The sequence below is a fragment of the Pungitius pungitius genome, chromosome 12 (genome assembly GCF_949316345.1).
Source record: "Pungitius pungitius chromosome 12, fPunPun2.1, whole genome shotgun sequence".
Taxonomy (NCBI): Eukaryota; Metazoa; Chordata; class Actinopteri; order Perciformes; family Gasterosteidae; genus Pungitius; species Pungitius pungitius.
In genome coordinates, this window is record NC_084911.1 from 11,225,860 (window position 1) to 11,370,038 (window position 144,179).

The window sequence follows — 144,179 nt, forward strand, 5'->3', positions numbered from 1 at the left end:
TTGTCTGTTCAACTGATTGACATGCAGAGAACACTCAGCGTTAATGTGCTTTTATATCCGCTTCAGGGGTGCGATGCAGAGAAACAAAACCAAAACCTGTGCAATGTTCCTGGTCCTAGTGAGGGAGGCTATGGAGCAACAACAGCTAGACTTCAACTTCCACTGACAAATATATATATACACACACACACAAAGGAATGGGTCCTACTTTTTGATGCATCAGGAAAATAAAGTGCTAGACAGACAGAACTGAAATTTTTAACAAAAATAGACGTCTCTTTGGCCAAGAATGCGCTTTCTTATCCACTAACATACTGATGGCTAATTTAAGAGACATATGTAGACTTAAGGATAAAGATCGATGATCAGCTTTGTTGGCCGAGTTTGCTGATGTAGAAAAAAAGATCCCCAGAGCAAAAGGGATTGGCCTGTGAAGTGGTTTACGCTGGCAGCCCACTGCTCGGCTTCCCACTAGAGGTTCTCACCAGGGTGCGGCTCTGCTTTTGCCCAAACTACATTTCCTGCACTCGGGTATCAGATATAAATCATGTCTGCAGATTTCCTGCAGTCCAGCACATCTCATTACGCTCACGTTGTTTCTGTGAGTTCATGAAACCTTCGGTGACGCACAGCAGAATGACTGTCTCATGGTGGAATACCTGAGCCAACCAATCAAGGGGCGGTTCTGCATCAATGGTCGTCCTTTCATCCTGTTGTACAATTGGGTGAAATTTACAAGAAAATAAACTAGACAGAAAAACGTTTTGTAAGTCAGTGAACTTTGACAACCACATTCTGATCAGTTCTTTATTTTTCAGATTTACTTTTGTCTAATCTAATACGTCCATTGTGGTTGATATTGTGGTAGTATCACGTGGGGTCGCAAGTGAAAGGATTTTCTTGCAGGGTCCTACACTCAAAATGTTGATTCAGTTAAGTCAAGTGAGAGATATATATTAATATGAAATAACAATATTGTCATTTACACTTACAGTGAACGGCAACTAGAGACAGCAGCCGGTGGAACTGACCTTTTTAAGAAAATCTGAAATGCAGCATAGATTATGGGGGGGAGGGGGAGGGGGAGGGGGGTACAGAAAAGACAACCCTGAATAATGCAATGCTGACATCACTTTAGTAACTCCAAGCTAGTCATGATTCAAGTACAAAATAAACACACACACACGTCCACAAGTGAATGAAACATTCAACAAGCAGACTCAATGAGCATTGGACAGCGACGCAGGAAGCACTGACCAAATTGGATTACCTTTGTCATTGTAAAAACAAATTTAACAACCTGCAACATCAAAGGCTAAACTTTTTTTTTCTTCAAAAATAATTCAAACAGTTAACTGTTCTCAAGTAAAACTGCGACCACCACAAACCATGTGGCGTTACACTAAATAGGCTACCGAGCGCCACGACTGTACTACTATGGAGTCTAGTAAGAACAAAACCATCTACACCTGTGTGACCTAAAAGGTTGGGAATGAAGATGTGTAAACAGCGAGAATCGTATGAACTGTGTAAATTACACATCCACTAGGATGTCTTAACATGAAAAGAGGGTTTTCTTAGAGGCAACGATTGGGGAATTAATTTTGTTTAGCAATATTTGATGCCGTCAATCATTAGCAGTTTCTCAACCTCCTCAAGAACAAGGAGGCAACAAATGCGTTTTGTCATCGGTTAGCAATCCTTTAGAATGTTTAAAATAATGAGGCTTAATGATAAATAATTTGCTCTCTTTAGGTCAACAGTCCAAATAAAATTCAACATAAACTAAAGCTCTAACCGTCATATGTTCAGTGTTTGCAATTTATTTACAACCGCATTATAATTATCCACAGACCAACTGATTGAATTGTTGACTACAACAGACTACTTAGTGGTGTTTAAGTGTTTTAAGGACTTCACACCAGAAGCAACATTTGTCTTTTTACACATGAAAGAGGGCTCGGATGTTCAAGTGTCTGTCAGTAACGAAAGGCAACGTGGCTTTAGGTCCCGAGGTCCAGTTTTCTAAGAAAGAACTCTACGTACATCTCTGCTACAGGGACAAGTTTTAAGCAACTTGGTACAAACAAATGTCATTACATGCAACAAAAACCAAATCAATCATACTATAAATAATGGTGGAAAGTGTGGCATGGTTATAACTTGGACCTATAACTTTGGTACACTTAATGAAACACGTAGCGTCTCGACCCACTGAGAGTACTTGAAAGGAGCAACGTAAAGATAATGTCCTTTTGACACTTTGCATTGCTCAACTTGATCGGATGACTGTGCGTCTGTTCCCGTCATGTACATACCCTTTTATTAACTCAGATATGACAACAGCTTGCGATGTGTTCTCTTTTGTCCGGGTGACTGAACGTCTGTTTAGAAATCTGAATAATTCTGCGGATCTCATTTCTCAATAAGTCCTCCGTCCTTTAATTTGAAGTAGAAGAACTTCTCCAGGGTGTTGGCACTCTTGCAGTACTCGCTGTCTGGAGGGTTGTACTCGCGACAGTTGGTGATGATTCGCTGAAGGTCGGCAATGAAAAGCTTCTTGGTCACGTAGTATCTGTTCTTAAGTCTCTCCGTCATGGTCTTCAGGTCTGTGGGAGGGAAGAAATTGAAAGAGGAGAAACAAAGATGCCTGTTATGATGTGATCAAGAGAAAGTGTGTGTCGTTAAAGATTGTTTTGTATCCGCAGAATGAAGAGCATCGATACAGCAGAGAATAAAAGCCGTCTGATCGCTCACCGATGGGAAAGCGGATGATCTCGTAGTAATCCGGAGCCTCGGATTTCTTCACGGGCTCCATGAAGGGCCAGGCATCGGGGTGAGTCTGAAGGGAGAAAGCCCCGGTTAGTGGCGGCTCCTGTTGCTCCCGCCTGGTGTGAGCGGTGGAGCCTTACCTTTATCTGGGCCAGGAGGTTCTTTAACATGTTGTATAACATGTCAGGGTCCTTTACCTCTTTCCTGCAAAATATATGGGGAGGAACGTGTGTCAAATATTGGATATAGGTCTAGTCATTGGTAAAAAAAAAAAAAAAAGTCAGCCTGAGGGATACAACCAAGACTTTCTGGATTCATAGTCTAAGAATCCAATTGACTAAGTGAAATCAATCACAATCTCTCACACCCACACCTTACCCTTTATCCTTGTTATTGGGCTTCCATCCAGTCTCTCCTGAAAAGATAAAAATGAATGTAATAAAACAGATCATTTTTTGGTTTAATTTTAACGAAATACTCACTAATCCCTGGAATGCTCTCCACCGGGATCTGCCGAACGCCCTCTTTGAAGCAGGTCAGACCGGGGTAAACCTTCCTGATCTGGCTCTGTTTTCGCTCTATCAGCTTCTTAATAATCTGTTAGAACAATTAAGAATGATGTGATAATAAAGATCCAAAGACACACAGCGGGAAAACACATGCATGTTGACTTTGATGAGAAGATGCCGCAGCCTCACGTACCTCCTTCTGTCTTTTAATGATGTGAGAGAGCTCCGTGTACGGGATCCTCGGGTTCAGCTCACATTCCATGAGGGTGGCTCCCTCGTAGTCTTTGATGTATCCCAGGTACCGTCCTTTCGGCACTTTGATGTCTTTGGAGAAGCCCTGCGAGGAAAAAACGAATTACTGAAAAGGACGGCGTTTGGGGAGAGGAGCCAATGCTGATGTTATGCCCGCAGTACCTGCTTCTTGAAGTAGCCAATGGCGTACTCGTCGGCATAAGTGAGGAAATAGAGGATGTTGTGTTTGATGTGGTACTCCTTTAGGTGATTCATCAGGTGTGTACCGTAGCCCTACATTTAAAAAAGTCACAAGAAAACCCACCATCAAAAGGATCTTTCAATAATTAAAAAAAGGCAGAATAAAAAACATTGAGTAGCCGTTTCTTTCTTTACGGAAGATCAACCAATACTAAAAGGTTTAAGAAATGCTTAAAGTCATATCATTTATGAAAGGAAACTGAAAAACCAGAAGGGTTTCAGAAGAAGTTTCATTAAATGAAGATTGCACACTACACAAGTTATGATAAATAATGAGCAAAAGGACAAAAACCTTTGTTGCAATATTCACAAATGATGTCATCTTAACATGTTCTCAACCCACGGTCTCATCATTTAACAATTAATTTCTTACTTAAAGTCATAAGCACCGCGTGACGGGTGGTACGCTCGATAAAAGAAATGGCCATCAGGTACCTTAACTTGCTCATTGGACGTGACGGCACAGAAGACTATCTCCGTGAAGCCCTGAGTGGGAAACATCCTAAAACAGATGCCTCCGATGACGCGGCCATCCTTGATGAGGGCGAGGGTCTTGTGCTTCCTGCGGAGGTCGGACACATCAGGACAGCGTGCCGATATTGGATGGCGACACGTGGTAAGAGAACATGTACCTACGGGTCAAACACCAGCCGCGTTATGTACTCTTTGGGCATGCGAGGTAACTGGTGAGAGAAGACGTTCTGCAGGCCGACCAGCCACATCAAAATCTTCTTGTGGGACTTCTGGGACAGCGAGTTTCCGATGACGTGGAACTCTATGATTCCCCGCCTCTCCTCCAGCCTGGCGGTCTCGTCCCGGGCAGCGTTTGGAGTGAGAAGGTTGGTCTGGCGATATAGAAACAAAGTGAGCACTAGAGTATACATGTACATGTTTGTACTCAAGACGACCTTCAACCAATCCTCCGAGAACAAACGACCCACCTCCGGTCCGAGCATGGCGGCAGGGTCAGTGATCGTCATCATGACTTCATTGACCAGCTCCATTGGAATGTCTCCCATCACACGGATCCGCTTGGCGTCCTCCAGCGTCAACACCTCCAGCAGTTTGCGTTTCTCCCCTGAACATGGGGCCACATTGCTCAGATCAAAACAATGCGAGGAGACCGTTAATAACAGGGGTGTGTGTGTGTGCGTGCGTGTGTGTGTGTACGCGCGCTTTCCATATTGCACAACATGTGATGCTGTAACTGCATGTGAGGTGCATGTGAGGTGCATGACGTACCGGTGTTGGGCTCTGCGGCGCCGGCGTCCGAGCTGCCCAGAGAGGACATGCTGCTGAGACCTTTGGGCAGCGCGGGGGAGCCGGACCCCGCAGTGGGACTGATCCCTGCAGTGGAGGGAGGCCAACGGACGGGTTAACAATTACAAACAACACAACAGGAACGGTGATGACAGCAAAAGCAGCTACAGTGTTTTCATAGAGGAACATTTTGGTACTGTAATATGTATACAAGTATAATACGGATTGGAAGGTGCATTGTTCCACACATATGAGCACTTTGCATGAGTGACATGTATGAACGATGGTATAATTTCTCTTTTTTTTTTTTTGTTCTTAATCCGTTTCATCATTTCCCCGGGTTCTTTGCATGTTATAACGTATGAATTCCTCCTATGGGAACCAGTAAAGGCATCATTTCACATTCTGTATTATATAATAGACTAAACATCTGCATTTTTCAGTCAGTTACATCCTGCCTGAGAGTAGCAGTGCGTGATCAAGTGACCTGATGGAGGATTTGGGTTGAGAACTCTTCATATGCAAGGAATGGTCTGGTCTCAGCCCGAGAAAACAACAGTTTATTGACTAACGGGTCGACCATCTGCCGCACCGGTCTGATGTCCGAGCTGTGTGCCGTCAGAGGCAGGCATGGTGAAGTCAGCCTCCCAGATGGGTGAATTATCCCCATAGATTTCCTCCTCCAGCATGGACAAGAACCTGATGACATTCAGAGTCAAATGTTATCACAAGGTTTATACAAGTTATAGTGTGATTGGTTCTCTTAGGCCGGAATTAAACCTCTCAAATGACAAAATGTCACTGTTTCAATTAGAAAAGTATTTGCAATAATAATGACGAAGCTATCAAGTCTTTCACATGCATAAAAGAGAAAACACATAAGACATAAACATAAGACAAAATATACAAAAGGTGAACAGACATGAGACACAAGTTCATATATAAAATACCATATGCGGCCTAAATAAATGACTGAATTTTTAGTGAAGTAAATATCTACAATTTTTTTTAAATTGTCTAGAATTATTTTTCTCCAGACTTGAGAATAACAACTCTTTTATACCAGTTGCTCAACAAAAAAACGGGATATGGCATTTCCATTTCAAATTAGGGATGAAATATATGATTTAAATTTTAAAAAAAGCTGCCCTGTTGAATCTAAATCTTTTTAACCCTTCAATTACAGAGCACGCACACAGATGCAAACACACCCACAGTATTTCAAGTCAGCTTACTTGGGAAAGTGTGTGAGGATGAGTGTGCGTTTCTCTGGTAGCAGCTTGTCCTTCTCCACTCTGAACTTCTCCAGGAGCTGGCGGCGGGTCACGGTGAAGATGGACTTGAGCAGGCTGCGTCCGAACACGTGGGTGGTTTCATAGCGCGGCAGGCTGTCGTTACTCTGGGGGACGTGGCAGTAGCAGAGCCACCTAGGAGGCATCGAGGAAAAACACAGTTATCCTCCGTATAAGATATCGGCATCCACAGCGATGTTGTGCAAGTAGAAGAGTGCACCTGCTTCCTTTAACAAAGACACACACACACCTTGTGTAGTCCACTTTGTATGCCGTCCCGTCGTCTTTCTGGGTGCGCTGGCGATACTGCGTCGGTGTCTCCAGCTTCCAGTAATTTAGGCACAAGAGGAACATCTTCGACAGCTCAAACATGGTCTGCCTCTCCTTTGGTGCCAGGTGGCTGAACTTGTACTGAACAAAATTCAAAACCCCCTATGGAGGAAACGGAAACCAAAAAATAAACGACAACGAGGAGGTGTTGGATTTGAGCAAAAAGCACAAGAAATGTCCGGAGGGGATGCTAACGAGGCAGCGTGTTGTTTTGTTCCTGCTGGTAAACCTCACGGAGGTTCTTCTACAGTAGTAGACTACCTGCTCTATGTTGGGCTTCTCAAAGGGTGGACTTCCCAGGGATCCTTCTACGACCGGCTGGCTCATCTGCAGGATGCATTTCCTCAGCAGCTGATGGGAACAGCACACACACAACAACACTGGGCAAATCAGGAAGATTTATTGCCAAATGATGTTAGACATGCATGGCGGTTGGTGCATAACAGGACAGTGTGACACACACACACACACACAGGTAATTCCATGTTTTTTTTTTCTCTTTCTTAAAGCACCTGTCACATTGAGATCCACTTCCCTCACCTTGAACAGGTAGAAGTAGACCTGTTTGGTGTCCGTGTCCTCCTCTTTGTGAACAGACATGAAGAGGTTCTCCACATCCACCACCATCCCCAACAGCCTGTTAATCTCATCCTCAGACACATTCTCCAAGTGGGACACGTGGTCAGCTGCAAGGGAAACATCGGACCCATGAGAAGTCTGCGCAAGATGGAAGACAAAGCGGAAAGGCAGGTGTCTGGGTGGAGGCGGAGGAGTTTGTACCCAGAGCATGTCCACAGCTGCGGCACAGCTCGCTGAGACTGGCTGCTTGCTGCTGCAGGTCCATACGTGTGGCCGAGGGGGGATTTGGGTTTTTCCATCCGTTGCACTTGCATGTGTCACTGGCCTTGGGAAATGAGCAAAATGTGATGAACACAGACACACACACACACGAATGGCGTTGAGTGACTTGCTGCCGTGTCTGTGAGTCAGTGGAGGACCGAACAGTTCGCGTTGCGTTTAAGCCAGCTGACAATTCACGCAGCTTCAAAATAACAAACGTTTATGTGACTAGCATAAAGTGGACTGCGGACTGTCTACCTAGCTAGCTAGCAAGCTAGCCACCTAGCTACAAAAGTTACAATTTAACACCAAGTCATTGCGCTACCGGTCACGTTTTTGTTTGACGGTTCAACGCCCCATACGACCCCGCTAATGGTGCCCGATGAGTGCTTTGTTGTGGTGAACTTTGGCTAGCTGAGCTAGCTACCTTGCAGGCGGAGAATACGCCAAGTTTCTCAAGCTTTTTCGCCCGTGGGAAAGCTCGGACTTGGGCTTTCTTCTGGCTCGCACGCTGTTGCTGGCTAAGTCCCGGTCTCGCCGGATCACTGTTCCCTGACCCGGAGCCTGTCGCGGCAGTACTGGACCCAGCTGACCCAGCGGTCTGGGCTTGGAGAAGCCGGGGTTGGGAGGCCTGCGCCGCCGGGTCCGACATGTCCACGCTGCTAGACTCGTCCTCTGCTCCCGTTTACCTCACGTGCTGCGTTCAGGGGCGGTCGTCGAAATGAGATTTAAGGGAACCGCAGCACTGCTCAGAAGCTGAAAGTCCTTTCTCGTTATAACAAAGGCATTAAGAATTTCAATTACATTTGAATGCAATTCATTTTACACTGGAAGCGGGGCATTTTACATATGAGCCTTTCCAGTATTTGTCGTTTTGATATCGGAGAATTACGTAATCAAACCGAAAGAGATATTGTTCAAACTACTTCGGGAATAATCAACCACATGTCACGATATTAACGTAATTCCTGAAAAATATTCAACCCCCTAATTAGAATGTACTATATTGAATGTTCACCGGACGACCAAGACAATCATCTTTTACGTTTGACTTCACAGTTGTGTAGTTGTTTTCAGCGCCCTTTCGTGGTCTCAGGGCTTCACTACAGCTCTGGACATATCGAGAGTAGATCACTAGTAAAATGAAGGAGTTTAAAATGGAGATTAGAGTTAAACTCATTAAATATCATGAGCGTTTAATCAGGGCAGTTCAGGTGAATGTAAATATACCGTACCATCACCTTTGGTAAATTATTTTTAAAGGCATTGTATTCATTAACTTAATACATTTAAAGGAGACCGACTTAACCATTAAGTACAGTATATCTACAATAATGTTGCCTTAGTTAACCAAAAAGGAGTTCTACATTAAGCAATATATAGTCTTAATTGCACTTCCTCTACTAGTAGGTAAGTTTTAAAAATGTAACCATATTTGGCTTGGATTAAACATTGTGGCTCAAATATATCTGATACCCGACAGATATTTACAAATTAGTCGAAAGAATTTGATGGCAATTATATGGTTATTGAATCAAGACTTTGACATACTGGTCCATCATAAAAATATATTGTTTGAATACAAGATAATTATCTTTAAATTAAATTAACAATAACACATTTAACTTTACAAATGATTGCAGGCATACAGAAAAGATATGTTCCTGTTTATTGGTAAATTACATTTGATTCTTTATCTACCCAGGACCCCCCCGACAGTACGGTTGTGCTAGTTGTTGATGCCATAACATGAGGACATTACAGTTGAAGGCAAAACGAGAGAAAAGAAGAAAAAAAGGAAGCAGACAAGAACATCCCGATTCAAAGATGATGAAACAGAACTAGTGGATTTGATACCATAGATCTTCGGAAAAAAATATATATAATTAAGGTTGACAAAACATAATGCAGACATTTGGAAGATGTTGTTCAAAAGTGGACTACTGATACACTTGAAAAGTCTGGTACAAATACAGCAACGTTGTCAACATAGTTCTGATTTTGGTCTTTAATGTATTTGTAATTACACAATTCAAAAATACTACATTAATGCTAAAATTACTTATGGTGACAATGTTAAAGTATTAACTGTAAGTGCTTTGATAACAAAAAGGTGATTGAAAAAACTTTAAGGCTTCAAAATCATGTTGAACAACCTGCGTCAAAAGAATTTGAACTAATAATAGTGATAGAAATGTGTAGATTGAATAACCCCCCCCCCCTGCTACTGCTTCAAGTGACACACAACCATGTTGGAAATACTTAATAAACATACGGTGCTGGAGAAAGCCAGAGAAAGAGGGTAAAGGACAGGGCCGATGAGCCTGCTTATAGAAAGTCCTGTAATCTCCCCCCCCCACCCCCCACCACACACACACAAATACGAAAAAATGCTGGCCATAGTAAGTGCCGTTGGTAATGACTTTTTATTTCTTTTTTTTCCTTTCTTCATCCATGAATGGGACATGATCTCTCATTTCCTTCCTCCCTCCCCCCAGGTGATGTCAAGTGTCCATCAACAATAGAGAGCTCATGAACTGGAAGTCCTGGGGTTCAAATAGGACTGCGTAAATAAGCCTGCTGGTTGGTTCAACCGTCAGAGATGCCGGGCACTTTACTGGCCACTGGACTCATTTGCCAGACAGTTAATTGGTGCTGATCGAGTGGTTTGGTTTGACCAATGGGACGTTGGGCATCGAGCTGGCTGACATCTGGTCTTGTTGATCGAGGATCGGTCGGATCAGCTGACTCGCGTTGGCTAGTTGCTGCGACCACAGCAGTTGCCGCCTCGGTCCTGTGACGGTCCGTCCGTCAGCACCACGCCGCCTCCGGATCGTCCACCACTGCCCGCTCCACCCTGAGGCTCGCTCTTGGGGAGCTTCTTGGCTGTTTTGGATTTGGAGTATGACATAATAATTACTGCACTGTTTTTATTATTCAGACATTTTATTCTATTATTCCAAGTCCGAGGGGATAGCGTTCCATTTCAAAATCGAAATTCCACTTTAACAGCTGAAATCATTTGAATATTTAAGTACTAATTTGTACTACAAGAGACTTGATATATGTGATCCAGTCAGTGGCCACTTAAAATAAGGAATTTTAAGATTCTGTCTCTAGGAAATTATATTTCCAAATATATAAATTGATGACTAAAATAATAATTGGCAGGAGAACTGATTACCAACTCAGACCATCAAGATAGCTGCAAGTCCATTTCCTGTTGGAGCAGTCAGCAATGCGTGCGGCACTTACCAATAGCCATAAAAATCTCATTGACATTCATCGCCGTCTTGGCTGAAGTCTCCATGAAGAGCAAACTGTTGTCATCCGCATATCCCTGTGCTTCCTAAAGACACAGAAGAAACAGACCAATAAGCATCAGAGGGTCTCCAAAGAAATGTAGACTGCAACATCAGAGGGAAGACCCCCCCTTTACCTGGAAGTCGATGGCTCTCTTGTTTGCCAGGTCGGCTTTGTTTCCTGCGAGGGCGATGACTATATTTGGGCTGGCTTGTCGCTGCAGCTCCTTCACCCAGTTCTTTGCACGTGTGAATGTATCCTTGTAGCAGAGGAAAGAACACAAGACAAGTTCTTTTAAACTCCAGATGAAAGTTTTATGTGCAAGTTGAAAGACCAAAGCCGCCTGGCGAATTGAGCAAATCATCATCAACGTCGTCGTCCACGGGACTCACTGTGCTGGTGATATCGTAGACCACGATGGCGGCCTGGGCCCCCCTGTAGTACATGGGGGCCAAGCTGTGATACCGCTCCTGTCCTGCCGTGTCCCAGATCTCAAACTTCACCGTTGTATCATCCAAACATACCGTCTGGGTGAGGAAGGCCGCTGGAAAGAAAAGGTTGTGCATTAGAAAGAATATCAGCGCATACACACTACACAGTAGGAACCTTTAAGAAAAGCAAAAGACTGTAGAAAGAAATAATTTTATTGACATGACACAAAGCATATAACTAGGGTACTACTGGAATCCCTTAAATTATTTGTTGTAGTACTAAATACAATAAGGCACGCACTTAGAAAAGAGAACAGAGAGGAAACACTTAACCAGATCGATAGCGAAGCAAAGCTAAGAAAACATGAAGAGGAGACTGAAATGCACAATACATACTTTGCATTTTAAAAACTACTGTGGTACTTTACTAGGAGGCACAACTGCCTACAACTTGCTTACTCAGGCGAACGTCACATGATGGGAGAAAACAGAGCGCTCACTTGCACACAGCTTAAAGCTTTGTAATCTTTGACCGGGCATTCAGCTGACCACAAGCTTCAGCAGAACAAAAAACATGCTGACTCTGCGTGAGCGCCGAGCATCCTGTTCCAACATCCTGCAGCCACATCACGCAGGAAACTTGGAAAATATATATATATATATATATTTGGTCAACCTAAAACTAATTAGAACGGACAAAAAAAACAAAAAAAAAACTGCTCCATTGCTAGTCAATATATTAGTGCTGTTGATGATGGAAGTAAATGTTGGAGCCCAATCCATTAGGGAGGCAAATCATAAGCAACTTCAAGTTAGTGATCGATAAAGAATACGAGTGAACATGTTGAACAATAAGCTGGAGGACTCTGCAGCAGGCCTGAGGTCTCAAAAAGGTTTGTGTTATGTGGTCAATTATAGTTGTTCAAGAGAAATTGCTTGTAGATATCATTGGTGCACGTCTGAACGAAATAATGAACAACCCCTTCCCCGGAAGGCTCCAGAGGAAACACGTCACGATCGAGTTACGAGATAAACCTCTGCAAGTCCCCGTGATGAGAAAAAACAATGAATACGGACATACTGCAAAATCTCTAAGCCACAGAATATTCTTGCATAAAACAAGCAACGGTACTCTATTGATGAGATTCACTGATCTGCAGGAGGTCCAGGAAATCCCCATTGTTGGCTCAATCCCTCCCCGTTTCAGAGGAACCTCACTCCTGAGCTGCACACACCTAACAGAGGACAAACGAGTCCTGGTGGTGCCGCTGCTCCTCCTGCACAGGCAACAGACCGGATTAAGAGAGCCGGGCCGCTCCTTGGCTCCTCCGGAACCGGAAGAGACTTGTTCCGCGAACCACGTGACAAGAACACAGATGTTCTTTTTACAGCAACATTTTTAAACAGATCTGATGATAAATGTTCTATTAACTCTGCTGCCTCTGCTTCGAGGCAAAAAAAGCAACAACTTCCTAAGTACAACCTTCCAATAGTGTTATTGAACATATCCATGTACCCCTCAGCGCTGTAAACGAAGAACAGCGTCGATGCCATTATTAAGCAGCGACAGATGTGCGACTCGTGGCTCTGGACCCTCACCTCCGATGGTGCTCTCCTGGTACTCGTGGAACTGTCCTTTGACAAAGCGCAGCACCAAGCTGGACTTTCCCACCGCCGACTCCCCCAACAGCACCAGCTTAAACTGGCAGATTTTGTTGCTCGCCGCTGTGACGTTGGTTCGTGCCGGTCCGCCTCGCCCCGCCATGGTGGGGAAAAACGAGGGCCGGGTGAAGAGAGGGGGAGGGGGGGCAGCTAGTCGAAGGGGGGCGAGTGGAGATCAGGCAGGTGGATGAGCCGGGGGGAGGAGGAGACCACACCGGTGGGACCTGGGAAATACAACGTATTGTTTAGTATGTTAAGCTACATCTAAAAACACAAATCAGGCTTGCCATTAAAACAGCTATCATGGAACAATATTATGGGAGCTCACCATTGGTGTAGTTGTTTGACTAAAAGAAACTAAGGTGAATTCCTTGACTCTACCTGTCAATGTTAACGAAAGCGCATCAGTAAACTACAGCTTAACTTAAACTGTTGTTTTAGACAGCTTGGAGGCCAGGTGGTTGATATGGAAACACACTGCAGACAAACAGTTCATTCAACCATGTTTAGTGAAAACAAGCGCTGCAAGAGGACACTTGGCTACCGTTGCTTCAGCATATCATTAAACAATTCTTATATACAAATAAAATAATTATGTGTTCAAACCATAGAAGCGAGGATTTAGGCTTGGCCAAACGTAAGCTAACCACATCCGTTCCAGTGAGCCATTTCAACAGATATCTGGCCACAAGTTTTTTTTAATAGCTTTTATAGTGTCATGATCTTTGTGGCTGCTTCCATGTAGCAGTGCTACAATCAGATGGCAGTCCAATAGTAACAAGTTTAATCAAAATATTTCAGTAAAACTTCCAGCAGCCATGTTTTGTTTTACAAGTTAACCATCAGTGTTCAAAATTAACCTCAAACTACACACTAAAGATTTAAAGTATTGTATCCAGCATATTTTCAGCCAAATTATCCATAAGGATTGTAACAGCCGACAGACTGCACAAATGATCATATCCTCAACTTCAGTCTGCTTTGCGTATGTGAAACCTTGCCTGATCTTTTTTCAGCCTCATCAGAAGCTGTCTGATGAGGTCAGACAGCTTCTGCTTGGTCAAAGTACAGGAAACACAACTCAGCTCAAAGCAGGAAGTGAAGCTTGCAGGAGACATTTTACTGCTGAGCACATACTCTGGATAACCTCTGCTCGGTCACAGGGGCGACTTAATGCAGAAACCATTCATACCAACAACAAGGAGTTTACACCATTTAAAGGTTAAGAGGGAAATGTGGAGGAACATCCCTGCTGACAGCCTTTAGGGTTCATTTAAATACTCAAATGAATAGTTAAGAGTCTGGTTGTGCTCGGCTTTCTTCTCATCTGGTTCCTGAGGCGGACTTAAGCTTCGACATGGGACAGGAGATCACAGCTCTGTTCACAAGGTATTCACAACCGGGGCTCGCTTGACAGCCTAGCTACCAAGCATGCTGAATATGCCCGGTACCTGAATACATTGTGTTGTGCGGGTCTTTGCGCTTTGTGGTTAAAGGAAGTGTCCCAACTTCAGCATGTTACCAAATGGACTTTTGCTATAGATTTAAATTCAACCAACTTCTGCAGACATCCTAGGCAGTGCACTTAAAGTCTCGCCGGACTCCAACTAGCACACACGCGAGGCTGGACAGAGCCGAGGCAATGCTTCACGGGGCAGCAGAAGGGAGATAAAGGTACTCTGTTCCCTGGGTCACACAGACATGAGGGCTGCACTCGGCAGAGAAGAGCTTTCTCCTGTTCACATTCCTCACTAGAGGAAGCAAAGGAGCGGAAGGATGGACCGAGGGATTTTGTGGCAGGCATGTAAAGACTTTGCATCATGGCTTTTCGTGAACTGAAGCTGTGCAGGAGGGCGACATTTGGCAAACAATCGGCTGGAATTCAAATTTTAGATGAAGGTTCATTAGCACATTGACTATTTAAAATATACTTTATTCTGGCCGAGCGGGACTAATCATTTTAAAATGTCTGTACAAGACATGTGCGTAATATAGACCAGTACCAAGAAGGAAACGTTTACATTGTACACCACAGCTTCATGAGACTTTTGGCCAAGACAGGAAAAGAGAGCTGCAGGCATTCACAGGAGGAATAAAGTGGATTCAAAAAGACATAAAGCGCAACGTCTAGAAGGAAAACACCTGTGCGTGTCCTGGCCTGAAGAGTTGTTTGCTTCCAACATACACTGTAAAACACAAACTATTAAACGCACAAAATTGTGGTTAACTGCCAAACAGTAGTAGTCTGTGCAGCAATCGGAGGCTTTTTGATGCACTGAGACAAGACCTGCACACATCATCAGCAGCCTGCGACAGACTCTGATGGCCTCCCTAGTGGGCTCCTGCGACGGACGCAGGCAAGTGGGCCACAGAGAAAAAAAAACAAAAAGGGGGGAAAGACTGAACTGTTCATCGCAGCCTCCTGTATGTTCTGCTGCGAGCAGTACCAAAAGTACCAAACACGCACTCACTCTTGCTAGGACCTTCGCTGTGGCATATTCAATTTGGCAGTCATTTTAGTGAAAAGTGCTAGGAAAGCTGAACTCAGTCCCACATTCCATTGACTTTAGTCAAACGACATTCTCCGCTGGCATCACTAGATAGATTTAGTTCCAAAAACACAAGCAGGGACTTGTGTTGCTCACTTGGATCGAAGGGTGGGGTCCTAGAGGAACTGGTGGTGTCTGATATGAGAGGCTGCATTGCAATCCTCTTTTTGTGTAAGATGTCCATTGGTCAAAAGCTGTGCGTTCAAGACCTGCAAACTATCGACAGTAAGCTTTCAGCTGTAACACTTGATAACAATCCTGGGGCACGCCAATGAAACAGGAAACGGTCTTGATCCAAGGCAAGTTGTTCAACTGATCGGGTTTCTAATAAAGGATGGCTTAGGAAAGAGTGACAAGGAAACTGAGCACATAGCACAGGAAAGGCGAACATGATACTCATCACTGGCGGTTAGCAAGACCCGAAGGAAATCACAGGGCACTTCCTTTTCTTGTGAGTCACGTTTAAAAACGCTGCCTACCCTAAGAGATACCACTAAATGCCCATAGGCCCAGACAAAAACCTGCACGTTGCTGTGAAATCAAAAAGAACAAAAAAGTTGAACTGAAAAGGTATTCTGTTACCAGGTGAGGTATTTACTCCGTGTACGAGAGGAATCAGTTGCCGTTTTTCTGAGGGGGAGAAGACAAGAAAAGACCCTTTACAGAAGATTCCTTCATGCATTAGAATCAAATCGCATTCTAGTTGAAATTCAAACAAACAAAAACCACTATGCACCTGTGAATGCATTCCAAGAAATGGTCTTTGAAGTTATTCTAGTCTTCTAAAATAGGCCTTACATAGCCCTGAGCAGTTTTTTTCCGCCAAGTTGTTTTTAGTGAGACATGAAAGACACAGCAGTCACAATGTGCTCCTTCATGAAGGACATTAAAGATGTAGTTGGGGACTTTGTTGATGGCACGACAGACCCACGGGCCTAAATACACATAGTCCAACCGTAATCTAGCAGCATCTCAACAACTTTGAGGTTAAATAGTCTGAGGTGGGGGGATTTCCTCAAATATTATTTCTATGGGGCACACAGTCGAGGGGCTTTTTTCAGGGCTGGTGTGAGAAAACGTGTCACCACTTTATAAGGACAAGGTCCACACATCATAAAACCTACAAGAGCTCAGTCCAGAGAGATGAATTCCCTGAGATGAAGTCTCAAAGGTCTGCTCCGTTTCCCTTACTCAGCCAGAACGAAAAGACCCGATGATACCAATGTGAAAACACCTTCAAACACACAACCTCGACAATGTTAATGGGCTCGAATACAAAAACAAATGCAGTCAGCAGTAATGACATATTTCGTTAATGTGTGAAGCTTTGAGGCCTTTAGTGGCCTGACAACAAACTGGGAACCCTATCAACTTATTTAACCTCAAACGAGTAAGTAAAAGCTTGAAGGCAAACTCGTCATCTGAGCAATTCGAAAAGGTAGTTCATTAAAAAAGCGCTCGACAGTGATCAAGTTAAACAAGTATTGGAGCCAGCCAGCTTCAGCGGAGTGACATGCAGCGTTAGTAGACAGGTTGGAGATGATGACAAGTATCTCTATCACCCGACTGCCGTGACGTAAAGTTAGTTGTGGTGAGTGGTCATCTATGACGTCAGTGGACGTTAGCTAACTGTCAGCAGGAGCCGGGCTAGCGTAACCCGACTGATAAATGTTACTCGTGCGAAGCAGCGTTAGTATCTTAATGTCGAATGGCGAAAGTCAGATAGTGACAACACGGCGCTCTCCTGCGTAGCATTAGTTTGCCAATGTATATTGTCGAAAAAATAAAGAAATACAAAACAAGCGTTTATGATCAACTTTGAAGTAAACTTGAATGCTGACAGACGTAGCTAACGTTAGGTTAGCAGCGATCGCGAAATGACGCGATTCAGCTTTCCATTCTTCAGCCACATGTCGTCAGCTGTTTTGACATTTGAAAAAAATAAAAACTCGAGAGTCGTGTCGGCTGCTGGCATAAACGTGTCATTTTGTGATCAGCGATGTTTTGTGCCAAGGCTGTTTGAGCGGCGTGTGGTCTCACGGGGCTACAAACTCCGAGCCTCTCTCCGGCCAGCCCGATGGACATTTCGAGTGAACCCGGACTCGGCTGATAGGTTGAACAAAATGTGACATGGCGAGTCTAAACGCGGTTAACATCTCGTAGAGCAACACAAAAAGCGCGCTTCTCTACGATTATCTCCAATAATTTCAAGTTATTTGACTTACGATACTTTTCCTTCTTTCGCTGGTCTCATCGGCGGCGGAGGCGGCTGTCTTCTTCTTCTTCTTCTTCTTCTTCTTGTGAGGCCCTGGCCTTCCCTTCCGGTTAGCGATTGTTCCGGGAACGTCCCACTAGTTCAGCGGCTGCGCGAGCAATTTACAACAGCTGTCTGCACAGCACTGCACACGGCACCAACTAGGCCGTAGTCTTGGTTTAAATGTGCCAATAAAGCACCATGTCCTCAGCGAGTTGTGAACACTTCGTTCAACTGAATTATTGATTGCTTTTATGTTTAAGGTCAAAGCTAAAATTATGTAAAGTCGAGTTTGATTTGAAACTGGCAAATTAAGTTCCAGTACTGCAATTTACAATTTTCTAGTATTTCCATATTATGCCGCTTTTCATTTGCATTGCAAACATTGGATTGTAACTTTGCAGATTTAGATGAATAATACAAATTTAAATGGACTCATCAAATAGTATTATTAGTGAAAAAAGCAATTACGATCAGCTGTTGTCATAAGTGAGGCAGCCCACAAGTGCGGGACCGGGATGCACTGGGAAGGTTTTAGTGAATTAAGAGTTTGAACAAAAAAAGGAACAGGTTCTTTCTTTGTTTTGAAATAATTGCATCATAATGTATAAACTATAAACATATTTATGAAACTACAGGGTTTTTTTTACATTTTGTAAACATATTTTCAAGTGAATTTACTATTATTATTCAAATTGAAGTTGATTCAAAGACAACACGTCAAGTCCTCATTTTCCTTATTTTAGTTATGAAGCCACGAACCCCCTGTCGATCCACTGCGACCCCAAACGCAAAACAAACTATTTATTCCTTACATTCATTAATTAATTATCATTTTTTAAATCATGTTACCAGTAAAAGTATTTTAACTTGGAACTAATCAGTGCTATTTGAGTGCTCTCTCGCAAATATACAATGCTAAATATTCCTTTATATTCCTATATCTTAGATTTTTAAATCATTCTTGAGAATCCAATCTCATATTCTGTACTGTCCATAATGAAGTGTCAGCCCTTTGTAGTTGTAACCACGCACCACTGAGTGGCGCTGTGCACTGTGCAGTTGCTCAGTACATCTACACGGAATGGGTGTAATTGCTGTGATAAAATCAGCAAAAATGTATTCAGAAAATCTCTTTTCTGTGGATACTTTTCAGTGTACATGATAACTTGCTTTGCAAATACCCATATAATCCTGTGTTGAATGTTAGAGAGAGCAAGAGAGTAGTTGACCTCTTGGTAGACATTGTCATATATAAAACAAAAAAATCAATTACAATAAGTTTTATTCTGTTGTTGCAGTAAGTCTTTTTCACATTTTTTCATGTAGTTTTACTCAAAGGAAACTTTACATTAAAAGTCTGAGTAATCTGTGTAAAAAATAGGAAATTCTGCTTTGAGTTTGGAGTCTTTGTCGATAAATGAGCTTCAAGTTCATAGAACTGTGAGAATTTTGTGTTGAGAAAAACTGCAATACAGCATTTTTACCAGGAATGTCACCGTGGACACCCAATACACCTGGAAATTGAAATACGTCATTAGTGGCTCAATTACCAATGTGTTACTTTATTCAGTGATGGATAGTGACTTAATTTAAATGAAAATCTCTCAGATTGCCATTTTCAGGGTACAATTAAGTCATCATTATCCTAGATTAACACACGGCTTTGTTGAATAGCATATTTGATTGATCAGTTAGGGATCCATATAATATGTTTGTTAGCATATACATCGCTGCATGGGATAATAGATTGTTGCTATGGACACATCTCTGATCTCCGTGCACACAAAGGACTATTTTTTTACCAGCAATAAAATTACTTCTAAATTATCTGTTGTTTGAAATGATGATGATGATTTCTGCAGTACATGTGTAACAAGTATAGGTTAATATACAGTACGCTCGCTTTTGGTGCCCTAACTGACTTACTGCCTGACGCGGTTTATTTCACAATAATGACCGGCCCATTGTGCATTAACTCTTACAATATCACAACAAGATACTGAGGTCATCACTGCGGGCTCTGCGTTCCCTCCACATCCGAGCGGGGTGATTGAACTTCCACAGTTGGAGTAGTACTGCCAATGTCTTCAGATTCCTGACTTTCTGTCCACAGTGAAGCTCTACAGTCCCTGTCCGTCACCTGGCCCAGCAGCGAACGAGCAAGGTCCTGTGTGTGGATAGGACTGGACCCTACGGGGCCATTTGGCCTGGGGGCATTGATAGACCCCCGTTGGCTCTGGTTGTGTCCTATGCATGTTGAAGTGTGGTGCGCTGAAGCCATGAGGGGGCTGAAGGCAGTGTGATACTGCGGCTGGCCAGAGTAAATGATGGAGGAATGGATAGGTGTCTGGGAGCTGGTCTGATCATGTGTCGGATCAGAGTGGGTTTGAACACTCAGCGGCGGATAAGAGTGGCCAGAATGAACTGGAGAGCACAGAGGGTGAGAGTTGCTCATTGTGGGGATGGAGGCATTGTAGGGCACATGTGGGGCCAGACAAGGGATGCTGCTAAATGCAGAGCTGAGGCCGAGGAGGGATTCATCTCCCCGGGCGTGCGAGCGGGTCATGTAGGGAGAGTTTGAAGCTGTTCTTGAGGTTTGAAAGGGGCCGCACTGGCTCTGGAACCTGTGGGCCGTGGCCGCTTCTCTCTCAGAGCAGCACAGGTGTAAACAGGATGATGCAGGGCTTGAAGAGTGCAGCAAGGTGGGACTTCTGCCCTGGGCGGGCATCCCACTGCAGCCCCACACATTTCTGGCAGGGTGGCTGATTGCTTCATGATGGAGGTGCAGACCCGTGGTAATATTTAAAGGGACATGGGGCTGCCAGTTGCGGGAAGCAGTCACACTAGGACTGGGAGCCATCTGTATGCCACAGGAGTACGAGGACACAGGAGGGGTTTGGAGCAGCGCCGTATGAGACTGAAGGAAGTGCATTATGTCATGGAGCTCTTTGGTCAGGTTGGATAGTTCTTGGTTCAAGTTGCTCACCTGGGACAAAAAAAAATCTCTATTCGTTGTTGTTCTGTCAATAAAGCATTTTATGTAACTACTAAATGAACAAAAAACAATGAAAAAATAGATGTTAAAATATTTTACAGTATATTAAAATAAATGAATCCATCGATAAGGTTTGCATTATCCATTTTCTAATATTATAGCGCACCTCTTTGTTCAATTTGCTGATATTCTGTCTCACTTCCTCTGTCTCCAGAAGCAAGTTTGCGCTCACATGGAACGGATCTGAAATTGGATGAGAAACAGCTTCATAATACAGCTCCTCCTCCTTGAATGTAGAAATACAACTCAAAAACTGTTCAAATCTGACATTTCCCTAAATTCGACTACACATAATTCAGAGTTAAAGAATTCAACAGTTTTGCTGCTGCAATCTCGTGTATTTCCAATGTCACCCACTGTGCAGCCCGAGAGACTTCACCTGTTACTTTCGCCTTTGTCTCACTGTTCTCTACATTAAATTGAAACGAGTGACCATTGTCCTCAATTCCATCCACGACCCTAGCAGAGACACAAATCAGTGGCACGTCAATTTTAAGAATGCAAACTGATTACTGGATGTTGCTCTGGATGGTAAAGCAGGATGAACTGTTACCTGGGGCTAAGGTCCAACGGACTAACACAAGACAAGGATGGCATTAGCAGATTGGCAGGCCGGCGGCTCAGGTCTCGGTGAGAGCCGGTGAGACTGTGCAAAGGAGACTGATGGGTGAACGGCTGAGGGGAGGGGCTCTGGCCCCCGCCGCCCCCCTGAACAGGCGACCGACAGATGCGGAGGGCGCTGATGTGGCGCAGCTCCTCCCCCAACAGGGTGCTGAGGCAGGGCGGGTTCACAGGGCCGCCTGGTCCCTGTAACAGAGGCACGCTCCTCTGCTGAGGCTGCCTCGCGTCCTCGCCACCGTGGCATTGTTCATCTGCCTCGACGATATACGGTAGTTTAGGGTCCACAGAAGCACGGACCTGAGGAGACAACGGGTCATTTGTGGTGAGGTTTTGCTTTAACGATACACCCATCAGGGCACATTAGGGATTACACACACAATATAGCAGCACTCCATTTCATGTACGGAACCAAATTCTAAAAGAAGCCTTCTCCTCCGCAACACGTGAGAAACCAAAAATATACCACCAACAAGCTCCAGCCCCGCATTGCCATATATTGTTGTTTTTTATTTAAGTTTCTCTCTTTTGAAGGTAATACAATGAGGAATAAATTGTGTGCACACAATTTGCAATTGACAAATGCAGCAAAGCCTTCTTTGCCTCTTATTCATTCAAAAGTGTTGTTTTATTAATTATCACTGTGTCACACAGGATAATTTTAGACTCCTGTTGCAGAATCCTTTTTCCGACCTTCCACACTTAATTTTAGCTTTGGTTTAATCTCTTGACTACTTAATTGGTGTTGTAGCCCATAGGCAGCGCAAAACCATCTTCATCTCAGCTACTGTATGTATGTAATTACTATACGTTATGTTCATCTGTATGATGTAAACACAGATTGTGTGTACGTATCTGTAACTGATTGCCAGATTTAACAAGCAGATGAAGGCCGGTAATAAGTAATTACCTCGGTAAGGCACACATACCTGAGGGAGCCGGGAAGACCATGGAAACTTTGTTACTCCCTACAGATATTCAAGCCAAAATTAACAAGGTATTACACAAACATTGCAGATTTGGTGGCAAAGTATTCACGTTGCTTTTAATGAGCAGGAGCAAAGAAATGAAACATTTTTACACTAAATCTGTTTCTGCATATTCTCTTTACATAACAAAGGCCTTACGTTGGATCCAGTGTCCTCTCTTAGATTGTAGGTGAGGTTGTGATGGATGTCAGAGCTGAACCGGCCGCCGTACTCCGGGTACAGCCTGAGGACCTCCCTCAAAGCCCTCACGCTGATGTATTGCAAGTCACAGTAGGTCAGCGCCTTCACGTCTGCATTGGTCTTGATCACTTGGTCGTTTTCCGGCAGATCGGCCCCAATCAGGTCGCCTTTGCCTGTAGGGATCGTCAATTGAAACAATCTGAAAGGTGCAGAACTAGTAAGAGAAGAGGTTTTTTTAGCAGTTGAACACTGACCCAGGATGGCCAGGACCATGCCGTCTTTCAGGACCTCCAAAGAGCCAGAGCAGACAAAATAATTGGCTTGTAGCGCATCTCCTTGGCGTATGAGGTATTCCCCTGGTGCACAGAAAGAGGTCTTGATGTGCAGGGAGAGGGAGCGAAGACACCCCCTGCTGGCTCGCTCGAACACGGGCAGCTGCAGTATGTCTTTGTTCAGGTGCATGGCGATGTCAGCTCGCAGTTCATCCGGGAAGTCATGCAGCAGCTAAGAAAGTGGGAACATTTTTAATGAGCTACATTATTCAGGACTTACGAAATACCACCATCCCTCTAAGTGATCACTTCACTTTTGAGTTTAAAACAACTGAAAAGATGTCCGGAAGACATATTTTGTAGACAGGATGTAGGACGGAACAGTAGCTTCCCCCAGACTACTACTACTTTAGGCTCATAGTTCTAGTTGGTCAACTGTATGATTTCATCTCAAGGCCAGCTTGGGTTGCTCTTTGCAACATGCACGGTGAACACAAATGTATTTTAGTTTAAAGGCTGTAGGGACTGTAAAAGGCATGTGGTGACTCATCACTAAGTACATCTCCAAAATGGAGTCTCCTAAATGATTTCTATTTTGAATTAAACATGTTTTACCTTAAGTACCTTAAGGTAAAAGGTATAACGGTACTTGACACAGCATAAATAAGGATTCGAGTACTTCTGCAAAATACTCGCAGCAGAAAAAGGGCACAGATTGTGGTTTACGGTATTGATGCACTCACATGACGTGCCAAGCTGCTCGGTAAAAACAGACAGCGAGTGTTAAAGCCAGCATGTTCTCAGAAATCAGTGACTCTGTCTGTTACCTTCCACAGTGAATTAATTATATACAGATGGTGGCTTTAAGGGTGTTAATGAGTATTCTCTCTATTTCAACTCCTACTCCTATAATTACAGGGAACTTCTCCTAGATAGCTTCTGGCATCGTTGCCGAAGTTCTATTTGCAACAAAGCGTTGTCTACTAAAGGAAATGGAATGAGACTCATCAGAATTTTAATTAATGGAATGAGACACATCAGAATTTTAATTAAATGATGAGTTTTCTGAATCTAGAATCCTGTAGCTACAAAAAAGCACTTTTTCTGCAGCTCACACATTCATTTATTGTTCAGTTTACTCACTTTAAAGCAACAACCGGGAACTATTCTTTTTGTGTTGATTTGCCCCGTGGTCACAAGCAGCAGGGGAGGGAAATGGAGCTGACTCTATCTGAGCTGAGGGAAAATCTATTAAGATTTTGATTGGTTTTACTTGAACACATCAATTGACAAGCATTGGGAATGACACTGTAGAAAAAGCCAATCCTTCTGCTGATGCATATTGATGCATCAGTATCAGTTTGAGACTCTCATAAAAGTTAATTACGGTAACTTTAATAGATAAAAATCTAATTAGGGGGTAAAATGTTTGAAGATCTCACAGGAAATTGTTACTCAGTGGTGCTTCTTCCCTCACCTCATTGGCGTTGATGCCATTGTTAACAGACCAAGTGGCCTGAAAGTATTCCAGCATCCTCTGCTTCAGCAGCTGAGGGAGCCGATGCACACGGGTGAAGTCCTTAAGATCTTTCATTCGGGTGTGGTAGAGAGAGCGCCGCGAGTACATGCGCTGGATGATGGCTGTCACGTTGCCGAAGACCACTGCGTGCATCAGTGCTGGAAGCGGGAGAGGTGTGCAACACTAGAATATTCTCACTGCTCTTATTCATAATCCCAGGGGAATTTCCATCGATCACAAGTCAACTCACCACCCATGAGCATGATGCAGATGGAGAAGATTTTCTCGGCGTCTGTATTGGCACATACGTTGCCAAAACCGACACTGGTGAGGCTGCTGAGGGTGAAGTAGAGAGAGGCGATGTAGGCGCTAGGGATGGAGGGGCCACCCATGGTGCGGTTGATGTAAGGGGTGTCAAGACGCTTTCCCAACTCCTGAAGCCAGCCTGTCGGAAGAGTTCAGAACGTGATTGTGTAAGATTAATCCGGGGCGTCATAACTAATGAGTTGGCTTCAATGGGTGACCCTTTCTCCTTCGGTGGGTGATCAAATGTGTGATATAAGAAAATGATATAACGTTGCGCTGGTGACATAATGGAATTAGCCTGTGACCTAAACTTCCTCAGTGCTGGGAGGAGACAAGCTAGAGGTTGAAATGATGCTGAGGCGTTAGGGCATTCAAGCATGACTGGAGATGTGCAGTGCCGGCCCTTTGGTCCCAGCGGAAGCTTAATGAGCAAAGGCGAACATTACACTCTTGATTCAGTGGCGTTGGAGCAGTCAACCACACACAACGTGCTCACCTATGTCCCAGGTAACGGGGTCACTGCTTTCTATTTCCTGGCGTCCGATGACGTACCAGACACAGGCCATCCAGTGAGCCAGCAGAGCAAACACAGACATGAGCAGGGTCAGGACCACGGCGCTGTACTGGGAGTAGCGATCCAGTTTCTGTAAGAGGCGCAGCAGACGCAGCAGACGAAACGTCTTCAACAAGTGCACCAGAGAGGTCTGAGTGAAGAGAGACAGAGCAAAACATGTCAACTGGATCATTTTGTATCACTTTCCTTTATTGTATGACTTCTTTAAACGTGAGTTTGGTATTTAGGGTTAAAATACACACTTTAGTTCATGCCTCTGGGGCATAGTCGATTCAATATACTGTTCTTACTGCATCCAGTTACATCACCTTTCAGTTCAGGGAGTACAATTTGAATTTTGGGCATTTGGGATTTAAAAAAAAGTTGCTGTAACATCTTAAGATTAGACAGAAAGACCTGAAGAAAAGACACGAAGGAAATAATAAATAAAAAGACACACATAAATAGGATTTGAAAAAGTTTTAAACTAATTTAAATTGAAGATGAAAATACATTCCAAAAAAAAGTTTAAGATTTAGTTCAAAGTCTGACCGAGGGATGTCTTTGTGAGTCAGCTGAGGCCTGCAGCAAAGTGAAACTAATGCATGAGAAGTACTACTGTTTATCTGCAGGATAAAACAAAGGCGAGCACAAAAAACGACAATGCTCAGTGAAGTGGTGGAATGTAGACAGATAATCATCTCCACTTCACTGCTCGGAGGGAACCACACTATTAAAACATTGTGGACTATGGTCCTAGAGTTGGTGCACTCACCACTGTGATGTTAAAAGCATAGAGAAGATCAAACGGCAACGCCGCAATCAGATCCACGAAGAACCAAGTGGTGCAGTAATGGAGGTAGATGGAGCGGGCGTCGTACACCACCTGACCTGACTGACTCACATAGGTGGTACGGAAATTCAGGATGATATCTGGCAAGGAGAGAAGCAAAAAAAGGCTTCACTAAACATAAATAAAAATAGAATATATTGCAATAACTTATATAGCTGATCACAGTGTATTCAACTTAATCAAGTAATAGGAAAAAATCTAAAACTCTTGCTCATTAAATTGCAGGTCTAAAAGGAACTAAGTAGTATTTCCTAGCACACATAAGACATAATTAATGTCCCACATTCCCAGGAAAGTTGGTGTAGTTTTTTGTTTATCACAAGTATAATAATAGAGAAAACTTTCACTAAAAGAAGAGACAGCACGTGATGCCATGTGAGCTCATTTTGTACCAAGACAAATTTGTTGACAGATTGGAAGTCACAGAGTCTCAGGACAGATGTGCTATCACACTTTGTTTGGAGGAAATATGAAGCGAAGTGGGAGAAATCTATTTATGATCCGTAACCCGGGGCAACAGAGACATCGTGAGTGGGCGAGGAAAGGTAGAAACTGTAGTCGTATACTCGTTGGCCATCGCTACGGAAACCACTGTAGCTGCACTGAGAAATACAGTTGTTCTGAATTCAAACTGAACGTTGGCATGTTTTCGGGATTTGGTTCAGGGTCAGCTGGTGTGCAGCATGCAATCAGGGCGTGAGATGGTATTTTAAAAAGCACAGTCGAACAAGCTTTTAACCATAGCCTAAATTTACACTCTGCCTCGTATCTTGAGAAAGACTTGACCAGCGTGACTGCAGACACACAAAGACATCTTTCGTCAAAAAAAACAACCTCATACCAAGTATGAAGAGCATTTCCACCACTATGTCACTGCCCAGGGTGCTGCGGCTGACAAGTGAGTGATAGTCGCTGCCCTGATCATGACTGACGAAGCAGATGTCATAAGGCACAGCGACAGCCACGTAGAAGGTCGCCAGTAGAATCAGCCAGTCCCACAAGGCCTTGGAGATGCTGTAGTGAAGCAGGATGAAACGGGACTTCTTCACAGCTGCCACCTTGTACTCGGGTAGAGACGGTTTCTTAAATACACTCTGAAAGAGAGGTGGCACAGGATGGATCTCTGTGTCATTGATCATTGTGTTTTCGATCGCATCTTACCCTGACGTCTCAGCTAGCACTGGCCTTAAATAGCTCCGCATGGAGCACTGAGGGTGTACACATGCCTATCATAATTAATCTTCATTGTCACCTCCATAACATTTTAAATGCATTTGAAATTAACCTTAGTAAGATGTTCATTACCATAGGCTTGAGGCAGCGGTTTGAAGAGAGAACTTGATTGTATTGTTTTGAAGTATTGGGACTCACACTGTATTTATATCTTGTGTTTAATGATCTTAATGATCCAGGGGTTTGCACTCACATCTGATAGTTTTCTCTTACTCCTCTTGGTGAAATGGTTGGTAAGGTGGTTCAGAATTGTCCTCCCCCTCTCTCGAGCTTGGGAAAAGTGTGAACGATTGTTTTTTCTGCGTGGTGGAAGAGCCTCTGACAAACCTGTGAACAAAATCAAGTCACTCAAAGAGTTAATGTAAGTGCCATATTCAATCTGTAAATTGTTTCAATGAAGTTGACTGCATAAGGATGAAATAAAAAAAAAGAAAACGAGGCGCCAAGCTTTACCGTCTGCTTGGCTGAAGAGATGGCTTTTCCCATATGATTCACTGACGTCTTTGAAGGACAAGAGGAACAGCACCACCTCCCCTTTTTCATTTTTAATTGCCACAATATCCAAGAGGCACCAAAATGTATTTCCTAAGGATATTAAAAAAGGTTATTGCACTTAAAATTCCCAACAATACCACATGACAGCTCTTACCCATTAAAATTGTCACATGATTTCTAATCATTTTTCACAAAAGAAAGGCCAGGAATATGGGTTAAGATCACGAATTCTTAAAGTACAAGGTCAGGTTTGAAAACGATTTAAAAAAGTGTGTGTTTCAGAGTGCATGGCCAAACACGCACGTATGTTCATGCATGTAATCCTCACCATTTTTCCTATAGAAGCAGACTTCTCCCTGGTACTCCTGTTGGCCCTCCAGAGCCTTGTGTAGCTGTTGGATAACTCTCTCACTGGTGTCGGCTCCATGGAGGAAGCTGCATGTGCAGGTTTTCTGCATCACTTCAGTCCGTACGAAGCCGGTCAGCTCACAAAACCCATCCGAGCAGTACACGATGGGGTAGCCATGACGACCCTGAGCGTTGCCCAGTAGGAAGTTACTGTCTGCAAGGGATATAAAGATGGGAGGTCAAGCAACTATGTGACCTTTAGGAATAAAAAAAACAAACAGATTGAACAGCAGGTAATCTGTCATGTTTTTTTAACTGCACAGCGGTGACACACAAAACTGCAGCTCTATAGGAAAGTGCTTTGTAGGATTTTCTTCTTCTTTCTTCCTCACTTTCTCTAAATACCTCTCCCCAGATTTGTTTTATTTGTTTTTGCACCAGTAATAAACAACTTTTTTCTGTCTGTGAGTCATTCTTTGTGCCTTCATCTGAGAGCCCTGATATAGTACAGTCTACATCAGAGAGGGCTTTGAAGTAAGCTAGCTGTGTGTATTCAGTCTATGCAGGATTGCAGCTGGATCCATGGGGGACTAGTGCCTCAGTGAGGCTTTGGCCCTTAATCATTATGCAGAGCATGGTTTTATCCAGCCATTGGTCATGTAATGCATTTTACAAACACATGCACACCAACTTTTAACAGATCCATGCATCCGTTTTATGAAGCTGATCTGAGGCCGTGGCGGCAGGTGAAGCGAAGTTCAGGAGGCTGCATCCAGCTACTGAACGCCGGATGTATCTCTGGAGCATGGTCTAGGAATACTAGAGCAGTGCGAGTGAATGGGACCGTGAGATACTTGGACTCCTTTACTGGGGGAAGCAATTATATTTTAATAATTTTGTTCGTTTGAATCAATGAGTGTATGCTATATAACACAAAGGAAAAATGTCTATCACTGAAAAGGCCATGTGTTGATTCTGTACACATGACATCCATTGCAGTCTGTCCATCCCGGGAGAGGGATCCCTCCTCTGACGTTCTCCCTAAGGTTTCTTTTTTTTCCTTTTTTCCCCATTGAAGGGTTTTTTCATATTTTGGGGAGTTTTTCCTGTGCCGATGTGAGGGTTTCGGGACAGAGGATGTTGCATGTGTACAGACTGTAAAGCCCTCTGAGGCAAATTTGTAATTTGCGATTTTGGGCTATACAAAATAAAATGAATTGAATTGAATTGAATAAAATCAACACCTTTCCAAAACCAATGAAACAGAAATTTACCATTGGGACTTTTAAGTATGATTTTATGCAGGGCTTTTATCCGTGTAGTCTTTAAACATCCAGTTGCCAGGCAACGATCCAATTCTGCAGGAAGTTTTCACAGAGAACTTTCTGTACAGATGAACATATAAAAAGCCTTAATGTGCCTTTAATTTTGAAAAAAAAAAAATGACATTCACCCAACATCTCCGCTGAGATTTTTCAACTAAAATGTAAAAATGTAGTTATTACATAACAGTACATGACAAGAAAGAAAATAAATCTGTCTTTAAAAAATGCATTTATGCATTAGAATTAATGGTTGAGAGGACAAGCAGTCGATGAATCACAAAAGAGAATACTGGAAAAAGAAAAAAACTAAAAGGATTGTTGCTAACTGCTGGAACATTGAGTCAAGAAGTCATTTTAGGGCAGGGAGTGTAGGTGGTGAAGCAGAAGAAAATGATAATGAAACAACCGGAATTTAGTCTGGAAGATTCTGTATGTCTAAAAAACACAGAATAGTTGCATGCCAAAGAGTTTATTCGCATTAATCCAATATAAGGGCTGTGACGCGTGGGTAGAGATAATTTAACTCTGAATTCAGGAGGTATAAGTAAGTAATCTACTACTTGACAAGCTATTGATGAAAAAAGTAGTTAAGCTGATTGAATCCACTCAATTAAAACTACAGAATGATTTGTAGAAATAAGCAATATGGGGTTATGCACATCAGGGTTCATTGTTAGAGAAACAAAAACTGAATCTAGCAACCAATCATTGACTAGTGCATTTCTGCTTCCATGCATCTGCGTATGAACCTGAATATCCTTTCCATATTTAGACAGATGGACCGAGTCCATTGAATGGTGTTTTCTTTCTTTTTATTTGTTCAGTCGCTCTCTGAATGCAAGCTGATTCAAACTCAAACATCTTTGTTGGACTATGCTGTGAAAACACAATACTGGTTATGATGTAGCTGCAAAGACAACATTAAACACCTGTAGATCACAGCAGCCAGTTTTAAACAAACACCAATAGTAGATTCACCTGATCCCTTTTTTAAACCAAAAAGAAGTGTTAACTGTTCGTTCCATAGGAAATAAAATTCTGATAAGCAGTTTGTCTCACAATAAATAACAAAAGACTTTATGAGCTTTCCACACTCATGTTACCATGGCGACTTGCGTCGAGAAAAAATAACATATGGTAATGCTGCAATTTGCTTTTACGGGGTTACAAAGACCCTGTGCCCTCCAGAATAGAGATGGAGCCAATAAACATTGGCACCTTTCTGATTGATATTCATCATATTATTTATAATCCGTAAAGCACAATCCAAAGAGTGAGGATTCATTAAGACATCAAATCAAAGTTAAACTGCAGCCCCTCATCCCGTTTCTATGGCTTCATGTCATTCAAGAGAACAGCATGGCTCACACTTACAGCCATCAAAAAAGCAAAACACGTAGTAAATCCTTTTTTTGTTTAATTACATCTCTGATTCAACTTGTAATTCAGCTAATACTTTTGCTTCTTTTAGTTATAGTTGAAGTGCAGTCATTTGCTAATCATCTAGGACGGCTCTTCCTGGAGAAGGAGAACGCTGTCATTTCCACACTGACTGCAGGCAATTAAGAGACTGAAAAGTGAGGATCACAAAAAATGTAAACGCAGCTTTCTATGACTCGTACTGCACTATTATGTCACTGAAACAATTTAGCTGTATCATATTCTTAAGATACATTAAGATACACCATAGGTTTTATTCCAAGCCATCCATTTTAATATCTGACATATTTGGAGGTGGATTAAATAAATGATTTAAGTTCTTTAATTGGCTCAGGGCCTGCACATAATTCCTTGTAATTAATTTCCTTCCTAATACCAGAGCAATGTGAATAGCACCTCCATTCCTCTGAGCTTTGCCTAAACGCACAGTCACATCACACTGCCAATATTTCTATTATTTCCTCCGCCTTTAGAAATATAACTTAAAATAGTTCCCCCCCTTGTCTTCAAAGAGATGTCATCATACAGAAAGAATTTCATTTAAACCAAAACTGATTGAAAGCAGTTTTTCGCATTGAATCGCACTCCGTTCTGAAGCCATCCTTTGTCATCTTTTGCCCTTTCATCACCCACTGAGCTACTTAAACCGCCCCCTTTGCACATCTGATACAGAGGCATTGTGGCTGGGATTCAGACAATCTCCTCAGCACTGTGGACCGCGTTTTGTGCGTGTGTGTGTGTGTGTGTGTGTGTGCGTGTGTGTGTGTGTGTGTGTGTTCATTTTGTACAGATAACAAGGGCTAGACAACGGATGAAAGATGTTTGGACGCGTGACAGCGGTTGTGCCATCGCACTGAATTTGTTACGCTGCAAAGGACATGAACAGTCCAACCCATACACACTCTGTCACACCTTTCATGGTGTTCTGAAAAGGACATTTATTTACAAATGAACAGTAGGCGGACATCATTTGCTTGAAAATAACAGTAACATTTTTAAGGTCTGCACAGAAAAGCAATGTAGAGTAAACATTTTAAGGCAGGGAATTAATGTTGCTGTCTGAGTGACAATACAGGACTAGAACTAATTTCTAGGTATCTCAGTTAATGTCATTTACATTTGTGGTGGTATTGAAATTTCTTTCAAGTTAAGTTTTTCATAAACCAGACTTTTTGTAAGTGAAGCTTCTCAGTTCTAAAATGTATTGTGGTAGAGTTTAATATATAATTACGCTTTCAGTTTCAGCATTTTGTATATGTTTGTAATAATAGCTTCTAATGTTTCTTTCATTATACTTGTCTTATTTTATTTCTTACTGGCAGAATCACATTCATTTTGAAATGAGTGACAATGTGCTGCAACAGGCATGCATGGTTCTGGTTCTGGTCTTTTCTTTTAGCAACATTTTTCACCCAAACATTGATCTCCCTTACCTTATTTGAATGGACCTTTAATTTACCTGAGTCTCTCCTGCTACTGCAGACATTACTAGGATATTTGATATATATATACGATTGCTTCAAATGACAAGCAGGTGCTCTACTGATGTAGTAATGAAGTTTAAGGGTTCATTTAACATTTTGTTTTGGCTTTAAAAAAAATAATCTTTCCTGAAAAATGTGTGTATGAGGAAATATCCTAAATAGCAGCTCAGTAAGTGGTTGTTCAACTACGTCATTCTAGAATGTACTGTCTGTCTCCATTTGCAGCCATGGTTTACTGTCCATAACCCGAACCCTACTGTCACCACTTACAGTTCCATAATTGAATCTCACTACCGATACATTGGTTGACAGCAGCGTTTTTCAGTGCCAGTCCAAATCCGTAACTAGGTTACAACAATGCCAGCGGCTAAACTCCTAAAAGCTTAACTGGAAGAGTTACAGCATCTTAACTGAGAGGAATCTATTTGCTGGTGTCATCATTTTAATTAGTCTGTGTTTCTGTGTATTTCTTGAGGAAAAGGCTTTGAAACACACTGGATTTAGTATGTGAACATTGGTGACGCCCGAACCCAAATTGTCCCACAAATTACATTGATTGGTTCGTGCACTAGTAACTTTAAGTCAGGAAGCATTTGTACTAACACAAGGTTTTGCAGAGACAACTGTTGAATATTATTGAGAGATATCTTCCCATGAGATCTACTTACGAGTGCCATCAAAGTGGTTTGCAATGGTGTCCAAGAAGGTGTTCTGTGGAGCAAGGAGGCCCTTCATCACAGGCATCTTGTGCTAGATGAGGAGAAGGCTCAGCCAGCGGTTTCCAGGAGCTCGTCAACATTCCCCAAGGACGGACTTGAAGGAAATCCCTGGTGCCTCTCCTTGGGCTTGCTTCTGACTCTACCACAGTGTGCTGATAGTGTTTATATTCTGCGTTGTCAAGATGAAACTACTGGGCTTCTGCAGGTTGTGCAAGTGCTGTGATCCCCTAACACTCAACTCTCACTTTCTTATTCGGGTTTCAGTCCTGCTTCCTTCCACAGCAGCCTCAGCTTCTCTTCAGTCAGTGCAACACTCACCATGGTTCCTGCCTTCTCCGAGTCCCCTGTCTATCCCCCCCCCCCTCCCCACCCTCTCTCTCTCTCTCTCTCTCTCTCTTATACAAAACCGTGAGCCATCCCCTTTTACACACACTATGAATTTATTAGTTCCCTCTTTTGCCGACTCTCTCTTGTTCCTGCAAAACCTGTGTACTCCTACATGTACTTAAGCCTCCCCAGAGAAGTTGTTATCACTTACCAGATGCTGTTCTGTTCCTCGGTGTGGGGGGGGGGCTCGCTTCAAATCATCAATCTGCCGAATAGAAGGAGTGTGTATATATATATATATATATATATATATATATATATATATATATATATATATATATATATATACAGTATATATCCTGTGGACATGTGGTGATCAGGGGTCAGGTTTAATAAGGAGCAGCACTCCATGATGATTCACTGTCGATGACACAACAATCCACCTGCTGCTGTGCAGGATGTCAGTCAGCAGCATGCTGCTTGTATCATCATATTTACTTCACGTTCCCTTTACTACCTATACGTACACAACCCCCTCACACACAGTCGCTGGAATACGGAGAGTTTAAGCCCACAAGTACACACACACACACACACACACACACACACACACACACACACACACACACACACACACACACACACACAGACACACAGACACACAGACACACGGATGGCATTTCAAAAGATGTGCTGGTTCTTTGCATCATACTAATTACTGCTGTCCTCCAGCTTTCCTGTGGAGTGCAACGCTGTTTCGCACAATCACACACCCGCTAGGACCTGACATTTCATTAATGCATAGGCTATTCAAGTCTCTACACTTAGCCATGAAGTACCACTGAGTCTTTTCTGTCTCATTTTAAAAGCCGTTATCAGTAGATTATGCTTTAACTCTTTCTGAGGAGCAGTCCACTTGAAATGTGTGCATACTGTATTTGTATTATATGTGTTATATTGATTAGCCAAAGACTAACAATTAAGTCACTAAGCAATAACCTCATATTTTACTTCACAGCGAGCTCAGCTGAAAAGCATTTCTTCAGCAGCTCGTGAATCATTCTCTATTATGCTCCTACATCAATAAGGTGTAGTAGAAGTTGTGTTTCCGCATCATGAAGCCCCTTCCGATGAAAAATGCATTCAACTCAGAGCTTTGGATCTCAGCAAAAAAGCAAAAGGTGAAAAGAAGTCTGATTATATTCAATATTTTTAATATTTAAAGGCAGATTTTAAAACAGAGGCATCATTTTTCTTGTGGGAAATTAAGAATAGTACAAACTTCAATTTTATAGATTGGATAAAGGTATTTCTATGAATAGTTTCATGGAGAGAGGAAAAGCTTTTTGAGGAATACCTGCAGTATGAATGATGATATTTGTTGCAATGTTCCTGCATTGAAAGGTGCAGTGTTGAAGCCTTGGAGTCATGCAAAAAAAACAAAAACATTCAGACAAAATGGTGCTAGATTTGTGCCAAAGAGAACCACTCACAGATCCAGGCAAACAGCAGTAATGGTAAACTATTTTACATCTTGAGAGATCATGCAATAGGCCTGATCTGGAGCAATACCCCCTCTCACTTTTTATCGTATCAGCACCATCTTGTGTACACTGGGAATAATATGGGCTTCTAAGCTGTACTGAATCAAAAAAGTCATGTAAATATTAGGGCTGTCAAAAATAGCGCGTTAACAACGTTAATTGGTTGTCTGTTCTTAATTACGTCATTTCACGCATGCGCAGTGTGACAAATTATTCAGGTCAGGAAAGTACCTTTTCCTTTAGGGAATGCACTTCATCTTATACAACACATTACTGCCACCTGCAGGCATATGTCAGGCCCTGAGGTTCAGCAAGTCGTTTGCGCCAGTCCATGCTGAAGCTTCGCAGGCCATTAACAAAATCAACCTCAGATCATTTGACCAACACAATAGCAAAATGGATCGCAAAGGATTGCAGACCCATTAGCATTGTAGAAGACTCAGGTTTCCTTGATGTTTTGCAAGTGGCGTCTCAAGACTCATCCTATAAGCCACCGCCAAGAGCCACAGTTTTGAAGAAAATCCACGAGCTCCATGAAAACTAAAGAGAAAAAAGGAAAGTGGTCTTGGCTCAAGTAAATCATATCGCCCTGACAGGAGACCATTGGACATCAGTGAGTAACAACAATTACCTCGGAGTAACTGCACATTTCATCAGTGACACGTGGGAACTGAAGTCTTTTGCGCTGACTATATGAAAAACTGAGGAACACATTAACTGTGTTGCTCACATGGTGCAGAGGAGTGTCACTGTGAGTCTTGCTGACAGCGGCTTTGTAAACGCTTTGGCCAAGGCTCGCAAAGTTGTCGGTCATTTTAAGCTCAGCAAATGCTGCGGAGCTTCAAGCGCAACACGTCAGCCTGGGAAAGAAGCAAGAGCCACTGATCCAGGATGTTCCAACACGTTGGAATTCGACGCTGGAAATGGTCAAGCGCGTGAGCAGAAATAAAGAGGCCGTCCTCGCAGCCCTGGACCATCAGGAGCACAAACTCGTTTTGCCGACCGCAGATAAACTGCAGAGGCTGGAGACTCTTCTAGAGCCATGCAGGTAAATCAGTCTGTAACTTATCAAATAACATTGATTTGATTAGTTTCTGGAATGAATTAAACCAAGTAAAATATCAATGTGTATGTATGTAAAAAATAATAATGCTAATAATAATAAGGATGATAATTATGTATCTGTGTCCTGTTATTTATCTTTGGCATGCATTTCAGAATGAAAGTAATTGCAAATAGTGATTAATCCTGATTAATCCACTGAAAATTCTGATTAATTGATTAAAATATGTAATCGTTTGACAGCCCTACACAACATAATTATTTTCTAGTTAATGCAACATTACACAAATCAATAATGCATTTTATTGTTAGATCACCGAATTGAAGCAACTTTGTTTTTAAAGACACAGTGTCAGCCTTTTTTATTACACCCGACAGCCATCTTTCCATATATGTACAATTTGACACATCTTCTTAACGTCATCCAATAGCCCAGCGCGCTCACATCACATACGAAAAAGTGCAGTTTAAAGAAAATCACAAGGTTTTTCATAAGCAGAAAATATACATGCGGTATAATGACACTCCCCAAAGAGGTGGGATTTTTCTACCTGGAGTTCAACAGTCTCATAGGCGACTTATATGATGAGGCATTTAGCTTATATCAGGTAGTGGCGTTGTGATGGTTGATCCTGACTGAGCCAACCAGGCCATGTACTGCTCCCCGGCCCTCTCGGCAATCCTCTTCCCCATAGTCAGGATCCCGGCTGCCTGATTCCTGGAGCCTTGGAGGAGCTGGTTGAGTCGGCTCTGCAGGTTATGCTCGTCGTCATTTCGTTTCCCCAAAGTGAGGATGCCAGCGGCGTCGTCACGTTGGAGTGCTCCACCAAAGTTTTTGCTCCCAGAGCGACACAGAAACACAGACAAGCGACAGGAGCGAGCCGGTTGTTTGCAGCATTGAGACAGGCTGTGAGCATCACAGGCCACATGCGACAGCAGCAACATCAAGGCCAGTGCCAGGACCTTCTGCTGGGTAAAAAGAAAATTAGTTTGCACCCAAAAAAAATATAAACTTACATTACATGTCATTTAGCTGACGCAACGTGCATTTCAACCGTAGAGATAGAAACAGAGAAAAACAAGAAACACAAAGTGCAATTTCATCAAATAAGCCGTTTTACAACTTGTTTTTGAAAAGAGCCATTATAAGTACAATTTAAGTGCTACAATTAGTGTTTTAGTTGACATGAATAGATGAACATGATCTGTCAGCGTGAAAAGATAATTCTGATGGATTCATTGACAAATGTATGTATGCTGATCAGGAATGACAGAATCTCCAATAAGGAATAACCCCTAGTATTTTGTACAAATATCCATCTCAGAAGAGGGTTTGAATCATTGAACTTTCAATTTCTCTTAATCACTAGTCATGGTGATATTACATAAATAAAGTCATATCAATCTAACACACTGTAGTTTTGCTTGTTATGTTCATATCAATACTGGCACAACCCTATTCATTACATGACCATTGTCACGCCGAAACAATTTGACTAAATCTGAGAGAAATATGTTAAGTTTTTAGGACCATAAAGACTGGCCTTATTATTTTTTTTAAAAGATCGATTCAAAGCACAAACAAAAAATAAAATATACAAATCATAATATAATAAGTGAAATGATAACTCTAACCACATTACTGCATGCCTGATTACTCAAAAAAGGAAATAAACTTGTTGCCGAACAAGACGCCCTGCAGTCACTGCAACTCAAATACTCTGGTGTCAATATACCATTGACATGATCAAAACAAAATCTTATTTTAGGAAAATAAAATTTTTGGTGGTTTTATCACACAAAGACAAATTAATAATTGAATAACATCTAATAAAACAAATATATAGCAAGATTCTTAAGTCTGCTTAAGTCTTGGTAAGGATATGAAAATAAAGGCAAGGAGAAAGATTAAAAACTTTAAATATTTTGAATTTTTGATGTCAAACAAAATCCCATAGTAATCTATAGGTAAAATTGAGTAGACGTATTACCCTGTTAGAGGTGTCCATCCCGGAGGCTTTGTGGAAGTTGATGGGGAACCACGGCATCTTCTGGCTTGTGTGAAAGAGAGTCATCTGATCTTCTCATCTCCCCAGGGGACGAATTGTCTTTTATATTTCTCTGTGGTGCCCACGTCGATGGACGTCATTTGTCCGACCACAATTAATTAGTCTCCTGTGGCAGGTCGTCTCCACGGCACTACTTTTCATGAACTACAGGCATTTCTGTGTGGCCACATACCAAGGGTTTGTGAAAACATATAATTATGACTACAAGTTTGGGATGAAGGTCAATTAGCTAATGTGTCCTACAAGTTCCAAAATATAAACATAGAAAGCTCCCAGACGCCCTTTCTCAGCGCTAATGACAGGCTCATTGAAAAGGCATGCTAATTAGGTTCTATGGGCTTTATTCTCTCGAACAAAAGGTGCCATACTCACACATCCAGAGTAGTTCTGGCTTGCTCCTTCACTGAAGTATTACTAGTGGGGTGAACAGTGTTGATGACGCTATGAGCCCATAGCTAAAAAACCTCAATCGGATTATTTCAGGCACCTCCAAATGATGCTTTATAGACTGTAGAATACCGACGCACTCATAAGTACACGTGACAGGACGACGAAATCAATTGACAGAAATGATCGATTGTCAGGTTGTTATCATTCTCACTTCCCCACTTACCTATTATCTGTTGCCACTTACCTAATATCTGTTGCCGTCTTATGGACAACAGGAAGCATTGCTTTCAATACACAAAACAAATATGTGATGAAATAAACTGCTTCCTACTTGTTTCTTTTGAAGGTAAGATTTTTACATTAGGAGAAAAAAAGAGTACATCATTTGATCAATAACGGCTTCCGAAAGTGTTATTGATTGCTTTGGATAAACCGTGAAAGCGGATTTGAAAATGCTCTAAAGCGCTACTGATGTCAGCTTGAATACTCAATCCTCTGCTGCCTCATTTTCAGCATCAGTGCAGCCACACAGGGATTCATTACCTAAGTAAGGGAATAATTAACATCCTTATAAATCACATTTGCATGTATTCCTATTTGAAAGTCGTTAAAGAGAAATGAACAAGAGGAGACGGGATAAACAATGAAGCCAGTTTTAATGGGCCACTTAAAGGAGCTCTTACAGAAGCCACACTCACTTGGCAGTGAAACACATGTTGGGTGATTGATTGACCCTGTGTTGTAGCGCCCATCAGTAATCCCTCGTTCCGGTCCCACATGCACTGGTTCTCCTGATCCGCACAACAGTTGAACAGGTGTCAAATCACTGTATAAGTGGAGGTAATGCAAAAAAGACAAAAAAAAAGAAAATCTGAATATCCATAGAACTAACAACAATTACTATAATATCAATCATGAATCTGTCTGAAGAATTATTATATCAATATATGTTCCCTTCGTACATTTTACATACACTTTACATCTATATTCACTTTAACTTGTGTTTATTCACAGCAGTACCATGACCTTTGACCTCTCAACAGGTAGGGTCAAACATTCCAGTTCTGATTCGTCGGTTAACTCCGCCACTATCTGACGCGGGCCAGCTCCTCCCGGGGGACCAAAACACTGATTCACGTAACGCCACACACACACACACACACACACACACACACACACACACACGCACACACACGCACACACACACACACACAGCCCCTTGGTGGGGGGGAGGGATAAGATGACCCTGTAGAGAGAGTCCATGGATGCTGAAGAACTTAAATCCTCTGGAATGACACTGGAGACGTGTGGGGCTGGATGGAAATCGGGGCCCCAGCAAGCGTTGAAAAACAAGAGCATCAATGTGACTGAACACAGCCAAAGCTGCAGTTTGATTTTCTATTTTGGCTCTAAAGCTTCCTGGTTCGTGCTGAGTTAGACACGTACGACGCCTACAGTCGAGCTGCTCTACGCTGTGCGCTCAAAATTAAAATCCTCTCCGTCCAAAGGGAGTGAGGGTGTGCGTCTAGCTTCATGTCTAAGATGGAAGAGTGCGAGCATGAAAGAATTAAAAGGTCAAAGACATGCAGAGGATTCTGGAAATAAAAAAGGCAAATTTGTGGCAGAAAATGCCAACGTGAGGTAAAGCCTGTACCCACAGAGCTAGTGTACACAATCGAGGGGCATGTGACTAGCACTTCCCAGAGAGAGACAGGGATATCTCACTGATCCAACTGCTTAACAGATTCCTATGCCGAGTAAACCGTCATGAGTTTGCGACCATCTGTCAACCTTTTTGCTTTTTCCATGAGAGAAGACAGAAGAGACCTAAACTTCCTGGCTCAGATCTAATACTCTCTTCAAAATGCACGACAGAGAAAGGTAAACGTTGCCTTTCCAGCTTCCATCCCGCTTATTAACATTTACATCACATTCAGCGTGATGGAAGTTTAGGGTCTCTTTTCTCCTCCAGCCAACTCAAAACCGCGCCTCAGACTTGTGTCTCGCTTCTAACGCGGCGGGGCTTCCTCATCATCATCATCTCTTTAATCCTCTCAGCCAATTCCTCCAATTCGCTGGCGTTACTGGCCTCCTGCTTTTCCTCCCCGGTCTTCTGCTGGTCCTTCTCTATCTCCATCTCCCCGTCTCTCTTTGGGTAGGATTCTCTGTGGGCACAGGCTGCGGGTCAGCAGGATCCGGCAGTACCGTCGCTGACCATCCCTTTCTCGGGGTTGCCGTCCAGAGGACCCGCTGCCCTCTGCTGCTGGCTCTGGAACTGAAACTGGAGCTGGGTCAGGGCCGGGGGTTGAGTATAGGCCGGGGGTTTAGAAACAGTTTGAAGGACCGGAACTGGTGGATGGGGGTGTTGCTGAGCGAGCAGGTGGAGATAGGCCTGAGGTGCTGTCTGGGTTTGGGACAGGTGCGGGTGTGTTTCGGCCTGAGGCTGTTGCTGCATCTGGACTTGTAGCTGCGGCTGGTGATGAGGATGGTGCTGGAGCTGTGGGGAAGATGCTCCGTTCTTGCTGAGACCACAGGACTGAGCTGCACAGTGGATCTGACGCAGCGTGTCCAGCGCTTCGCTCTTGGCGTGCTTCAGCAGGTCGGCCTGGCCCTGAGACGGAGAGCAACGGAGAGAGAGGCGGCGTTAACAACACGTGGTGGACAGAACATTGCAGGGAACATCTTCTGATGTCCTTTCCCTCAGGGATGGTTCATTTTACATTACATTACATGTCATTTAGCTGACTCTTTTATCGAAAGCGACTTACAATAAGTGCATTTCCACATAGAGATACAAACTCAGAAGAACAAGTAACAAGAAAGTACAATTTTCATCAAATAAGCAGTTTCAAAACGTGTTATAAAAAAGTGCCATTATAAGTACAATTTAAGTGCTACGATCTTACAGTTTAGCTGAGTAAGACATCATCTGAATGTGTGTGACCTTTTCTGGTCTCTCTTTGAAAAATCAATTTGAATTTTTAGATTTAAATTAAATGAAATAAGGGAGTAGAGTGAGATAAATGTTGCACAGGAACTCTTCCTCGGTGCACCACCTTAGGAATGCAGAAGGGGGCAGTATGAAGCCACCATAAACAGTGTGAAACTGCTCCTCTCAGCTGCTTAATAGTGCAGGCATAAGGTGATAATGATATACTAAATCTTGCCTCTTTATTTGAGAGCACCCCTGAGATGAATCCCTGCCATATGGGGAGGAAGTGGTCAGGGCAGGCGTCCTGCTTTACAGCAGTGTCAAGTCATCCCGAGGCTACTGCCTTGGCATCCTGCCACCTCAAATTAGCCATCTCATACATGTGGAAATATGCTCAAGTATTTTGCACAGGCAGTTCTGTCTGTAAACGAGAGGTGCTCATAGAACTGGCAAAAAAATATTTCGAAATCTGACCACATTCTTTTTAAGAACATCTCCACAACTAGAGTAATTAAATCCTTGACTCTTCCCCTCAGGCCCACCGTCTCTTTCGGTGCCATCTGTCCACAAACGAGTGGAAGTAAGGTGGTGTCCTGCTCACAAGAACCACCTCTTTACTCCCAAGGTGATGTTAATACGCTGCAAGTGGACTTTTACCTGAGCCACCTCAGTAGGCAAAACACGAGCATGAATAAATCATATGTTTGGAGAAAAAAAAAATAGAAATCCAGAAATGATGTAAGTCATGACTCACCAGGCATAAATGAAGACTGCCGGAGCCAAATCACGACGGCACTCATATTTGTGTGGCATCACCATCTGAAGCTATCCTCAGTGGGGGGCTAAGCCCGAACAAGGACAGCCACCGAATCTCACTGCTATATCCTCATTAAATTCTCCCCTAATCTCCAACTTGCTCATCAAAATCATTCCATCCACTTGACAGAAATTGGACACCCAATAAGCAGCGTATAGTGTATGATCTCCATACTCCATCCTCTGTCCCTCGCCACTCAAAACTGCACTTAGAACTCACCTATTGAAATCTGCTTCTCATCAGATTTATACATAGCATCCTCCGAGGCTATTTATATATTTCTTTACTGTTATTATGTCATCACTGTCCCTTTTTTATGCAGCTGTAATATTGCCGCTATTGCTATAAAGTGCCTTTTAAAGCGCTCTACTAATGCAATGTATTATTGTTATATTATCTTAAGGTTGTTGACCCAGCTGGACAGTGGTATGTGACAGCAGAGCACAAGCAGGGATGAGAGTATCTCATCTTGACCTATGGAATAAAACAAATTTTAACCATTTAAAACAGGTGCTGGTACAAAAGAAAAGGAACAAAGCTTCGATGGGAGAGCTGCTTTAGCCGGGGCTTAATTAGTAATGTAATAAAATACCTCAAACAACAGTCAATCAAAGTTACAATGCTAAGTGACTTGGCAGGCAACAAGAATCCAAATGAGTTTGTGAGCCCGCCATTCGTCCACAAAAAGGAACTTCAACAAGCCGTCCTTCATGTCTCTCCGGCTTTCCATTTATGGTAGCAGCGGGGTAAGAAGAGTGACAGGGTGGTCTTACCGGTAGAAAAAATTGCAAATAGGCTAATTCACCATGACAGCGCTGATCTGACAGTCGAAGTCAGGGCCAAGAGACTACACGGCACTTCCTCTGATACTTTCCCTTCAACGTCCCGGCTCCCAGGTCTGCTGAGCACCAGTGTATTTGCATTAGGGGCCCGCCGGGCTCGGCCCCACCAGAGGGCTCTGTTGTACAGGACAAGTTACAGGCTTTTGCTCTAACTCAGAAACAAAAAGGTCCAACCATAAATGTGTATACTTCATGAGATGGTTTTTCTTCATATTCTGGAGGAACTTGCGTGTATACTTGAAGAAAAGAAATAGGCAGAATTGTAACCTAATGTAAACTGTGGAAAATGCTTAATTGCCATAAGTGGACATGACGAATTTGCCGGCATGTTTAACCTCTGTATTTTCAGACGCATATTTGTGACTATGTGTGAAGGAGCTATTTATTACCATGACTATTTTAAGGGAATTCAGCTGCTGTTTAAAAAAAGCTTTGGATTGCATGTACAATGATGAGGTTGCTCATCATATGACAAGTGCACCTCTCGCTGCGTGTTGCAAGGAGGCCATTTAATGTTGAGGGATCTTTACCATTGTCTTTCGGTGCTCCTATATGTTGGTATGGTAGGATGTGTTGCCAGATCCTTATTTATATCCGCTGTTGGTTGATACGTTGGTCAAAGCAATCGCAACATCTCCCCACTCTCCTTTGCACGAATTGAGTGTGATTCAATGTAAAATATGTATGGGGTATGTTTGGATTGCGTCATCAAATGTTCATGTAGAAAATATTCTGTGGCCCCGTTGAAATTTTCGTACGGAAATTTCCCGTTGCTGCTGAGAATCTTGAGACGATGACGAGTGAAATAACTTGTCTGGCAGCTCCGGCCAACATGCAGCGGGCCCTCAGCAAATGTTCAGTTTGAGACAAAGCCTACAAGTGACGAATAGGAGGAGGAGGGGTACGTGTGCACGCCAAGATGCCTTCACATCTTGGGAGAAATTAGAGGACTCGGGAGGGGTGACCGTGGGAAGTGAGTGTTTGGAGAGCCGAGGCAGAGGTGGGAGGAGTTAAGGGTTGATGGATGGATTATGTTTGGGTGTCAACATGTTACGCTATTTAAGCACATGAGTTTCCCAATTCTAGTGAGTGCCACAAAGCTTAATTAAGAAAAATCTTTGCATTTGCAGATTAATGCATGAAAAAACAACACAAATAAATGTACTGTAGCACTGATTTATTACTGCTATAGCCATTATCTTCATTCAACTAAAATGCTTAGTTGGTAAATCAATGAGTTTCAATCTAGCAGAACTAGTTTTTTATAATTAGTTGATAAATACATTTTATTGAGGTTGTTTGTTAGACAAAAACAAACAAATATAAAGCTCAAATTTCTGAGCCATTTTCTATGCCTACTATCTAACATTTTCTAAACTAGGAATCTGTTAATTGATAAACTATTTATTGTTAATTAAACTAATAGTGAGCCACCACCCCTAATATTTACTATCTTCCCATATGAGAAGGCAGACATGAAAAGGCAAAGAAGAAGCCCGCAATTAAACATCGACCTAACCTGACACTCAAGCAAAAAGCTCAGCCAAGGGAGCTTCACTCAATACTAAATGATTTCAGGGTGATGAGATGAGATAAAAATATCTTGGCTGCTCTCGTCCTTGCTTAGCGAAGCAGGCCCACTGTGCAGAGCAGCATGGGGTATTATATCAGTGCTGGTGTAACAATCGCAGCCTCATAGGAGCAATGAGATGATGGCGGCAGGCAACCTTATCTCGCCGTAGCACAGGGCAGGTCGAGGCAGGAATGCATTTTGCCGAGCATCATCTGAAAGGCATGTCCAAGGGAGCCAACGGACCCTTACGAGGAGCAATAGTGCAGAGTTTGCATGTATCTAAAAAAACGTGAGAACAATCCTATCATGTCCTGTCAAGATAGCTGCATGAAGAAATAAATAAGACCGTGATTCGGAATCAACTGTAATTAATTAAGAGATTACAAAGGATTAGAGAGGAGGAAAACACAATTAGCCCACTGGGCTTTCTTAAAACACCATGTAGTTTATTCTCAGCTACAGAATCTTGGATTGCTTATCCAGCTGATTATAGTCGCCAAATTCACGTCACATGTCGACATCAATCAGAGGTATTATCCGTTACTTAACTCAAACTGGAAGCATACATAGTACAATTATCAGGCTATTTGTTGTGCTCAGTCCATCTCACCTTGAGGACAGTGATGTTCCATGCGTAGCTCTCCATGGCCTTCTGAAGTTTGCGGCCTTTCAGACCTTCCTTTGCGCCGATGCGATGCAGGTCCTCATGGAAGTCCAGACCTGCACGCAGACATAGACACACATCTCATGTCATGTGTATAATTAAAGAACGTGTCCCACTGAGAGTTGTTGACAGCTGCTGTTGTTTGTATACAGGCCCGAAATTCAGACGGGGACTGGAGAGGCCTCTTTGGTGCCAGCAAAATACCCTTTTTGGCACAATGTGTGTTATAAGGAGAATCTGAAGACCTTCAAGACGCCCTAAGGTTGTTTTGCCTCTCCAGTTTGTATAATGAAATCACCCTATCCACCAAATCAAAACAAGATGGTCAGACAAGCGGAGGTGAGGTAAAGCGAGGAGGATCAGTTGAAATTTGGGCGTTGGATAGGCCGATCCTGACCTGCGGTGTTGTTCTCTCTGTTTCATTTATATTGCGCAGAAGCTAAATGTGTGCACTCGGTACTTGTGTGTCTATGTGGACGTCATGTGTGTCTACATCGTGTAAATAGTTATTTCTCTACGTTTGTATACTTGTATACATGTTAAGAATCACATATCTACTCTGTATCACAAGGAGGTGACTAGAGCACAAATATACATGTATATATAATATATATATATATATATAGAGTTATACACTGTGCATAACTTCAACATGGGTGGCCAGTGTCTTGATTAATAAAATATTTCTAGAGTAGTTAAATCTTCTTAGTTTTAAGATACAAGTACCTTTTTTTCACTGTATTGCAGTGTGTGCAACACACACAGTCTGCAGAACCAAAGTCAGCACCTCAGTGGCTAAAATAGCAGCTCGTCGTGCAAAGTGCTGCCTTCCTAACAGGGGTAAATTTAGTTAGCACAAGGCAGGCTAACCTCTAATTAGTCTATCAGTAGGTCCGGCTTCTTTTAGCCCTCACAGATCGTGGCTAATCCTCAGGGCTTTAAGAATAAACTCCTCCCAAAGCTTTGTGTATCAGCCACCGGCCTTATGCCACTACAGCCTGGATTCACTGACAAGACGTTGAAGACACACAGTACACTATTATGAGTCTTCAGTTCTCTGCTAAGTAAAGTCAGCACAACTATATTTATATTGAATTTAAATTCACAAAATGCTTGACATAAGATAGGACATAAGAAATAATATACAAGGGCATGAAAAAACAACATAAAGGACACAATTTAGTTATTAGTAGGCAGTGTATTTTTTGTACACACATACTAAACATAAGCCCCCTCATGTGATTTAACGCACCAAGGCAAGGTCAGCGATGAAAACAACATGTAAACCTTTTGAAGAGACAACAAATCTCTGTTTGACCAAACTCAACTTAAAAAATACTGTACTTTAAGTCACAACTAACTTTAAACTAAAGCTACTATATGCCTCGCTTCACATCTCCTGCAACCAACCCCACCAAACATACGCAAACTAGACTTTCAGTGTGTGTTTAACGCTCACAACAACCGCACTTTCGAAAAGAATCTAAAACAGGTGAAGAGGTCAAGGAGCAAACACAGAAAACATAATCTCTGGCCTTCAGTGCACACCAGACTCAATACTGCAAAACAATATCCAGGACCCCTGTTGATCTTTAATTTCCACATTAGTTATGATGTAGAGCCTTGTAGAAGATGTCTTTCAGAGCCTAAACGTTGTGTTAACCGGATTTAGGGCTGATTTGATCTCCTAATCTGGTGGAGTAAATGGGCCGGTGCCCGTGCAGAGATGAGCCGAGGAGATCGCAGGACTTGGGGGGGGGGAAAGCAGACAGGGAGCTAAATAAGAGATGAAATTAGCTTGAGGCAGCTTGCTGCAATGCTCTTGCTCTGCAAGCATTTCATTTCCCTATTGTTAAGCATTTCCTGTCCCCGACAGTCACACAATTGCTGTTCCTTACTGTCACTTAAACTAACAGTAATAAACAAAATGTGGCCCCGTGGCACACTGTGACGAGACGGCATCTTATGCTTAGCTTCTCTAGCGGAAAGAGAAGGACTGAGAGAAATCGTTACTTAGACAGACAGGAGGACCGAGGGGACAACAGCATGTCTTCTCTGAGCAGACACGCAGCTCGGTAAGTCTCTGCATTGAACACTTCTATTGTCTTTGCAGCAGGACCCCTCGCACTGCAAATACACATACACAGAAATGGAGACGACTGCAGGCAGAAACATCAAACAGGATGATGACAACAATGATGGGAAAGGGGGTCAGAAGGAGATAAATAGTCAGATCATATTTTCATTACTGTACCAAGTTTTACACACTGCAGAAGCCCGGCAGAATATCATCATTACACATAGAAAAGGGGATTATTTTTAGTAAGTAAACCAGTACAAGGCTGGGAGAGATAAAGTAAGTGAGATGTCTTTATATCTTAACCATTATATCTTTCCTTTTTTTTGGAGTCTACATGGAGTCAAACAATACCAAGAATATTGCAGTGGTCAGGTAGAGGAGAGATTCTTAGCATCAATAAATACGCGCGGTCAGGCTTGCAGGAATCCAGCAGCATTCAAACTCATAACAGCGAGTTTGCACGTGTTCAAGGGCGTCTGGAGCGCTATGGTCATTGATATACATTGAGTTAGAAGTCACTCTTTTAAAAAGGCATAATAATGTTAAATTGGGATGCGAATTAAACTCTGGTATAAAATATTCCGGCACCTGGCTCTCTGTGTGCTCTCGGTGCAAGTCACTCTACAGCAGGCCAGTCTGCCTCTCCTCTCGCACAGCAGACTGAAGTGGCGCTATTCTCCCAAGTTAAAGGGTGTCTGTACTCATCTATCGAGACGTTAGAGAGAAAGATGAAACTCTTGACAAAGAACCCTCTTGAAGCACGGGGGCAGAGGCTATATGGGGGGGAAGAGAGTTTTTGTCTCCAGATTGGACATGCATGCGCACACATGAGCCAGTGGACACAAACACACGGTGCATGAGCCAGAGTGTGCGTCCCAGCTGTCTATCCGGTACCCCATTAGCGGGGTGTGTGAGATGGCGAGCCTTCAATAGTGCCCCCCCCCCGGTCATCATCCAGCGCCTCTCCATGCTCATCAACACGTCAGCTTCACAGCCCAAATTAAACTGATTATCGGCAATAATGATGGAGGCCAAGCTGTAGGAAGGAAAGAGGAGAGTGAGCAAGGAAACAAGATCCAGAGTAACCCAAAACCGCCGACGCCCGTTCTCTGATGCTTAAAATTAAAACGAAAGGCAATTCAGGAGGTGAAAGGTTAAGTCGGGTCGCTCACTTCAGACGGCAGCCTCATTGGGATTGGGGCTTTGTCACAACAGCGATTTGCCGATGAGCGGAGCACATCGTTAATGGTTGGAGGGCAAACCTTTCAGGTCCAATCAAAAGCCTTTCATTAATTTTAGGTGCAGCGCCTAAGCACACGCTGGCACACACGCACACACACCTTAATCCATCCCAAATTATCTCTCTAACATTCACAGACTGTCCTATTTTTCCTCTTCCCACATAACACCAAAATGATGCCTTTGGGTTCCGGATCGATCAAAAGTACAAAACCTTCGATTCCATGCAAATCCATCATTTGTACACTTTGTATGCCTCCACCCTCTGATTCTCTGTTCTGATGCTGTTGCTTTTGCCAAACTCAGTCTTTACATAATCACATGGCTTATGAGATGGCTGCTGAAGGGTGCATTCAGTGCTTGTCAGTCCATCAAAAGAAGCATTTTGTTTGGGATTCATGGGTGCATCCAAATGTTCTCCATGGTTTTTCTGCTCTCTCTTGCAAGGATATAAAAAGCTCTTGATGAACGGAGACACACGCTAAACAAAACATAGAGGACAGAAGAGAACGTCTATTAAAGGAGTGTTCTTGTTGTTGAATTTGCACTTAAAGACAGGTGGGTCTGTGTAGCTTTTCATTAGATCCACTGATTGTAAGATTAGATTAGAGTAGCTCCACCCTCTCAATTTATCACATATTTAGCATCATAAAGGTTCTTTTTAGAGGACACTTTAAAGAGGTTTTACACTGAACATCACATAATTTTTAAGCTAATGCCACAGTAATAATTTTGCTATAGAGGCGCATTTCATTTTCCATTCGCACTGAACTAGACTTCAAACTAGAGAGAGCATTATGAAGGAATTCTCCATATTTGCGTCCAAAAGCCGCATCACATGCACAAACGACAGTGACCCGATGAGACAGGAAACAGATAGAGGGGACAAAAAGCATGCCGAGGAGGAGCGGGACAGAAGTCACTGCAATAATATCAGAAATGTTACTCTATCAACGAGGGGAGAGATTATTGAAGCAGAATAAAAAATCAATAATTCCGAGGTTGTATCAAGCTTTGTCACTTCCCAAATGAGTATCTTTAAAACCCTATTAATTGATACCAGTCTATTGAAAACACAGATATGCTTATTATAGTTTATTTTTGCCACTTTGATTTTGGATGTATGATATATTATGCTGCTCAAGACCAACTTGACTTTATCAACAAGGCTAACAAGGCTTAAATTTAATTAAAAGTTTACAATTGTAAACCCAATTTTGATTTGAGGCAATTGGTTCCACTACGTAGCTTTTCTAACCCACAAAATTCAATAAATGGATTCTAGGTAACCATATATGGCATCCAGTTGGGAAACCACAGAATGTGAGACAAAGAGCTGCTATTTGTCTCTTCTCTTCTCTTTTTCTGCTTCTATTTCTGCTGCCAAAAGCTCTTTCTACCAATCCAGAAATGACTCCTCATTTTCTAACCCCGAAAAACTCTTTTCTATCTTCACCAACCTCTGTGAACGCCCCAGTCCTCCTCCCCCCTCCACCCTTCTTCCGGGAGACTTGGTCACATATGCTCCTTTTTCTCTAACCCACCTCCTTCCACCGGTATTCCACTGACTTCACCTCTATCGAGCTCACTTCCCTTTTTCTCACCCCTGTCTCCTAACCAAGTTCTTACTTTAGTAACCTCTGCCCGTCCCACCACCTGCCCACTCAACCCCATTCCATCCCATATTCTACAATCTATCACTCCTGACCTTCTTCCTTTACTCACCTGTCTCATTAACAATGCTGTTATCTGACTGTTTTCCCAACTCTCTGAAGGAGGCAAGAGTTAACCCACTCCTGAAGAAACCCCCCCTCAACCCGTCTGAAGAAAACAACTACAGACCGGTATCTCTTCTTCTCTTTCTGTCCTAAACTATTGAACGTGCTTTCTTTAACCAACTCTCCTCCTATATCCACTGTAACAACCTCCTTGACCCTCACCAGTCAGGCTTCAAGGCGGGCCTTTCCACAGAGACCTCTCTTCTTACTGTCTCAGAGCAACTTCACGCTGCTAGATCCGCCTCTCTCTCCTCTGTCCGCATCCTTCCAGCATATGACACAGTAAACCACCAGATCCTTATCTCCTCCCTTCAAAAACTTGGTGTCTCAGGATCTGCGCTCTTCCTTCTCTCATCATACCTTAATGGCCGCACCTACCGTGTAACCTGGAGAGGATCTGTGTCGGAACCCTGTCCTCTTACTACTGGAGTTCCTCAGGGCTCTGTCCTGGGTCCCCTCTTCTTTATCTACACCAACTCTCTCGGCTGCGTCATTCGCTCACATTCGTTTTTCCTACCACAGCTATGCTGATGACACCCAACTAATTCTCTCTCTTCCCTCACTCGGACACTCAGGTGGTGGCACGGATCTCTGCATGTCTGACTGACATCTCTCGGTGGATGTCCACTAATTACCCGAAGATCAACCCCGACAAGACTGAACGACTTCTCTTCCCCGGAAAAGACCCTTCCACCCCGGACCTGACTGTTAACTTTGGCGACTCCATGTTAACGCCCACTCTGACTGCTAGGAACCTCGGTGTGACACTTGACAGCCAACTCTCCCTGACTCCCAACATCACAGCGACAACACGATCCTGTAGGTACACGCTCTACAACATCACGAAAATACGACCTCTTCTCACTCAGAAGGCGGCGCAGGTACTGATTCAGGCTCTTGTCATCTCCTTGACTACTGTAACTCTCTCCTGGCAGGTCTCCCTGCTGCTGCCATTCGACCACTGCAGCTCATCCAGAATGCAGCAGCTCGACTGATCTTCAACCTTCCGATATTCTCCCACACTACTCCACTTCTCCGTTCTCTTCACTGGTGGCTGCCCGCATCCACTTCAAAACATTGGTTCTCACATGCCATGCTGTGAATGGATCGGGTCCAGTCTACATCCAGGACATGGTGAAACCCTACATCCAACCCGCACACTCCGCTCTGCATCTGCCAAGCTGCTTGTTCCTCCCTCACTAAGAGAAAAGCACTCGGCGAGATCGCGACTCTTTGCTCTCCTGGCTCCTAGATGGTGGAACGAGCTCTCTGATGACAACGACAGAGAGCCTCTACATCTTCCGCCGAAAACTCAAGACACACCTCTTTAGGACTCTACCTTGACTAAAAAACTAACAAACTGTAGCACTAACAAATTGTAGCACTTAAATTGTACTTACAATGTCACTTATCTATTACTTGTTTTGAAACTGCTTATTTCACGAAATTTTACTTTTTTGTTACTTGTTCTTCTGAGTTTGTGTCTCTACGGTCGAAATGCAGTTATTGTAAGTCGCTTTGGATAAAAGCGTCAGCTAAATGACATGTAATGTATTTGTACACGCGATTCATCCTTCAGCCTCACGCATTAAAACTACAACTAGGCAGCGGTAGGGATGGAGGCATGTGTTTGCGCTGGGGGCGGTGGAGTGGGCGATAGGGAAAGTGCTATGTTTGGCATGCAGCTGAGGCCCCTCAGGGCTGTCACTCCAACCCTCCGCCTCATTGTATTGGTCTTGCGTAATCCTGAACCTTGTAACTCCAAAATTAGGAGTTTCCATGTTTTCGCTTCAATTGCATTGTAGGGATTACATGCTGCTTGAGGAAAATGCTTCAACCTCTGGGCTTATGAGGACCTTTCAAAACTATATATATATATATATTACTTACTTTCAAAGCAAAAAACAAGGACGAATTTCTTACAATAGGTCCATTTCTACCCAGCCTGCTTGTGGCTCGGTGGGCTTTTAACACTTTAAATCCCTGCTCTACAGTTTGGTAAAGCACATTTTGAGTCATTATATCTTATTGAAAAATGTATTGACCTTAACTTATCTTGATTGAGCCGTCTCTACTACTTAGTTGAGCTGTTATTGTAAGAAGAGTTTTTTTGAGGGGATGGTGGGGGTGAGCCTGTCTCTGTGTGACACCAGGGAGTAATGCTGGGCATAGCTGGCTGGCTTGAATTGGTTTATCGGCCTCAGGATATTGGGTTGGCACGAGCCAGTGAGTTAGCATTCCCTTTCTAACAGCACACATATGACAAACAGCTATGCGTGTTGACACCTGCCATTACAAATGATAACACGCCCCAATCGGTAGGTTTCACGTTGCTCTCCGTTGTCTTTGGTTGCCTACAGAAAGAATGTGAGGTATAAACATGCTAAATTAAGATGTCGGTATTCAAACTATGTGCTCCATTTGAGGCGCACTTCAGCGGAGACGCTGCCGCGCAGCAGAGAAGCAAAGCAAATGAGGAACAATTAGTGTTGAATGAAAAAGAGGCTGAAGAAGACAAAGCCACAGGCATTCTTGATCGGAAGCAGATTCTCTCCTAACGATCTCATTAGGCTGAATTTTGTCTTAACCCTCTAAAAAGACTGGGCACTTTATGCAGAGCACACTTTTCAGCAACAAAACACTTTGATTCCATCCTATTTTCTCTGGCTTTTTTTCCGCAGCCCCTCCAACCTGGCATCACCAGCGCTCTCCTTCTTTCAACCGATGTTAATGCTCTCCGTCTTTGTGCGGCTGTTTGATTGTTCCCACCTGCCCGCTGACATTATAACTACTCAATGCTGACTCACTGGGGATGGCCTGTTCCACCGACAGCAGCCACTGCTGTTGATGTTGACGGAGAGATGGCGCAGCAGACGGACACTCGATGCTCATTTTGTACGGCAGGAGGACGAGACACAGAAAAACGGTTTGAAAGTAGCGGATGAGGCCGATTACGCGGAGAAGCTGGAAAACAGTCATCTCCTCAAACGAATGTATCTCGCTTTATGCCGTAGTTTTCTTATTCAAATTAGAAAACCAGCATGAATTTCACATCCAGCTGTGCTGAACATCCTCTGCAGTTCAGAAGGTATATAGGACAATGTGGAATGTTGATTTCGTCCCGTAATGCACCGTACCTGCTCGTTGTGCCTGCGTGAGCTTGGAGTAGACGACGTCCGCTGACTCGATCAGGGTTCTGCTGGTTTGGATCATCTAGAAGACAAATCAAACATGCATTTCATTTGCATAACATCTCAATATCATACTGGGGGCAAACCTAAAAAGCCTTGAGCGGGACCCCAGCCAAACACTAGGGGGCGTCAAGGTATACCGTCTTATATAAAGTATAGGAAGGTATTGTACAGGAAGCAAGGAGAAAAACCAAGAGAGAAAAACATTACGTAAATTGCTGACAGGATCTTCTTCAATTGTTTGGTTCTAACCACAAAAGATTCAGCTCAGCTGATAACCTGCACTGTACAAATATCTCTGTATAATGATTAAGTCATTATTCATTACAGATGCAACAAATAGTCAATTCATTTGTACGTCCTTTTCAGATTAAAACGCCTCAAGCAATAGCAGTCAACATATTTGTTATAAATAGCTGGTTCTGTCTATGAATGTGCATCCGAATCCCACATGTATTGGCAGCATAATGGCATCAAGAGTGGCAGAGTCATAATTGCTTATTATCACCTGACCACCGCTAGTTTGAGCCACAAACATCATCCCGAAGGCTGAGGAGGAGCAGCTGGACCAGGCCTGCGGCACCGAGGAGGAAGCTAATGAAGTTTCACACTCCTCGTCAGCGGGGAGACAGGATGTGGACTCTCTTACTCCGTGTGCATGCCTCTCCTTGTTTAGCTATCCTTGTTAGAACTGGAAGGGTCTTGAATATCTGTGTGACGGCTGATAATTGGTGCCCAAAAAGGTGAGTAAAAAACAAAAGAAGCTCTTAGTGAGACAACCTTTTTTTCACTAAAGGCCATTTCTGCCCAATGTTGTGTTCTTCACGTTTGGTAATGACTCAATTTCTTCTTGATGGTGAGTGCAGTCGATGACAGCGGCATGTGGGTGAACGCTCGGCCACAATCGTGTATGAGTGTGACAATGCTGGCTGGCAGCAGCCCACATGAGGGTGACTGAGGACGTGGACCGCACACAGATATCCTCCACTTAATGGCCGGGTTTTGGTAGCCATGAAGTCACATGCATTCACACTCTCTCTCTCACACACACACACACACACACACACACACACATTGAGTAAACACATTAGATCCTTCGCTCTTGAGGCCGTGTGGCGACAGGCCAACCGCTTGGAATCAAACACAAACACTCATTAAGATCATAGATTAAGGTACCTACAGCTTTGTATTCGCTCCTGGTGCTATGATCACACCTAAAAACTGTCAACCACTTTTTAATGATATTATCCCGATAATCATGAAAATATGCATGAATATGGGATGAAAAAATAACAAAAATAGAAACATTGTGTGAGTATCTGTTATTTCTTACATCATTTTGTATTTTTTTTCCCGGTATTCAGAGTGTTTTTCCTATCATCCCGATATGGCCCCATCCATGCCTGTGTGACCTTGGTGGGTTCTACTGAGAACTCTCGGAATATATGAGCCAGGGCTCTCAGTAGAACCCCCTGGGTGGTTCTTTGGAAGCGCCCTTAGAAGGTGGAGAGGTTCTGGACAGATTCTGCAAAGAGGGCATGTACGCCGACAACCTTGTTCTCTCCCTTATGACCCACTTCACCAGCTCCCACCAAGCCTTGCAGGAGGGAAGAGGACGCAGCGGGCGATGCCTAATTACAGACTCCTCGAGCCCCACCCCCTCCTTCCCAACCCCCCCCCCCCCCCCCCCCCTCCTCAGAGGGCCGAGTCAATGTCGAGTGAAAAATGCAATCTTCTCGTAGGAGACCAGGCGGGATGGACAGGGACAGGTGAAATCAAAACGGTAAGCCCCCGCAGCTCGCCAATCTGTTTTTAGCCATGTTCGCAGGCCTTGTGACACACCTCCAGCTGTGTGGATGCTTGAATCACATGACATGCACACTAGCGTTAAGGGAAGAAGCACTACTCCTCTCCTCTGGTTATTGTTCTGTTTATCTTTGGTGAGCGCTGAACTGCCGGATATCCGCGCGGAGCAGTTACGTTATCGCACTCAAATGCCTGAGTGCTTTGACATTTTATCTTTTGCCGAAGTACATATCTAAAGAGAGATATGAACACGGTGATAGGATCGCTATTACGTAACCCGTAAAATAAAAGATAAATAGAACTGCGTTTACAACGGCAGTGCTTTGTCGAGTGTTTCTGTGAGCACCGTGCACACTGCGTGGCGTGCGCGTGTGCAGGTTCTTATTACCATGTCATAGGCGTTGAACACTTTGCGCAGCAGCTCCGGCACGGGACCCTGAGGTTCCATGGTGGGGTACGTCTCGCTCAGGTCCACTGTTACCCTCAGTGAGCGCTCGCTGTTCATCAGCCAGGTGGACACGGTCAGGATACACTGCTTCATGTTGGCCGCCGGGGTCAGGCCACAGAGCTCCTTGAAGGACACCACGGCATTCTAGGAAGGAAAAACAAGCACAATGAAGGATTTGGGTATGAGCGCAGACAAAGGCATAACGGATGCTGCATTTTTGTCAATGTTTTTTTTTTTTTTAATAGCTGTAGTTCCAAGTTAAATAAATATATAAGAGGACTTACTATACACAACTTAAACTACACAACTTGAAACAGTTTTCTCGTACTTTTCTTCGTAAAGATTTGTGCTCATCTTTCTTCTCTCATTGCAGATATCTCAAAAGCATCCGTCTTCTTATTGTCCTGCGTTTCGACTGACCACAGACTATTTTTTCTTTCTGCTGCTGGACAAATAAATAAGCATTCCCGGACAACTCTTGCCGACGGTCAATGGAGTGCAGCCAGGCACCACCGAAAACAGAGTTTCTGCGTGTCTGAGTTCAAAGGCTTGGCAGCCCTGGCAACCGGGCAGCGGCCCCTCACAGCGTTTAATTACGGTGAAGAGAATGAGCTCAAAGGAGCAGTCTCAAAGAACCGAAAGGCAACATGGGGTGAAAACCGATGGCCTTATTCTTTCGTGACACTTTTTATGGTTCCGTCTTGGCCAAGAGATTCTGACCCGCAAAGGGAAATAAAGATTAATGAATAAAAAAAATAATATTTATATCAGGAAGGAAGGCAACGCAAGGAGAAAATTACAGCTCCAGTGTTGATGCTTGGGAATCCGTCGACACACTCGTCACTGGGATCCATTCGTCTCCCTGGGGCTAAAACTCCACAAAACTCCACCTCTACACACCCCCCCCCCCCCCTTTACCCAAAGGACGTGCTGTCACTATCTGGAGACGGATAGGGCGGCCGGCGGAGGCAGTCGAAATCTGTATTCTGTGCCTCCACCACAGCTATCACCTCTTAGGCCATTGGGCACAGCCAAGGGAAGAAACGCAATGGTGGAAGCGGAACCGCTCTGGGGCGCTGGATAAAACCTGGTATGTGAGAGCGTGTGTGTGGCTGCATGCGTTCATGTCTCAGTGTGCTCTGAGTCAGGAGTTATTAGCATTTAGTATGCTTTGTTTTATTATGCACAGAAGCACATGCGTGATTTTTTTTTTTTCAATAATGTGTGTGCAATAAAAGCTTTACTGTTTCCAAGCCAAGGTAAAAAAATAAATAAGAATGAGAGGCTGGGTTTTTAATCACTCCCTCCCCCCGTTTTACTCCCCCTCTTACATTCCCCAAGCGAGAGCTCTGTGTTCGGTTACAACACTGCTTTTGTTTCTCTTTTTGCATCCCTCTCGCTCTCTCTTTCTTCAATCTGTCCATCTCTCCGCTTCTCTATGGACCACAGAACTGAGTGGAGGTTATTGTGCCTACGACTGCACACACACACACACACACACACACACCTACGCACACACCTACACACGCACACACTATGCAGTTCTCCTCCACCTCCACCAACACTTCATGGGCCGCAGCCCTCTGGAAAATACTTAATTAATGTCAGAAACAGAAATAATACATTGGTTGCCTAGATCCACATAAAGAAAACAACCGATTCTATCAGCCCAGTGGTCAATGTTCATGTATGTTTTAGTCATTTTAAAAGTCCAACAGAATTTCTGTCAATAAAGGAGATCACTAGTGGAAGATTGGATGCTTCAGAATAAAAGCAGTTTTACAAAGGTTTAGCGAGGTTATATAAAACGTTTGACAGCGTGTGTGCCTTGCTTTTATAGCCAAGGTTACATGCCATGAAATCAGGGATTTTTGTCAGTACCGAATGTACCAACGCTATTTCTTTCTCGTGATAACGTCTAAGCTTGCCTTCAAGTGGTGAGGAAGCCTCCACAAATGGCCTGGTTGTTGCCTTGTGGGTCGCTGGCCAAAGGCCCCACTTTTGCTGTACAGCTCCCTTCAGATTAAAGGCACCAGGCCCCACTCATCTGGCCTCTACAAAGCTTTCACAACTGTCCTTTTCTTACAATTTAAAAGGCAAAGGCCTTTTTCTTAATTTGTCCTCTTTAAAGACTCCCTCTCAACGTCACCTCTTTCTGTTCATCAACTTTTATCACCGCATTACAAAAAGAAAAATGTACATTTCAGACCTGAGGATATTGTGGCTTGGGGAGCGACCGTGGTAACTGTGTGATTTGTTCAGGTTAAAAAACACAGCGTCACATCCAGTCATTAATTGCATTTTTTCTTAAAATATGTTTTCAGATTCCTTTTCAAAGCCATATGTGATTCAAAGCTACAGAACAGAGTCTGTGTCAGCTGTGAAATGTGACATGCTTTTGATCGCCATAAATATGTAGCATGAATTAGCATATTGTAGGACATGTTAGATAAGGCTATATGAACAGGACTGTCTCACAGTGGGCGATATGTAATGTCTTATTCATTACATTTTACCATGCTGACTCACACTCGAGAGAAGACAAGGACCTAATCATGACAAAGTGCTGAAGTATTCATTTGTCACTAATTCAGATTATTCAAACAAGCAACACTTGGGTTGGTGAGGCAACATCTCAGTCAGGATTGTTCAATATTTCTATGTAATTACACTTTATTTAATTTTTTTTCCCCTCAAATTACCTTTCACTTATCCCATTCAGGCTCTAATGTTATTACCTCTAAAATTACAGGATCAATTTTCTCTCGAAAAGAGAAACCAATTTCTTCCTGCATTGGGCGCTTGCAGGGGAAAATAATGTCCTCTTTCAGATCATTGCCTGTTTCCACAACTGAAAAATGTATGACAGCATGCCTCAGGATCTCTAATCCCAGCTTTGTTTATTTAGTTTGGTCTGTTCTTTTGTTTGCTGTGCCATTAGACTGAGGTTACTGCTTACTTAAGACAGATGGACAAACCTTGGTATTTATGACGGATAAATAAAAAGTCGTGTGCTGCATTAGCTTCCGGAGGAATACACACGAGTCGGTCTAACTGTATGACTCTTTATATGCATTTGATGTGGCTTATCCGATTTGCTTAACAACTACCATGTCTTTAAAGCATGACAGGATTCTTCCTTTTTGCTCCCTTCTAGTTTTCTTCTTGATTTAATATGATTTTGAGATTTCACAAATGCAAATAATATCGTTTGGTTACTTGGGCGTCATAGCACTACATTATTATTATTATTACTTATTTAAAACCATGGTTGTTTAACTAACAATTGTATAACACAATGTTGACTTGGTTGATGGTGTTGGGTCAACCGTTAAAGGCGTATGGCACTTTAATGTTCTTGGCTGTCAGAAAAGACAAGACATAGAGTATCAGACACAGACCGGAAGGTTCTACTACTATTTCATCATGTAGAAGACTTTTACAGTGCCCTACCAAATGCCCAGCAACTACATGCTCATTAATCATTACACTGTACTATAAATCACATCATGGTACAACAATGTCAATTCATTAACATTCTCTTATACGACACCAAGCAACTCCTACTGAAGCGACTAAAACTTTTTTCTGCCACTCATATTTTATGCAATGATTATAAAAGAGTAGAAAATTCTTAAACATAGAAAATAATAATGAAAATAATAATTAATGGGATATTCTATATGTAATTAATCATTAATAAAATAACTAAATGAATATCCAAAACAATACATTGTTCTATGAAGAACACTACTCCTTGTCCTTAACATGTGGTATGATTAGTTTAAACTTGACTGGCATGTAATCCATCGCTTCAAACTCTCAGTAGTTACTTTAGTAACTTTATTATAGCATAATGTCAATCAAAAGTTAGCATAGCTAAAATTGTACTTTTGTGTTAAACTAACAGGTCAATGCTGTTGAGAGGTAGCGATCAGCAAGAACTTTGATTTAGACACATATGACGCATATATAAAAAATAACTTTGTGACCAATTCTATGCTGAGGTGTAGAAAATGATGCTGGCCTGTCGCTCTCTTTGGACCTTCTGGTAAAGCAACTAGTTGCTGACCACCTGAAATCTCAATGTGCCACATCTACTATTGGTTTTGTGATTAGGTTTTATACAAAACTTGAGAAAAAAGTTTGTTACCTGCACATTTTCTCTGAGGTCAGTAGCCTCCCTGAGGGGCTGGGTGGAAGCTCGGAAGAGCTCATCCACCACTTTGATGCCTGTGGTCTTTGTGGTGGTGTACTCCCGGGTCTTCCTACCCTTCCTGACAGAAAGACCCCTCTTATGTGCCTTTCCTCCTCCCCGTCTGTTGGTGATGGCTACGTGGACGAACAGAGTGGTGTTGGGTAGGAACTCCCCCGTCAGAGATTGTAGGGGGACGTGTCTATAGCCTGGCTGTAGGCATTCAAATGGGATGGTGTACTGGCCAATGAACTCATCTCCGATGTAGTCGTCGTCCAGCACCACAAAGCGCAGCACTGCGAGTTCCGGTAAATTTATCTGGAATTCAAAACTCTCATCAAAAATCGGGTTGTCACCATTCTGAGACACCGTCTTTGTTCTCTGCTCAGCGCAGTCGGCTGGGATGCCGTGAATCTCCACATATATGTAGGGCTCGACCACGTCGCCCTTGGCCGCAGAGCCGCGAGGCTTTGGCAGATTCTGCCCACTGATGATCTTGATGTGAAGAAGCTGAGCCGACACCCCTGGCAGCGAGTCCCGAGCATTGGCACTGAAGTAGGACACCTCCTCCCTCATGATCGCCGGACGCAGAACATATCCGCAGTTGCCATTCTGCCGGAACCAGCCGAGGTTGAGATCCATCATCAGGCCTGGCGTCTGGTAGTTCATGGCCACAATCTGGCAGCCACACTTCCAGAAGTCCTGGGGATTCATGTTGCTGGCATCGATTCTCATAGGTGTGGGATAAACCCTGGAGAGAAAGCGCTTGTTATAGCAGACAAATTCCTCAGGGAACTCGTTGGCAAACCTATTCGCATCTACCTCATTGAAAGAGCAAATCTCCCAGTATTTTTGGTCTCTTTTTGAGGTCTCAAAGTCCCTGAACTGGATTGACCTGCAGAGAGAAACAAGATCAGAGAGCTCCCTGCACAGTCTGAATCTTCTGAAACCTATGCCATTCAACTGGTCCTTCTCATCAGCTCCCACTCTTCGAGTCATTTCCAGCCCCTCCTCCTCATCCGTCACATCGCCCTCAGCGTCAGTAAAGTTGTGAGGGAGCCTCTTGCCCTTAATGAGGATTTTACTTTTGAGTTTCTCAGGGGAGGGAAGGTAGTTTTCTTCCTTGTTTGAGGGTTCAACGAACAGCTTGTCTCCAAGAATCTTCTTCATATGCTGGGCCATGACCTTTTGCTGGGGGATGCAGCAGTGGTTCACTAGGCAAAGAATCAGGGGATACTCAGAGCTCTCAAAAGCATACTGGTTTATGACATCTAGTACTTTGGAGAAAGCAAGATGTGAGGCCACAGAACTACCCACATACACCACTGGTTCATTATCAGGGCCGTCCCATACAATGACCTCAATGCTGCGACAGCCCATTCTTATAGCTCGGATGTAGCTGCTGATGTCTGACGAACCCCAAAAGTGATCCTCCAGAAGAGAGGCATTATGGGACGAGTTGATGTAGTAGTGGGACAGAGGCTGGGTCATATCCTGGCACACACGTTTGTGCTGGGGGTCAAAGATGTGGCATTCGGAGGAGAGGAGGTAGTGTGTAAAGCCATCGATGGAGAGGTAGGCCCTCTCCCTACCTTCAGCGGATGGCTCAAATTTCTGAACAATATCCCTGCACATGTCCTCTGTTACACTTTCCACGCCTTGCTCCACATCCACAAAGAGCATCAGATCTTTGCTGTCCAGATACTCCTTGTTACTGGAAAATTGTACCATGAGGAAGAAGATCTCTGGTCGCGTGCAGAGCTCACAGTAGGCTTCCACGAAGGTGTCCATGTTAATCGCTTCTCCATATTGGTCTTTAGCCTTTTGGAGTTCCTTGAACTTCAGCTCTATCCGTGACTCTTTCATGCCGGGGTTGAGCCCCTTGATTATCTGGGTGGCCCTGAACAGGTCAATGTGTCCTTCCTTTTCCATATCCGCTAGGTCAAACACCGAACCAATCCAAGACGTTCGAAGGCTCGGTTGGCTGGGTTCCACCATGTTCACGGTATGCCGGCCATATGACACCAGATACCTCAGGCCCATCACCCAGGTGCTGACAACATCTGCTGTACTGGCTACCAGATCCAAGGACTCATAGTTATCCCCATAGATGATTGAGAAGGCGCATTCATCAGGGAACTGATCCGAGAGACCATTGCTGCGCAGAACTGGGGTTTTCTTTCCCAAACGGACCTCCTTAATGCCCTTGATCTCCAGTTTTGCCTTCTCCGAATCTTTCTTGGACGGCTCCCAACGGAGCCAGTGCATGTCTGGGTCGAGCAGGAAGTAACGGTTGTACATGCGTGAGTTGGAGCGCACTTTCTTCATCTCACAACCCTCCATCATAAAGGCCATGCAAGCAGCTGTGCTGTTGATCTTGCGGTCACTTGGCATGGAGCTGAAGGACACCGTTTTCTTCCTCACCTGCCTTTGCTTGGAACCATCCTGGAAACAGAATAGGGTGGGGAGGGTTGGGGAGGAGAAGGATTTTTTGGTTACACATTGTATCGGATTGTATCTTGTATCTGAACAGTAATGACCACAGCAGTACAACTACCATTTATAGAGGAGGAAAAATGACACTAAGTCTGAGTGGCTCTACACCTAGATAGATACACATTTAATGGTAAAAGATAATTCTGCAATCTAAATGCAAGCATTTATGATGCTAAAACGTAAAGAAGCATAATATAGCATTACCATTACATGATGTCTACTTCTCTTTTCAATGGAAAAAATGTTCAGGAAATGCTGTAATGCATGAGGTTTCCTTTTTAAACAGGGCTGCTTGGTGTAATGATAGAGTGCTTTATAAAATACCATTTGGGCTTGGCTTAAGTCTCAATGGTTTCATCTCTCAAACTAATTTCAGGGCTTTCAAATGCATTTCAAGTTACATTATAACTGCAAATGCAGATGTGGTTAATTATTTATCCTCTGGGCAACCACTCATGAATACATTTCTCTCCAAAGCGATTTAAATGTGAAATGTCTTTGGAACCTGTACCACCACGACAAAAGCCAAACTTGTGAAATAACCAAAACAAATGCAACACACACCAGCTGCCATGGCATAGCAGAACTTGTGCAGCTTTCAGGTTGTGAGCCTAGCTGGCAGAAAGCAGACAGACAGAACTGCCCCATTTCAACACAAGGCTGCATGAATGCAGATGGCCTGGTTAAGGGCATGGAAAATAGGTTTGTTGAATAATGCATACCACATAGAACAGTATATCCAAATCCAAACAAAATCAATCCACAAATTACTGATATATATGAAATAATCAAGGCACAAAGCCGTTTTTGTCCTCGAAAAGGGGGACTTATTTTCCTCTTTTGATGTGCGATCCTTAAAAAATGTGATAAAAAAAAGTAACCCAATCATAGTCGTCTCCCTCGTTACGTGATGTAGGGCCCGAGGGCTACAGAGCAGCGAGTAAGACGTCCCCCTCCACTGAGCATGGTTCTACTGTCGTCCCAGAGCAATCCCTTGGGACCATCCTCTTTCTGCCGTTCCGAGCCGGATGAAACCCGTCACCTCATCACAATTAATGAGCACCACTTGATGCAAAGCCGAAGACATCACCTGATCATCGCTCTTATTTTACAACCTCTCTGTCTAAAAAACTCAAGTTCTCAATATGATACTTTACAAATCCATCATGTGTTCTTAAATTCTGTAATGTGGATGCAAATACCAAATACCACTGGCACCAGATGGTGGGCTGTGGCTCGCTGATGCTGGGACTGTCCAGTTCATAATGGCTGCTTATCAAGTTGAAATACAGTTGTTCAGGCATTTCATTTTTCTCCCTCAATAAAGTATTTGCATTTAATTGTTGCGAGAATCAAGATGCCCAAGCATATGGTACTGTGTGTAACCTTGCCAAGACTGTGAGGGGAAGAAAGAGACTTGTTGGTTCAGCTGGAAGGCAATTCCAACTCTAAAGAACTCTTAATGCGACCCTTAAACACATCATAGTTTCTAGTGGAGGAAGATAAATCTGGAGGCCGTAATCAAGAGGTCACATTTGTCACAAATGTCCAGCTGTTTTATTTGAATAGCCTTTTTTTTGTCTCATGGGAGAGAAAACTACAAGTTAACAACGCCTATTTTTGAAGTAGTCCCAAAACACAGTTGGTCACTTATCTGGTTTGCTCTTGTGCTTTTTAAAGAACCAGCCAGATGGACGTGTGCATTGACTGGGGTATCCGGGGATATGTGAACAGAGCTCTGTGAGGCAGAAAGCCGACCGAGTGAGCATGTGGCAAGAGGGGGAGATCTGTTCATGTCTGATTGTTTCCAGGCCTCCTTTAGGGAGGTTATGTAGCCACACAGGGTCAAAGAGTGCAAGGGTGACCGTGTGTCTCATTAACACGCTGTAACGATTGGCTGGACAGCGAGGTCAGATGACATACTTCTCAGCTGCAGCTCAAATCCAAATGTCTGTTAGAGGCAATTTCACACACAAATGAAAATCTATTATATTTATGTCATTTTAAAGTGTAATCATAAGGCTGACGATCTCGAGGTGATTGACTAATGACTTGTCTGAGCTCGTATGTGTGTTTAAATGACCTTCCAACCTTTATTTTATGTTATTTTATGTGCCCACAAGCGACTGGCTTTGCTTCTCTCACTATCCACAGACCCTGAGGTCTCTGCTGGTAACGATGTCCGTATTTTGCGTGTGTGTGTGTGTGTGTGTGTGCTAAAGTGCTTCTGGCTTGGCTGCCTGTTGCTGTAATGATGTGGGGGTATTATCGGTAGCCCTCCACACTTCCCTTAACACCCCCGCTCTCTCCTGTGGTGATGCTGGTTGCCCCGGGCTGGGTCAAACACTCCCTGATGGAAGGGTGAAGCAGCCAGGCGCCGGACAGGCTGTGAGACGAGTCCTCGGAAGGGCAGCGGCGTGTCACTCGCTCTACCTCCAGACCCTTTGGTCACACCCAGATGCTAAAGGAATGTTATAAATGATGGTTGGTTTAAAGATGATGTTAGTGGGAGTTGCGCTGTAATTTTATTATAGGGTTGTAGTCCGTTATATAAAAATAGGTTAGGGATATTATTACTTACAATGTTAGCAATGTTTCACTAAATCCATTTTTGCATCTAGACTTGAGACAACATGAGCTCCCAGGTTTAATGTTACACGTCAGTGAAAAACTCAGGGAAACGATACAAAATAATAACAATTTGAAATGGAACTGCAAGGCACAATTGCAGTAAGTATTTTTTGAAAAATCCAATCCTTATATAAGCAATGTTGTGTGTTTAGTATCTCACCTAAACCCAATTAACATATGGTTGGCTCTCCTGCACTCCCTGGTCAGCTGTGTTTCTTGGAATGCAGCCCTGTCAGACCTAATGTCTGCTTCATCTCCAAAGGGTGTGTATAAGTTTGTGTGGCTGCAACACAAGCACCGCAACAAGCAGCCCAATCTTTTGTTACGTCAGAAAGCACAAGTTTTCTCTCTGTCAGACTGAAAAATACAATTTTCTACAGAGCTGCTTAACGGATTTTGAACACACTTTTCTCCCGTAAAGTTCTTTCTGTGGGACCGTGGATACACGGCCTCTTACACCACCAACTGGCCCACTTCCTCCCCACCGCAACAAACCTCAAACCATCCCGCTTCGTTGTCAGTGCTCGACTTGCCGCCCCGGCTCCTATCGCAGCATATCTCCACTCCAGACAGAGATCCGCAGAAAGTAGGCAGGCACGGCTCAGTTCCTCTCGCCCACAGAGCCACTGTGTCATTTGTGTGTGTGCAACGTGAATCCGTGAATAAAGCAAAAAGGGGAGTGTGGGTAATGAATAATGCAGACATGAGGATGTTGCGCAGAGCCTTCTTGATGACGTACTCTCTGAGATGTGAGTCACAGTATGCGTTTTTCTTTTTCCTGGATGTGTGTTGGAGGATCATATGAACAATGTCTCCACACGTATAGAATAGTTTGTTTAAAAGTATATTATAAATTATTACCAGCCTTTGATTGCCTAAAATTAAAACATGGCTTCTATTTATCCATTTCCAATAATTAAGATACTATGCAGTAATGTTAATGTTGCAGTCACATTAATGATAAAAGTCATCGTATTGTATGTGTTTGCAGTAGAATAAGATATTGGGTTAATTAGACCCTGTAGCCTTCGCAAATGTCTTTTATTTTGTTCTGGCTCGTCTGGTTGTTACGTTATTTAATTAATTTGCCGGGTAGGTCTACCTTCATGTTTAGAATCATCCATAACGATTGAATAGGAGTTTATGGAGGCAGAGCCGGTCGGTTGTCGGACCCTGGTCAGAGCTGGCCGATGCTACGCTGTGATTGGCCCGCCTGCATTCAACAAGAGGGACTTAATTGGCCTATGGCGGCCTGGAAAGCGTCATTGTCGAGCACTGCTATTTAAAGAATGTAGTCTTTTTATCTAGATATACCTTGAATACTCTCAAACGTTTTGTCAACGAGTGATGAATGGGGACTTAATGACTCCACAAACAAAATGAATAAGTGGAGGTTCCCTGCCCGTTTTGGAACAAACCCACACACCCCCCCGTCCCCTGCAGAAGCTGCCGCGAAGAGCCAAAGAGTTCGGCCTTTCGGCTGCAAGGGTTTCACAGTTCAATGAGGCCCAGTGTTGGTTGAGGTAGGTGTGAGGTCATCACCAGAACATCCCAAACCCTTCTCTCCCCCTCCTCAGGTCTGGGCTGCCCACCACTACCCCAAGGCAGCGCACGTCAAACACCCAACGCGCTTACACAAACTGACATGTGAATCCTGCCACAGCTTAGGGCAGACATAACTCCACCTCTAACAGACTGCCGTGACCTGAGAGGAGAGAGTCCTCCGTGGAGAGGGAATGAACGAGAGAGAGCGGTAACATATGCTTTGGATTGGGCACACAAGCAAGACAGAGGGACCATATAAAGAAAGTGAGATCAAGTTTAATGAGATTAATGTTTTTTTAGACGCTTTTACATTGCTGTGCAACTTAAATGCCAATCGTGAATGAAATTGAAATTGGAAATTGGAAAAGTACTCATAAGGGGAGAAGAGGAGAGTGTTGCAGAGATAAACGCAGTATTTAGCCTCTGCATTGTTTTCTCTCAGGCTCATGAAGCCTCTCCGAATTTAATAAGGGTTTTGGAAAAATGAAAGGCGGGGGAGGGATGGAGAGAATAGAAAGAGCCAGATGAGGGAAAGTGAGTCAGGGGGAGAAAGAAGTGGGGCCAGTCATCGTTTGCCACTGTAATCTCCTATATGTGGGCGGCTGCAACCCTTCTTACGGCGTCACCCTCATCATTCCACTCATTGCAAAGTCTTTGTGCAGGTTGGTTCGCAGAACGTGAACATAACGTAAGGCGGGGGGGGGTAAATTCCACGAGAATAAGGCGAGAATATTGATACAGGTCTGAGAGGGGCTGTGAGAATCTCCTGCGCTGGTCCCAGCGCACCAAACGGATACGCGTGTTCATCCACGTGGTCTACGTCGCGCACCCTCTTACCTTGAATTCTAAAGTCACGGTTCTGCCGGATAATAAGCGGAATTCCCAGAGAGAACTCAGAAACAAGCTAAAGAGCACCAAGCAGTCTCCCTAATTACCGGCCCACCGGGAGAGTGCAAGTCGATGCTATCGAGCTGTGGAATTACAGAGAAAAAAGCACCATGTGATCATTCCGTCGCGCAGCATTTGCGTTCGGTGAGACCACTGGATTCATCCGGCGTGGCACGTCTTCGTCTCTTCTGGTCACAAATCATATTGGGACTTTTGAGCTCACGGAACATTTGAGTGCACAACAATGTGGATCTCTCCTGGGGCTCTACAATATCGAACCTCAGCTGCTCTCCCCATGCCCCCCCCCATCGCTTGCCATCCCCAATGGGGCCAATTATTTCATAAGCTCAGCTCAGGTGAGTTTGAGCTTGTTCATGTGGGCAGGCTTGTTGCTAAGCATAAGGGGGAGTGGCAGACGGCGAGTGAGACACACACACACACACACACACACACACACAGAGAGAGAGAGAGAGAGAGAGAGAGAGAGAGAGAGAGAGTCGGTGAGAATGGCTCAATGTCCACTTCCTTTCTGGTCCGTCGGTGGTCCACTGTCAATCCCAGCTTCCAGTGACTCTCAGTGATGTGTGTCAGTCAGGCCTTGTGGGTAATTCTGGTACCGCAGTGTTAAAAATTTAACAGAGTAATCCTTGTATTTGGGAGGGAAGGAGGAACCCGAAGGGCTTTGTTTGTCCCATGATCCTCTTACCATCTCAAGCTGAATGTACTCCCCACTCTCACAACCTCCTCCGTTGACGAGCAATAACATTTCACAAGCTTTGCAACCCCATTCAGCCGCTGTGTCTGAATGTTCTGGAACAGAATCTGCCGAGATTACAGGGTTCAATTCTCACTGGAGCCGCCGGTACATCTACAAATTCATGGGCCCATGGGACCGTGGGAAACTTTGGATGAAACTCTTCATAAAATGGCACACTGCAGCTTGAATTCCTAAAGCATCCAAATGTTTTTGCTTCTTTGAGTTGCACTTGGGACCTTTGCACATTGATGCTTTATCCATAAGAGCGGCAGTAGGGCTGCACGGTATGGCCAAAAATCCGCTAGCTCAGACCACCGGGCGCTCTGTGATGACGTGTAAAAATAAAATCTGCCGCTTGCCGAGCGGTGTGAACGGTATGTGAGAACTTCATACCGTAAGGAGATCTGATACCGGTGTACCGTGCAGCCTTAAGCGACAGTGATAAGAAGCAGAAGAAATAACTTTCATCTTCGAATAACGAGGGCGGACAAAGTGCCAATAGGGGATTATTGCTAGCGTTTGTATAATTGTGTTATTGTTGTTGTTTATGAGGCATGAATTTATTACCTCCTGTTCATTTCGATGGCTATTAAAACCAATTAATTTTCTCCGTGGTAACAGACTGAGCTGTCTCAGTTGATGTTGTCTCAGTTAGGAATGGGATGCTCTGGGCGCCAAAATAGTGAAGTGGGTGAGTTTTCTATTGTTAACAAAACATCAGGTTGATTTCTTCAGAGCTACGGAATATTAAATGATCCGTCTTTGGTCTCACCTGTCTTATTGATTAATATAGAAACGGGTGATTATCAATATCCATTGGTATCCATATTGTGCATACAGAAATGAACGGCATTAAAAGAAAATAATCCAAACCTTAAAAAAGGAATAGTATACTCTCTCAATACCTCTGGCAATCCTGTTATGTTAGTTTGAACATCATACATGAGTCTTGCCTCATTGGATCCAAAGGCTCATTGAATTTAACTGCACATGCAACTGTGTACCCTTCCAACACAAATAAAATCATAATAGCCTCGTCCCACACCGTCCCACAGAGCTACCGGAGGCCCTGGTCGACTTCTATCAGATATAACTATGTTTAACACTCCCTGGTGTTTTGCATGGCTTTAATTAAACAGTGTTGTCTGATCTCAAAGCATTCCTCTCATTACATTCATTACCACCGTGTTTTCTCATTTCCCCACCGGATCTTTGGCTGTGTTTGTCAAGGACGTGGAGGGTGTGGACGTTGACATTAAAGCGTGTTTGACAACGAATGAAAGGAGAGCAGTTAACACAGGAGCTCTCATCATCAGCCCCCCCCTCTCTCCATTGTTTGTCCTTCCACGCTCTCACTATTGTTTGCTCTACCACTTTGTCTTTTTCACTGCCACTCAATCTTTGCGTGTTTTGAATCCTGAATTATTTTCCTTGTTTTACTTTCTGTTTCGTTCTCTACATATACACAACATATATATAAAGAGATAAAATTGATACTGGAGAACAATTATGATCAGATTGTGTGCTGAATGCTGAATGTTTCTGCATCGAGGGAAATGATCTATCGCTTGCTCAATCAAATCTGACAGCGGCAGCTGTTTAGAACCTGGTCACATTGAATCGTCTGACTGAGCTTCGGGCACAACAAAGGGGAAGCCAGAGGAATTTGTATGGGTACACGCACACACGGATAAACACACACACACACACGCACGCACACAAACACACACGGAATGTAAAAAATGTGGCGACCTTCTCTGCGTCCATGTAAAAGTGCAGGTCACTTTGTACAGGAAGTGAGAGTGTTGCAGTGCCCCGTACGCTCCACGCCGCCAGATGTGGTCGTGCGCTGGTTCGTTTCCAATGAGACTTTGCCACGAACATGGTTGAAGCGCTGACTTTATGCAGCCTCCCGTCCTCAGTGTTGTGACGTGGCTGAGACTGACATGTTTTTCACAGCCAGACAACGGGAGATGAAGATGAGCAAGAGGCTGATTAACAACAAATGTCACCGCGCCAGTCCATGTGCCGGCGGAATTTACCCCCCCCACCTCAGACACAATGTCCCATGAAATGACAGCCTGCGAAAAGATTAGAGGCAACTCCGCAAGAAAGAGGAAAGTAAAAGGATGTTATCTGTGGTGCCCAAATGGGTTTTGTTTTTTAAAGCCTCAAGAACATCAAGTGCTGTTGACTGAGACTGAGAATGGCGGCTCCATGGCTCCAACGTTTCCCCAGGCTCGAAACCCAAAGCCCCTCGCACCCGTGTGACCGCGGCATCCTCAACAGCCTCCAGCCCGACAACGCCGCCGCACAAGCGTAACCTTGACGTGCTGTCTGCAATGCAGCGGATGGCTGGGAGAGAGAGGTGACCCCCCCCCCCCGCCTGCCACCAGAGAGAGATCTGCCGCTGCCGCTGCTGCAGTACAGGACACCTCTGCTACATACGCCCCTCCCCCCCCCCTCCCTCTCGTCACTCTACATCCTATCTCACTTAATTTTTTTACCCCCTCTCCTCCCCAAAGAGGGGGAGGAGAGGAAGGATCCTGCACTGTCCTCTGACAGATGTGCATCGGGGTGTTCATGGATCATTGCACAAACATACACACACACACACACACACTCAGAGACCAGGAGCACCACCACATTCTGTCCTTGATAGCAGCTCTCTGTGTGTCTCCATTACTTTTGAGAAGAGAAAAAACAACATGATCTGTAATCGACTTCGGTCGCATCTATTACAGATCTTGCTGTTGTTGGGACACAATCCTAAAACAGTTTGTGTTTTCCTTTCAACACCTCCTCACTCCCCCCACCCCCTCCCCTCCCTCTCTGATGCTCCAGCTTAAAAACCCACACATTGTTTTTCGTGCAGGTACACACACCTGCCTCCAGGTGCAGCGCACTCACTCTCCAATCGCCCACCGCGTGTGTATTTTAAACATGGAGGGTAGAGGAGCTTTCTGTGGTGTAGAGAAAGGGATGAGGGAGGCTAAAATTGGCAAGTGTTTAGTGAAGTCCAGTCACCCGGGTAGGTGGAGGAGACTCAGTGTGGGCAGAGGAGCAGGCGAGCTTACTATACAGCACAGCACACATGGAGCGACTGGCTATAAGGCTATTGTTTTCCTGCACCCCCGCGCCTCGTCTCTGCTCTGCGATTGGCAAAAATAAGACTACATCTCTCAGCGGGCTTTGATCAATGATGCATTTTCTCTCACATTCCACGCCTGCGTCCCTGAAGCCCACTCAAATCTATAAATAATCCCCGTGAGCCTGTGCCTTGGCCGGGCTCCTTCTGTCTCGTCAAGAGGCTGGCAAACCAACTTATGGGGGGGGGGGGCTCTGGTTTGGTACTTGCACCCCGCTTCTCTTTGATCTGCAGGATGGTCAGCAATAATTCTCTTTTGCATTGAATTGGTAAAGAACACACTGGGACTGTGCCTCGACTATAGAATCAAACCAAATCTGTTTCAACTTTATACCCCCCTAAACCTCCACGTCTGCATTTCAGAATTTTAAAATTTGATATAAAAACCACACAATGAGCCTGTAACATACGATTTCGATAACAGTCAATATAGCTTGTTAACATTTTTATAGGATTTGATACAGCTAACAATGCCAATGGAAATGGCACAATGAGTCATTTCAATGAATGTATTATCACGATTTGTAATTGCTACTTTTGCTTGAGCAAAGAATACTTGTCCCACCACCGGTTAAGGCCGACTAGTGACGACTGGTACGACCCATTTTTGTTCTTTTCCAGTAGTGGAGTCAAAAGTGGGACATGGGAGGAAGTGGGTGTGTTTGAGTAAATGCTCAGTGGAGGGAGGGAGACACGGGGGCACAATGGTTCAATGTGTCCACTTTGCAACAGAGCTCTAGGTGAAGGTGACCCTTTCTGTTCGCCCCGCAGAACCCGAGTGACAGGACCGCAGTGGGGACGCTCCGTACCGCCCCCGAGCGGATTGGGGTTCGGTGGTTTTATGCCCAAGATGGGTCGGCAGGAGACGGAGACACTGGTCCAAACTGGATGAGCAAGGGAGAACGACGGATCGTATTTTTAGGTTTCGGCCTCACTCCTTTAAGACGAGAGAGGTGTGAGAGTGAGGATTCCCTGGGAGAGAAACAGCAGGACGGGGGGGGGGGGGGGAGGAGCGGTGAATGCGATGAGGATGCGTAAGAAAGCCACCCTGATATCCGGGCCTCGAATCAAGCTGACCCAGTTTCATTAGCTGCCACATTAAAGCAAACTCATCTCTCCTAGCAAGGACATGCTCTTGTCGTTAAAGGTCATGTAAAGGTGATTGAGGGGATTGTGGCGCCGTAATCATTCACGCCGTCCTCTTTTGTTTGTAACGGTTGTTACGCCCAAACAATCAAAGAATTTGATCCAATCTCATGCAGAACGATTCGTAATGAGGCGATGCGAACAGTTTGTCTTTGTTCTTTTTTAGGGGGGCCAAATTGAGTCAAATCTCTTTTAAGATTATGCGCCACCTCTTTGTGTTCTAATGACTTTTGAGTTGTAAAGCAGCCTTAAACAGATCCTGTTAGCGCTACTACACTATCCCAGGGAGATCAACTTTGATCCAAACCGCACACACATACACGCTCCCACACGCGCTTCGGAGAGGCGCCGTACACGACGAAGGAAGCACCGAAAAGAGTCCGATGAGTGAGTGAAGTTGGGTTATTTTAGTCCTCCGCTGTGTTATCTATTCACGCGGTTGACCTTACAGCTCCCCGTGGAGCACAGAAAACCCTCTCAGCTTTCAAGCAGCCGCCAGCAGTAGAACCACATAGGCAGTAAAGGGAGCTGCGTCCAGGGCTGGGCCCACAGCCCCTGTCATTACCCCTCGCTGTGGGGAGCCAGGCCCGGTTGTTAAAGACCCGTCGAGCTCATTTACAGGTTCATACTCGTACCTCGGGTCTCCTCTAGAATGTGTTGACGTGCATCAATGTTGAAGAAGCGCCTTTATGTCTGTCATACATGTGGACGCCTGAAGGGGTTGACTTTAGCGTGAGGCTGAGGGACACACTGAAGGTCACGTGTTCCCCACATCTAACTAACCAGAACTAATTCAGCTTGAGCCCCGCAATCATTCATCAGATGTTTAAGTCACTTGTTTTCAGACAGGATAGTTGTACCTCTGCACCTCAGGTATAGCTTGCAATTGCGCAGAACTACAGCAATTTGTCCCCATTATCATTATGTCATTAATGTTACCTCGTGATGAGAGTAAAAGGCGACACCTTGACAAGTTCGGCTGAAGGCATTAACCTTTCAAAACAAAAACCTACTTCATCAACTATAACAACTCCTCATTCAGTGAGGATTATAGCCATGGAAAAATACAATAGACAGTGTGTACTTATAACGTTTATGCAAAAATAAAGAACTAATGGATTATCTTGATGATTGAAAGCTTGTTGTGACATCACAACCATGCAGAAATCCTGACGGCTTGTTTAAAAGGTTTCAATTCTATAGCACTAAAACATCTTTTATCATCAAAATAAACCCGTTGTACAATATGCCCTTCAGAACTTTTTGGAGATGGTGTCACAGCATTACTCATATCTCTCCAAGGACTAAAAAAGGCTTTTGTTGGGCATTTGCTTAATTATGGAGAGAGAAAAGTGCAGAGTGAAGCACTTGATGTCCTTTAAATGGGGAAAATAAAAATGCCACAGCGGAGGGTCTGCTTTGACACACCAGGCCGGCGTGTGTGGGTGTCACGAGAGCGTGGAGAGGGAAGCAGGGGTCAGAAGGGCTGTTGAATGGTTTGGGGTGGTGCAGTGACAAATCCAGCTCGACCACGGCTAACAACAAAGTCAACAAAGGAAGGTTGAGTCATTTTCTACCTTTAGAAAAAATAAAGTAAAAGTATATTGTTTGTCTGCCAAAACGAGTGGGTCAAAGCTTCGATGTGCGCTTAAAAAATGCCTCACTCTTACGGGGCGGATGGTGTTGGAGCTGACAGTTTGTCTATGAAATGAAAGATGTTCCACGAGAGTGTCTCGTGCTGTTGGGGTCCTACAGGGCCCTCCTCTCCTCAGCCATCTCCCCCCCCGGTTTCCCCTCCTTCCCTTCCTTCCCTCCTTTTGGCATCTCTTTCCCAGGGTCTAAACGGGCTCCTATTACTATGACATCATTTGTGTGGTGTCGCCGTGAGTCCCATCCACCTGGGGTGTTCAGCAGGATGGGGTTCAGTCAGTGTGCGAGGGGAAGAGCCTTTTGTCACTTCCTGCACAAAGGGCTTATTGTGACTAAACGTCGGTGGACATGCTGATTTAATACACTCATTGAAAGAGAGCAGCAACACCGGCTTTGCACTGCTCCACTGTACAGGTTTAGTGTGCAGGAGGGATTTAGCAGTATTGCAAGACTGCAGAAAGATGACAACAATATCACTGAAAGTTTTACTACATGGTTGCAGTGGATGTTGGGAAGAGGCACCTCAGGGCTTCTTCTATTGCTTCTATCTCTGTGTTATGTATATACAGTATGTTCATCACTTCCTATCACTTCCCTCCTAGATCCATTTTTGAGGGCACTTGAAGGGTGTCATTATGTACTGTGGCAACCCACGGGTGCAGGTCCCTAGGAGCATAAATCTGCACCAAGGTCAGGTGACTAAAAGGGGAAACGCCCCGCCCCCCCTGGAGACAACGAGCGGCTCAGCTGCGGCTCATGAGGCTGACGACGGTTGGACCCGCTATAAAGGACCAACCATTCCAACAGCCAAGGAGAACTAGACGTGAGTAGGAGCTGGCGGCAGGCCGAGGCCTGCGCTAACACATGTGCGTTAACCTCTAGGGACTTTTCTTCTGTGTATCCCGCAGTGAGGAGACCGAGGGACCCGAACCCTCAAAAGAGGAAGAACTTGCTTTTGCCCTTTTTTCCTTTTTTCTTTTGTTTGGACGTTTAGAAATAAATCATACCTTTTTTGTGCAACCACTCGTGACTCCAAGCGGATTCTTTTTGCCCACACCCGTGGATTGCCACAGTACACACAACATAATGCAAATACTCAGCATCTCATTTGATCAAAAAGAAAAGACGAGTCCCTCGTCGCTTCTTCATTACTTCTTCTAGGGTGAAGCTTATTTCACTTCCAAAAAGACCAGACGCAAAACACCAGATCCATTCACACACATATGTTATAGTTTTCTCCACCAGAGTAGCAGCGGGCCAGCTCCAAACAACAGCTTCATCTGCATGCCGTCCTTCACCCCGCACATTGTTTTTCTTCTCATGGGCGACGCAGAGCAGTGTTGTCAATCAAAATGCGGTTGACTACATCTGAACCGAGATTACAATGAGCTGCTATATTCTGGTGTGCGATCAGCGATGCCTTTCTTTCAGGGAAACTAGGGACAGCTGCGTCGAGCATTTTTATTATAACAACAAACCTGTCTGTGACAGATCACAGGCAAATTATGAGCAGGAAAAGGATAATTACCAATTATTATTTTTTACATATGTCTACACACAGTATTTAAAGGATAATTCATTGATTCTGACATGATTTTCCAGGTTGTGGAGTTCAGCAGCTGCATGATGACACGGGTCTATCTATCAAATGATGAGTTTTTATTTTGATCTCAATGCAAAAGAAGATCTTGGGAGTGGCCTTTTTTTCCCAGAAAGGTAAAATGATTTGGATATGCTCTAGATGGGTCCACTGCTTCTGGCTGCTGGCAGAACGTAAACAGAGAGGAACCTCAATTTGGGGGAATCCCTGCATTCTGCTAAACCCATCAAAGGCTATATTCAGGCCTCACCAGGGCAAATGCTAAATACATAGTACCCTGCCACGAGTCTTTTTGAACTGTTGTACTTCTACAATGTACAAAAATCTATTTCCAACATAAAGAAATGGGTTGAGAAGAGAGCGAAGTCGCCAGAACAGAGGAGCCTGTCGAGATGTTTCGTTGTTTTATTCCTCAAGAAGCTTAGCCTCATGACATTGATCCTACTTGATTAATAGTTTATATGTTCTAAGCAGAATAAGGAATGTATACCCACCCCCAAAACAATGTGAAACTAGACTCAATATCTTTTTTCCACATAAAATACAATCTGGTTGTCTTTAAAGCATGCACAACATAAAACAACTAGATCCTACTTCAAGCTAAATGTAAAACTCCTTTCTCCCTGTCGATGTTTTTACCCACTGGTGTAACTTTTAATAATAACATTAGCAATGACTCTGGGAAGTGAAGATACAATCGGCTGTATATTCAGCCCAGTATCTGATTGCTTCACACAATTAATGCTGCTCAAGATGAATGGAAAGTGTCGAGGCGATAAAGTTGCTTGTACAGTACAGCAGCACCGGCAATAAACTGTGCTGCTCTGCAATCCTCCATCTCAACCACCAGCTGGGAAGAACTATTGTCACAGCAAGGCCCAAGGTTTTTATTGCAGACACTTGTTTTACAAACTGATGGCCTTCCTGCCGGGGGAAAAATAAATAATCTGTGAGCAGCAATGAAGGGAGTGATCTACTAAGTCACATAGGAAGTGGCCTTTCCCTAGAATTCAATTAAAAAACGATCTAATAGATGGTTTTCGGGCGCGCCTACTTCGAGAAGCCCGGAACACGCCCGAGTTCAAACTCTGTTTTCCCCTTTGTTCTCATTCACAGACCTGCAATAAGGGCCGTGGGCGTGATGTGGGGATGCAGAGAGAAGGTAGAGGGAAGGGGATTAATGGCAGTACCAGCATCGCTTTCACAGTTGATAGTAATCATATCCCATTACTTGTGGAAGCGACACATTTGCCTCTGCGGGCAACCGCTCATATTTTGGGGTTTCTGCTGAAGGCCCCTTCTATCCAGTTAACGGATATCTGGGTTGAGACGCTGCTTTTCTGTGTGCTGGTCATTGCCAACAAGCCTGATTAGCAACTTGAGATGTGATATGAGCTGAAAGACAATGTCATCGACCAGATTCACAAATGACCAGCTTAAATGATGGCTAATAAAAAAGCTGAGTCGTCAGGCCATAGCCGATGGGTTCTGTGATTGCATTATGACAATAACGCGACCCCCCCGCCGCCCCTTGGAAACCTGAGAAAAAAGGCTGTACACCCGAGGGAATCATAGGCTCCTAGGATGTATTCAATACCGTGATGTGTTTGTGTTCATCCTGTGTTTCTTTAATAATTATTCAGTTTGAAAAGATAAATGCACAAAAGTGGTCAACAGAGTGACCTGGTTGCCGTGCAACTCGTGTTAATTGAAACTCAAAGAAGGCTATCATTTCAAGGGCCAACAGAGGGAAAAACATCTGGAAATGTCAACACATTCACAACCTCCACCTGTTTCAATTTGTTCACATGCATCAGCTCAGAAAACAAGACGTGGTAAGAAACAGCTACAAAGGGGAAAGCTCATTAAGCATAGTGCATCCGCTCCTTGAGATGTGCAGAGGAGGTCTCAAGGACACCAATCTAAGTGTAACAACAAGAGGCAGGGCCCTTCGGATTCAACTCTGTCCAAACAGTGAGAAAATGCAGAGAGGAATCGATACAGCGGCTGATGGAAGTGTGAGGTGAGTGAAGCCGTGGCTGCCTGCCTGTGTGTTATCCAGCACGGCGGCTAATTCCACACACTGTCTAAGTCGCGGACGGGATGCGGAGATACAAAAGGAATAGATTAATGAAATCACGCTGTTTTTCCTCACTCTCTGGATGTTCTCATCAATCTGCCAAGAATTGATTTTACGCACGCAGTTCTTTCAAATTGAGTTGGATCATGGAAGATGGAAGGTGGAGGGTGGAGGGGTGACGGAGAGCTGTCTAGAAAAGCTCAACAGCATAAAGGGCATTAGTGCACTTATGGACTCTCCATGGTTTCCCTCCGTGTGCTGAGTCAGCACGATGCAGGAACGCTGGAGCACAGAGCCGCCACAAGATCACGCACACAGGAGACATGGCCTGATCGTTTGGCCTTTAGCTTCTGCTTTTTTTAAGTGAAGAGAAAACTTTTTCCAGCGACACATCCTTTTTTCATTTCCCTGTTACACTCCTATAGCAGACGAAGTTGTGGCCAGACATGCATAGAAACAGCCCCCAAAATATGCATGCTCTGCACCTTACACCACGATGCTCTCTTGAATTAAGCGGCCTGCTCATGTGACCGGCTGAGGATGGACGAGGCTTAGGAGTCTCCTTGCACGCTGGTTTTTCATCAAGTCGCTGATGAAACAATAGCTCACGCCACAGCCTGCTTGTTACAGGTACGTTTTAAATCCACCGCAGGATTCATTTTTGATGGAGGCCTAAAGTGGGAAATCACTGGTTGAGCCAGTCAGGTGCCACCAGTCTTCTGTCAAGGAAGATCTTCGGGGGGAGTTGATGAGAACATGAACAACGGAGAAAATATGCGTCTCATCCATTCTAACGTGAGGGGATTTAGGAGAGATAAATGTCACCAAAGTGCGCTTCCACGTTCAATATCCTTGATGCGCAATATGTCCAGCTGCTTTCACACTATTATTATACATGTTTGTCATTTCCAAACGGCAGAGCAAGATATCTCTGTGTCTGTGTCTGTGTGTGTGTGTGTGTGTGTGTGTGTGTGTGTGTGTTTGTCCTTCGCTGTCCTCCGCAGCCGTCCAAAAACCCATCCACTTCCCACTCGGCTCAGGACTCAAGGACACCCGGTGTCGGAGGTGGTGTCACTTGGACACGAGCCACATTGCTTCAACGATAATGAACAAGCGGGTCCGTGCAGAAGCGGGGGCTCATGCTAGTTTAGTTAGCCAACTAGCAACGGGTTAATTAAACCTGCACCACAACATCATTTCAGCCTTCACTGATCTATCGACATCTACAGCTCTATGTATGGTTAAGTTCTCAGTGTATGCAATGTACAATTTATGGATATAATTTGCAGATATAAATACATTAAATATTACAGCGTTTACCGCATGTAATCTTATGTGTGGCGTGGCCCCTCAGGCCCATTGTGCCGGGGGCCGCGCAGGAACACCACTCTACTCTCCAGCTCGCGATACGTCAATAACACATTTCCACTGTGCCGGCCACTACTTCAACCCATCCAGTCAAAGGCTCCATCAATAAGGGATGTAGCCATTGACCTGATACGACAAGCGAGCTAATGGCCCCATGCACGGCAGCCATAACACACGGCGCAGGGCAGGTCAACACACGCCACGCCTGCTGTCGATCACAACTCCCGTCAGTCCGCAATCAATACTTGAAGTGGGTGGGTGGCAGGGGGGGGCGGGGGGGCAATTGGCACCGGACTGGAAGATGCTTATGACCGATAGCTGGCCGCACGGTTCCTATATCACCTTCACAGCGTTGACTCTGGGAAATGGGATCCTGCTTCTTCTCCTCATCTATCTCTCTGGAGGGAAGGGCTGATGGGGGGAGGGGGAGGCCGGAGGTTGGAGTAGCACATCCTCTTACAAGGACGAACTCCGGCATTAGAAAACAGTACACGTGTGTGTGTGTGTGTGTGTGTGTGTGTGTGTGTGTGTGTGTGTGTGTGTGTGTGCGTGTGCATGCGTTTCTGCGTGTGGTCAAGTGTATGCTTGTGCTTGTGGTCAGAAGGCCGTCCCCTGTGTTCCGCTCCGGTGCTCCTCACCTCGCCGTTTGATAATCGGATTGCTGCGCGGCTATCCGCTGGTCTAATGGCGCCGTGCCAGCTTCAAGATTTGGATGACCGTCAAACCCTCCTTCCTCCACCCAGAAGTTCTTCCTCTGCTATCCGACTGCATATCTCTCTGTCTTGTCAACACCCACAACTCCATGCAGCTTTCACTTTGACCTCTTCAGATTGGTGCATGGTTTGTATTTGTTTGTAACCCCCCCTCCCCCCCTCCCCCGGGCTGTTTTCTTCCATTCAATCATTTTCAGGACGTGTCAATTCAACCAACCATATCTGTTTTTCTTTCCCTTACGATTTCCCTGCATCCTTCGGCGGACCTGCTTTTCTGATGCTCTCCTCTCGTCTCGTCTCGTCTCGTCTCGTTTCCTCTCCTCTCCTCCCTCAGCTCCCTGAAAGCAGGCGGCTCTGTGATGCCGGTCGGCAGTGGTGTTTTGAAGTGACACAAACACACACAATATGGCACTATAAGTAGCAGGTGCGGAGAGAGGCTGCACCACGGGGACTGGTGTGGTTGCCAACACCACGGATGCTTATTCCACTGTCTAAACAACAGCACACACACACACACACACACGCTGTACCCTCCTCACAGCCGTGAGCGGTGTTAACAAGAGACGCACACCTGTTCACCCCACTTAAACACACAGGCACATATGCGTGACCCGAGGGACTTGTATCAGTCGCAGCATGAGGAGCCTGTGAAGAGGGTGTGAATGCTAATTAACGGAGGTGATGGAGACGACTGACACAAACTACGCGTTCACTATAGATTCTGTGGCGTCCGAAAGCTGATCCCAGTTCAGCAGTTTCTTTGATCCCCTCCCTCTTGACCTGCAGTTAACCCCGTCAACGGGCCGCTTCGTTCTCTTGTAGAGCTTCATTTGGTAAAAATATTTTTGATCTCAGCTTAACTGCAGTTATTAGATAAACATGAAGTGGAGAATCTATTCTCTCAATAAGTCATTTTAAGGAAAAAGGGGTGCTCCTTCAACTTTGTCCAGTGCTCTGCCTATAGCAACCTCAGTGAGTCTCTCTCTTACCGCACTGTGTAATTACTATGTAAACATGTAATAAAATCCTTAATATACTGTCCGATTTTATTGAATTGGAAAAAAACGTACGTAGAATTTTGAAAATATGAGAGTTGTCACTGTAGATTAACACTAACTACACATATCAGTCATGTGAATCTCTACCCCGTGTCAGCTGAAGGAAGGGGATCATTTCTAATAGTTGAGGATATTCAATCTGCATGTGATTTGAATACAACTGGGAAAATTAAACAAGAAAAAAAAACAGGTAGCAAAAACAAGATTCAAATTCTTTCTCCATTCTTTTAGTTAATTTTGATTTTGGCACTTAATCAGGACTGAACACATTGACTATGGATCATGTCATTCAGGACAGGAGAAAGATCATCTTGCAATGTGCGGTCAATAAATGTTTTACGACTAGTTAAAATACTGAATTGAGCACACATTCAAACACACACACACACACACACACACACACACACGTATGGTCTGAAACGACCCCTGTGACTGAGAATCCACTGGAGGAACACACATACGCGGTTTTGTTTTACCTGAAAAACCAGTGGATACGTTTGTTTAAAAATGGCGCCCTTCAGCTGCCGGAGAACACACAAAGAGTCTCTCTTGCAAACAGCGGTCCTCACGCAGGCAGCCTTTTTCGTTTTGAGTGTGAGAAAGCTGCCTTTGTCTTCCCCAACCTGTCTCTGAGAGACAAGGCCGGACCTATGGTCAGGTTGGATGAGGACAGGAAGACGGGACTGGAAGCCGTGAGCTAAGCTAAGCTAAGCTAAGCTAAGCTAAGCAACACAATACGGCTCTAAATGTGTCGGATACGACGCTCTGGAAACAATCGAGCGGGATCCACGTTGGGCACTCAATTAGTTAGATTGAGATTCTTGTGTTTATTTCTTGCGCGTGCTATGTGTAACCTACACCCACCGGCTGACAATCACGGCTACACCTTGACCTTAATTCTCTCTGATTACCCAAAAGACTTCTCTGCTGCATGAGTGTGTGACCTTCTCTCACAATCACGCACTAGAAAAGTTACACTTTGCTCATGTGCGTACATCCACACCGACACACGTGAACACACACAAAGACTTCGATCTAAATAAAGGCCCCGGACAAGGAGTGCTTCTCACACAAAATTGTCAAGGCTGTTGACAAACAGGTCAGCCTGTGCTCAGTGCTTGTACCCACTTACTCTGACTGACCTGCTCGGTTCGGTCTAATTGGAATCTGACATTATGCACAGTGACCTCAAAAAAAGGACACTTTGTTTCTGGGAACTTATTACAGCTCTATGCAGCTAATTTGGCATGTTTTTGTTGAAAGAAATTCAGATTACATTCATTGTCTGCATGGTAGCATGCACTACATTATGCATATCTACAATAGCAGGTGTTTTTAAATGGTGACATTCACATTGTGGTTGGTAAGTCCCTACCATTAGGATGCTTTTAAGAATGTTTACCTTATGGATGCATTCAAGCACTCGAGGGAGAAAAAAATGTCACAGCTGAAAAGTATTAATTGTATGGACCAAACACTGTGTTTTCATGATATGAACAACTAGTGGCTGTATTGACAGTATTCTTTCGAACATTTTTGGTACTTACAGTAAGCGTCATCAAGGATCATATAGTGGATTCGACTTTTCTCAAAGTATTGTACTTTTTCTATGACTTTTATCGATCGTTTCCTGACTCGTTTTCCTCTTGCTGCGAGGGAAAAAAAGCTGTTTCCGCCTCGGCGAGAGGCACAGCTGGAGCTGCAGCAGCCGCAGAAGCAGAAATACATCAGAGGCAATGGAAGCAGAATTTATTTGAGTTCGGCATCCAGCCAGCGACGACTGTCACGCCGAGTCACAATTATGATTACTTTTTGGTTGAGTCCTACAATCCTCCCTTTTTTTTCTTCACTTTACTTTGATCCGTATTTACCACACTGAATATCTCTCATCTCCTTTTTGGTGAGATACCTTTCACAATCTATTTTACAAACCACAGCATCTCCAGTGGTGACTCTAACCCTTTGACTTTTTCCTTGTTCACCTTCACCCAGAAATCAACAAATCTCTTCTCTCTTCTTACTTTTCTTCCCCTCTTTTTTTTTTTCCTCCGACTCGCAACGCAGTTTCATGTCACACTGTAAAGTCCGGATATATCTCTCAAGGCTGCCACACAAGCAATGCAAAGAACACGTAAAATCCCTCAATCTATAGTCGCAGCAAAGCCACACGCAAACTGTAAATGTTCAGAGGAAACATGAATATACAAGCTGGTGGGCCAGTGTCTCCTGTTGCCACTCATACCTCATGCTCTGCAGGATGAGCCTCCCTCCTCCCACCACTACATCTACAGCCCATCATGGCAAACATACATAAACCATCGGGACACATGCAGATGGAAGCGCACACACGTGGAGCTTTCCTCGCAGCTGAAAACACACTTGTCAAAATTGTCAGAGTGATTTAGCAAAGGAGAAAAAAAATCATGTAAATAATGTATTGCGTTGAATTCGCACAGAGAGAACCTATGCTGCAAAGGACCTACTGGCGGAATGTTTGAGCGACTTGCCCGTGCCTGCACTGTAACCTGCAGAGAGAAAAGCACACACTAGGACGCGGCGCACGTCCCCGGGGATCTAGAAGAAAAAAAAATCGTATAAACCAACCGGGTTGTAACATCTGTGCATAACTTGTGATGAGCTGTAATTAATAAAAATCTGAAAGGCAACATTTCCTTTGGAAGGGGAAAGTGTTATCGTGGGAGATTTGAGGTTTGAGGACATTTGGTTCCATCTCTTGTTTAGCTTGTTGTAGTTGACGAATGGCTTGTTGAAATTTTAAAATGTGCAAACAGCCAGCCACAACTATCGGCAAATCAGAAAGAACAGCAAACAAAACGCCGAATCATAGAGCTCCCCCAAAATAAACCCTCCGTTCCTTTAATTGTCTAGGGTTAGGTTGATTTCCAGCAATACAAACTCGCCAAATGAGTTGATAATTGAATCAAGACTCTAAAAGTGAACCTGAACTGAGGTCTACCTGTGAACGTGCCTGCAAGGGAAATGCTAACATGCTTTGGTTTGCAGCTATGATGGGTTCTTCTAACACATATATATATATTATATATTTAAAGAGAGCAGTTACCATGAGGCAGGGCTCCAGACTAACTTTTTGCCAGGTTGCACTAGTGCGACTAATTGATTTCGTTGCACCAGCACAAAATTTCGGTGCACCCAAATGTTGCCGTTAACACCATAATTTCAAGGTAATTTTTTTATCACGCTCCATATAGATTTATATATATTATGTACATGATTTAAAACAAGAATAAGGTGTAGGTAAACGATATAGTTTTTTATTTGAAGCACATTTATACTGTATATAAAACTCAAATAATAAATAAACCATGGAAACTGGTCTAACCACTCTTAACCAAAGGAATGTTCTTTCCTTTCATTTTGAGTCGCTAGCTCCGTCTCTGAAGGACATGGGCGTGGGTTACTGGGTTAGGGTTACGGTTAGGGTTAACTGGGGAGACTGGTTGCTCCATGCCTGGGCTTTTGTCGGAGCCTTGACCGGGGAGAGTGTTGGGAGGAAACAGGCCTACTTTCATATGGGTCAATTTCTTTTCATTGTTCCGCGTCTCAGCTCTGACGTAACCGGTTCGCTGGTGTTCAGGTCGCAATTTCAACCACACAGCACGGAGCAATGTATGCCTACAGGAACATCTGCACCACAGCCAATCAGAGACCCACCGCATCTCTGTCTCTGGCTGGGTTAGACCACGATATGATCCAACCGTGAGTGAGTTCCGGCAAAGAAGAACAAAGGCTTCGTTCGTTGAGAGGAAGCAGATGCGAGGACAGGTGCACAGGTGCGACCTGGGAAACATTTTAGTCGCACCCGTACAAATTTTGGTCGCACTCTAGAGCCAAGAGGCCATTTCTTTTTATTTTATAAATACAGCGGCTGACACAACCTCTAGGTATTTGCACCCAAGACCAAAACATTAAATGAAGTGTGTTTTACATATTGACATATTGAATTTGAAATAATGAAGAAACGAGAATATAAATTGGACTAGACGTGTAATGACTGCTTTCGGTATGAGCTTCAGATGTATTTCTCACAGACCCCAACAAAGCATCGGAGGTTTGACAACCCGGGCGGTTAGATACGAGACTGAAAGCCGTCAACTGATCACGAGAGAAGCTCAACATGAGGCCTATTAAAAAAACACTAGAAAACCAGCAGGATGCTCTACTTTGTGGAACTCAAACAACCACAAAGAAACAGGAAGCACTTTGTGTAGTTCACCTTTAGAAGATTTCTAGTCTACCGTTATAAAAAAACTATAAATAAGATGCTTGGGTGGTCGGGTCATGACATGATGCAAGGTCAGAGCGCACCGAAGAGAAGATTGAAAGCAAAGCGGAGCAGACATGAGGACTCAGGAACATCACTGGCATTCAAAGAGAGACACATTCAAACAACCACACAGGACAGAAAAGAGCACAAACAAACTAAACCCTGCCCTCTTGCGTAACAACTGTATTTACCCCGTGGTGACACTACCGAGAAAGTAAAGCAGTGTGTTCTTTCAGTTAAAGTTGAGATAGCTGTGGCTGAAGATCAATATTTTTTATTCATTTTCTGCAGGACAACATCCTTTTGTTGGCCATGATTCAGTCTGAAACACACTGAAGATACACACACACACACACGGATACAGTGCACTGTAATGATACCATGTGTGATGTCCTTACGTTGCACCCTTAATGCAGATCCTCCCACAAGGTCATAAGGTCAACTTGCATCACTTCCTTCCTCCAGCAATTCTCTGGTCATATCTTCATATCTTCCACCATCATCGTGTAGTTTTCTCACGGGAACACAAGAATGCTGCAACGTTATAGATATTGGGAGGGGGGGGGCGACTGAAAATGACCCGCTAGCGCGCCACACGCCTCGCGTCACACACGCGTCCCGGCTGTCCTCTCGCCGCTCTCGTCTCAGGCAACAGAGGTCGCTGCGCCATGATGATCCCCTCACAGGAGAAGGGGGAGGAGGAGAGGGGCGGGGGGGGGGGGGGGTAAGACGGCGTGCTCCCTCCGGCAGGACAATCCCGGCAGATTGAGTGTCTGAGTAAATAAAACGAGGCTGAAGAGGACTCGCCGCTGGTCTCAGCCTCTTGTTAATGAAGTGGCTCAGCCAGTGAAAGCAAAAACTCCCAAGAAACGGAGCCAGCCACATCTCGGGTGTTTCCTTCCAATCGGGGTGAGGTAACCCGGGGTCTGTGGTGTTACAAGAGGCGCCGGTGCCACGAGTCGTAACAGCGAAAAAATGCATAGAAATAGCAGAACAGCTTTGAAGTTGACCCTAAAGGCCTCGAAAGGTTCAAACCGATCGCACAGCTGATCCTTGGGCCTCTACAAAAGGTCTTCAATTGGCCCCTAAGTGGCACCTTCAAACACACAACTTTTTCATTTGGCTGCGCTTTGATGATTGCGGGCGGGTTTCGTCAGCCCCAGCCCCACAGAGCTCGCCTGTGTGTCCCGCTCCGCTCTCCTCCTGTCTCACTGCACTCGAACAGATGTGATTGAAAGGATGTGCCGTATGTTCCACAGGCAGTAAAAAAAAAAAAAAAACCTGCTGGAGCAAAGCCAGGTGCAGCAGCTCTCACGGACATATCGTCCTCGTCATCTATCAGACCACCGTTCCTCTGGCCGCCAAATGAACCTGGGGAAACATCCCGGCCGACAAATCTGGGTATCACTCATCCTTACTTATGCGCTTGAAACGACCAAAGCCATCCTGGGGGACCCATCCGAGTGTCATCAAACCAATGTCCCGCCCACACATTTGTCTCCCTCTGTCACGGAGACCACGCGAATAAAACCCCTGATGTTGAGTTATTTGTGTTCCACGGAGGTTCAGCAGGATAAGGAATCGCCCGCAACCCGGTGTCCAATCAAATCGATTGTTCTTGTTTGAAAGAGCTGTCTTTGTCTGGGGCCCTGTTTGACGCATGGGTAATTGTGGTTCCAGCTCAAGTCATTATCCCTTAAAGGAATAAAAGGATTAGGGGTGGGGGAGGAGGGGGAGGAGGGGGGCAGCTTTGGGTAACACCACCCCCACGAAACGAGAGACAGATGTCCACGAGGGAATAAGGAACTCTATCGGTTTTAGTCGACTCTCCATAAGGGGGAGCGGGGCAAAGTTTAACAGACCACATCCTTGTCTGGGGTGTTAGTCCAATCAACTGCTTCATTACTGCTTTGAAATTGAAGCCAAAATACTTTAAAATCCTTAAAGAACTAAGCTTCAATAACCCAGATATAGACCCTTCATATCATGGCTCCGTTAAAAACGTTGATTTTCCCCCTCATTCTGGATTCCTCGTCTCCTCTCTGCCGCGATCGGATCGGCTTCAGAGGATAACGCATTTGGGGAGGCATGAGAAACGTACAAGGTCTACCCGATAACTTTGGAGTAACAACCAGACCACGAAAATACATAATTCAAAGCTCCTCGATGTTGGAGTTCACTCTTGTTCGATGGAGGTTTTAGGGGCTCTTGAGCTCAGTAGCTCTCCGTGGGGGAGTGACCTTTATAGAGCTGTTGATGCCTTGTGCCAAGCTGTGCGTTGAGAAACAAAGAGGCCTATTTGAGATGTTTGCATTTCACAGATTGCCGCTTTGAGAGAAGCAGCAAAGAGAGCAGGCGATGATTCAGCAGCCCCAGACGTCTGTAATCACCACTTCACATCTTCTGCTTCCTCCTTTTTCCCGACGTTTTCCAAAAATATCCCAAGCGCTCAGATCGGGCTGCTGCGGAACGAGACATGGGAATTATACTTTAAAAAAAAAGAACCTTCAAAAAGACTTTCTGGATCTGTGTCTACATTCCATTACTTTGAACGATTTTTTCTTTTTCTCTTTTTTTTGTTGCGGGGAGCTCTTAATCTACGGTTCCAGGTAAAGCCTGTGATATGAGCAGCGAGGCGTGGTGTACACTCGTATTGCAATTCTCATCATCCTCATTTCAGATGACCCCGCTAAAATGTAATCAGTGTTATAAGTTCAGGCTCCTACTGAGGTGTCCTGCAGGGGATCAGCCAAATCTCACATTAGCTAAACAACAGCCAGGAGAAGAGGCCGGACGGTTCCATCATGGGGGAGTGGGGGAGTGGGGGGGGTTGCAGAGATTTAGGGCACTGCTGCCGCTGACAGGTCCCCCCCCCCCAGCTACGTGTCTGAACAACAACTTCTGAAATGTCACATTAGAGAGAGAGAGAGAGACAATGTGATTTACTGGTGTGTTTTTCACTGAGAAGCCTTCTGAAAACACAGTAGTGGAATACAAATTGTAAAATCGGTCACTATTGTGCACAGCTGACATTTTAAAAGACAATTTCTGTGCGATAATCATTTTGATATGAGTCAAATAAAGTTAGGTACGTGAGCAGTCACTTAATGCGATGGCTGAATAATCAGTAAATGCTGAGCATCCATCAGTCTTTTGTACTTTTATTGACTAGCATTGTTTGTTCTTCAATCCAAAGGGTCGATTGCTTGAGCCTCCTTGAGCAAAGAACTGAGCCCCAAGTGGCTTGTGGGGGCTTTTTAGCAGCTCACTGGTCGGTGGAATGGACAGGTTAGTTAAGGTAATATCAATTGCAACAATAAGTCTTCTATATATATATATATATATTTTTATTTGGTTACAAAAGCAGAGGTCCGGGCAGAGATATTTGGGAGCTGATGTAGGAGCAATGCAAACTACACAATGTGCAGAATAAGCGGGCCCCCGTTTTTCCATTTCGATATGTGAGTACAAAAACAAACGTAAGCTACGTCAGCTCCTTTTCTACACATTTGCACGAGACGCAATAACGGACGATTTGCTGAAAAGTGTAAGAGAAAAGAAAAGGCCACGTTGGTGGGTGCCAAAACTAATTTACATCACAGTTTATTTCACACTCCAAATTAGTGTCGGGTTCAGGGAGAAATTCTTTTCACAGGTTCTAGTAATACCTGCAAAATCAATGATTGATGCCAGAGTACAGCTTCACCTCGTAAGCTCCGACGATATGAACCCCAGAGGGGGGGCAGATATTTTAAACACCTTAATGCATCTTGTCGCAATAAGGAAATCCTGCAGGAGGAACTCGAATGCACCAAAAAAAGAACACCCCCTCCCCCACACCTCCCCCCTCCTCCCTGCCACTGCCACCTCTGTTGAGTCACGATGCGCTGGAGCCGCAATCAAGGCCGGAGGTGGTCAAACGCGGCAGACCGCTTTGTGTATTTAAATGGTGGTCAGCGAGTGGAGGAGGGCGACAGAGAGTGGATGCAGGATTTCAGTGCCTGTGGTTATTTCACTTATTCAATTATCATTTCACTGATTCGTCCTGTTGCCACGTACCACCGGAGGCTGCTTTGGTCGTCCAACTGGGACAAAATTACAGATCAAGTTCCCTGTTTTAACCCTAGGTGTTTTTTTTGTGTGCTTTTAAAGTCTCTCATTCCAAGTAAGAGACACGTTTTTAGTTGACTGTTTCCTCTCTCCAATGATGACCACATCCTTCTCTGGGATGTTTGGTTTTTTAACTCATCTCAGTGGCCAATCAGGAATGTCCCTTTTAATCACACTGCCATATTGGCTCAGAGCTATTATATGAGGTCATGAATAAAGAGTAGATAATAACAGTGTTACATCATCGATGTCTGTCGGTCTTTTAACCCAACCTTGAACTTTATCCTCTTTTCTACTTGCAGATCTCTGAAAATACATGTTTGACCTTTACTTTGCTGCTGCACTTCAAGGACTCAAGCTAGTGCGGCCATGATAGAAACAAAGCTAAGGCAAAGCCTTGGGAGAGATGCAATGATAATAAGATGCACGATTCTTAAACTCTTGATCGAATCCGTCTCCTCCCTCCCTCACTTGTGCTAGCTGTCAGTGGCCTGCGCACAGCAGCCGGCCTTGCAGCTGTCCACAGGACGGCGTTACATAACAAGGCTGCATCACAACCCCCCCTCGAGCCACTTTGCAGCCTCTCCACCATGACACTGTCACCCCACGGAGGAACTGGCACGAGGACAAAGTCGCATGCCAGCGCTTCAGGGACACACAAGCTCTCCTCCAAGATTCGCTTGTTGAGGGTCAAATTGATGAGGTAATGCAGTGCGGTAATTGCTCATTTGCTTCCTTATTCCAATTGGCTTGTGGCCCCTTCACCCTTTAAACCTGCACTCACACACACACACGCAGGAAAATGCTGCCCGAGTGTGGGTGTACGGTGGCCGAGAAGGTTCAGACAAATACAAAAGCAACAACACAAACGCAAACGCCACAACACAACACGAACGCCAAAACACAAAATACAAAAGCCACATCACAACCGCAAATGCCGCAACGCAACACGAACGGCGCAACACAACACGAAAGCGAAAACGGAAGTAGCTGCCCACGGGAGCGAGCGTATTTTGGAGGAACGGAGCTGGAGGATGCCAGATCGTTTAAGAAGTAAGTGAAACATGATTCCTTGCGGCTACAGTTAAAGTAAGGAATCATGTTTCACTTACTTCTTAAACGATCTGGCATCCTCCAGCTCCGTTGTTACGTGCCGACTGGTTTTTGAACCTACTGGTTTGGCTACGCGTGCGTGTTTGTTTTGCCCCGACAGCGGCAGATGTTGTCTGCCTCGGTCACCTGATCCGTCACACATTCGCAAACATATTGCTGAAAATGTTCAAAATGCATCCCATATCCAATGCAGCGATTATGATTGTATAAGTGAGCACTACATCACTGCCACGTATAAAGAAATAAATAAAAGAACATACGTTTATTAAAAGATCGCCACAACCTGGATTCGAACCCGCAGTCGAGCAAAATAGCAAAACTTTATAAGACGGCGGCGCTACGCCGTCGGCCAACCGAGCTGTAAAATGCCGCTACTGATTTCACTACTTATCATGAAATTGCAAATCGTCAGTGGCAAGAACATCTTTTGGTTCAGGGTGAGCCAAGACAACTGGTTTTTGGTGGCGTAGCGTGAAATACATAGTTCTGTCAGGTTTTCTAGCACATTGCCCAAGTAGGATTACTCTCTTAATAACATCTAAACGCGTAGCCAAACCAGTAGGTTCAAAAACCAGTCGGCACGTAACAACGGAGCTGGAGGATGCCAGATCGTTTAAGAAGTAAGTGAAACATGATTCCTTACTTTAACTGTAGCCGCAAGGAATCATGTTTCACTTACTTCTTAAACGATCTGGCATCCTCCAGCTCCGTTCCTCCAAAATACGCTCGCTCCCGTGGGCGTTCCTCCAAAATACGCTCGCTCCCGTGGGCAGCTACTTCCGTTTTCGCTTTCGTGTTGTGTTGCGCCGTTCGTGTTGCGTTGCGGCATTTGCGGTTGTGATGTGGCTTTTGTATTTTGTGTTTTGGCGTTCGTGTTGTGTTGTGGCGTTTGCGTTTGTGTTGTTGCTTTTGTATTTGTCTGAACCTTCTCGGCCACCGTATGGGTGGCTGTGCTGAAGCTATACATGAAGCCCTGGCTGACCCACATTTCACGCCTTGCTCTGCAAAGTGCGTATGATTTCGTGCCTGAAATGTGCAACGCATCATTTTTGGAGCTGCCCGGGCAAATTCGAACCCCGCAAAACGCGAGATGGACTTGAACAATTCCACTTTAAAGTAACGCATGGGGAGCGCTCCTACAAGGTGGCCGTGTGATCAACACGAGAAAATGCTAACCGAAACCACGGTTGAGTCGAGTTGAGAAGTTAAGACGGGTGACCCGCAAACTGCCCATTAAAAACCTCTTGAAATTCTACCATAAAGAAGTAGTTTGATACTTCTTTGATATCTGAGTTTAAACTAAGCCTGATACGGAACTGTGCTAAAGCTTGCATTCTCTCTATTGACCAGCAGGGGGCGACTCGTCCGGTCTCAAAAACGAGTCTGATGAGAACATGACTACTTCTCTTTTATTTTCTTACCCCAGAGAACATGACTAAACATGACTTTACCAGGTTGTCATTTAGTGAATTACACTCCAGTTCAGAGTCAAATAGTTTTGTTGTGGTTGCCTCCTAATTACACACACACACACACTCCTGTTACAACATGGGGACGGCTGTCGACCTTCTTGACTACAAAATGGTTGTCCTCAAACCACCAGGTGACGACGCGACGTCGGCGTTCACCCCCTTTTACATGCAGTCCGCGGTTTGTGCTGCGAGAAGGAAATTCCACCCGCCGTGTTAACAATTTGACACCTTAGAATTCCTCTCTTTCGCCTAAGAGCCCTGAGACAAACAAGTGCACTTCCCTGAGAGAGTGCTCCCGGTTCACTGTGGTCATTCAATCCATCCGGAGTCCCACTCGAGTGACAAGAGTCCACCGACATTTTGTGTCACTGGAGAGCCTGGAATACCTCCGATCTGGTCGTTCTTCTGAATCCCAAATGCACCACACGCACTCTGTCCTCCATCACGGTTCTTTCATGGAAACTGCACGTCGTCACATAAGGTTTCTTTGGGGGGGGCATCGCCACGGATGACCTCATTTTAACAGGTGTCCCTGGTTATTTCAGGAGACCACGCATGAGAATTGGCTGTACTTCATCACACTGCGCTGACCCAGCTCCAGCGGGGCTGCTTTCTAACATCATACGAACAGCATTTAAGGCGGTCAGAATGTGAAATTAATCACAGGTAGACAGCTCAATCTCCTCCATGTTTTGTCATGGTATTGATTGATGTGGTGGGAGGTGTGTGTGTGTGTGGTGGGGGAAACACATGCATTGTTGCATTGTGCGAGGGTGTACAACAACGTCCAAAGGGAATCCAACGACGGCGGCATTGAAAGAATTAGCCAGTGTGTATTGTGTCAGTTGCTAAGCAGACTGAGTCTGATACGACAGAATGCAACTCTCCAGTGGGTCCCTCCCACGCAATACTTGTATCTCCACCAAGGACCCCGCCATGCACTGTGCGTTGTAAAAAAAAACAATTAAAAAAAACAACGCAGTCTTCTGCACGCAGCGCTGGTTAGTGTTTTTGAAATCCTATGAGAGAACTTGCCTATGTCAGTGTGTGGAAGGGCGGTTAATTAACCTCCACTCACGGGAGCACTTTGGGTCGGGGCCTCCATTTAAAATTGACCAACATCAAACCGTGCATTTCTGAGCGAGCTGCATGCAGAGAGTTCCAGAGAAACCCAGATTCTAACCGTAACCCTAAAACACACATTACACTGGGGGTGTTACCTTTAAGTGGCGTGTGGCGTGGTGTGGTTCAGCAACGAGGTGACTGCAGCTGAGGCTGCAAATGAATGAGGCTCCTTTAGGTTCTGGTTGTACTGACATTAAAGGTGCACACATCTGGGGGGTCTGAGGGAGGTGATGGCAGACTTTTGTCTCACAGCGGGTCTCCCATCGGGGAGTTTGACACGCAGGGACACCCGTGTGCCTCGGACCCGAAACACAGCGCAGATGTTTGTGGGAAGATTTTTAGCATTTGTGATTCTTGATGACGCGCGCGATGCATTTTTGGTTTGGGTGGGAGAGGGGGGGATCCCTTTATCTTTTAATAGTCTCGAGCCAAACTTCCTTTTAATTCCGGGGGTACCCGGTGGAACTTACCACACATTAGTGATTAACATTAGATTACGATGTTGCGCGACGCCACTTGGCGAATTAGCCGCGCGTCACCTCGACACTCGCCGTGTTTTTAAAGCACCAACCTTCATGATGCCGCACGGAGGGTTTCCAGCTCCCTGACTCCTCTCGGCGGAGCGATCGCGGCAGCCGCTCCCGGTCCGCGGACTGCCGTCCTCCCGGTACCGTCCGTTGCTGTAAAGTCCCTCGGCCGAGCCGCCCTGGGCAGAGGCCGACACCTCCAGGTACCCCCGGGTACCGGTGGGAGTCAGCGCGGCCGCATCGCGGGGGATCCCCGCAGTGCTGGTCGCGCCGTGGGCCGGCGGAGCGCCGACGGTGGGATCCACGCAATGTCCCGAGAACACATCTGAAGCGTGTACCCCTGCCATGGTCCCTCTGCCTCTCTCTGCTTCTCTCAGTTACAGCGATGATCTCCCCTCCTCAACGTAACCACGGACCATTTTCTTCTCTGAGCTCCCGGCGGACTTCTCCGGGATCCCCGGTGGTGGTCAGACCGCATGAGCGTACCTCTTCCTCCTCCTCCTCCTCCTCCTCCGATGAGCTCTCCTTGTGTGCTCAGGATCACCGGGGGTGGGAGCTCGTGCCGTGGGTACGCCGCGTCTGGCGCGTCCGTCTACCGCTGGCACTTCGGGGGCATGTTCCCGCTCACCGCGTCCGCTTCTCTGTGGAGTCCCCGCGGTGTGCGTCGCCTCGCGTCCTCTTCACTTTTGCAGAGCTTGCGTGCATGCGGGAGCGCTTCCCCCCTCCCGCTCTTCTCCTCTCGCACGCACGCACGCACGAACGTTCGTGGGTTCGTGGTTTTAAAATGCGCGGCCAGGACTTTAGATTCTATAGTTTCATTTTACAAAATCATTACAGCTGACGTGAAGAGCCTGCAAAGTATCTCTCCATCAGCCGCTAGGGGGCGCTATGGAGCCTTACTATTTAACTAGGAGGGGAAATTGATTTGCTTTAAAGTCTGTAATTCATTTTTAGGAAAACGTAATTTCGCCGTTTTTTATTGTTATGTAAGCGAAAGCATTTCGGCGCTGCACCCATCTCTAAATGAGAAGAACAGAAAGGAAACAGACCAACATGGATGTGCAATATATTAGATATATAGAATAAACATTTTTTTTAATTAATTCATTTTAAACTAGACTTAAATGTAAGTTAAATAAAGAGCTTTTATAAAATATGTAAATTGATTCACCATTCATTCGAACACCATCATTAAAGTTTTGAAGGGCGTAGTTCAGGTAGTTCACATGTCCAGAGCCGACTATTGAGTCAATAAACAACAACTATTGCCCCTCGTTGTTGTGAGAGTGTGCCGTATTGTGCTTGGCTGTAGCCGATGGCACTGGAACCATCAGGTCCATCACTTCAGGTTTGAACCTGCCTGTGCTGCGGCTCTGCAACTAGACGATACTGGCTGAGCCGATTAAGTGCTGCGTCCATGTTTTGTCCCGCTGTAGAGAATACGGTGAACTTTCTGAAAACCCGGGTTATTTGTGGTCACCACAGCCAGGGTCCAAGCTGAGTGCATTTCTCTCCCTGGTGAGCAAGTTGTCCTTTCTCTCACACGTGTAAATAATGCGCCTGAGAGTCTGCGTGTTCTGTCCTCTCTCCTGGGTCTCCCTGGCTTGGGGGGGGGAGGGGGAGAGGGGTTCAGGTCTATCTGTGTGACGGCACCTGGAAGTTGCTCAATGTCCTACGATCCATCCGTCATTTCGTCATCCAGAGGGTGTGTTTTGGGTTTATATGGTCTGTTCCGTACACAACAAATCTATTACACGTCTGTCGGCCCACAGTCAGGGATTCCTCTTCTGTTCTCCTCCTCCGAGGGTCCAAGGACAAAAGGCGTCCTGCGCTGTGGCACACTGTGATTTGTGGTACTTGGCCATGTAAGTGAAATGGACACAAAAGGTGTCCTTGTTTCCAAGGAAATGTGCTCCTTCATTCAAATTGCTGCCGCATGCTTCGACGATGGGAATCCTGCACCTCAAACACTCCCCGTCTTCTCCTTACGACTCAATTAGAAGACAAACAAAAGAGCGGAGACCGTAAATGTGATTCACCGTTGCAGTCAAGGTAAAGACTGCAGTTGTGCAACATCATCGCACACAGTCTGACCTTGAAACCCTTGATTTTCACAAACCATAAAACCGAAGGCTGGGGCGAAATAAACGACAACAATGGCGTGAAATCCAACATCAGGCCGAGCCACAGCATCGGAGCAGACATGGGCAGTAAGCTGGCATAATGCAACGCCATTCTTCAACCCACCGAGGAGGCAAATCACGTCAAAGTCAATTTGTATCAAAGCCGTCATGTGCAGCAGAGAGCGTGAGCTCCGCGTCCGTTCATAATAGTGGAACGTGTTACGTAAATGACTGACTCGATTCTGTTGAGGTTCTGTAAGTAAACACTGCAAAAAATGGTGGATTTGCTTCTGATCAATAGCAACGACCACATGACACACAGCAGATAACTGCACACGGTTTGTAATCTTCAGATGTTTTGTCAGAGGGCGAGACGGTCAGAGGAAGCTAAGGATTGTATTCAAGGGTGTTGCTCCATTGATGTTTTCACAGACCTTGGTTGGCGATGAGTGGTTTAATGTGCAGACAAAACACAGCCCCTCTAATCACATTCAGCTCCACCACTACCAGCGACTGAGAGGAACATGAGCACCGCCAAGCTACTTCTCAAGGATGCACAGGACAATTTGTGGATATATATATATATATATATATATATATATATATATATATATATACACGTCGGGACAGAAGGAAAGACGGAAAAGAGGGGTGGGGGCACTGGATGCTCGCCTGCGTCCTTTCCTCACTCCCTTTCAACCTCTTTCCCTCGTGATCTCTCAGGGTCATGTATTATGCATATACTCAGAAATGATTTAGCAAAAGTTCTGCTTTTAAAAGCCTCTCTGCCAGGCCCAGCCGTCTCACTTTAATGTGAAAAGTATGGTGGCTGGTCTCCAAACTTAAACAGGGGGGGGGGGGGGGGGTCATGGCAGTGAGTCCACAAAATGTGATCGGAGTCAGCCTTGTAAAAGGGACCTCCCAGTAACCCACCCACAAATACTGTATGTTCAGTGCCCCGCGAGGCAGTGAAAACAACAGGGATCACGGCTAATGGAGGGAGCAAGACATGCTTTTGGTTTAAAAGAAGACCTCAATTAAAACTGTGAGAAAATGTGAGATCAGGTGTGAGACCGAGTAGACTGCATCAGCACTCTTGGAGCCTGAAATGACAGCGCCACTGTTAATGACGCCCTTGTTGTTTTCAATTGAGGTTGCCGGTTGAGGTTTCCTGTGGCAGGATGTCAGCCATGTTCGGTTCAGGCACCGCTCCCTCCTGCTGATGGTTCAACGGATCTCTCCTGCCATACCATCAGGCCTCCAATGGCCCCCGCCCTGCCTCCAGGGCCCATCAACAGAGGCCGGGTCGCCTTGTTAATTAACTCTCCCATCATTCCAGCTGATGACAGGGGCCTATGTGAGGGTCATCCTGTCAAATGTTTAGGATTTATTACCACATGATTCTTTTGCAGAAAGCCCTGTGTCACCTCCGAACGCCTTTACTCATCAGCATCAGTTATGGTTGCTTTCTTCTATCTGAAAAGGAAGAAACTTAGATTCTGTAGTAGAGGTAAATAAATGGCTAAATATTGTGAGCAAACACACTGCAGCAAACACTATTATTTTGCAAGCCACTAATAGTCTATTGGTCACAGCACTGACGCCCCAGAGAAGAGCAGCTAAAAGCCTCTGAAGAAATGCCTAATGAACAGTTTTTGACTTGTTTTGGAAGATATTAGAAAAAAGGTAAGAAAGGAAATAGAAAGGCCAAAAAGGTTGCATTCAAACCACTTATTAATTATCCAGTTCAGATCCAACCCCCTTGACCCCAACCCCAACTCCGCAGTCCCAGGATAGCCTTGGGAGCCTTCAGTATGCTCCCCTGGCCCATGTTACCCAAGCTCACAGTAAATCCACGACTGCACACAGGGTGGGCCCACGCAAGTATATAATGGTAATGATCAAATCACAGTGTAGTGTGTTTGAATGAATGAGGAGCTCATGAGATGAAGTCCCAGGAGTCTCAGGAGGGAGCAGTGGGTGTGTTTTCCTGAGCGTTGCCACCTTACTGCATGCTTCTGCCCATGTGATCATCAGTGCAACAAGAACCTTGCATGGATTCTTTCTCACAAAGGCTCTTCATGTAGTGTAGCTTTTCACAACTTAATTCTACAATTAAAGTTACTTTTTAAAAGGCCCACTCAAGATGACATGATCTAAACAAAAGGGAATCCACACCTCCACACAGCTTTGGTGACACCTGGTGGTGGCATGCCTTAGTACGCTAGGCTAAAGAACTGAAAACATTTGTTTTGACGACTGGAGGCCTCATGTTTCCAGCTAGTTAACTTGTTTGTCGTACTCAGCTGAACACACCAGTGAGCCTGCGTTATTCTACAGGTTGGCGGAAGATTACAAAAGGTTCCATTCGACCAGAAAACAATATTTACTGAAACTTACAGGACTCCAGTATCATTCATATTTAGATTATCAAAAGAAGGCAGTCATATCTATTCATTAAAATGAATACATATAATTGAATACAACCCCAGCCAGAAGCAGAATACATTTTCCCTTGTGCATAACTGAGCAACATAATTAGTTCTCTTTGCACATGTATGGTCTATAATCATTGGTTATTCCACTCTGCCTGCCTCGGGCATTGAGCAGACTTGGTACGTGTCTCCATCTGGTGGATTCATTGTGGTACTTTACACTCAACATGCAGGCCCTGTGGTTTCCACACAGACCAAAGGGGCATGTACAAATATCAGTGATATCCACTGTGACATTTTACCCCGAAGGAACAACAACTCTTTTTGTCAATGGCTTTCATTAAAATGACATTAAATTGCTGAAATATGTTTTCCTTTTATTAACTGTTTACACATGTTTGCCTTTCAGCATAGCCCTCAAACATATTAAAGTGAAAACAATTTGCAATCTCTTTTAAACCTAAATTACTATATTTACTTTGTCCACTGGCACTTCGGCACTTTATTGTGGTACAGCGAATAAGGCAAATTCACGTAATTTCCGGTTGATTTAATGCTGATAAATGCCCTCTATAAAGTAAATCATATTAAGACCCACTGCTGCAGGAAAAAACAAGCCTATTATCGCCGCAGGTGCAAACCAGTGCTCATGCTATTTCTCGGTTTAAGAGCCTTTACCATTGATGCAGGTTCGGTGTCCAAGGAACAAACCATCACTGACCTCTGGGAGCCCTTTGCGCCGGACACACCTCAAGCGTTTGACATAACATTCTGTAGACAATGTACGAAACATTCAAAAACACAAGGAACGCATAACAAACCATGATCATTATTAGAAACTGTCGCTTACTAAAAATAGAGCCTGATAACGACAACCATCAAAGCAATCATTGGTCCTATTTTATTGAAAGTTGTTATCTCTCCCGAGCATGACTTTGGGCAATTTAACATTAAAGCTTGAGCTTGAACGCACAAACCTGAATCCGGACTTGAAATATTGTTTGTGTTTCTTGAATCCACCAGATGACAGAATTGAGCTAATTCAGAACGTTTGTGATCATCTCAAGAATGCTGTGCGCAAAGATTGGTAGGGTAGTGGAAACTGATATGATCTCCATCTGGCTTCCTGTACTTACCTCGTTGCCACGTACAAATGAGCATAACATGTTTAGCTGTTGTCATCGCCTCAAAAAATAGGGCAGACCATCGTTCCGTTTTACACATTTCTAACCCCATGGTGGCACAAAGATCCGTTTACATCAGTTCATAGTTTAGTGCGGGCTGAGCAGCATAAAATATTAGCATTCACATGCATTCATGTGACATATAGATTCAAAACAGATCTCCCTACTCGACATAAACCGGTGTGAATCCTTAAATGTCAAAGGTTTCACCCTTCACATGGACACACAATACCCATGATCAGTGATGGTCTGCCTATTATGAAACAACCTACGGTTGCAATTGTCATATGGTACAAAAATGGTCTGAGTGACTCATTTCACCACTGCAGGGTCGTAATAATAAAACCGCGTATGGTGCCTCTTTGCCAGCTGGACCTGAGTACGAGTTTCCATTCAAGGAGCTGATATACTGCATGACGTCCACAATACGAACTCAGCACATTCCTGTTAAAACCAGGCAAGCTGCTGCTGTGACGCTGTGCTCAATAGGGGTGAAATCGATGTTGTTGACTGCACATATAACGACATAGTAGTAACATTAACGTCTTAAAATGATATTAAAAAATAAATGCTGCTTTAAATTACATAAGTTAAAATTATTTATAAAACTTTATTTTCTTCTTTTCAACTCAACAGCTGTTTCTCTTGGAAAACTCAAACCACGACGTACATTGAACACCACACAGCGCCATCTACATCATCATCATCATCCAGAAAAACACCGGCTACAGTGAAACAAAGCTTTGATGAGAAAACGATGAGGACACTGGTAATGACGGATTCATCACAAGACTGCGCTTCTAGCTTGCGATTTCAAAATTAGCAAAGGAACAAAAAAAGGAAAAAATTGATGAGGAAATATCTTAAATATTAATGTCTGTCCAACAAACACAAAAGTTACATTATAAATTCTTCTTCTCCGTTTTCCAGGTGCTCCACGTCCTTTTTCAACCGGTACTTCTGGTGGTACGAGACTTCTGCTCCGACTGAGGAGGTATTTGTACAAATATTCTCCACAGGGTCATGCAAAGGGGTTACATTCAATACGGGGAGTGCCAGAGAAACAATAATAAAATAGAATTATGATAGATAAAATAAATTCATATATTCTGTATACATTGATCATTTTCTATTTGGCTTGTACAGAAGCAAAGCAAAGCGATTCATTCCTGAGATGCAAGGCTGTTGACACATTTTCTATTCAGCATTGTGTGTGCATGTGTGTCTTAGAAGGAGGGGTATTAGTCTCAACCCTTTCCAGTCGACCAACAAATTTGTTTGTCTTTTTTTTTTGTAGCCACAAGGGGACACACACTGGAATCTAACCTCGCCCCGAAAACTAAAGCCAGACAAAGGCGGCGACGTGGCATGCCACGCATACGCATCGATCCATCCTACTGTATGCCTCGCATACTCCAGCTGCTGGTCCGGGTACAAGTGGACGGAGAGGCGGGAAAGTCACAAGGGAGCCAAATACTCAGGACTTCATCAGACGAGCGGATTCAAGCGGGCGAATAAACACAAACAGCCGAAACAGTGTTAGTGTGTCAGGCAGCAGAGAGATCTTCTTCACATACGTTAACACAAAATCACATCAACAGACCCCATACAACAGCATCTACTGGTGTGAATAGTGGTGCAGAAACAACGAGTGAACCGATAATTATTATGACGACCGTCAGTAGAATAATGCGAGGTAGCATCGACGAGGGGAACCGAGGGACCTGAGAGGAAAAAGCAGCCGGCTTTGGGTAAATGCTTAGATTTGCGTGTCTGTGTACAACGAGGGGACACGTAGCCGCGCGAGCTTGAGGACGGGGTAGAAGTGAACGGCCTGCGCGCCCCCTACATGGGTTTCAGCTGGTGAACAAATCACAACAAATGGGTTGTACACTTAAGCGCGTGCACCGTGTGCTGATGCGTGTGCTGTCAGTTGCCGAGAGCAACAAGAGTCACTCTGCCTTTAGGTTAGTGTATGTGGATTCATAAAACTGACTGCAGAGCCTGATTATGTTAGCAAAAGCAAAACTCTCCATGAAATACTCTTTTCCTTGTGAAAGGGCGGCGTCACTCTCAAAATACCATTTACAAGGCAGAAAAGTAGAAACATTCAACTGTTAAAATGACTAGATTTTTCCTTTAAATCTATTGAAAATCAGGAGGAAATGCATCCACGATGTGAATGAACATTAACGTTCCTTTTCTTTTTAACTCAATGTAAAATTGCAGGTTTTGCTCTGTTTGACCAAACACTTAAAAACAGGAGAAGTCTCCAACAAAAGCATGACGGCATGCTGAACAGAAAAAAAGAAAGAAATTACAACCATTATTAACATTTCACATTTTAGCTATCTGAAAAAAAAGAGAAATGAATGGAATTAAACCATGACAAATGTCAATGCGGGTGGGGCGATTTTGGGAAGCAGGGTTTGTTTGGTGTTGTCACGGGGGTTAAAGAGGTCAAAGGTCAGGACTGTTGGCCGCCCCACTGGCTCTCTACGGGCCGCCGGAGGAGCTCCTCTACATGCCGCGCCACGTCCATGGTGTCGTCCAGGTCGAAGTCTCCCTCCGCGTCCAACATAGATTCACTCCTGCCACAGGACACAGAGTGGAGCCAAAGCACACTCAGACAAGCTGGCAGCACATCACCCAAAGAAAAGAAGAAAAAAAAAAAGACCCAGCAGGAGCGACAAGACACTCTTTATTCTACAGAAAAGGCACATGCACACTGGGATGGACCGGGCTCATAGGTTTCAAAGGACTTGTTGACTCACATAGGTGGGAATATGCCGTAGGTGTGAGGGTGACTGGCGGGTGCTGGGGAGGCGCCGTGATCCATATAGGTTGGATTCCCACTTGCTGGATCTGGATTGGCTGTAGTAAACCTGTAGACACACACACACACACACACACACAATTAAAGCCTGTGAGGCTCTGTTCAGCAGTTGCCAGAGCAACTACCCTCAGCGTGTTTTCCAGGCCTCGCTGCATCATTATGGACTTTCTCTGAACCAACCGCGGCGAGAGGCGGGGAGCGGGGCTCGCTAACTAACAAGCCTAACTCTAATGATGAGTGGAGGACAAGCTCGCTCAGGAACCGTGGCCGTCCTTAATTGGCGTCCTCCAACTGTAACAGCTGACTAATAGCTGATCTGAATTCAGGGTTCAATATTGCGTGATCAACTCAAAATGTTGACGCGAGGTGCTAGAAAAAAGAAAAGAAAAAAACGGGTGGGTGGATGGAGAACGCGAGAAAAGGCGGACGGGAAGCTACTTACTCTGGCACCACTTGTTTGATTTGCGGCTTCACGTAGCCGTCCACCGCTTTGGCTTTAAGACGAACGAGCACAGGGAGACAGAGAGAGAGACAGAGAGAGATTGACAGGTCAGTGCGCTCGTCATGCAACAATCAATACATCCGTTTGCTGCACAGGCTTTGAAGCCGGGATCTTCAATCGCTTACAGAGGGGCGGGGTGTAATATTTGGAGAAGACCTCGTCCTTGGGTCTATCGGGGTAGAGGAACAGAAGGTGATTGAGGTCGCTGATGCGGTCGGCCAGAGAGCGGATGGAGAAGTCTTTGGTTGTGTAGGGCATGAGGTTCCAAACCATCCTCTCACCTGGAGACGCACAACAGTCAGTCCTTCTCTTTGACATTTACATTTCACTCATTTTACAGTGTGTTCTTTTTGATCTTGCACAATCTAAAATCTGCTAGTTGCTGTTGTGTCATGAGCCGAAACTAACTCTTCAACCGGCCGCTTTGAACCTGCAATAAATGATTTGTTTTGGCCATGCACTTGCAGGCAGCGTGAAATGATTGAAAACAACATTGATACGTGACAGCAGACAGAAAGTTCATCGTCTGAAAACGGCTCTTTGATGGGCTGCCAAGCTGCAAGACGGTCTGACCTAATAGGAGCCTGTCTGAGGTTTTAGTCTCAGTCTACTCATCAATCTCAATAAACAGAAACCAACTGTGCGCTCCGCGCCAGGGGCCTCAAACCCTCCGGTTGTTTCTCGACGATCGAAGCATTCAGTATTTGCTTGCAGCTACTTATTAGCTGGTACACCTACAAAGCTTAGCAGTAATTAAATCCCCCAGACCTAATATCAAACAGTAACATACCTGCTTTGTTAGGATTTTCAGCCACCCAGGCGATTGTAATTCCTCCGATCTCAGAGTCACTAAAGCGGAGAAGGAAAGTCCCGTTGGGTTTGGACATCAGCATGTCCTGAGCCTGCTGCTTATTCACAAAGCCCAGTATTGCTCTGAAAAAGAGAGACAGAAAAAAGAAAGACATTAATATTGCAAAGTGCATTCCCTCACCGTTCCTAGTTTATGGAGGAGAGCGGATCCAACTCTCGATGCTGCCATGGAAAATCATCGCGAACTATTGCCAGAGTTGTAAAGATATTTTTTTGGTATTTTTCCCCCATTCTGGCACATTTAACGGCCAAATATTGAAACTGACACACACAACATATTTCCTTACCCGTCATTCCAGTGTGGTTTGAGGTGTTTCTTTGTGAGTTCCATCACGCCATCAAACCACTGCCAGAAAGTGAAGTTCCTCCCTGGCAAGCTTTCCTGTGGGTAAAATGGGATGTTTTAAAAAGCACAATGGATATGTTCATCTTTTAAAAAGGTTTCCACATTCCCTCATGTCCATAAATACAGAGAACAACGTGTTCGCGTCCCAGTTGTGTTTACGATGGAACGGTGTGCGTGGCCAGTTTGTGCAAACGTTGAGCGAGGAAAGACAACATCGGGTGAGGCAGCCTATGCACCACTCTGGAAACTGGATGTTCCTGTAATCTAATCACACTGATGGTGTGTGGTGAGTGTGAGTGCATTTTCTGCCACGGCCGGCTGCGTTGAGCCAGAAAATGAGGCCCCCAGCCTTTCACTGTGTGGACAAACAGGCCCATTAAGATGAAGACCCGGCCACCATTGAGGCGCTCCCTCTCTCTCTCAAGTTGACGACGGAATAGGGCTGCAGGAGCGCCGCAAATGGAGCATGAAATATTTCTGTGTATGAATAACCAAAACTAAATGGCTCCATGGGGACCAAGCCTCTGAGGCAGCTCACTGAAACTGGCCAGCAGGCATTTCAAAAATGCAAAGAGGAGAAAGCCTCTTTCCGAGTAAACCCACGCATTCGATTTGAAAACAGATAACTAAGTAATTATTAGCGCGCTCTCGGGCCGCGAGGGAGGGACCAGCTGACCCTGTTGAACTGTGACCAGGTCATAGTCATGTTGCGGTAGTCGTCGGGGTTGTTGCTGGAGCTGCTGAAGGCCTTTTGAGCCAGGAAGACCAGGTTCTCCTCCGACAGGCCTCGGTTACTCTGCACCTCGGCCTTGTATTTCATGTTGATGGCGTCGCAGAGCTGAGGCCAAACCACCTTGTCCGGCACGAGGAAAGGCACCCGTCCCTGTAGAGGCAGCGGAGACAGCAGAGGACTTGCATGAGCTTAAAGGACGAGAGTGAGGCGGCGGCATGAAATCAAAGCACATGGACAAAAGCAAAAGTAGTTGAGTGGTTATATTGCCTTATTGTTTCCGCAAGGACTACTTATTCTAGTTAATGGATGCCGATCAAAAAAAAATACATTCTATATGAAAACTTCATCATCAAATGCCCATTAAGGGCTATTCGACGGTTAGCGTTAGAACAGCAGCTACTTCAGCTAAACACCGTTAGCTCTGTCAGCCACGAGCAGCTAAACCATAACCACACAAAACCGTGTTGAGTGCTAACTAATTGAAAAAGTCGTTTTTTCAAAATTGTTCACTATTGTGTAAAGATATGCAGCCTTTATTAACCCTGTTTTGGTGCGTTTTTGACTGGGAAAAAGAAAGCGGGAAAAATGACAGATAAAGGTGCTTTTGATACAAAAAACTTTTGGATATACATTTACTCACCGGTTCTGCAAAAGCGTTGTCCCACAACACAGTAGCTGTGGCGTTATTGTCTTGGCTACCATGAACTATCACCACCACGGGAAGCGATAACGTCTGTCCAAAGAAAGGGGGTAGAACATCAGTTCAAGAATGCTGGAACAATAAATACTGCAAATCCGGCTGATGTTGCACAACGGCTAGTATAATTTTTGCCTCCCGGCTATTAGAATTTTTCCTTGAACTGTTTCAGGCTGTGACACCTTACCTTCACTTGAAAGACGAGTTCATTTCCTCCAACGCTAAACTGGGATTCGAACAGAATGGTGAACTTTTCTTCCGTGACCGATTCTGCTCCTCGCCTGTCCGATCGCTTGATCCTCTTCAAAGACTACATAGAAGATGTAAGAATGAGCAATACTGGCCAACAATGCAAACATCATCTGTACAGTATCTGCATGCATGATTGACTTTGAGTCAGTCTACACGGCCACGGCTGGAATGTCATCCATGGATTTAAAGCGATGTAGCGAGCGGCCCTACTGGAAGCTGCAGACTTGTGCACTGCAGTCCTCACTCAGTCACATGCCCATCTCCGTGGACGCTTCAATGCAGCTCTGCATCGTTGCTTCTCAATCGGTGTAATTGGTATTTCGATACACTCTAATTAATATAATCTAAATCCAAAAACTATAAATTACATTAATATTTTTGAAATGAAGCTATTTTGCACAAATGAAATACATACTGTGGTGGTGGGGTGTGATTAGCTCAGCTGCAGGGGGGGAGAGCTGGGAGGAGGGGTGCAGGGAACGGTGCCGGCAGGTAATAAGCGCAGCTGGGAGGCATTTGACTAATTGTCTCCCTGTGCTTAAGAACAGTGAGCAGGTCTGGAGAGGGACGCTGAACCCGGCACACAGAGCTCGGAACGCAGGAGCGAGCGCGGGTGGAGCGAGAGCGACGGCGTGCAACCCAAAAGAAATAACGAAATAACAAAATAAGGAAATAAAGAAATACTGAACTGAGCTGCCTGGTGTCCGCGTGTCCCTCCCTCGGGATCTCTGCTACAGTGGCACCCAACTAAGGAATGGAACCCGGCGATCACCACGCGGAGGGGATGGCGCAGCCGGCGGTCACGCTCGGGCGGATGCTGGGCGAGATCGCCGCGATGCAGCGTGAGCAGGCCGAGTCTAACCGGCACTTTCTGGGGGCGCTCCAAGCCCAGACGGATCGGCAGACCCGGGTGTTAGAGCAATTGGTGGCCCGGCCAATCGCGGCAGCACCGCCGACGGGTCCCCCGGCGTACGCGGGGGTGGTGCTGCACAAGATGACGCCGGCGGACGAGGTGCAGTCGTACTTGGAGATGTTCGAGGCGATGGCGGGGGCGTGCGGGTGGCCGGCGGACGAATGGGCGATCCGCCTGCTGCCACTGCTGACCGGGGAGGCGCAGACGGCAGCCCTGGGTCTGCCACCCGGGGCGAGGCATGACTACGCCGGGGTGAAGAAGGCCATCATGGACCGGCTGGGGCTCTCCCCCGAGGACCACAGGAGGCGTTTCCGGGAGGCGAGGCTGGGGCCGGAGGACCGTCCATTCGCCTTCGCTCAGCGGCTACGAGACGCGGCCAACAGGTGGCTGCAGCCGGGGGGCGCGGGCGGAGCACCGGCGGTGGTGGAGAAAGTGGTGGTGGAGCAGTTTCTGCAGGGGCTGCCGCCGCGGACCTCGTCGTGGGTCCAGTACCACCGCCCGGCGACGTTGGAGGCCGCGGTCACGCTGGCGGAGGACCACCTGGCGGTTCACCCCGGCGGACGGGGCGACGGCGGACGCCCGCCCGCGTCACCGCAACCAGTCCCCACGCCGCGAAGGAGGACCCAGCAGCCGGCCGCGGCGTGGCCCCTGCCGACGCCGCGATCACCAGCGCGTACCAGGGGGGCCGACCATGCGGAACCGACCGGGGCCGGCACTCTTCCCGACCCGCCGAGAGCGCCTCAACCGCCAGGGCAGGAGTGTTGGAGGTGCGGGCAGCCCGGGCACTACCGGCGGGAGTGCCCACTGATGGAGGTGGGCCAGACGGTGAGGGTTGCCGGACCTCCAACACCCTCCCCCGGTCCGGGAGCGACGTACTGCGTTCCGGTAAGGATCCAGGGGGGTACATACCAGGCGATGGTGGATTCGGGCTGCACGCAGTCCATGATCCACCAGAGGCTGGTTCGACCCGGGGCATTGGTGGAGGCATCGCGGGTGTGTATTAAGTGTGTGCATGGGGATGTTCACGACTACCCAGTGGTACCGGTAGAGATTAGGTTTGGGGGTAAAAAGCATAAGATAAAGGTTGCGGTTAGCTCCCGCCTTACGCACCCCCTAATCTTGGGGACGGACTGGGCAGGGTTTCATAAGCTAGCGGGGCAGTGTGCGGGGGTGCGATCACGATCAGCAGGGACATGCGGGATGTGTGCGGTGCTCAGTGGTGACGCGAGGTTGTCCGACACTGCAGACAGGGACGGGGAACCGACGGAGCCTCCCACGGAGACTCCGCGGGCTCCCGAATTACGCTCCATGGAAGATTTTCCACTGGAACAGTCTCGTGATGATACTCTACGCTCTGCCTTCGACCAGGTGATACGTATTGATGGTCACATGGTGCGCCCTGACACCGCATTATCATACCCGCACTTTTCATTGATCAGGGACAGGTTATACAGAGTGAGTCGTGACACTCGTACAGGTCAGGAGAACACCCAGTTGGTAATACCAAAAAGCCGTCGGGAAATAATTTTCCAGGCGGCTCACTATAACCCGATGGCGGGCCACATGGGTAGTGACAAAACTATGGACCGGATAACGGCCCGATTTTACTGGCCAGGCATTTGGGCGGATGTGCGCCGATGGTGCGCGTCCTGCCCGCAATGTCAGCTAGTGAACCAGCCGGCCATTCCGAGAGCGCCGCTGCGACCGCTCCCGTTAATGGAGGTGCCGTTCGAGCGCTTAGGTATGGACCTTATCGGGCCGTTTCACCGTAGTGCACGGGGATATCGCTTTGTGCTAGTTCTGGTGGATTACGCAACACGATATCCCGAGGCAGTGCCATTGCGCAACATCTCCGCGAGGAGCGTTGCGCAGGCGCTGTTTCAGGTCATCTCCCGCGTTGGAATCCCGAAAAGAGATTCTGACGGACCAGGGCACCTCGTTCATGTCACGTACACTGCGGGAACTTTACGAATTACTGGGGGTTAAGTCTATTCGGACCAGCGTCTATCACCCCCAGACCGACGGGCTGGTGGAGCGGCTGAATAAAACCTTAAAATCCATGATTCGTAAGTTCATTCACGACGATGAACGTCATTGGGATAAATGGCTTGATCCTCTGTTGTTTGCAGTACGGGAGGTGCCTCAGGCCTCCACGGGATTTTCTCCCTTTGAGCTGCTGTTTGGCAGGAAACCACGGGGGGTGCTCGACCTGCTTAAGGAACACTGGGAGGAGGGTCCGAGCCCCGGTAAGAACGAGATTCAATACGTCCTGGACCTGCGAGCCAAACTCCACACACTGGGTGAGTTGTCACGTGAGAATTTGCTCCAGGCCCAGGAGCGTCAACAACGGCTGTACAACAGAGGAGCAAAGCTGAGACAATTTACACCGGGAGAAAAAGTTCTTGTATTGCTTCCTTCCTCCAGCTCAAAACTCCTCGCCAGGTGGCAAGGGCCCTTCGAGGTCACACGGCGGGTGGGGGACGTCGACTATGAGGTGGTGCGATCTGACAGGGGCGGAGCTACGCAGATCTACCACCTCAACCTCCTCAAACAGTGGAGGGAGGCGGAGTCTGTTTCGCTGGTGTCCGCAGTAGCTGAGAGAGAGGAGCTGGGGCCCGAGGTTTCTAAGTCCACCGATCCGACCCGGCTCCACTTCGATGCCCATCTCTCTGCGGCCCAGAAAACGGACTTAGCCCGGTTGCAAAGTCAATTTAATGATGTGTTCTCTCTCCTGCCAGGTCGCACGGACCTCATAGCGCACCACATTGAGACGTCCCCGGGCGTGACCGTGCGAACACGGCCCTACAGGTTACCTGAACACAAGAGAAAAGTGGTTCAGCGGGAATTAGCGGCAATGCTGGAGATGGGGGTAATAGAGGAGTCCAACAGCGCCTGGTGCAGCCCCATCGTCTTGGTCGCTAAGAAGGATGGGTCTGTGCGGTTCTGTGTGGACTATCGCAGGGTGAATGACGTGTCACGTTTCGATGCCTACCCGATGCCCCGGGTCGACGAACTCCTGGACCGATTGGGCACCGCACGTTTTTTTACGACACTGGATTTAACCAAGGGCTACTGGCAGATTCCCTTGTCACCAGAGTCCAAGGAAAAGACGGCTTTCTCCACTCCGTTTGGATTATACCAATTCGCCATGCTTCCCTTTGGGTTGTTCGGGGCCCCGGCCACCTTCCAACGCCTCATGGACCGGGTGCTTCGCCCGCATGCTGCATATGCTGCCGCCTACCTGGATGATGTGATCATACACAGCACCACCTGGGCGGAGCATGTGCGGCAGGTGGGCGCGGTGCTGGAATCCCTGAGGCAGGCCGGGCTCACTGCCAACCCAGGGAAGTGTGCAGTTGGGCGGAGGGAGGTACGGTATCTGGGGTACCACTTGGGGGGCGGGCAGGTGCGCCCTCAGGTAGACAAGACCGCGGCTATTGCGGCCTGCCCGCGTCCCAAGACAAAAAAAGAGGTGAGGCAGTTTCTGGGGCTGGCCGGGTACTACAGGAGGTTCATCCCGGGCTTTGCGGAGCTGACCAGCCCCTTGACTGACCTGACCCGGAAAGGTGCCCCAGATCCGGTCCAGTGGACCGAGCGGTGCCAATGGGCGGTTGAGGGGGTAAAACAGGCTCTCTGCGGGGAACCCCTCCTCCACACACCTGACTTTTCTCTCCCTTTTGTCTTGCAGACTGATGCGTCGAGCAGAGGGCTGGGGGCCGTTTTGTCCCAGCAGGTGCAGGGGGTGGACCGCCCAGTCCTCTACATCAGCCGGAAGTTATCGGAGAGAGAGGCCAGGTACAGTACCGTGGAAAAGGAGTGCCTGGCCATCCGGTGGGCGGTCGACTCCCTGCGGTACTACCTCCTGGGACGCTCATTCACCCTCTGCTCGGATCACGCCCCGCTGCAGTGGCTCCACCGCATGAAGGATACCAACGCCCGGATCACTCGGTGGTATCTAGCTTTACAGCCTTTTAACTTCAAGGTGATCCATAGGCCCGGGACGCAGATGGTCGTGGCCGACTTCCTCTCCCGCCCTCCGGAGAAGGAGGAGGGGGGGGAGTTGGTTCGGCCGGACGGCTCCCCGGCCTAAGTCGGGCGGTGGGGGTATGTGGTGGTGGGGTGTGATTAGCTCAGCTGCAGGGGGGGAGAGCTGGGAGGAGGGGTGCAGGGAACGGTGCCGGCAGGTAATAAGCGCAGCTGGGAGGCATTTGACTAATTGTCTCCCTGTGCTTAAGAACAGTGAGCAGGTCTGGAGAGGGACGCTGAACCCGGCACACAGAGCTCGGAACGCAGGAGCGAGCGCGGGTGGAGCGAGAGCGACGGCGTGCAACCCAAAAGAAATAACGAAATAACAAAATAAGGAAATAAAGAAATACTGAACTGAGCTGCCTGGTGTCCGCGTGTCCCTCCCTCGGGATCTCTGCTACACATACTTAAATGTGTTATACTAGAATGTAAGTTCAAGCATAGCCAACTTGGAGCCACTCTAGGACATTGTGATCACACGTAGCTGACTTCAGCTTGAGCAGCACTCCACTACAGTCCCACATTTAGATATTCTACTCGGTGTAGTTACTTCACTTCAGAAACACTTACCATGTTCCTAAAGTGGGCGCTGAGAGTGCCAGTAGTCTGATGGTACTCCATCACGCAGTTATTGTTGAGAATCTCTCCGCTGCTATCACTGAAGGAGAGAGACGATAAGAGGGTTGAGTCAGTTAGGTGTAACGTCGGCTGTGACTCGTGCGGCCAGAATTATATTCTTCCCAGAACCGATTAAAACTAAACGATGGGCGCTGGGGCGGCGGGAGCGAAAGACGTGCGGGGTGTAGGAAGGATGTTACTCGTATAATTGCGTGGTCTAACTACCTCTATATTTTCTACATGAGAAAACTCCAAGTGGATGTCTCAGGGCTGCAGATTGGATGCCATAACAACTGGTTTGGATGAGGCACAGCAGAAGCTGTCTGACCTGATGACTCGCTCATCCCTACAACCAACCACTGGCTGACCTACAGTGTTGGAAGGTTTCTGTTTTGTCAGGAGGAATGTGGAACAGGCTAAATGTGGATTCTGCATCCACACCACAGATTCCTCTGTGGCATTGTTCACGTTCCAGCCACGTCTCTGTTTTAGGTATGGCAACACATTAGGACAGAGTTCATCCTGTGGTCCGATGAACCCTTTGGAAAACTAAGAATCTTCGTCTCATCGGTCCCCCTACATGAAGCAGGAATACTGAAACCTGTGTGTGCAGATGAGAGGGAACAATCCGACGATCACGTGTTGCTGCTTTGCCGTGAAAAATGTTATTATTATTCAATAATTAATTAAAAATAAACTGTATAGCTTAAAGTAGTAGTAGCAGCTAAATAACTATGTGCTTTTAAGATTTACGATTAGAATGAGCCTGTCATGTTCAGTCCTCTCCGATGAGTCTGCCACGTTTGCACAGGAGCTCCAAACCGACAAAACAAACTGCCTCCAGAGAGCCTCCGGCAAACTTTTCTTTTTTGAAGTCGAGCGAAGTTTTCCGACACGCTTGGAAAGCGAGAGGTGAGCGAAGGTGTGATTCAGTCGAATGGGTTAAATGAGTGAAAGGCGCTTACACACAGCTCCTTCAGATCTCAACCTACAGAAATTGCGTCATTATTTCTAGTGTTTTTCTGTTTTTAAATCCAGGGATTGGCACGGTGTACTTACTTCCTTGTATTCTCGTTCTTCAGCAGGGCCTTGGCCTGCTGTTCACTAATGATGGTGGCTTTCACCTGCGGCGGGTTCATGTGCACGTTCAATTTCCCACCCACCAGGAGGCGCACAGTAGCGGCGAACTTGGTTTGGGTTTTTAGCACCTGTGGGGGCTGTTTCTCGATAATGAAGGTGCTGCAGAGACAGGGAGTCAGACTTAATGAAAACTGTGGCTCAGGTCATTATTTCCCTTTTTTCTTTGCTGAACATGCTTTTTTTTGCCATTTAAAGAATCTAAATAATGTAAGAAATACTGCAAACAATACAGAAGGTAAACAACGACTGTTTAAAACATTCAAATAATTGTTTAAATATACTTTAAGTACAAATGACATATTTGGCAATACAATTCTGAAAGAAAAATAACGGTTTGTATACTAAAAGTCTGCAGATCTCTTCTCAGCTCTACTGACCTGCAGATTTGTGAACATTAGCCTTTGGAAATAACCATAGTGCAGTAATGGAAGGTATTGTGAAGCTATTGGAAGTAAGGTGTGATTTTCTGTCCAGCCAACTTATCAGCTTCTGGCTGACAAATGATAAAAAAACAACATGAGTTGCTTCGGCTGCAACGAAGGAAGATTTATGGGCTGCCACCTCTGAGACTAAAATGACAGTTCAGCCGACTAATCGACTGAGATTATGTTTCCATACCCAGCAAATGGCATGGCCCAAAGTTTGATAAAAGCGTATAGGTGATTCACTTACTTTGGACAAGTAGAATCTCATACAACCCAACTTCAAACACACCCTAACAATCCCCTTAAATACTGAGACTTTAACATTTATCTTACTAGAGTAAAAGACAACACAAACACTCTTTGTGGTGAAGTCATGGCCAAGACGGGAGTGTAGCGAGAATGAGGCAAGACTGTGAGACCAAGTCCGGGTCAGGCCTAGTAAAGTTTACTTTAAACTCTATTGCTGCAGAGAGCCATTATTGGGACCCATCGTTATGATGCGCTATGGTTCCCCTCACTGTGTGTAACAGTATGACTCGCTTGCAGGTAACAGTGAGCTACACACACGCTGGGCCTCACATCTTTGTTTTCAGACTGAATCCAATCGGTGGTTTCAGGCAAAATCCTTGAGGTTTTGATGAGCCCAAACAACAACAACAACAACAACAACAACACACCTGGTGACCAATGCTGAGATGATATCTGTGATTGTACTGCTGAGTTCGTTGAGCAGCTCTTCAATGGGTCCGGGGATGGGCAGCTGTTGCCTGAGGTGCTCTGCCCTCCGAATCTGCTGCCTGTTTTGCCAGATTGTTTCGGCTAACTTTTCACACCTGACACACACAGGCAGACACGCACACATCAAGAAAGAATTCATGCCTGTACTGAAGAATATATCACTGCAGCCCAACACTATAAATTACAACTGAAACAGGATAGTTCTGAACAACAATGAAAACTTGGATGGATTCTCCCAAAAAACAAAAAAACAAAACCTCAAATCAAACACATACTGTCTGAAAAATGAGTGATGAAGAGCCCAGAAAAGAGACCGGTCACATGGTCTGCTATATATATATGTGTTATTACTAGCCAAAAAACCCAGCGGTAGTCAATATAAAGGTTGTAAACCTGTGACCCTTTGCCTTGAGAGGAAGCCTAGCGGCTGTGATGTTGGTGGGAGGTGGAGGCCGGCTCACCATGACTGCAGGATGTCCAGGCCTCCCTCCGGCGGGCCCCCGTTGCCTGCCAGCTGCTGCCGTCTCTTCCACTGGATCAGCTCGTCATCCAGAATGATGGTCTGCTGCTTCCTCAACAGCTGCAGTGTTTTCTGGTGCTTCTCCGCCAAGTCCTGTGCACAAACGGAAAAGAGGAAGGGTGACTCTGGGTAACACGCGAGCAAGCTTGCGCTTACGTGTTTTGTTTCAGTGTGCACACTCTCGCCTCACCAGTCTGTATTTCTGTAGTGTGTTGGCCTCTCTGGTCAGCCATGCCTCCACGGTGGCTCTCTTGTTGAGAAGGGCGGGCTCCCGCAGCTGTCGGTCAGCAGGGGGCAGCGTGGTCAGGCTGCTCAGCTGAGCTGAAGGTGAGCGAGAGGGGGAGGTAACAATATTTTACATGCACTTATAGTGTACATACATGCACGCCCGGGAGGGATAATGATTTACTCAGGAGAACCACCTCTAGCGTACCACAGGCGCCATAACAGCGAGGTGCTGTTTTGTGAATGTTGCAACGTTAAAGCAAAGGTTGATGATTATGGAAGCTCCAGGTGTTTGCTTTCCAACGCTGATCGACGGGCAGCAGGTAACCATTCATAAAAATAACCCAAAGCAGCACTGCCACTTTACAATCGGAGTTCACAAAATGTCACCGACATTTGGAAAACGGTTCATTAGCTGCCTCCTCACAGTGTAGTCAGGCAGGACTGACAGCGCAGCTTTAAAGCCGCAGCAGCGAGACGCATGCCCTGCGGTCTCACCCTGGATGCGGAGGCTCTCCTGGTACTGGATGATGAAGTACTCCTGGTTGTGCTGAAGCTTGCGTAGATCGTTCTCCGTGTCCTGGGTCAGCAGGCGTAGCTCCTCAAAAGCTTGGTTGATCTGTTGGTATTTCTGAGACATGCTGTCCATCATCCCGCCCACCGGAGAGCTCGACTGTCAATTACAAAGTGGGATTGAGAGACAGGCACAGAGCGAGAGAGAGGGCAACTGGGAAGGCGTTGTGGCCTGCAGCATTGTCTGTCATCTGGGGTTGTTTATGATAGCTCGTCTGACTTGGGTATATTTGTGGGGGGATGGAGCGACACTATGAAACCAAGCTGGACTTCATACATTGAAGCCTGTGGCCCGCAGTAAAAGTGCAAAGTAGAGGGGAAGGAAAAGCTCAACCTATTCAGTCGGACTCCGTCAGCAAGGACTCTGTGCTGCCAAAAGGTTAAGATTAAAGACGGTGAAATTCAAATCAGTCCAAATATGCATTCCACTAATAGAAAGGGCATGTTGTGAATGCAAATCAATTCGCCACGGGAGTTGCTGAGAGTCACATGTTTTACGCACTGCTGGCTTTACGGTGTTACAACTCAGTGCTTTTTATAAACCGTGAAATATTTGAAGTTACTTTTCACTTGCAGTGGAGACACAACAAAAAGTTCACCTTTGCTAGTCCACAGGGAATGATTGAGAAGGTATTGTTTTTACAATAGTGCAAAGGAATCTGCAGACCTCCGGGCAATAACTGCAGGAACCAGAGTAAGCAGTTATCCAATTACCCGGCCTCAGTCAGTCACCATTAAGTACTCGAGCTTCTGCTTCTGCAGCCTCTGTGCATGAGTAATGTACAAACGAGCCACAGGTGTTTAGCTACACAAGTTTACATTTAAGTACGTCACTCACATTGGTAGCTTCTCGGACGAGCCTCTGCTCCGTGTAGAGGATGTGTTTGATGCACCGGACCAGCTCCAGCGGACAGCGGTCATACGTGCTCTGAAAGACAAGGAGCACATGTGCCTGCGTTAAGGCCCATTAGCCCCTGACGAGCGGAGCGTCCGCCACACACGGGACTCACCAATTTGGAAAGCTTGCCAAGTTCTGAAGGCAACGCGGCAGACCCACTAAATCCCATTAGATGAGACTAATGAGACCCATCTCTGAAGCACCGAGTACTTCATATGTGATTCATTAGCACCCACACACACATTGTCACCCACACTCTGCTGGTGCATGTGTTGAAATCATCTATTCTTTTTTTCCCCCTCTGATTGAACTGCATTAAAAGTTGAGTTGTATGAAACATGAAATCAAGTGTACGAGTCTACGAGGACACGCGGCACACTAAAGATGAAGTAAACAGCACAGGACATCAACAGGGTCGGGTCTCCCGTCTTATTTCCAGACGGGACACATTTCGCATGCATCCCATTCACATGAGGCAGTGCCTCCCCTATGTCATCATGAAATATAAAGAAAAATTATTAAAAATAATAATGATTAAAAAAAATTATATATATATATATATATGTCCACTGATTGCTAATCTGGCATATCGCCGCAGTGAATAAAGCCTGGAACACACCAAGCCGACGAACTAGAGGCGATGTGAGCAGACTGCAGAATCGGCTCACGTCGGCAGCGTTTGGGTCCAAAGTTTCCGCGTCACACCAAGCCGAATCTCAACACCCGACGGCCAAGTAGCACGTCCGTTCTGCGCCTGCCGTTTTTTTCTTCTAGTGCACTGGTTCGCTGGCAGAGCAGCCAATCAGAATGATTGACAAGCCCCGACGCCGATTCAACATGTCGAATCGGCTGTTAACAAAGCCTACGAGGACCGACTTCGGACGACGGTGCGGAACACACTGAAGAGATTTAGTCTGCTGACGCACGAAAACTGACCGACGGCCGACCGTCGGCTTGGTGTGTTCCAGGCTTAATGAGACAAAGAGACTGTTAAAACTAAAAAGATAAAGAGGACTTTTATAACAAAGTCATAGAAATGTAGTAAATGGCTGCCTTTCAGCACAACACAAGTTGTAGATACCAAACGTTGTGTATCGCATTTCAGCAGCCTACAGAAAATCACGGTACTTTGTTGCTATGCAACAGACAAACAACATTGGGACCTTTACGTTTGTTAGCCAAGCACCAGAATTTGTTTGATGATTGGCAAGAAGATTGACATTAATTTGTGCGTCTCATTCTTTGACATTGCTCATGACGTTCACCTGAATTGTCCTCTTTGGCTAACAGGTGCCCTAAATCGGTGGTGAAAGCTTACATTTTAGGGCACCTTTTTAGGCGATCGAGCTAAACGGAAATGACAACCAACGGTGCCCCGAAATCCAACCGTTATTTAGATCACCCCACTGATGTGCAAAGCTCAGGTCAATGCAAACTGGTAACATTACATTATGGCTCAATTCAGTACACTCTGTGTACTCACTCTCAACCAATCAGAACGCTTGATTTCATCTAACCGTATTATACAAGAATATACAATAGGGTATGTGAAAAATAACTAGTAGTCAATGCGCAAGCCGGCAGTTGAATGTTGAATTTATGCTACTTGAATTCATATATTTGGAATCTGACTTTACAGGAGTCAGTGCCTCCCCAGCCACCAACCTCACGTCACTGCCATTCAGCCACGTTGTTACTGGCACCGTGGGTAAAACACTGTGGCGTCGATCACATGGCGATTGGGGCTTGCCGTTTGAGGCTGCACAGCCAGCCCCCTTTACCCTGTTTCTCTGCCTGCTTTCAGGGAAGGGAGAAGACAAACAAGAGGACGGATCTTGGAACTCGATCATAAATAGCAGCTCTGGCTGGCTGCCAGGGCACTCACTTGGGTCGTCCTCTGGTTTTTCTCATGGTAGAAATAATTTGTTCTAAAAACATGTTGCCCACACAGCCGCAGGGACTAAGAGTTACATCTTCCAATCACTTGCTGCATCTCATCTTGTTTAAAGGTGAGAGTCTGGTGAAAAACATAATTTCATTTTAATATTCCCCTGGAGTCGTTGTAGTCTTAGTTGATTGTGTGAACAGTGGCCCCATTATGCTCTGGTGTTTTTGACTTCTGCCTTTCAGCTATGAATGAAATACCGCAGTCAATTCCAAGACAAAGAAAATTAAGGTCTCTACAGTTGATGTATAAATACTTGTTTTGGAATCTATTTACTGCAGTGCACCCTAGCCCCAAGACACTCAGTCAGACTGGCTGTACAGCCGGGAAGGTGCTGTGTGCTCTTTTTATTTGTGAGGCACTCGACAATACTTCCCAAAGACTTACCTTCAGCTGGCTGGCATAGTGTCCGAGTTTGATTTTCAGCAGAAAGCCGTCCTCTCCCACCTGGTGCTCCGCTTTGTTCTGAAGCTCCTGGATCAGACTGTCCAGCAGCCGTTTGGCTTTGAACTCCTCCTGTGGGTTCTCTAAGTCTATGGCATCCCTAATAACACGCACATACACAAAATACACAAGCACACGATTGAGACAATTGGAAATAGGCTTTCATTGTAATGTTAAATATATCAAACTAAGAGGAGCTGTCCAAATGCCAGTTCATGGTCAAACATTCATGTGAGCATAACTTATCATAACTACACATTCGCACACACACACACACACACACACTCATTACGTTTGTTCTGCAGAACAACTCACCAGAGCTGGCTCTCTATCCATTGGGACAGATAATGTCGCACCTCAATGGGGAAATGCTGACCGTACAGAGACTGCATCTGGTGCAGAGCATCTCCCTGGAGCTGCTGGGCCTGGATCCACACTGCCATCTTCAACGCCCTGGAGTTAAAAAAATAGGGGTCGTCGTCAATGAGAGAGCAGTGAACCATGTTTGAAGAAGAAAACAATCAAGCCAAAGTGTTAAGCTAGAGTCCTTTTCAGAAAGAGTGCGTGGGTGCTGGCCTGGGCAGCAACCATTAGCAATTTGGACTTCACTACGTGACTATCACTAACTACAATATTAACCAAGGGCACAACGCACATAATTGAGTACCCACGTCAGTTCGAGGGGTGTCAGGTTCCGTAGACCGCGAGGCTGGACTTAGCAAATATTTTATATTTGGGCCATTTTTCAGGCTTTTCTATTTTCAAAATAATGGGCCGTCACACGGCACCCAATCAGTTACTCCACAACCCTCATTTCGCTTGATCGAAAACAAACTTACATTGCAGAGATGCTTCTGGTTTCCCTCTAAGGCTGCAAGCCCTACTGGTTAAGCCAGTTATTTCTGTGAACATGTTTAGAGCTCATACAGTCTACTCTAACAGCTCCACTGTCACCATGTCTGGTTTCACTGGTATCACAGGACATTGAGTTGGGTCACTGCTGCTTGTTTCCAGTCAACACACCCACTCACCCTTCTCACAAAGTGGCACAGTCACTGTCAGTAAAAGATTGAGCGATATGAGTACGCTGGAAGTTTGTGGTGCACGCATGTGTGTTTGTATTTGTAGGAGCTTGTGGTGTAAGTGGTTCTTCTTGACAGTGTGTGCTTCTTTAGTGTGTCAGTGCGTATTGAATCGAAACAAACAGAACTCCACGTATTATCTTCACATTCTCTTTCCTTATCGTGACTTTAGTTTCCAAAATCCGCAGTGCATTCTCCATGCTGTTTCTGCTAAACTCTGATGTGGATCTAATGAGGCAATGAATAGATGTAAATAGATTTCTTTTTTAGGCAAACACAGCTCCAATCGCCACTCGTACCTGTGCTCAGGTGAGGGCCTGTTCCCTCCGTGTCTCCAGGCGAGCTGAGATCAGGAAGATAATTCCACTCCTTATGGTATTTGCCCCTGCAGACACCTAATCCTGTAAGCCTATGATAATGCTCATATCGCAGTGAGAGCCTCCTGACCTTTGACCCTTCCGGCTCGTCCTTATCCCATGGAGACACTTCAGGAAGAAGACACATTCATGCTGCTGCTACAGAAAAGCGTTCCGACACCTCAAGCTCGGATCCATAAATCCACAGACGGCTTCAGTAAACAGTGAGCCCAGATCACACAACAGCCGGGTTCAAGGGAAACTGTCCAGAGGAACTTTGCCCGTTTTGATAAAATAAAAAACGGACAAACGACTTCGCCAAAATGTTGCATGATGAGAACATCGTTAATTTACAGGTTAAATCAGATACAGGGTTTGATTTATACAATGTATGGTTATCATGTTTGACAATGGAACAGGAGTGGATATACTCCCTATTGTTTTTTTAAATCCTGATCATGTGCATTATGTTTCACCTGAACTGATTGTTTAAGCAAGTGATATGTATATATTTGTATGTTACCTTGCTGGTTTCTATGAGAAACGACGAGGTTCAAAATATAATAAATGTCACATTTCAAAATGCCCGTAAAAGGCCTTTCGATTGAGTGACATGTTTTATCTTCGGGCGCATCAGCTTTCATACCGTCAGCTGATTGGAGGAGAAACCGAACAGGAAGAGAGTTAAAACCTTTTCTACCACCTCTTTCTGAAACATTCTGCACCACCCTGTGTTACCCAAACAGCATGGCATGCTGGGAGATCGAGCTTTCAAAAGCGTGTCTGCTGTGTTGCGGAAAAAAACTAAAATGTCAATGAGACAAACCGGTTGTTTACAAGTCCGTCTGTCCCTTTAACAGTCTCTTTAAGGCAGAGCGCTGCGGGCGCCGTGTGCCCAACGCCGGCGCCTGGTTTCTCACCAGCGACGTGAGAAGGAGATGCTTCCCAGCAGCTGTTTCACTCGGACCGCATCCAAACACCCCGGCGTGAGCCCCACATATGCTGCGAGGACTGAGGCGGCTCTCTTTTTCCCTTTCTGTCCTCTTTATAAGAAACTTACAAAAAAGGTAGCTTTTTTTTTTTTTTTCCTCTTCACCGCTAGCTTCACTGCTGACTTTACAACAGAAGGAAATGCACCTTACCTCTTGCCTTCAGCTCCGTGTTATCATGTAACAGCAGGAAATTCGAACGAGGAGCACCGCAAACCTTAAACAGACAGAGGGAGAGATACAGAGAAAGAAAGAGAGAGAGTGAGAGAGAAAGCAAAAGGAGGAAGTGAGTCAAGCTTGGGTGCTTCTGAGGAAGCTATGTTTTTTCACAAGGACCTGAGCATTAACAAAAAAAAAAAAGCATGAGAGGTGCAGAGAGAGCCGAGAAGACGAAAGGGAAAGTGTGCAGATTTATCTTCACTGCTGTTGCTTTGGACACAAAGCTGAAGGATCACAGTCTCTTAGTGGTGTTACGCTGGGATCTCAGTGATGCTCCGATTCCAACTTCAGATGGCGAGATGTTAATAGAGGCCAAGAAAGCATTTTAAAAAGGGAACGCGGTTATTCTCCAAACTGTTTCTAATTACCATCATAAAAAAAAAAAAAAAAAAGGTTTATTTTTTTGAATTCGCAATGCTGATGAACACAGAGCAGAAATAAAACAGGTTGACCCTTCACACGGTATAGCTGGATTAGCTTCTTCTTTATGTGGAAATGGATAACCAAGTGCCTCCAATAACCCCTCACAGTACACACAGAAACTACCGCAAGGACAGTACAGTTTGTCCACATCAGGCCGGTTCAATTTTAAAACGCTATTTTTCTCTCAGCCGTTGTCGTTTGTCACAGATTCAACTCAGAAACAAATGGTGCGTTTTAGCTTTGAACCACAGCCTCGCAGACCTGTCACCGCGGAGCACGCGGGGGCCACAGCATCTGGAGGGGGGCTTATTGGGATCCAGACGGCTCTCATTCTCGGGTGGACCCCGGAGACGGAGAACAGCAGGAGGCCACATGCTGGCTCGGGGGCCTGCAGACAAATATGTCCAACTAAATTCCCTTCCGGTTGAGAATGATGGGAATTGTAATTGTCTGACCTATGACCTCTTTAGCAGGTGTGCATGCACTGCTCACCCCTCCCCTCTCCTCCTCGGACCTCCGTTTGGATGTCCTCCCTTGATCAGCGATCGATAAGTCATGTATCTCGATGCCAAACCCCCAGTAGTCCCTTTTCAGGCAAAAGCTTGTGGCTTTACATTTCGATTACAACACGTCGTACAGCGTCTTTTATTTTCCACTTCTGTATTTATAAGCGCACACACACACACACACACACACACACACACACACACGCACACACACACACACGCACGCACACACACTTGTAATTTACTAGCAACCTAGCAACATATTTAGTCTTTTTACAACCCATGCAAGCTTTTTGTCATTCAGAATTTACTGCAGTAACTTCTCCTCGTCCCTCCATCAATTCATGCACTGCATACGTTGTTGTATGAAGAATCCTTCTCTGAGAGTTCATGGTCTCATATTATAAATCATCTCATCAAATGGGATTTGTAAATCATTGCTCAGAGCTTTATAGGTGGAACTTTGTGATATTATGCTCTCTCTCTCTCTCTCTCTCTCTCTCGACTACTGCGGTTTTCTTTTTCACCCACGGTGCAGAAATTGTGGCATATTTATGAGTTGAGAATGGCTGGATGAGAAATCAGGAGGATGGGTTCCAGCTAGCGTTACACAACTGCTTAAAACAAACAAATCAAAATGTCTCCACAACCAGCTGTACAAGCAAGAGAGGACGTTCTGTCTTTCTGATTATTTACGTAAAAACCTTGAATAATAAGACGGGTTTAGGTGAAGGTTAATGCCATTTCCGTCAACTTATATATTTTGCCACTAAAGCTCACACCAATCCATTAACTATTATAAAATATAGAAATGCTTTAAAATAATAATAGTAATTTTATAATTATATATATATATATATATATATATATATATATATATATATATATATATATATATATATAAAATATATATTTAATAATTATATTTAATATTTGTCTTATTATTCATTATATTTATGTTTTTCAGTTTGACAATTGTTTTAAATGACTCAAGAGGCTCTGCGATTACACAATAAGTCAATTTATCGTCCTTTACAAGGTTAAAATTATATTAAAACTGAATGAGAAACAGACTTTCCGTATCTGTCAAAAAACATAGAAACAATTGTCATCAGTGCCTGCAGCGAATGGAATAGAAAACCAAAAAAAAAAAAAAACATTAAATTCCACCAGCTTTTCTATGACTCAATCAATGGGAAAGAAAGAAAAGTCCCTCTCGCTCTTCATAAGGAGCTTTGACAGCCATAGAGCTGAATGGTTTGTTTTGCCAAAGAGCATTTGGGACATTGTGAGCCTCAAAACAGAGTGAGAGCAAACAATCTAAGTAGCAGACGTCCTCCTCCTGAGACACATCCCTCGTCTCCACCGAATCGGCCTCCTCAGGTACGCAACACCAACATGTGTCACCCACTCCTTCCTCAGAGGAAAAATTGTGCCATATATCAACGTAAGCGCTTCCTGTTAGGAAACTGAAGTTCCACCCACAATGCAGAGCAACCTCAGCGCTCTCCTCAACGCCAGAGTTTATGTCAACACGTTAAATGCAGCACAACGTATATTTGAATGTAATAAATGAATGTCTCTCTCTCTAAGTGGAAGGAGTGCTGTGTGTGTGTGTGGTGGTGTGTGTGAGACTTTTGTTTCTGTCTGTGTTAGTTTGTGATTGTTCGCAGCCGATCGGCGAGCTGCACGCACCGATGGACCTCACGGGGCTAACACGGAAGCAAGGCTTGTTCCGTGGAGGACTGCGGCCTGGCCGTGGGGGGGGTTGGTGGGTCACTGGAGCGTGACGTCCGCTGCACGGATGAACCACGCGGTGGTTATTTTCGTGGACAGCGCAGAGAGGGCGCACAGGGTGGTGGCGAGCGAGCGGCGTGGTGGTAAGCGGGGCGCTTGTGCCCGTTCTGCCTCCCGCCGAGCCGGCGGTCAGAGTCACGGCCCTGAACGTTCCACCGGACGATGTGCTGCTCGGTGAGCTGGTGAAGCACGGAAAGGTGGTGTCCTCAGGGTGTAGGTCTCACAGGAGACAGCTCCACATGGTCCTCACTAAGGCCCAGGCGCTCAGCCTGGTGATGAAGGTGAGAATCGAGGGGTTTGAATATGTGATGTTTGCAACATTGGATGATGGAAGGTGTTTCCGGTGTGGTGGAAAGGGACACCTGGCGAGGGCTTGTCCAGTGAAGACCCCCTCCTCTCCCGACCAGAACCGGTAGGGTGCCAGGGGATCCAGGGAGGAAGAGGGGGCTGGTGAGGCCCAGCTGGTTGGTCAGGTGGGTGAGGTGGTGTGTGAGGCCCAGCTGGTCGGTCAGGTGGGTGAGGTGGTGTGTGAGGCCCAGCTGGTCGCTCAGGTGGGTGAGGGGGTGAGTGAGGCCCAGCTGGTTGGTCAGGTGGGTCAGGTGGTGAGTGAGGCCCAGCTGGTTGGTCAGGTGGTGTGTGAGGCCCAGCTGGTCGCTCAGGTGGGTGAGGGGGTGAGTGAGGCCCAGCTGGTTGGTCAGGTGGGTCAGGTGGTGAGTGAGGCCCAGCTGGTTGGTCAGGTGGTGAGTGAGGCCCAGCTGGTCGGTCAGGTGGGTGAGGTGGTGAGTGAGGCCCAGCTGGTCGGTCAGGTGGGTGAGGGGGTGAGTGAGGCCCAGCTGGTTGGTCAGGTGGGTGAGGTGGTGAGTGAGGCCCAGCTGGTCGGTCAGGTGGGTGAGTGAGGCCCAGCTGGTTGGTCAGGTGGGTGAGGGAGTGAGGCCCAGCTGGTTGGTCAGGTGGGTGAGGTGGTGAGTGAGGCCCAGCTGGTCGGTCAGGTGGTGAGTGAGGCCCAGCTGGTCGGTCAGGTGGTGAGTGAGGCCCAGCTGGTCGGTCAGGTGGTGAGTGAGGCCCAGCTGGTCGGTCAGGTGGGTGAGGTGGTGAGTGAGGCCCAGCTGGTCGGTCAGGTGGTGAGTGAGGCCCAGCTGGTCGGTCAGGTGGTGAGTGAGGCCCAGCTGGTCGGTCAGGTGGGTGAGGTGGTGAGTGAGGCCCAGCTGGTCGGTCAGGTGGTGAGTGAGACCCAGCTGGTCGGTCAGGTGGGTGAGGTGGTGAGTGAGGCCCAGCTGGTCGGTCAGGTGGGTGAGGTGGTGAGTGAGGCCCAGCTGGTCGGTCAGGTGGTGAGTGAGGCCCAGCTGGTCGGTCAGGTGGTGAGTGAGGCCCAGCTGGTCGGTCAGGTGGGTGAGGTGGTGAGTGAGGCCCAGCTGGTCGGTCAGGTGGGTGAGGTGGTGAGTGAGGCCCAGCTGGTCGGTCAGGTGGGTGAGGTGGTGAGTGAGGCCCAGCTGGTCGGTCAGGTGGGTGAGGTGGTGAGTGAGGCCCAGCTGGTCCGCAATCAGCAACGCAGGTGAAGGAGTTCACGCTGGCTGGAGTGGGGCTGTAGGGGTACTTCTCTGACCTGAATCTCTGAAGAATTTTGCTCACTCCGACAGACATGGCAGCACAAAGAAGGGCGCTGGAGACGTCACCCAGCAGGAGGTCTTCAGGCTGAGGAAGCTCCTCCTCAAGCTCAACCGAGAAGGGGGGAGCACTACCGGGACCGAGTGAGGCGTCCAGCTGAGGAGGATCTTGGGCGGGCGGTGATGGTGATGCGATATACCGGTGGGCCAGCTCTAATAGTAAATAGATTTGATCATGCAGGCCAAAGATAATTCATTCACAGGCCGGATATGTGACATATGTGGTCTACATATTGATATTGTTTTACGTAAAATAAAGTTTTTTTTCAAAGTTCTCTCTTCCTTTGGTTGCTTTAAGGGACCCGACATATACAATCCATCACAGTATTTTGTGCTGCATTTGAGAGTACAGACATTTTGTCTTGATGTTGACAATTCTGTGCACATTGATGTGTTCGTGCTGTGCAGACATGAAGTGAAACCAACAGTGAGTTTTTGGAAAAAACAGTAGAAATATGTTCCTTTACTTTAGGGTGGAGGGTATTATTCTGTAAGTGAATACAGTATTGGTATATTTTATTGGGAAGTGGTAACTTATTGGACTAGTGAGAGTCTGGTCTAGTCTGAACCGGTCAAACAACAAAATTATACAGCATGTGGTGTTTCACAAAATACCTTCTGTGGCTTACCCTGAGATTGTGCGACTAGAATTACTCAAATCAAACATCAAGGAAACAGCATTCAGAGGGGAAAAAAATAGTCCAATAAGTCAGGATTTTAGTATTACATAATAATCCAGTTTACTCAGGTTACATCAGCGAAGGTTCACCAACCTCCTGAGTTTACTGTCCCCTTCCACATCGCTCCATTCACCATTTCACCCAAATCAAGTCCTTTTTTTTGTGAATCGCACGGCCGGTTGATGATGGAAGTCTGGTTTTGTGTCAATGTAGGTTGGTTGGTGACATGATCCTGTGTCAACTGACTCATTCAACATGTTGGAATGAGACAGGTCGATATGTGCAGGGGATCTTGGTCTTCATTGGCTTCTGTAATCTGTGAGTTTATCAGATCTTTAGTTACGCCCTCACACTTGGTCAGAGACAAATGTAACATAACGCACACGTTACCTGCAAAACGCGGCAATCTGGTTGGTAAATGACACTCCTATAAAAGAGAACAACTTATTTTGGAAAGTGGTTTTGCAGAGAGACATAAAGATGAAAACAAACGGAGCCTGTAAGGAAAGTTGAACAGCAGCGGGGTAAAACTGCTGATAGAACAGAACTCTGTTTGTCTGGTCAATGAATCCTTAAATAAACAAGCGGCTCCACTGTCTGCTGCGACTTCCTCCTCCTCACTTTGCCCTCCATCTCTTCCACATGCCAGCTGCTCCACAACAGAGGCTGTGCGTTATCACACCGGGCCCCGATTAATGAGTAACATCTCAGTGTTAAACTGCAGCATGTAAAGGAAAGCCTGTGGATTGCATCTATTTCTACAGTAACCTTGGCCTGCTGATTGTAAAACACGTCCTCATCAGGGAGAAAAAAACCTGGAGTGTAGAAACAACCAAATGTTGAAATGCAACAGCGTGCAGAGCGGCGGTCAGTACAAGACATGCATGGGTCCAGCCAAACAGCCTCATTACATCACCGGCACACACCTGGCCTTGTGCTCTCCTGCACAATCCAGAGTGGACAAGTTTCCTCACACATGCACGCATGCACACGCGTACATACATACATACATACACATGTAACTATGGGCTCATTGAAAACATTGCCTTTTATATTGTATTCTCTCCATTCCAATCAGATTGATTCTGAAAATCCGTGGCAGGGGTCCAGCTGCTATTCAAAACAAAATCCCTCCCAATTAAAATTTTTGCCGACCCGATCCGAGCCGGGACTCAAAACTGTGCACTGAACCAAAAGGAGAGCTTTGAAATATGCTGCCCCTCCTCCTACTCTGCGGATAAGGAAAACATACCGGATGGGTAAAACGGCAAAATGCATCAAACATACAGAAAATTGGCAACAAGCATCGACTGAAGGGGGAACACTGAATAAAAAGGCAAAGAATGATCAAGAGGAGAAGAAGAAGACATGAGAGAGCTGTTGTGACAGAGGAGCACATGACCAGGAGCGGAAAGAGCGGACAACTAAAAAAGGGTCTTTGTGCGGCCCAACCTGCCTTGAGGTCCTGTTTGCTCCGCTCCAAACCACATCCCATCACGCAGTCACCATGAGGACGCTCATCAGCTCAGTGAAAGGCCTTTGTGTGTGCGCGTGTGTGTGTGTGTGTGCACGCTTGCAGGCAGTGACACATGGTTTGTGTGTTCTTTCTCACTTGAATGTACTAAACTTGAATTGGATGTGACTCAAGAGACTAATTGTGATGGACTCTTCACATCAGCTACACCTGTCAAACCCGACAGAACACAAGAAATTGTGCTTCTGACAACCATCATACAATTGAATGACAAGATGTGTTGACTGGTACCGTATAGACATTTTAACAATTAAATCCCTCCTTATTTTAAAGAAACTGCAATGTGAGAAGTCAAATTAACAGGTTTAAAAGTATGGGTACAGCTGAAGGAAATCTCTACAGGTACTAGTTAGAAAAAAAATGAAAAATTAGCCACAACAGGCAACAGAAAATCTGTATTGACTACAGTGAGAGAATATTTATGTATTGCTACCAGCCCCATTTGTAAGTGACTGGAATAAAACACAAATCTAAGAAACATAGTATTTACACATCTCAAAATCATAGTATAAAGAAATCAACAATCAACATAAAAATAAGTCGAAACAGAAACTGCTGTCATCGTGCATTTCTGTTCTCCACGGCTGGATTTCTGCCTTTTTGTAGTGTGCTTCCAGACACGATCCAGTCAGGCTGAGAGGCTGACCGTGATTGTATAAAGAAGAAAGACGGGCCCACACATGCCCCCCGGTCGCCAGTTACCCGCATGCTGTGGCTGCGATGACGAGCCACCACGAACGAAGAGGAGGAGATCGAGATCTGAAAGGCACTAGAAAGCCACCTACACAGGGGCGATCCATAGCTTGTGGGGGGGAGGTGGGCTTGAGCTTTGGCCAGAAATTTGTTTTGTAAGGTCCCGGTGACCCGTGACCACTAATTTCATCCGGTCACCTTTGAGTCCGAGTGGCCCTTTGTTCTAGATTTCAAGGAATTCCCTCCAGGCATTCCACAGATATGTGCACGCTCAACCTAAAGGCTTCCACTAGGACACACACACACACACACACAGACACACACACACACGGCACAGTAAACTTCCAGATTGGAATAACTCTTGGGTAAAATCTGGCGTTGGGATTTCTGGAAATCCTCTCTGTGTGGTTTTATACTCCCCACGGCACGAAAGCCTTTGCTCTTGAGTAACATGACCATGGGCTACAATGATTACCGTTTATAAGAAGCACACACACACAAGGTAGCATATTCTCACTGAATAAGCAAATACATCTTTTAAAATCAAAGCTGGCAGCGCTTTCAGAGAAAATAAAGTTATTGCTTTTAGATTAGACGTTAGACTTTTACATTATTATGATGCGATTGCTTCAAATCTCTGGGGGGGAGGGGGGGGGACACTGACTGAAGAGGGAAGTTGATTTTCATGTGTACAACAAAAAAAAGAAAAGAAAAAAGGAGAGTAAGCAATAATAAAGGCTGAAAGCAGTAAAGGGAAAGCATAGTTCAGAATTGGCCAAGAAGCAACCGAGGAGCCAAATAGACCAACTAGATTACGCTGAGTGGAATGGAATTGCGTTAGATTATTATGATTCTGTCCAGCCCAATAGTGGTTTCGCACCACCTTCTACTTTAAAATGAATATTTCTCCCACTGATGGAGGACCCCCGGACCAACTCTCCCTTTCTGGCCCATTACACCTCCTCTGGCCGTGAGAGGATAGCCAAGAGGTTTCTATTTGGGCAGCTACGACACAGTAAGCACAAACGGTGCATTTAAGTATATGAACGACGAAAGGGTCGGAAATCAAGAAGAAGAAGTTGAGTGAAGACACTCGGGTCAAACTGAAACTGAAAAAAGACATACATCACCAGATGTCTCCGTCCCAGATGTCGCCCCCTGTGATCTATTATTTCTGCATGACGGGCTAGAGCTGTGACGGAGCAGCGCTTAGCGTGAAGTGAGATCATTCGGGGAGTGGTAACATGCTGACAGCCCCTCCAGGTCGGACTTCCTGCAAAAGTACATTGGCCGGACCTTTTTTTGGTAACACGTCGGTGGCCTTCTGTGACCTCGTGAGAGCAGCGGCCTATTTAAAGGAGCTGGCGTTGCACGGAAAGGCTGCCATATCTTTTCACTCAATCGTGATCAGCAGTTTAAGTCAGAGAGAGGGATATATATATGTGTGTCAAAATAATAGATTTCTAAAAATGAATTAATCACACATTTTGAAATTCATTAATCTCGATTAATGGCGATTAATGAATGTCGTTACAATGTTGTTTTTAATGAACTATATTTCTTCTAAAGACTAAATTTTAAAAATAAAATAAATAAGTATTCAGTTTTGAAAGCATTTTAGATTTGTATTTTACACGTCTAATTGTTTATGTTATTTTAAACACAAAACTACACACGTTTGATCATCTTGGAGGCAGAATTCCACCGGGTGGAACATGTTAAACTAGCGACTCTTACTGCCCGTCAGTGTGACCTTCTTGTGCCCCCCCCCCCCCCCCCCCCCCCCCCAACCTAAACCCTCACCCTAAACCTCCTTTGCACTCCAGCCAGAGCTCAGCGAGCCAATGATCCGCTTTGTTTGCCCAGCTCACGCTCTCCAGCCATCGGGACAGAACGCCCGAGAGCAAGTCGAGGCATTTGAGGTGAGGAAAGGCAGCGGCCTGTGTACGACCAAAAGGAAACTGTGCAGCTTTGAAGTTCTTTGACACGCGAGACCGCATTCGTTGTTGGTTCAAGTGCTTCACAGACGTCACATCCCACATATCGATACAGGTGCGGGGCGGGGAAGTTGTGCTGTGGGCAAATAACTGGGAAGAAGCACAGCAAACCCTCACGCAGGGAACCCTTGACCCTGCTGCAACGCTGCAATGTTCACCTCCATGTGTGTTATGGGACGTAGAAACTTTGTAACCAGCGCTCAGCCTTTCCTTTGTCAACTAAACCTCATGATAGTAGGTTGATTTAAACAAACGACTGAAGAAAACACCACTTCAAATCTAAAAGTTTAGAGATGGGTTCATATCATTCATGGAAATAAATCATTCTCAATGAAAACATTTTAATGAGTAATGACTAATCAACTAAAGAAATCTTTAGCGCAAAACGACCACTAGTCAACTAATCGGACTGAGCAGGGGAGCCCTATTAGTAATAGATATCTGTATAGGTACTAAAATAAACAGCCACCACTGACTGTGTCTGTGTGTGCATACAGCAACAGATGCAGAGACGCACACGGGTGACACGAGCCAACAGCTGAGCTCCGCTGCGTTGTCACCTTCCTCCTCCGCCGGCATGAAAAACAGACTGCAGTGATTTCTATCAGCACCCCTGTGCGCGTATTCTATTTCATGTTTTGCCCTTAGAAACAACAGATAGCACTTGATATTATTTCTGAACATTTTAGACATAACCCAAGATTTCCTGTTTACTTGGCACCGATTGCTGTCAACCGATCTTGAGATAAGTATCATCTTTTGGTAGGTTTTTTCTTTCCCATAAAAAGAAGGCATACAACTAAAGAGTTGAATGCACCACAGGGAGTTTTTAAACAGTATGTACTTGCATTTGCTCACGCCGATGTTTTAATTAGGCCAAAACAATAATAACAAAGTCCATTTGTTTGCATGAATCAAGAACAAATTGCTGCCAACCAGAAGTTTGCTTTGTTTAAAAGTAGCTTCCAATTGTACAAAGCGGTTCAGCTTTCCACTTTGGGATTATTTTGCCTTAATTGGGGGGAAATGACCTGCAAATTTTTCAAAATGTCACGCAGACAGTTGACAGTGGCTTTTCACACCTCACATGAACTGTAGCACCAGAATAAAACATACTATAACCGTACCACGGTGAAGTGTCATGCTTCACATTATTTAAAGCGCTTCCTTCTTTCTTATCTGCCTGCGTCACTGACAGCCCAGCAGCTTTTTACTACTTTTTGTGACAACATTATTAAATGTTGGGGGTTAAATGTGCACGTGGCCCGACGCCAAACCTTTCCAATGTGGGAATTGTCACAAAGGGAATCAGGAGGCAAGAAAGCGCGGTTTCTTCAAGAAAGCCAAACCACCAAGCCCTATAAGCAAGTGTCATCCGTTCGCAGCGCGGTACGCGGGTCTTTATTTCATACAGTCTGCCGCAATCCTCTTTAACAAGGGACATTACTCATTAACACAGCGGCTTCTGTGCGGCTTGGCCAAACACGAGGCACGTCGTCAATTGGCCAACACATCCCTCCTTTGTGTCCACCGTCCAGACGGAGAAAAACAAGACACAAGCTGTCCCGCAAAACCTCTCCAGTAATAACTAAAATCAATGAAAACATCTCTTGAAATGCAACGGACTACCAAACAAAGAAGCTCTTTTATAGCAGACGGAGGGGTGACAACCGAGGCTTTAGGGGGAAGAAGAAAAACGCTTTCCTAAATAATCAGATCAGATGCAGTTGAGTAAGATCTTTGATCCATGTGCCCGCTGGGTTAAATGTCGTCCGCTCACACCGACCTTTGGCAACGCGGCGGTGTCATCTCTACACGATTTCTTTCCGTCTCTATGGCATGTGAAAACCGGGGTTAGACAATCTACTTATTTTACTGATAGAATGCCCAATGTTACAGTCTTATTCATCTGATCGACAGTGTTGAACGGAACAAAGATAGTCGGTATATGAATTCATCATATGCCGGAGCAGGAGAACCTGTTAAACAACCACAATTGTGAAAACTAACTACAGCAGATTTATTAATGTATGAATAAATAATTGAATTTATTCATTTAAAAATAAGAAGGGCTGAATAAATGTAAACCATACAGCTTTGACGGTAGCCACAGTTTGGGTTTTTATTCTCAATTAGTTGGAATAATTCACACAAGCTGAAGGTTTTTACATCTGAACAGATGTGGAGGCATGACACATGACGCAGGGCATCACATTCCTTTAGATGAGTTAAAGGACCTTCACCTGCTGAAAGTGTCATGGGCAGCCCGGGTGGCCCGCTCTGCTGCGCGCCTGAAGAGAACCAGCGAATGTTTGTCCTTTTCTGACAAAACACAGTTTCGATGCCAGTTCTGTGGTCGGCTGAATCACAGCAGAATCATACATGACTGGTAGTTTTGTTAAATGACGGGAAACATGGTTTCGTTTATCTTCTTCCCCATGAGACCTCCCTGCAGTCCCCTGTCGGTTGACACCCCCCCCCCCCCCCCCTCATGCTAGTGCTGGCATTGTTGTCTTCCCAAACAGTGAGTCAAATGGCATCTGACATTTATTTATTTCTGAGGGAGAGCGTGCACACCCCAACTCGCCCCTCCGCCCCCACCTTACACAATGCAGAGAGGGGATTTTCGGAAGCTGCTACGGTTTCATTATCTTCTGTTGTTTAAAATCAGGAGGAAATGAAACTCTGAAGTAAATCGCAGAAAATTGTATTTTATCATTACTGGCCAAGGATTGAAAGTAAGCCGGCACATGCAGGGCTGAGGGTTGGGATTCAATACTGCATACATGTTCAAAACACGTTTATTACATTATAGAAAATCTTTTATTGAGCAGGTATGTTCACAGAAATATGTAAATAATGTGTATGTAGATACTAATTAAATATATTTTAAAAGTCCAATATTATAATCTTAAATAAACAAGATAACATAACATAAAATTTGTGCATTTGGTTAGTTGTAAGTGATGAAAATAATGTCTGTAAAAACTGTAGTCAAGAATCCTCTTTCCCAAGACAAGAGGCTCCCGAGGGCCGAACTAACACGACTCCAACGGCTGAATTGTCGGCGCATTTCCACGGACACGTGGTTATCACAAGCTCGGCTGACTGCCTGATGGTTATCTAAGATTCTTCGCAGATGATCATCTACTACACAATGGACAGTGAGATGTATAGAGAGAGGCTCTGCAACCCCCCTGCTGCCAGAGAAGTTGGGTAGAGGCGGACAAATCAATGCTTTTTCATCAGCTGGGCAAAAAGGATGTGCTGCTAAATGAGTTTAGCAGCGCCAATGACTTGACATTTACATGGGATAAGTTGGCCGTCACTTTAACGAAGTTAACTCGGAATCCTTAAAGTTACACACAATTAATTTGTGTTTGAGGGCTCTAACTTTGTTAGGCATCGTCTCAAGGCCTCATCCTCTTACCCTTTTCCTCCTTCAGTGACGCACCCTCCCTCTTTGTGACCTCTACGTTTGCACTTCAAGAAACCTTGAGGGTCAAGGAGAACGAGTAAATGCACATAGTTTGTGTGTGTGTGTGTGTGTGTGAGGTATGGAGGGTGGTCAGGCCAATGAGGGCTGTGTGTTGTTTCAACATCTTCAAACTGGTCTAACGGCAACAAGCAATGTTGTATCTATAGAAAATGGAACCAATTCCACCATCGAAGAGAATTTTATTGGAATTGGAATTCATTTGATTGGTCTCTCCGATCTCTCTCGCTGTGTTTCAGGAGCTTTCCTGATGGCAATTTCTCAATTTACAAAAAACAAAACTTTTTATCGCGTGCCACCTGCTCCTCACTTACTCGCTTCAACATCACTTGCTTTTTGGGAAGATTGTACTCTGAACAACATCTGAACAGCCATTTCATCACATTTTGGTTTTCAATGAATCGTGCAATCCTGCAGCACTGCAGCCCCACACACTGATTGCCTATTTCTAGATTTGGTTTGGTTTTCCACTGTTTCTTTATACATATGCAAAAATAATAGCATTCTGAACATTAATGTTGCAGCAAAATTTGCTATTTTAAGATTTGGTGGAGTAATGTCTACCTGAGCGGAGAATCATTGTGTGTTGTAATTCAAGCTTCTCTTTGACTTGACATGACATATGCTCTAATACAGCTGATAAAGCACCTTTAATCGAATCGCATGCAGCTTCTCTAAATTTAAATCCCCGCCCCCCCTTTCATTAGGGCGATCCTCTTCTTCTCTCTTTCGTCTTCCCTCCATCGGTGCTCTTGTAAACACCTGTGTGAGCGGCTTCTGAGAGCTCTGCCCTTTGATCTTCCCAGCTCGTCATGTGTCAGAGGTCAGATAGCTGCATATTCTCACACACACAGAGTCACCGGAGCCCCCTCCACTGCGCTGCTGCTCCCGTTACCACGTCTCCCTTCTTGGCGAGCTTGCGGCTTAAAGTAAAGGTTAACTTCACTTCACCACAGAGGTGATGCAGCCCCAAACAGGGCCCGAACCAGAAGCCCCCAGAGCACTACTACATAGGGCTGGGCGGTACAGCCAAAAATCCATATCACGGTATTTAGAAAGATTCTGACGGTATTTCTTTATCAAGTAAACATATTAGTTTGTTCACCCTGAAAAGGACCGCCACCGGCTACCTGAACAGCTGTTAGCCATTTGCTGGCCAACTTGCTCGCAACTGGCTGCCAAGTTAGCTTGTTAGCTTGTTGTGGCTGCCATGTGGCCACCAGAGGCTCGACAGACTTTGCAATAAATCATTTTCTGATCTGAACGTAACTCACAACATAATAGATTCTATTCTATTCTATTTTGTTTTTGGGCAGTTAAAGCTGAAATAGTAGCATCCATGTAGCTGATGTGCCACAAGACGAGAAAACGAGATTCAAAAAGACAATCAGTCAACATGTGACTATATGAACATACCTATGACTCGTTCTCTGGGATGATAAGCCCCTAAGCACATCACATAAAGTGGCTATTCCCTCTTCGAGGTAGCTAGTTGTGTCCACTTTATTGTATTTCCAGGAATAAAAACTACAAAAGCTTCTGAACGGAAAGTTGATCACTGCAATAAACTTTATTATGCCATGGTTTTCAAAGAAAAATGTCGTCTCGATCCACACAGACTGCTTTTATTAATCTTTATCTTTACTGAAATAGTGATCGTAAACTGACGTCGAGCTATCTGGGAGCCGGCCAACGAATGACCTGCAAGCTCTGCCGACCAATGGAAGAGAGCAGAGGGAGGGCGCACGAACATCTGCACACCAACGCAGGAACTTCACACAGTTATTCACAAGGATTGAGCACGACAAGCGTATGAGAAGTCAGTCCTGTGAGCTCCGAAGGGAACAAGGCAATAATAACACACAGGGGATGTATGCAGCGTCCAGTGTAACTGAATCCCCTCCTTGCCGTCACTGTGGAGTATCTTCCTCCACATGCCCGGGATTAAAAAAAAACGTAGTGGAGACCTTTGTTTGAGCTCAAGGTTTTGGGCTTGTGGGATCGCCAAATGTAGTCCTGCCGCTTTCAGGGCAGCGTCTCAGGTGAAAGGGGGGGGGGGGAACCTGAGGCTGAACGAGAGGTCACATAGGTCAACACAGCTATGGCTCCACACTCCAGTTAACACATTAAAACGGCCCCTCCCACCCCCCACGTGTGTACCGAGTTGCTGATGTTGGGAGAACAGACAGGAAAAAATAATAATAACAAGGCGGAGCTCTGGTCTCAACCACATTAAAGACAAAGGCATCAGCCGTATGTTGCTGCATGCACGGTAGCGTCTGGGTGATTATGGTAGCGGCACAGGGATAATCCGGATAAGCTGAGCATGCACACTGAAGTGACACAGAATGCAACAGCCTCCACACCTCCCCCCTCCCGTCACGGGATTCCCTAGATCACGGCACATCGACGCGCAGATTGTTTGAGGGTCGGGTAACGCGTCAAGAAAATCACAATATATTCCACGAAAAGGAAGAAGAGCGGAACATAAGGGAGGGAATTCAATCGTCTTTCGCCCAAAACAAAGGTTGTTTTGAATACAGACATGCCGAGAGGGGAATCGAAGCCTTGCATATCAAAAGAAGCTTTATACTATAAGTGGCTTTCTGAAAAAGTAGAATGAAGGAACGTGAAAATGGCCGTAAGCAAAAGAAGGGAACATAATACCAACAATCCGGTGCTCAATTTATAATACAAAAGGTCTATATATATATATATATATATATATATACACACCGACGGTGCCTCATTTTAATGAGGTTGGCAGAGTCATGGTGATGATAAACATAAAATGCATTTGAACAACATGCAGCAAAGTGCGCAACATGCAGACACACTATTGCATGCGCCATGAGAAGCACATCGCGAGAACACTCTGTATCTCCAAACTAACAGGGGAGGCAGAGGAATCGAGCTATACTAACCCACAAAGCAGTCAGACCAGACCACCAGATACACACAGCCTTGATTTTCCCACGGGGCGATTGAATACAGGTCGTGGCAATAAGATATTTCTCAATCAAAACAAGTCAATAACCCGAGAGAGTGGACACAAACAAGATTACTGAATGCTGCTCTATCCTTTTTCCGAACAATGTGAGCTTATCTCCGTTTTCGTAATATTTCCGCGAGCATAACTTCATCCAATGTGGCCCATGGAGCATAATCCAGCCAGATGTGGCAACACGCAGCGTGTAAGTCACAAACATGACACAAGGCCGTACATCTTCATCAACACATTGACGTCATCAAAGATCTATTGACCTATTTGTTACTGTACGCACCGAAAGTCCTCGCTGTAACACGTTTGTGCTCAGACACACATGTTGAGAAAAAAAGGAAAGAAAAATAACAGAAAAAAGGCCATTAGGTCTTATACTTTGGCAAATTAACATCTAGCATAAGCTCAGCTGGGATTCACTGAATGTGGATGGTATGATAAACGGATCGTTTCGTGACTGCGTGTGTGTGTGTGTGGGGGGGGGGGATATGTGTGCTGCCGGATATGTGTTGCGCACCTCGTTATGGTGCGGATGAGCTCACAGGATCAATACGGGAGGACAACTCCACAAATACAAACACTGACTTGGCAGTATGTTGAGCCAGCAGCTAGGAGCACAGAGGGGATAGATGGAGAGCATTTATCACCTTTGTAAAAGAAAAAAGGAAGAAAGTGCAGCAAAAGTCACACACACACACTCCTGAAGAAACAATAGAGAGAGCAGCAAGGAGAGGGCTTATTCGATCAATCAGCTCTGTTTCTACAATCCGGCCCCCTTTAATCCAAAATACAACCAGATATAAATTAAATATATAAGCATCAATAATTTAATACCCCCCCCCCCTTTTCTTCCTTACAATAATCTTGTGCAGATGTAAGCTCTTTCCCCAGACACAAGGGAGCATCCATGACCCAAATCTAGACAACATGCAGACCTGCACACACACACACACACACACACACACACACTAACAAGGATCTGGTATAATCGCAGTACAAACAACTAAGATCAATCATTTATGTTTTCCCTCCCACGTGCACACATGTGCTGCTTCTCCGTGGCCCGTTGGGACATTATGTCATTCACTGGCTGCATGTTTTCTATTTGTAGAATTTCACCCTGCTTTCCCCTGCTTCCTCACCCTGCAAATATAGTTGTGTACCTGTCTGTCTAGCTCCCCGTTGCTGTCCCAATCCGTGAGCAGACATCCAGTGTCTTGGGGGGTAATCGGGTCTTTCTTTCGTCCTGCTGGTCAGGAGGAGTTTTTAAATCTTGCCTTTTGTAGTTTGTTAATCGCCACAGACCGAGTCAAGTTGTATTTGAGGATATTATCCAACTATGCCAACTATCAATTCAGAAAATCCTGTTGAAATACATATTGGAAGTGAATTCAAAAATCCTATCATTTGGAATTAGATTTGTCAACTAGTGAGAATTAACAGGTTAATAGTATAAATTATATATATTAGTAAAGTGTATAAATATCCTATACTGCAATTAGCATCTTTTGTCAACCAACTCTAACTTAGGTACTTAGGCTGATAAGGCATTATCAGACTCTTTGGCAGATCCAGAAATCTACCAGATTAACGCCTATGATGCATTATAAACATATTTATAATGGCTTACTACCTACTTTTACCTCTGTATGTTTTACGATTGCGAGCCCATGAATGGTCATAAAGATCTAGGATATCACTACATGATAAAGACTTAAAGGCCAAGTGTCATAAAACGTCACAATCGACACAGGGAACGGAGTGTATTATAGTTCCAACACATGATAGCATTATTTATAATGCGTTAAACATGTCCAGCTACATGGGGCAACTCTTACAGGCTCGTTCCCGTCTGCTTCTTCGACACCTGCGGCGGCGGATACGGTTACCTCGGGGGCCTTGAGTTTCATCCAGATCGGCAGCCTCATCAAAAGGACGAGTGTTGCGGTGTAAACATGAGCCGAATGAGGAGGAAGAGGAGGAGGATACGCATCACGCCCTCACAGTGAGGGCAGTTAGACGACCGCCAGCTTCTAATGAGCTGAAACAATAAGCTGGACCATCACGGCGGCGAGGAAAAAAAATCTCAACAGTACGCAGTTTGCACGTATTGCGTAACTTCATATTAGACACTGATGCGTTGGCTTGAAATAGCAGCGCTCGGTAAGGTCCAGGAGTTTTCTGTTGGTATTAGGTGGAGAAATGCAGAGTTGACAGTATCGCAATCGTAATCCATTTCAAGAGCTTATAGTTACTGCTCTTTTCCTGTCGCTAAGCTGGAGCCTTTGCTGCACCCAGAGAACTTTTTCCTGCTGGCTCCAGGTCTTCTTGTACGGTGGTGGTGGAAGAAGACACTATTTCTATAGGGCCCGTGTTTACTGTATATGCCCCTCTCACGCTTGACATACACTGTCAGATGGCAGAGCGCTTCATGGAGCTTCCTCGGGCGCTTGGTGGGTGAAAAAATGAATAAAAATGAACCGGCTTCCAAAGTAGGCCAGCAGGTCTGCCTATATGAAGTCGCGACCTGCTGAGTGAATGGAGTGGGTGTGAAAAGAGAAACTAAACTGGCCGCGGTGTGCAAACAGTTTTAAAATAAAACGTAGCTGTCACACAGACAGGCGCGACTGAAACAGAAGAAGGCATGTACCTGTGTCTACGGGCATGTAACTCTTATGCACAGCGCTGTCTATGAAACGGCTAGAAAGAAGCCATAAACAGATAAGGCTTAAAAGGTTTATCTGAAGATCGCAATCGAGTAAAGCAGCTAACCAAGAGAACAGGCTTTGTTATCTAGAATTGATTATTTTTTTCTCTGGTGAGAAAACAAAAGCGTATTTCCTTCTCTTTATTCAAATATCAAATGGCGGGACGGTGAATTCAATTAAATGGTCAAACAGATAGTGATAACTTGGTGAAGTAAGTGGAAGGGTATTTACCCATAAATATGATTAACTTGAGTACATTTCGTTCGTCTAAACGTTGTTTAGACAACAAGAAAATACAACTTAATCTGATCTTATAAGAGACAACCTTTTCTTTTCTCCTAATAACTTGTATTATATTTCACTCTCAAAATAACTATGTTAAAAATGGTGTTTCATCATGTCCTTTTAGGGCGTACACAATAAACAAACAAGGCTTCTATCCCACTTTTTCTCATTGAAGGCTTCACATGATACAATTTCCCTTAAGGGCAAAGATGAAGCCATTCATTCATATATAATTCATGAATGAGAGAGATAAAGCATGACACAGAGCCCAAATGCATCAATAAAACATAATAGAGATTGTGCAGCGGAATTTTCCAAAACCACTATGACAAAAATCAAACATCAATCATGGTCATAAAATATCTTTAAATATCTTGCAAAAGCACCTACAAAATCAAAAATACAGTTTTGGTGCATTTTCTCCACGTCTCTCGGCCCTGCTCCGAAGTGAACCGTCTCTTAATCCCGCTCTCATTAAATGGAGCCGTTTAACTCAAGCGCTGGGTATGAAACCATGAAGCTTTAATGATTCTGTAACGATGGAGATTCTTGCTGAGCGAGGCCCGTGATGGCAGTTTGAGAGGAGAGACACTTCTCTTCCCAAACTGCTCTCCAGAGCACAAGAAACGGGGGCAACTGGCCAGCAGCTCTCCCCGGGCTGGCTCTCGGCTGACCCCAGAGTATCGTCGCCCAGCCGGGCGGCGGGAGTCTGCTGCTGAGGCGTCACACAACGACACGGATCGCTCCCAAAAGGAGACAGGGGGCCCCTCTGGGGATGCTGGGCAGGGCGAGTGCCAGGACCAGGGTCTGAATGGTTGTTTTTTTGAGCTGACAGGAAGTGTGGGGACTGATTGATGCAAAGTAGCCTCTTGACCGAACGAACGTATGGATGGTATTAGTATCAGCAATTTTTGTTTCCGCTGTGTGTTTAGGGTTGAGGCTTTGTGTTCTAGAGTGGCCCTGACTTCTCCTTACACAATATCTTTCAAGGCTAAACGTGTGACTTCCTTTACGAGCTCTTCTTGTTGTGTTTATAACAGCCCAGGGCCTTATTATGGTTCTCAGTGTCCGGAAGGGTTCACTGTCGTTGTCGTCCTCCTCCTCCTTCTCACTGGGGGCACAGAAAAAGAGGGACCCAAAGAAAGACGGGACAAAGAGAGCGATGGACGGAGGACTGGCGTCAATGGGGGACGAACCGTGAGGAAGAGATGGAACCCTGCAGAGGTAGAAGATGGAAATTGACACATGACAGGGGCGGGCGGCAGTCATGGGACGGGCCCGTCTGCCCGCCACGGATGCCGACAATCCGCCGTGCTATTCGACAGATGGACAAGAGCGCCGCGTGGCCTGGACCAGGCTAAGAGTCACGTGATGCGGATTAGCGTTAGCCCGTCTGAAAGGGGGGGGGGGGGGGGGTGCTTTCCTTTCTCTTTCACACCCTCCTCCACTCGCTTATTTGTCTCTTCCTATTAATCACCATTCTCATGACTTTTTTTACCCAAAGAAAGGGTTTCCCAAGAAGCAGCTACTCCTCCTCCTCTTCCTCCTCTTCCTCCGCTCAGACAGAGGAAAGGCTCCATGCAAAGCATACTCGTTAGGGCCTAAGTGAGTCTGACACCTACGACTCGTGGCTCAGTCAGACCCAAACCGCTGCTCTAATCAGCTCACTTCCAGCTACTCATGATGTGCATGCTGATGTCACGTCTCCTGTGCTTCACAACCCCCCCCCCCCCCTCACCCTTATTTGTGTTTCCAGGCTTGCTGAAGGCTACACACTTGTCTCGGGCAGCGCGGGGGGTAGATGGGGGGGGGGGGTCAAGAAAAAAAGTGATACACAGACATATTCCACGCAGGGTACACATAGGAAAGGCCCCCCCACTGTCTCATCCTCCTTATCCTGCTGCGGCTCCCCCAGCATCTGGGTCTCTCTGTCAAGGACACAGTGGGCCAGCTGATTCATGCCTGACCATGTTCCCAAAACACCCCCATTTAACCTGGGAAAACCCCAGCCTTGCAAAAAGGGAGCAAAAGAAGGCTGAAATTTACTTTGGGATTTCTGCAGATCCCGGTTGGACTGAAATGATTTATAGCTTGAGAGAGCAGGCATTCAGAGAGAAGGTGCAGCGACAACGGACTTTCCAAATTAGGGAGGAGCAGTTAACCGTTACATTTTTTTCCCAAGGTGTCAACACAGCCCTGTGTACTCTGCAAACAACAGTCAGCACACTGGCTAAAGGCGATATGAAAATACCAATTTAAATGAAATATTGCTGTGCTGCATAGACGTCCTGGCCCGCACATCATACCCTACAGACTTGGGGAAACATATTTGTTTGGTTCCGATTATTTGAATACGTTTGAAGATTGAAAATGAGAATCATGTCTAACCACTAACATTCCCTCCAGCACAGCAAACGACATCATGGTTGAATGATTAATCAATTACATTTGTTTGTTTTTTCCCCCAAAACTCTACTTAGAATGGCTTCATCCAAAAGCAAAAAGGCATAATCAACGTCTGAAAGAAATGGAGCATTTTGAAAATGACTAATTGGAGCCTCTAAATCGTCATTGATTTGTAATTTATTGACTCATTTCAGCACTGCTAAAGAACACAACCCGAGGGCAGTGAAACGAGAGGCAGACGGCAAACATACAATCCCTGCTGCTGTGCTCATCCAAAGTCTTTGGACAGCAACCTCAAAAGGGGGACATCATCACAGCGGGCAGGGGACATTATCACTCACACAATCCTCCATTAGGAGCCACAGGGGACAGAGTCAATGCCGTTTCTGCAGGGCGGTTTGTCCAAAAGGAAAAGAAGTCACATCGGTGCAACTCAGCATTCAGCAAGCAACTTAATGACAAAAGAATAAATAGCAGAATAGCAGAGGACACACTCTGCCCCCCCCAAACACACAAACACACACACGGATACAAAAGTGTCAGGGACCGTTATTTGGCAGCATGGTTTTTATTAGGGGGCCGTGTTGAACAGCTTTGCAGTGGGTCAACCCTCGTGAACTATCACTGTTTTCTTCAAACCACGTCGGCAGCAAGCCGACGAAAAGCTCGGGTGGAGGCGCAGACCCCATCACGTCCGGCACGCTTACTCCTGCCCTGTCTACGCTCGCCTCCTTTGTCACTCAAGTTCAAACTTTGCTGACAGTGCACACATGAAAACAGCTGGTATTTATAGCAGTGTACTCTGCTATAAAAAAAAGGCATTTCTTCTCCTTCTCAAGACCATCTTTATTTGAGTCATTTCAGACAGAACAGTGCAAGGACTGTGTGTGTGGGTGTGGGTGTGTGTGTGTGTGTATAGCACTCGTAGTGTAGCATTGTATAGTGTGTTTTTGTAAAGCTCAGATGTTGTGTCTATTGTATGCAACGTTTGCTCCTATTCTAAGTCTGCACGAAGACATCAGACGGACAAGTGTCTTGGACCACAGTCTCCTGGACTAAGCGTACCTGATGTCTCTGCCTGAAACATGAGGTCCAATTAAAAAGTGACTTAACTCGCAGTCGGCTTGTGAAACTCCTGGAGCATTAAATAATTAAAAATCCTTTTTTGCCGCCGCAAAAGTCCAATTTCCACGACCATAACAGATTTTTCCTCTTTTTTTTTTGGATCACTAGAGTTCTAAGAGGGGTCCGCGGAAGGGCCCGTGGGGACAGGTACAGGAATTGGGTGGTGGCTCAAGCAGTCTTTGCATCCCTAAAAACAACCAACCCGCAAGAGGCCGAACCGGCTGAAGTACTTTTTTTGCGGCGTTTGGATTAAATTCCGCAGATATTCAAAGGCAAGAGCGTGTGTGTTTGTCATCATTATTACGCCAGCTGTGTTCTTTTTGGTGGTGACCGCATGTTATAAACGGTTTTTAAAGAGCGACCGTTTGGTCCAAAAAGAAAATACGTTTGCATTGAGACGCCGCCCCCGAGGACGCAGATCCCCCCCACGGGAACGTTACTGTGTAAGAACACGAGCTGCGCTTAAAACCTCGTTATGGATCCCACAGCGGGGACATGTTGATTCAAACCACCAAGAAGAAGAAGAAGAAGAAGACGAAGAAGAAGAAGAAGAAGAAGTAGTAGTCAAGTCGAACTGGTTGCACGCGTTGTTTACATAGACGCGCTGTCACAATATTGTCTCGGTCGACGGGACACGTTTAAAAAAAACAGTGGTGACCAACTCACCTCTGCGCGATAGAGCGGCGGGACACTCGCTGTCCTTATTGTCCCACAGGGCGACGAGACGTGGACAACAACCTTCAGTAGGGAGATCTCGGTCCGTCAACCGGTCGCGTTAGTTTCCCACAGTTCGCCTGACACTTCTCTCTCGCTCTCGCTCTCTCTCTCTCTGTCACTCGCCCGCGCGCTCCCTCCCTCCCCCCCTCTCTCTCTCTCTCTCGCGCGCGCTCCCTCCCTCCCTCTCTCTCGCGCGCGCGCTCCCTCCCTCCCTCTCTCTCTCTCTCGCGCGCGCTCCCTCCCTCTCTGTCAACCCGACCACTTCCGGCGGTTCTTGAACGA

General features: G+C 45.4%; 5 protein-coding genes across 5 annotated transcripts; all 5 read right to left on the minus strand.

Moving 5' to 3' along the window:
• Positions 1-1,679: 1,679 nt before the first annotated feature.
• On the minus strand, positions 1,680-8,291 carry kat2a (K(lysine) acetyltransferase 2A). The gene is made up of 18 exons (XM_037476809.2): positions 7,923-8,291; positions 7,436-7,559; positions 7,196-7,341; positions 6,917-7,006; positions 6,576-6,757; positions 6,269-6,460; positions 5,626-5,732; positions 5,016-5,120; positions 4,715-4,851; positions 4,410-4,618; positions 4,209-4,335; positions 3,696-3,806; positions 3,475-3,618; positions 3,255-3,369; positions 3,151-3,187; positions 2,913-2,976; positions 2,758-2,842; positions 1,680-2,609 (listed from the first exon to the last, which is right to left on the minus strand). The coding sequence occupies exons 1-18, from the start codon at positions 8,145-8,147 to the stop codon at positions 2,416-2,418; spliced, it is 2,394 nt and encodes a 797-aa protein (XP_037332706.2). The 5' UTR covers positions 8,148-8,291; the 3' UTR covers positions 1,680-2,415.
• An 856-nt stretch (positions 8,292-9,147) lies between these two features.
• rab5c (RAB5C, member RAS oncogene family) lies at positions 9,148-17,884 on the minus strand. Its single transcript, XM_037477006.2, has 6 exons — positions 17,666-17,884; positions 12,829-13,115; positions 11,191-11,342; positions 10,935-11,057; positions 10,751-10,844; positions 9,148-10,381 (listed from the first exon to the last, which is right to left on the minus strand). The coding sequence occupies exons 2-6, from the start codon at positions 12,992-12,994 to the stop codon at positions 10,254-10,256; spliced, it is 663 nt and encodes a 220-aa protein (XP_037332903.1). The 5' UTR covers positions 12,995-13,115; positions 17,666-17,884; the 3' UTR covers positions 9,148-10,253.
• A 1,351-nt stretch (positions 17,885-19,235) lies between these two features.
• Positions 19,236-33,425, minus strand: kcnh4a (potassium voltage-gated channel, subfamily H (eag-related), member 4a). Its single transcript, XM_037477516.2, has 16 exons — positions 33,036-33,425; positions 28,099-28,332; positions 27,729-27,860; positions 27,469-27,602; positions 26,884-27,136; positions 25,965-26,122; positions 25,133-25,340; positions 24,581-24,775; positions 24,289-24,488; positions 22,794-23,043; positions 22,498-22,712; positions 22,300-22,338; positions 21,306-21,670; positions 21,132-21,211; positions 20,859-20,935; positions 19,236-20,683 (listed from the first exon to the last, which is right to left on the minus strand). The coding sequence occupies exons 1-16, from the start codon at positions 33,109-33,111 to the stop codon at positions 19,706-19,708; spliced, it is 3,594 nt and encodes a 1,197-aa protein (XP_037333413.2). The 5' UTR covers positions 33,112-33,425; the 3' UTR covers positions 19,236-19,705.
• Positions 33,426-36,393: 2,968 nt separating this feature from the next.
• On the minus strand, positions 36,394-38,094 carry hcrt (hypocretin (orexin) neuropeptide precursor). The gene is made up of 2 exons (XM_037476719.1): positions 38,011-38,094; positions 36,394-36,985 (listed from the first exon to the last, which is right to left on the minus strand). Exons 1-2 carry the CDS (start codon positions 38,092-38,094, stop codon positions 36,614-36,616), a joined length of 456 nt encoding a protein of 151 aa, XP_037332616.1. The 3' UTR covers positions 36,394-36,613.
• Positions 38,095-39,115: 1,021 nt separating this feature from the next.
• Positions 39,116-120,805, minus strand: LOC119220165 (uncharacterized). Its single transcript, XM_062566210.1, is given in 30 exon segments — positions 39,116-41,089; positions 45,253-45,362; positions 53,541-53,616; positions 55,789-55,992; positions 60,002-62,488; positions 93,821-94,148; positions 94,373-94,597; positions 100,917-101,001; positions 101,132-101,252; positions 101,254-101,411; positions 101,515-101,522; positions 101,993-102,109; positions 102,293-102,403; positions 102,797-102,848; positions 102,982-103,137; positions 103,647-103,789; positions 104,014-104,108; positions 104,749-104,955; positions 105,446-105,538; positions 105,690-105,812; positions 111,264-111,351; positions 112,371-112,550; positions 113,554-113,709; positions 114,076-114,227; positions 114,325-114,455; positions 114,858-115,032; positions 115,771-115,860; positions 118,163-118,319; positions 118,535-118,672; positions 120,800-120,805. Coding segments are annotated over 29 exon segments (6,582 nt in total). The 5' UTR covers positions 118,663-118,672; positions 120,800-120,805; the 3' UTR covers positions 39,116-40,663.
• Between the last annotated feature and the right edge of the window lie 23,374 nt (positions 120,806-144,179).

What these genes read in the sequence shown, in the direction of transcription:
- kat2a (XM_037476809.2), bottom strand. Translation starts at nt 8,147, where the DNA reads ATGTCGGACCCGGCGGCGCAGGCCTCCCAACCCCGGCTTCTCCAAGCC. An exon ending in CGCCGCAGAGCCCAACACCG is followed by an intron (nt 4,852 to 5,015) that starts GTACGTCATGCA and finishes CCCCATGTTCAG; the next exon opens with GGGAGAAACGCAAACTGCTG. An exon ending in ACGCGGCTGGTGTTTGACCC is followed by an intron (nt 4,336 to 4,409) that starts GTAGGTACATGT and finishes CGACCTCCGCAG; the next exon opens with GAAGCACAAGACCCTCGCCC.
- hcrt (XM_037476719.1), bottom strand. Translation starts at nt 38,094, where the DNA reads ATGACTCTCTTTCACACAAGCCAGAAGATGCCGTGGTTCCCCATCAAC. An exon ending in GGATGGACACCTCTAACAGG is followed by an intron (nt 36,986 to 38,010) that starts GTAATACGTCTA and finishes TTTACCCAGCAG; the next exon opens with AAGGTCCTGGCACTGGCCTT.
- rab5c (XM_037477006.2), bottom strand. Translation starts at nt 12,994, where the DNA reads ATGGCGGGGCGAGGCGGACCGGCACGAACCAACGTCACAGCGGCGAGC. An exon ending in TCTACGATATCACCAGCACA is followed by an intron (nt 11,058 to 11,190) that starts GTGAGTCCCGTG and finishes CTCTGCTACAAG; the next exon opens with GATACATTCACACGTGCAAA. An exon ending in TGAGATTTTTATGGCTATTG is followed by an intron (nt 10,382 to 10,750) that starts GTAAGTGCCGCA and finishes AATCCAAAACAG; the next exon opens with CCAAGAAGCTCCCCAAGAGC.
- kcnh4a (XM_037477516.2), bottom strand. Translation starts at nt 33,111, where the DNA reads ATGCCTGTGATGAAGGGCCTCCTTGCTCCACAGAACACCTTCTTGGAC. An exon ending in ATGCTTTTAACATCACAGTG is followed by an intron (nt 25,341 to 25,964) that starts GTGAGTGCACCA and finishes CTCTTCACTCAG; the next exon opens with ACCTCTCTGGTGCACTTGTT. An exon ending in CTGCATCATGCTCATGGGTG is followed by an intron (nt 24,489 to 24,580) that starts GTGAGTTGACTT and finishes TCCCGCTTCCAG; the next exon opens with CACTGATGCACGCAGTGGTC.